Source organism: Hylobates moloch, unplaced genomic scaffold (assembly GCF_009828535.3).
Source record: "Hylobates moloch isolate HMO894 unplaced genomic scaffold, HMol_V3 SCAFFOLD_14, whole genome shotgun sequence".
Classification (NCBI taxonomy): Eukaryota; Metazoa; Chordata; class Mammalia; order Primates; family Hylobatidae; genus Hylobates; species Hylobates moloch.
This window is the reverse complement of record NW_026652289.1, coordinates 34643882-34788060: the sequence shown is the minus strand read 5'-3', so window position 1 is coordinate 34788060 and position 144179 is coordinate 34643882. Positions and strand designations below refer to the sequence as shown.

Here is a 144179-nt window from a genome sequence, read left to right as displayed (position 1 = left end):
ATAGGATTTCTCACATTCAAATAAGGCTTTTGTTTAAGAATTGCTTAAGATGTTTTTCAAATCCTGAATTCCAGCAAAACAGCTGATGCCAACCAGTGTGAAGACCCCCCGCCACACACACACACACAGAGGCACAGAATAAGCATGAGAACACAGCTTCTTCACCCCCCTGTCCCATGACTTCACCCTGCACTCTTTGACCAAGTCAACAATCTCCACACTTTGGCCCACTCCAAAACCCTTAAAAACCCTAGCTGCAAACTCCTTGGGGAGATGGATTTGAGGTTTCCTCCCATTTTCTCGTTTGTCAGCCCTATGGTTAAACCTTTGTCTCTGCCGCAACCCGTTGTCTCAGCGTATTGACCTGCTGCACACATTAGGCAATGGACCTGTCATGGTTCCACGAAGATTCGAGGATGAATGGAGTAGGCATGCTTCCTAAGCCCATGGAGCTCACATTCTAGTTTGGGGAGATACACAATTAAAAATGGTAACCAGATCAACAAGATAATTTTCGATTATGTCAAGTGCAGTAAAAACAAATGTATCATGTAGTACAATGACTAGGAGAGAGTATTTTCAGATAGGGTGTCCAGGAAGAGTCTTTCTTAGGAGGCAACATTTGAAATGGAATCTGAATGACAAGGAGCCAGCCTTGCAAAAAAAAAAAAAAAAAAAAATGCAGGTAAAGACAGCGGGAATTGCAAATGCAAAGACCTTGAAGCAGGAGCACCCAGGTTGGTTCAAGGATCTGCAGAAGCTTCAGAGCTGCCACGTGGCTGTAGCACAATGAGGAGGGAGAATGGTGAATGTGAACTCAGGAATGTTGGCAAGGGCTCCTTATGGGAGCCTGATGAGGAAGTCAGAGGAAGGATTTCTTATGAGTCAGTGGGAGCCCCTCAGGGTGTTATGAACAGCGGATGGCTCCATCTGATTTGTGAATTAGAAGGCTCCTCAGCCCATGCTGCTGCTGTGTGGAGAGGAGACTCCAGAAGAGAAAGATGAGCCAGTGCAGAATGAGGATGCTGAACTCAGAGGCTGCTACAGAGCACAGAGTGTCTGGAGAGGAAAGAGGGCAGCTGGCAGGGAGTGCGGTGAGGAGTAAGAACAGAATGAAGTGTAATTATCTGTTTTGGAGGTAAAAGAAACTGAACTTGTGAATGGATTGATTGTAGCAAGCAGGGTAATGAGAAGAATACAGTGATTTCTCAAGTTTTTAATTGAACAAAATGATAGATAGACTGGCATTTACTGAGCTAGGAAAACAGAGGAGAAACAGGTCAAGGGGAAGAGAAAAGAGTACTTTGGGTGCTGTTTCATCTAACATGACTATAAACATAGACCCAAGGGAGATTTCAAGCAGACATTTGATGAAAGTTTGGAGCTCCCAGGAGAAGGCTGACCTCAGAGTTATAATCAGATGAGTCACCAGCACATGATAATTAGACAACGGGATTGAATAATATCCTATAGGGAAAGAATGTAGATAAAAATGAGATAGGATTAGGGACCAAGCAGTGGGGCTCCAGTTCTTAGTGAATTGACTAAAGTCAGAAGTAGAGTTAAAAGTAATAAAAGTGAGTTTAACATTTGTTTGATTCTTTGCTCTCTGAAAAATTACATTTTTAAATAATTTTAAAACAAAATAAACTCATCTAAGCAAATATCCCTGCAGCGTGCTCTACCATGCAGGCAGGTCACCTCCTGCATACAGAGAAGGAGTCTAGCCATCTCCTCCAGTCACCACCCCGTGCACCTCTGACATCAGTGATGAACCATCCAACTCATTTTAGTTGTGTGACATCTGCTGTTGTCAAAATCTTGAGCCAAACTGAAGCTGAACACATAGAAAATCATCGACAGGACTATGGGTCCATTGCAAATGCTGCTCATGTGTATCTGCTCTAATTTAATTTCTCTGGTGTCAACACAGACGATTTGAAGTGTACCAATTGAGATTTGGGCACAGTTTGGGCAGCTTCCAATAGTTAATGATGTGTGTATTTCTCTAGTGAGTGGGCTTCAAATTGAAGGAAGTGTGAAGGAAAGGTCTGAAGCTCTTCTGTGGACAATTTTAATCTAGTTTAACCTCCTACTCCACTTAGGTTATCTTTTCCTTCTGTTTTCTTTTCTCTCAAAAGGAAGGTAAGTTAGTTGGGTAAGAAGTATTACCAAGGTTCTTTTTTAGGCCAACTTCCAATCACTGTGATGGTTAATTTCATGTGTCAACTTAGTCAGGCCGTGGTGCCCAGTTGTTTGATCAGACACCAGTCTAGATGTTGCTGTGAGGTATTTGTTAGATATGATTAACATTCAAATCAGTAGACTTTGAGCAAAGCAAATCACCCTCCATAATGCAGGTGAGCTTCATCCAAGCAGTTGAAGGCCTTGAGCAAAGACTGAGAATTGCCAAAGCAGAAGCAATTCTGCCTCAACACGAAATCCCAGCCTTGGTTTCCAGCCTGCAGACTTTGGAGCCAAGACTGCAAAATCAACTCTTCCCTGAGCTCCCAGCTTCCAGACCTACATGAACCGATTCCTTAGCATAAATCTTTCTATCTTTATAGATAGATAGATGGGGAGTTTGGGGAGACAGGGAGAGAGAGAGAGAGAGAAAGAAATCTCCCATCTCCATTGGTTACGTTACTCTGGAGAACCCTGACTTCCCTTCTCTGTGCCTTTGCCAGCCCCTTTCATCACATCCGCCCAGGTTAACACAAAGTCACTTAATGTGAAGCCCTTGTGGAAAGTTTTGCACTGAAGGCTGAGGAATAGGGGACATGGGCTCTGACCCTGGGGTTTTAGTATCTGAGTTCCAATTGACTCCAGCACTTCGAAATCATGTGAACAAGTGATGCAAACCCCGAGTCTCAGTGTCCTCACCTGGGTGAAGGCAGCAGTAGTAGCTGCACATTGATTTTATGCCTAAACCTGAAGCAGTTTCCAAAATCAGGATGATGATGCTTTTACAAGAATCCAACAGCTCTGTCCCCAACACTGTCTATAATATTGAGGTAAGTAGATTTAAGTAATTTATTCTGAGAAAATATCTAAGAAATGAGAGGATTGCCCCTCAATCCTGGTGCAATATTTCCTCAACTGAGTATTTTTTGTCATTACAACTTCTGATAAGATAAAATGGCTCTTTTTGTCATTACAATTTCTGATAGAATAAAATGGCTCTCGGTGCTCACTGTATTCCAATTTTTTCAGAAAATTAACACACACACACCCCCACACTCAGTTGAGGATTTTGAACACTATTAGAATCAACACTAGGTTATAATTAGATTAACTATTTTGGTTAAAGAGAAAGAAACAATGAACACACACAATTTGATAACCAATGTAGTTTTAAGTCTTTGTTCAGCTTTCAAAGTGAATCAAGCCCACTCAAAGCACATGGTCAGGCTTCAGCGGGCTTTCTACTTTAAGCCAAATTTGAAGACAGAGAGTAACCATGTTAAAGAAATCTCTGGTGCCTAGGTAGGACATTGGGGAAGGATGGATGACTTAGGTGGCAAGGCATGGGATTTAATGGAAAGGCTACTGAATTTGACATCAGGAACCCTAGGTGGTTTCTTCCAACTCTTAGCTATATGGCTTCACGAAAGAAAGGTAATCACCCCTACTGAGTCTCAATTTCCCCAGGTCTAAAATGGGTTAACCAATCTCTATGTGGTCTTCCTCACAGTTTTGAGACTCAAATGGGATGTGTGTTCAAGGGCTTTATACTGCACTTTACTAATAGTAGCTATTATGATCACAAGACAGTATGAAAGGGTTAGTGGCTCCATTTTGGCAAAAATTCTACAAAGGGAGTCCTTGTTCTTTGTTTTTTCATGCAACATACAGATCCCAGAAGAAGCAATCCTCCTTCTGGTTTTGCCCTGTGTGGTGGTGAAGACCGGCTCTCATCTTTGCACCCAAGAGACCATGAAGATTATTACACAGTCTCAGAAACCTCATCAAGCTGATGTATTGGGCCTTTTTCCATTACAGTCTAAGGCAGGGAACCTGGAGGTAGAGGGGCTCAGGACAGACTCACGGTGTGAGGTTAGAAGGTTTGCTGGGACTAAGTTCTAGGGTTAAATTTAGTCTGTCTCCACTGGCCAGAGGAGGTGTGTGAACTCTCTGGGGACACCTGGGTGGTATCTGAGTACCCCAAGTTTTGCGAATCCCTGCTCCTCCTCGGTCAGAAATTCTAGATGTTTCCAAAGCCTGGTTTAATGCAATACTGCTACACTTTCTTCAAATGATGGAATTTTTTCCTAGGCATCTATTTATATTATCACAGTGACGTGGGTACTGAGTTGCCCTCCTGGCAGATTAGAGGCCATAAAAAGGTTGAAACCATGGACATGTGAGGAAAGTTCTCATTAAAGAAAGAAAAGCCATCTGCTAAAGGCTGTTCTCTGGGACTAGGGATGGAGGCAGTGCCAAGTACAGCGTGAGCAAACAGATGAACAGCAACTGTCAGAACATGTGGCTGAAAAACAAAGAAAAAGTAACTGTTAACCTTTATCAAATACTCTGTTATGCCAAGTTCCCTGACAAGCATTTAAGATGCTTCATTTCAATTTATCACTTAAACAATGTTAAGTTAGACTACTATTATCCCTAACGTGCAGATGAGGAAACTAAGGCTCAGGGTGGATGTGTCTAGTTGAAGGTAGCACAATTAGTAAATGGAAGAAGAGGATTCAAAATCAGGCTGTTCAAAATATTTTCACTCTTCAGCCTTCCCAGAATATTGAACAACCCCATTATAAGGTCCATTTATTCTGATGATCTTAATACCTTTCTCCAGCTGACCACTCAGTGACCCAAATGAATAATGTCCTATTTAAAACCAATGATCAAAGATCAGGAAACAGGAGCTGTAAAAGGAACTGGGAGAGCAGCTGGAGGGAAGAACCCATCACTTTTACCAGGTAACACTTGTTTAGTCTCAGGTTTAAGCCAAGTCTTGCTCCTTAAAACAGCAGCCCAACATATGATAAGTGGTAGAAGGGCGTATGTTCATCAGTCACTCCTAATATATAAGGTCTTAAATGGATGCTTGTTGCCAATATATATCGAAATGTATCTAGATGGAGCATCACTGCATCTAAGTAAAGAAAAGTGTCAAGATGATACAAGCGAAGCATAAGGTCTTATGTCAAATATGTGAGAATATAATCATATCTTTCACCTTGCAGGTAATTATAATTGCCAGCTTGGTACTTCATGCCTTCAGGTAGGTAGATATGTGACTTGCAGAAGTAAAAGAAAATCGAGGTAAATACTTCACTGATGGTTTTCAGATGGGCCTTGGGCTGTCAACTCTCTGAGAGAAGGAGGTACCAGGAATTCAAGGAAATATAAACCTTAGGATTTGGCCCCACTGACTGTATGCAGGATGCCTCGGGGTAAATGCCAGGAGGAAAGGAACAAAGGGAAATAAGGGGAGTGAATTAGTCAGGGTTCTCCAGAGAAACTGAGCCAGTAGGAGATACAGATACATGCATAGAAGGAGATTTATTATGAATTGGCTCATGCAGTTATGGAAACCAAGAAGTTCTACGATACGCTGTTGGCAGGCTGGAGACCCAGAAGAACCAGTGGTCTAATTCAGCCTGAATTCAAAGGCCTGATAACCAGGGAAGGGTCTAAAGGCCCAGGAACGAGGGGCTCTGATGTCCACAGGCTGGAGAAAATGGATGTCCCAGCGCAAGCAGGGAGTGGAAATTTGATCTTCCTCCACTTTTTTTTCTATTCAGGCCCTCAAATGATTACATGATACCTACAAACATTGGTGAGAGAGATCTTCTTTACTCAATCTACTGATTCCAAACGACTCTCTCCTGGAAATACCTTCACAGACACATCCAGGGACCATGTTTTACCAGCTATCTGGCATTGCAAGACCAGCCAAGTTGACATCTGAAATTAACCATCACAGGGAGCATCCGCCGCCCCACATCCTCAGGTTTGGGGAGACATGCTTGATGGTCACTGACACCATGAATACTTGATGCTGATGATGTGGCATGGCTCCTCACATGTGTCTTCACCCCATCCTGTTCCAAAAGTATACTGCTGCTCTCCTGCCCAGTGTTAGAGGCTCCCAGCAAGCCCTCAGGGGAGGGCTGGAGCACGTCAAGTTATGACGGGGAGCCTCCAAGAGCAGGCTGCCGCATCCTGTGCACAAAGCCTTGTGAACCGCAGTGACAGGCTCATTTAGAAACAAATTAGGGGTTAAGTAAAAAGTACAGGACAGAGGCAAAACCGAGTTTCCCTTTCCCCTTCCTGTCGGTTAGCATTAGAAAGTGCCCATGAGCAGCGTGTGTCAAGAATATGAACGTGAGATGTCATTTTGGCTGCCTCTAATTGAAGCCAGGATAAATGGAGTGGAAAGGCAGCGTCTAATCCAATCAAAACATGAAAAAGGTATTTTGACATGTAAATTACAAACTTCCTGTGTATTTTGTCTCCCCAATTACACCCTCCCCTGTCATGTTTTTTTAAATTATATCTTAATCTCCCAGTCTCCTAATAATTATGTCATCATTCTTGCGCCCTGAACACTGTGTAATGGTATTTTATGGGATATGCCATTCATTATTAACTAAACTCACTCTCTGTCCCCAGTGATACCATATCTCATGGTGTTCAAATATGCCTAGTGTCAGCTCCTGCTTTGTAAATGCTACAGCAGCTCCACTCTCTGCTTCATGGTTGCATGGGAACGAGTTTGGGAAGCACTTGTGGACAGTTAATCCGACTCATCGGTATTTTTATATGGGGATAACTGACACTTTTTGGTTAATGAAAAGAGAGATTGGTTTCAAATATAAATCTCTCATCACTGGGACTCATGAAAATAGGGATTTTAACTGCTGCTCTTAAAGAACTAGCCAATATTAAGATCACACAATTAAGATCACAAAAAGAAGTAAAGAAAAATGTCAGTTTGATATGCAGAGAGGGGCTGTACTGTAGTGGTTGGAGGGATTACTGAATGCAACCACGCATCACTTAACGACGGGGATACATTATGGAAAACGTGGCCTTCGGTGATTTCACTGTTGTGCAAACATTATAGAGTGCACTTACACAAAGCTAGGTGGTAGAGCCTACTATACACCTGGGATGTATGGTATGGCCTGTTGCTCCTAGGCTACAAACCTGTACAGCATGTTACTGCACTAAATACTGTGGGCAATTGTAACACATGGTATTTGTGTGTCTAAGCATAGCATACAGTATTAAATCTTGTGGGACCACCATTGTAAATGTAGTCTGTCATTGATGGAAACATCATTATTTGGCACACGACTATAATGCTACGAATAGTCTCCAAGCAAAAGAGAACCTTAAAAACCCTCTAGCCTAGACCCCTGAATTTACAGGTTTGAAAAAAAAAAAAGGGGGGGGGGCAGTCAGGTAAAGCACTTTCTCCAGGTCTCTCTATTCTTTGGAGGCGGAAACAACAAGATTTCCCAGGGCACCAACTGGGCTACACACGGATCTCATCAGCTTCTGCCTCAGACCCCCAGGAGCTGCATTTGTGAACCAATGCATTGCACTTAGGGCCACTGATCAAGCAGAACTGACATCTTTCACTCACCAAAGGCTTGGGCCATGAGAGGAGCAAGTAAAATTGAAAGTCATCATTGAACAATCGTGGCTTCCACAAGGTCCCTGATTTCTTTGAACTTTTTCTTCAAAAGGCCATCTTTTATTAAAAGGCTTGCTCAGACTTAGAGCACTGGAGTGGGGCAAGAATAGGAATTGAGTTTGGAAAGACAGAAGTTCTAATCCTGGACATCGTACATTCCAGGGCTTGACCTTGGACAAGTTACTGTGTCACAGGATCCTTAGGGTGTTGCTTTTCCAGGCGGAAGCCTATGTGACTGGTGGCACCCTTGCCTGAGTTTGCTTGGGCCCACTGCATTCATTCTGCCCACTTGTCCCCGCAGGCTGCACTTGGCTTGTGCTACCAGCCTGGATCCCATACCTGCCAAGGGTGAGCAAGGCATGAAGTGGCAAGGGGCGTGTGAGCAAGCATGAGGTCCAGCCACTGCATACAGCCAGGCATGCCAGCTACAGCAGGGCAGGCACCTCCAGGCACCAACACAGACACCAGCTCCTTGCAAGGGTGTGACTGGACCAGGCGTACCGCAAGTGGCTTCCACTGCAGGCATCAGGGAATGTAGTGGTTCCCAGAAGCTTGGAGATGCCAGGAACCACAGAGCCCCAAAGAGGGTGTCAGCCCTGGCTCGGGGAACCCCTAGGTCTGGGCTCCCCAAAAAGCTGCAGCTCTTCTCCTCACTGCCTGCAACCTGGCGAGCAGGGGGTGTGTTTCAGCCCTATTTGTGCTACAGTTCTTTCAGTCCTGCCATTCAGCAGGTCCCAAGATCTGGGCCAGAGTCCAGGAAGAATGAGGAATATGGATAACTGGAGAGTGAGCAAGGCATAGAGGAGCTTCACTGAGCAACAGAACAGCTCTCAGGAGACCTGGAGTGGGTAGCTCCTTTCTGCAGGCAAGTTGTCCAAATGAGTGGAGGAGAGCTGGAGTGGGTAGCTCCTTTCCACAGCTGCTAGTCCTGACGTGTCTGTGAGTCTGGCTGAGTCCAATGTTTTTATGGGCTTCAGAAGGGAAGAAGTGCATGCTGATTGGCCCATGGGCAGCCATGGGCAGGCCAGAAAAAGCACCATAAGTTCTCACTCTGGGTGGCAGACTTCACCCAGAACTGACAGCTGGGCCCCCATACTTCAGGCCATCCCTGGCTTGAAGGTGATGCTTCACGGGGACCTGCCCCTTTCCTCTGAGAAGCCTGTCTGCCTCCTGCCACCATCAATCATGTCGTCCATGGTGCCCAGGCTGTTCCTGTGGAGGAGCCCCTGCAGGCCCCACCAAGCCACCCTCAGCCCCTGCAGCCTCCCTCCCATGCTCAGTTGCACCCAAAGTCCAAATGGAGCCAAAGTGGCATGGGGCTGGTGTGTCAGCACTGCCAAGTGCATGTAAACCTGGCCGGGTGGCGATAGTGCCCAGGCTCAGCCTCAACTTTGCTCTGAAATAGGAGTGGGCGCCAGGAGCAGGGAGAAGACAGGCAACGGGAGCAGGCACTTCCGAGCCTGCGGAGACAGGGATGCCTGGGTCCGCAGCCTCGGCTCCCTGTTGCAGTTGTGCCTGTTAGGGCTGGGCTCCCACCCCACCAACTCAGAAGGGGCCATGGTTCCTGCCTGTTCCCAGCTCCTGCTGGCCGCATGGAACTGCAGCCCTGGCCACGCCTCCCTGCACTGCAAGCCACATCTTCAAAGCAGCGGCTCCAGACAGGCTGCCACTGCCATCAACTGGGACAACCTGAATGCTCACCTGAAGCACAGAGATTATAATAACACAGCTCTACTGGGACAAATAAAAGCAGACGTCATTTCCTCTACATAATCCAAAATTAGAACATTTAAAGTGTAAGAACCCTGAATTCGTGTCCTTTTTCTGCTACTCATTAGCCCTCTGACTTCAGTTTCTCCTTTCTAAAAAATGGGTAAAATAACGTACCTCCCAGAGTTAAAATGAGGTAACTTGGACCTACATGTTTTACGAGGGTCTTGACATGTGGAAGATGTTGAACACCCATCCGGGCTTAGACTCTTTTATTAGAATCAGGTCTAAGTGACACCACTCACATGAGTCGGGGTAAACAGTGAAACCGGATGTGACAAAGGTGCTGAAGACGATCAAAACGTGGACAGATTATTAGACCACATCAGTTACCACACTGAATCCTTTGGCTGAATACAATATCCCGCCCTCAACCAGTGTTGAGAGGAACAACAGATCCCCAGGGGCATCTTTCCCACCCACCTATACAGGTGTGGAAAGGAGGTTTCAGGTACCAGCAGTCAGTCTGCAGCTTCAATCTTTCCACTCCAAATAGCATTGATGTTGGCGCCATGGGAAATCAGAAATGATGAAGATACAGTATCTGTCCTCAACAAGTTCAGAAGCAGAAATAGGAACTATAAGGAAATCGTCCCTAATTCAAATCAGAAAGTGAGGTATGACAACAGAGTAGTGTAATCCTAATCCCTAATCTTTATTGTGTTAGAAAGTTCCTCAAGACGTAGATGGAAGTCCATACCCCAGGAGAATTGCTCATAAAAATGAAATTTCCTGTTTTCAAAAATGACAGATATGGTATAAAAGTGGAACCACACACGGTGATCTTACTACCCTGGCGGGTGCTATGTAAATGGGCCAGGGATGGTGTCTGGACATTTTCCTAAAATTGCTCCTATGTTCTTTACTTCTTCACAGGCAGATTAGGGCCTTCAGCTCAAAGCTTGCCAATACCAACTTCAGATTCTTACACAACCAATTGCTTTAAATATTAAAAATAAAATCCAAATATCTTTAAATTTATATTTAAATCTTAAAAATGCAAAATCTTTTTTAAAAATCAAAGTAAGCATATATTTAGCCATTTAGAACCTACCTACTTTGCATACCTCACAAAACTCCACCCAACATCTGCAGACCGTAGAGGAGACAAGCCCTGCAGCTGCTAAAGACCCAGATGGCTGCTGCCCTTCCAGGCTCTCAGAGCCCCCACCTTGTTGCTGTGCAACGTGATGTAGACAGGTGGTCCCTCTTTGGTTCCCCTCTCCCCTGGATGAAGGCATCACACCACTGTCTCCGGAAGGTCTCCTGCTGGAAGAAACTTCCCCCCTCACATAACCCTGTCCATGCACCCCCCAAGAACACTTGTTGTGTGTTTACTGCCTCTCAAAGTCGTATCTCTTCCTTGATCGACCCTGAAATCCTTAAACTGACCATAGACAGCAACCACCATCTAATGGAATAAAGACTGGAATCACAGACTGAATGTGAGTCCCAGTTCCAACCGTATGCATGCTCTGTGGCCTCAGGCTGGTTAAACATCCTTTGGAGCTTCATCTGTGAAGTGAAGATGCCTACCTCACAGCCTCAGTGTGGCCAGGGCAATGAACACCTGAGGAAGATCCAGAAAAGGAACTAAACAGGGCATCAGTAAAGTGCAAGGGATCTTCCCCTGTGTCCCAGCGGAATTCCAGTGTTGGAGCTGTAAGAAAATAGTGTCTCAGGTCATGGCAAACATCTACCCTCCCAAATAACGGGAGGCTCTCAAGAGATTACAAGGGAAGTACCTTAATAGTTTAAGGAGTACCATGCTGGTGCCTGCCTGCTCCAGTTTTACCCACCTGCACATAAAGATGAACCAGCAAGGCTCTCTTCCTCGTTTCCCAAGGGGAGTCTCCTACTCCCAAAACTTGTATCTGTTCTCTTGGGGTTTGAGTGAACCTCAGGTTCCTCAGGTGGCCAGTCAGCTGCCCTGGATTCTGGTTCCCATTTCAACATACCCAGCCTGGATGACTAAAGTTGTGGCATGCCCTCATCCAGTGAAGACTTGATTCTGGTATTCATCTTCCACTGACCACATCAGTCAGCCCATACAGCCATCTGTCTTAATTCTGGTAACCTGGAAAACTACTGCCTAGGCACTCCCGCCCATGGGCATTTTCCACACCATAGATCAAGCCCTTGCCAAATGGAACACAGTTTTGACCTTCTCCCCTGAGGCTAGAAATGTCCGAGAGATATTTCTTCTATGATGGAAATATTACATGTCTGTGCTATCCAACATGGTAGCCACTAGCAACACTGAGGACTTGAAATGTGTCTAGAGTGACTGAGAGACTGAATTTGTAGTTCTATTTAATTTAAATAGTCCCATGCTTCCGAATCGGATAACACAGTTATATATAATTTGTACATTCACATGCTCCTATGCTATTCTTTAACCATACTAGTTAGTTTTCCTTGCTCTCTCTCAACTACAGCTAAATTCCTCTCAAGTCTTAGTGCTTTTAGACTAGGAGCTTAACCAGCTTAATTTAAATAACACTTTTCCTCTTAGACGTGCATCTCCCCAAGTCATTAGCGCATTGCTGGCCATAAGATGCAAGCCCTGAGTGAGCAGGTGCTTTGCACATGGAATATTCTGTGTGCATAGACAAGAGAGTCTGAGGAGCAGGGAGTCAGCCCTAAGGGAACTTGTCTCAGACAATGGACAATGGATTTTGACGACGGCAATAGTAGTAGAGGAAGGGAAGAGAAGCCAGTTTCCAGATACAGTTTGAAAGTAGAGTCAACAGACTTTGAATTGGTTTGAATACGGTGAATATAAGAGATGATGATGTGGAGGAATGAAAAAGGACTCTGGAAGTTTGAACCTGCAAAAAAGAGCCAGTGCTACTAGAGTTTGGGCACTGGGGAGAAATAGCAAAATGGTTCCAAGTTGCTCTGTGCATTTCCCAAGATCCTGAGCCCCACCCAGTGTTATGTCCCAAGTCTTCGAAGATGGCAGCTCCCTAGAATGCTTTCTTCACAGTCCTGAGCACTTGCCCTGTTTGGTAGAACCTGGAGGCTTTGACTCATGTCCGTGTCCCCCCAACACACCCCACACTTCTATATTCATTTTCATTCTATATTGTTCAAGGAGGGCTTCCCAAAAGATCATTGTCATTAGTCTTGACCTTCTCTAATTCTGCTTTCTATTGCTATGATTGTTATATTGTTACCTTCTTTATGTCACTTTTCTATTTAAAACCATGTGATAAGCTGCAGAATATACATTATAGCATGTCATAGGTACAAACTGTGTCCCAAAGTCATTAGCATCCTCTGTGAAACATTGCTAGATATCCAGAGAAGAACTAACAGCCCCCTCCTCTATGCCACTTTTGTAGTTCATTTCACTTACCACATGATTTTATTTTTCCCTAAACCCCATTGTCTTACAACACGTACCCTGTCACATGGCAGATACCCAACAGACATTTATTACATCATTGACTTTTACATTTATAATTTTACAGTTTTCAAAAGTCTTATTTTTCTCAGTCCCATTTCCTGGAATGTATTGGCCAGAAGTCATAAATGAAACTAGGGAAAGCAAATAAATATAGTTAAATGTGCCATAATAGGGAGTGGTGGGGGCTTGTGACAAATCACAGAGCATGTGGCCTATCTAAAGTCATTCAAACACACACACAAAGAATTAACTGCTGTTCAGCCAAACAAAGAAAAATTGCAGCAAATTTAATTTATAGTCAGTGTAACTCAGTGTACTGGTAGATCACCACTTCTGATCTTCTTAATGTAATAAAGACTTCTTCTCACTGGTATGAAGTTTCTGTGTTTTGCAAAGTAAGTTGTAATTTACAGGACAACGAGGATAAGTAAATAGAAAACTCCTTGGGAGGCTGCATCTAGAGGAGAAGTTGCCATGAGATGTGCACATGAAGTATTCTAGAGCTCCTGAAGCCCCCCTCACCCCAGCCTCTCTATTGAAGGAGTGAACTTGCTGCTGAGTTCATCCCTGTATGCCCAGCACAATGGCTGGTACCTACAAGAGGCTCAATAATTACATGCTGAATTAATAAATAAAAAAATTTGATGCAATCAATGCCTTTCCCTTTTCAGCATAATCTTGAAGCTACTCTTCCTGACAAAACTCCAGGGGCAGCAAAGACTCCCCATTGCCAAGGTGGGTGTCAGAGACAGCCATGGGACAGCAAGTGGCTGGGCTAAAAGTGCAGCGCTCAGGCAGAGAGAACCCAATGCCCAGCAGAGGCAAGAAATGTAACTGGCACTTGCCATCTTTTTCAGCGTGTATGGGTGGTAGAAGTGACTTCCTGAATGCTCTGCGATGCCGGGCATAGATAACCAAAGTAATATCGATGAGGATGCACTGGTTAAAGCCCAAACCATGAGCATTTGCTGACCAATAGGCTGAGCAATCCCTGCAATTGGTAACCTATGGCCTGATAAAGACAGTGACACCTAATGGTGGAACAAGAGGATTCAGACAGAATGTAAAGGGACACATGTCCTGGTTATGTGTTTCCCTAGTCCCTGGAGAAGAGGGTGGAGAGCTGAGGCCAGAACTACATCATGTATTGGTTATAGTTCATATTGCTTAATGGGCTTACATTATCTGAAAGGTAAATTATACCAAAAGTACCCAGTACTTCCACATTGATTGACTGATTGTTCAAACAACACCCTTAATACTCTTTGCAAATGGGGTTCATAGTTTATCCAAAGGTTACAAGTTTCTTCACCTTCCTTACCTTGGCACCCAACTGTCTCCTAAATGAACACAGAGCATTCCTTCCATACTCCCACACTGCCCTGCTGCATCTCAGAATCACTCCTTCTCTAGCAGTATTGTTTTTGGTGTGCTTTTTAAACAGGCTTTGAGACTTCTCTCAGTGATGAAGTGGGTGTCTTCTTTTAATGAATTAATAAAACAGTGACTCATATTCCACTTCAATGCTTAAAAAGACTTCAAGGAAGCTTACAATGATGCATAAACTATAGCTAGATAAAAATAATTTAAAATGAATAACAACAGTGAAATAATGGGAATAACAGAATAACAGAATAACAAAAATGAAGTAAAGGGAATATCAGAAAAATTGAAGCCAAGAGTATAGTTTACAGAATACAGACAATGAAATCTTATACACTTGAAATGGATGAGCCTCAAAAGTTACAAGAATCAAAGTGTCAAAAAAGAAGGGAGAAAACCCTACCGGTCAAGTGGTAAAAACTATAGCATCGCTTCTCAAGACTTGAAGGGATTCAATAAGATAATGGCTGTAGGGCACTAAAGGTGGTTCTTTTAGATACGTAAATAGTACATGTTTAATAAGTGTTGGCTACTTGTATAAAAAGCACATGGATTTCTTGATATTGAGGCCAGGGAGAACATACTCTTCAGGTTCTCTGTGTGTTGGATAATGAGCATCCTTATAGGAAATCCAGCAGTGAGGTCCAACAAGTTCTCATGGTGCCCCCAGAGGCCACGGTGTGCCACCGTGTTCAGTACAATTCTGCCCATGGCCCTAGGAAGCAGGCTTCTGGTGGCTTTGTCTTCATGTACAGTCATGTGCCATATAATATTTTGGTCAACAACAGACCACATAAGACTATAACGGAGCTAAAAAATTCCTATCACCGAGTGACGCCGTAGCCATTGTCAGAATGCAACACATCACTCACGTGATTGTGGTGACACTGGTGTAAACAAACCTACCACATTGCCAGTCATATAGAAGTCTAACACATACAAGTATTCTTGCTAATGATAATAAATGGCTATGTTACTAGTTTATGTATTTACTGTACAATACCTTCTATTTTACAGTGTACTCCTGGTACTAAAAAATAAATAAATAAATAAATAAATGCTAACTCTAAAACAATCTCAGACAGCTTCCTCAGGAGGTTTTCCAGAAGAAAGCATTGTTGTTATAGGAGTTGATAGCTCCATACCTGTTATTGCCCTTGACGACTTCCAGTGGGACAAAATGTAGAGATGGAAGACAGTGATATGGATAATCCTGACCCTGGGTAGGCATAGACTAATGTGTATGTGTGTGCTTGTGTCTTAGTTTTTAACAAAAAAGGTGGGTTTTTGTTTTTTGGGTTTTTTTTGTTTTTTTTTGTTTTGTTTTTTGAGGTGGAGTTTTGCTCTTGTCTCGGCTCATTGCAACCTCCGCCGCCTAGGTTCAAGCGATTCTCCTGTACCTGCCTGTAGCTGGGATTACAGGCATTCACCACCAGGCCCAGCTAATTTTTGTATTTTTAGTAGAGATTGGGTTTCACCACATTGGCCAGGCTGGTTTCGAACTCCTGACCTCAGGCAATCCACCCTCCTCGGCCTCTCAAAGTGCTGGGATTACAGGTGTGAGCCACCGCACCTGGCCAACAGAAAAGTTTTAAGGTAAAAAAATAACAATAATAATAATAATAATATAAAAAAGCTTATAGAATAGCGATATTAAGAAAGAAAATATTTTGGTACAGCTGTACAGTGTGTTTGAAGTGTTTTTGCAAAAGAGTCAAAAAGTATTTAAAAAATTAAAAGTTTATAAATAAGTGACAGTAAGCTAAGATTAATGTGTTGTTAAAGAAAGAAAACTATTTGTAGTAAATTTAGTGTAGCCCAAGTATACAGGTTTCCAAAGTCTACAGTAGTGCGTGGTAATGTTCTAGGCCTTCACATTCACTCACCACTCACTCACTTACTCCCCAGAGCCAATGCCAGTCCTGCAAGCTCCATTCATGGTAAGTGCCCTGGACAGGTGAACCACTTTTTATCTTTTATACCATACCATATGCTTTCTGTACCTGTTCCATATTGAGATATCTCTAAATACACAAATACTATTGTGTTCTAATTGCCTACAGTGTTCAGGACAGTAACAGGCCGTACAGCTTTGTAGTCTACGGACAATAGGCTATACCACATAGCCTGAATGTGTAGTAATCTATACCATCTAGTTTGTGTAATTGTACTCTAGGATATTCACACAATGATGAAATAAAATCACCTAACAGTGCATTTCTCAGAACATATTCCCATCATTAGACAATGCATGACTCTATTTTGAAACTCTATTAGGCACGCAGATATTTAAGAAAGTGGCCTTTTCATAAATTAACCATTTTATTATTATGGAGCAATCTTTTATCTGTAATACTATATTTTTGCTCTGAAACCTACTTCGTCTAACATTAATATAGCCACTCTACTTTTTTTTGTCAAGTGAATGTTAGCATGGTATATCTTTTTCCATCTTTTTGCGTCACTAGTACTGTAAGAACTTTAAGATCGTATTCTTCCATTTCCTTTAAAATCGTATTCTTCCATTTCTCCATTTGTACTATTTTGCCATACGTTTATTTCTACACATGTTAATGAATTCCACAATAGATTGGTTATTTTTTAATGGTCAAATATCTTTTAAAGATATTTCAATGATAAAAACCTCTTTAAATTTGTCCCCATAGTTGCCACTTCTGGAGCTTCTTCATTCCTTTGTGTGGATCCATATTTCCATCAGGGATCATTTTTCTTGACTGAATGATAATCTGTAATATTTCTTGTAATGAAGTTCTTCTAGTGATGAATTATTTTAGTGTCTCCATGTCTAAATTTTTAAAATTTTATCTTTGTTTTTGAAAGATATTTTGCTATCTTGACAGGATTGTCTATCAGTACTTTAAAAATATTTTCCACTGTCCTCTGATGTGCATTCTTTCTGATGAGAAATCTGTTATTTCTATCTTCGTTTTTCTGTACCTAATGTGTTTTTTTAAATATCTGGCTGCTTTTAGAATTTTTCTTTATCACTGGTTTTGAACAATTTGATTATGATGCACCTTGGTGTAATTTTCTTTATGTCTCTTTTGTTTATAGTTTGCTTAGATTCTTGAGTTGTGGGTCTACAATTTTCAAGAAGTTTGGAAATTTTGGGGCCGTTGTTTATTCCAGTATCTTTGCTGTCATCTCTCCTTCCTCCTCTTCAATTACTTGATTATTATACCACGTGAAGTTGCCCCAAAGTTAACTGAGTTTTTTTCCAGGGTTTTTTTTTCCCCTCTATTTCATTTTAGACAGTTATTATTGCTAAGCCTTCAAGCTCACAAATCATTTCTTCTGATGGTTATCCCAACCAGTGCATTTTTTACTTCGGACACTGTGGGCCTTTTTATGTATTCTGTGTCTTTACTTAGTATGTTCAGTGTTTCTTCTAGCCTGCTGAATATACGGAATACATTAAAATAACTTTAAATATCCTGGTCTAGTAATTTTATTACATACGCTATTTCTCTCTCCTCATCTCAGGGAGGTCTCTGGGCACTCCTTGGATTTCCTCTCCCTGCACTACAGCCCAGAAGCTCTCCCCAGGCCACGAGCTAGGGACAATTCACCTAGATTCATCCTTTCTCTCAGAGACCACTGCCCTTCATTGCCTGATGCCCAATATCTTGAAAACCATTATTTCATATATTTTCTCTTTCTTTTTTAAGGTGAGAGAATCAATGAAGCCTGCGTTATGCCATCTTGTCCAGATGTTCTGGTCTTGACTTATGGATGATGTCAGACATCTGATTTCAGCTCCACCAGGCAGCAAGAAGTGTCTCACCAAATGCTCAGCTGCAATGGTCTTCTTACAGGCTGTAGTTTGTTTGTTTGTTTGTTTGTTTGTTTTTTAATGATCTTCCTCTCTTCCAACTTTCCTGGGTCTCACACTTTCCTAATTTCCTCCTTTTCTCCCTTTCTGTTGCTTCCTCCCTCTCTGTTTTTACCCTTTCTCCTTCCCTCTCTCCTGCTTCCTCTCAAACTTTCAACAAACATTCTCAGCCACTAGGTGACTGGCACCCAGCTAGGGTCTAGGGAGACAAAGAAGAATAGGACAGGATTTCTCACCTCCAGTGAGCATTTTGGGTTTCTCTTCCCAAAGCCCCAGGTACTCTCCTCACACATATATTCTGACAAATCACAACTGAAGACTGGGGGGGTGGGGGGGTGGGGGGACTCTACAAGTGATCAGAGTGCAATGTATGTGTGTGTCTGTGTGTGTCTGCGTGTGTGTGTGTGTATTTTATAAGATGTGTATCATTTTCAAAATTGGTCTGGAACAAATTAGAAAAAGAAAACAAAAAGCACACCAGTGTCATTCAGCTTAGTGTGAGAGAACGAGTGCACACTTTGGAAACAGATTGTGTGGCTCTTCATCGTTTAAAGTTAAGCAAGTCCCTTACCTCTCAGTTTCCTAAGCCAGAAATGAGGGAAGATAACCCAATTCCTCACAAGACCGCAGTGACTATTAAATGAGATAGTGTGTAGGAAGTGCCCCTACAGCACCTGGCTCATAGTAGCTGTTCAATAAATACTGGTTTCTCTTTCCCTATTGTCTTTTTCCCAAGAACCCAATGCTGTTTGTAATTCAATGCTCTTGCCATCCTATTACCACACTCTATAAGCCATAAAAACTCAAACAAACCAGAAGTTGGTCCCATTATCATGAGTATACTCTGAGTACTTAGGTAGAAAAATTAAATTGGCATTAAGTTCGAAGGTAAAAGCTGCTGCCTTTCTCACAGGGTTAACTCTTTAGTGACCCTCTCATGGTGTGACACTGTCACCATAACTGCTGGTGTCAAGAATGCGTTGAAAACCAACAGCCTGAGGGTTTTAGAATCCTGTACCTTTAGTAAGTTATTAACTTGAGGATCACAGTGGTATTTATTACTTTAATAATGCATTTAAGGCTACTGTTGCATCCTTTTTTTTATCCTTTTTTTTTTTTTTTTTTGAGACAGAGTCTTGCTCTGTCACCCAGGCTGGAGTTCAGTGGCATGATCTCAGCTCACTGCAACCTCCGCCTCCTGGGTTCAAACAATTCTCCTGCCTCAGCCTCCTGAGTAGCTGGGATTACAGGTACCCTCCAACAAGCCCAGTTAATTTTTGTATTTTTAGTAGAGACAGGATTTCGCCATGTTGGCCAGGCTGGTCCCGAACTCCTGACATGAAGTGATCCGCCCGCCTCAGCCTCCCAAAGTGCTGGGATTACAGACATGAGCCACCGTGCTTGGCCCAGATGCTTCTTTTTTAAGGAGGAATTGACCTTATGCTAACTTGCTATAAAGAGAGAAGCCAATCAGAAGATCCACAGGACAAAAAGCTATGAGAGCAAAAGGGCATATGAAGACAGGCACAGGGCTTAAGGCACTGCCATGGCTTCCCAACGCAATGAGGATAAAAGCTTACGCTGAGGTCATGATATGCCTGCCCCATTTCCCCTACATTCCCCCACCTCCCATCTGTCTGTTGTGCTGCTGCCTTCATGTCTCCCAGGTGCCACCTGCTGTCACACCTTTAAGCCTTTGACTTTGCTATTTTCTCTGCCTGGAGTGCCCTTTCTCCTCCTTCCCTAGACCAACCCTGGTTCCACCTCTAATACTCAGATAGAAGCTTGCATTTCCAAGAAGCCTCTCTGACTCCCCTCACCTTTGCCGTTCAGGCTTGGTTAGACCTTCCCAAAGCTGCTGCCATCATAAAGTAGAAAAGGAAAGAATAAGCACAGATCAATAAGGCAAACTTATTCTTTAGTTTAGTTCAGTTTACATGGAAATCTGGAATGACATTTGTTGAGAGGCTAATCCCTGAAAGGATTCTGGACCATAGAGAGATTTTCCCGTAAGATCAGAATCTAGCCTATACTTAGCAGCCTCACAGTGGGAAAGTGGCTGAAATGAAATCAATGCCTGAAATGCTGGATGTGGGAAACACACACAGGAAAAATATTACAGTTATACATAAGGAAGTGGCCCCTGCTGAGTGCAGCACGTACACCAGTTCACAGCAAAAGCTCCTGTGACATCCCCACTTTAATACACACTGCCTCATCTCTGTCCTCTGCTTTTATGACGGGTCAAATAAAACTACCAGAAAACTGCAAGGGAATGTTACAAAGACCATCATGATTAAGAAGCCATTTTTCTTTTTGTTCTGGGGGTGCTGAGATCTCACTGCAGGAGAATGAAGCCTGTATGATTTGGTGTAAATTCATACACATGCACACACTCGCCGCATATAAATGCAGGCGAGAACAGCCATGGGCATGAGCTCATTGTGCAGACAGATCATTTGCACATCCAATTAGGTGAGAGGAGAAATCAGAAAATCCAATTACTTCATCTCAGGTATCCTAAGTTATTATTTCCTCCCAAACCTATTTTCAGGATGAAGACCACTCTGACAATATGCAATCTGATACTTCTGTGTGTGTGCACTTAGTTACTGCACAATCTGTATCTACAACTCAATGCTCATACTCCAAGTTGGAATCTCCTTCAGGATGCAACCCTGCTTCCTTCAAGTATGTAGTTCGTATTAAGTTTAGAGATTTTCTCAGAACAAAATCATGGGGGAATGAGTTATATTTTCCTTGTTTCAGTCATTGTCAGTTGGGATTTCAAAATACTTATTTTACCAAGTGCTTGTTTATCATTCTAATTGGTTTATGACTGTGTCAAGATGATGAAAGCAACTGAGCAATAAACAAGTAAAGACTGTATTTTAAAAATCTTAATGAATCAAGCAAATCCACATACTATCAGTTGTGAAACTGCATGGAAGCCCAAGTCAGATGCACAGTGGTTTATTCAGCTCCTAATACCTGTATCCCACGCAGCCCCCAAATGACAGACAGAAGTGACAATAAGCCAAAGACAAAAGTCAACAGTGGCCTTGTTGCTTCTCCATGGTCTTGTTTAATGGCCATCGGAAACCACTGACTACTTTAAGGCCAAATTTTTCCCTGAATATTGGTGAAATGGAAAACATATCCCCATATCTGGCCCAGGGTACAATACAGAGTACATGAAAAAAATTAATTGAATAAGTAAATATGTATAAGATACATGTGTATGTAATTTCCAGAATACGCTAGCACAGTATGTCAGAGAAATTTAACCCTGAGGGCCTCTTCTAAGAGTCATTCAGCTTTGCTGTCATCAAAACAACACCCCTCCCAGGAATGCAAGGATAGATCAACATCTGGGAAATCTATCCATGTAATGTACCGCATTAATAGACTGAAGGAGAAAAGTCATGTGATCATCTCAATAGATACAGAACAAGCATTTTAGTACACTATAAATAGAAAGGAAAGAAACTTCCTTGAATTGACAAAAAGTATGTACCAAAGTCTATAGCAAACATTATAATTAATGGAAAAACTGGACTTTTTAAAATTAAAAATAAGACAAGAATTATTATTACTACTATTGCTTATGGTACTAGAGGTCCTGGCATATGTTTTAAAAAATGATACATAAAAAAGAAGAGGTGTTAGGACAAAAAGGCAAACAGTCATTATCTGTAGGCAACATATTCCTTATGAATAAAATACAACAGAATCAACAGATAGGCTATTAGGATCACTAGTATTGTTCAGGAGGAAAGCGAAATACAAAATCATACAAAAAAATTAATAGCATTTTTCCACACAAGCAATACCCAACTAGAAGATATAACTTTAAGAAAGTCATGATAGCTACAAAAACTATAAAATATCTGGGAATTGACTTAAGGAATACACAAAATTACTATTTTTATATAGAAATAATATTTTTAAACTCTAACAAGAAATCTAAAAGAAGATCTGACAAATGGAGAGAATGTCCTTGTTCTTTAGACAACACCAAGTCAGGGACGTGGAGAGAGGATCAGGCTCTGCCGGTGGGAATATAAAGTGGTGTGGTCACCATGGAGAGCCGTCAGATTCGCCACACCTATGTCCTATGATGCAGCAATCTTGCGGTCAGGTTCAGATCACCAGGAACCTCACACAAATGCTCAAGGAGATCTGGGTAAGAATATTCCCACAGCACTGTTTGGGATCTGGGGAACCAGAGACAGTCTAGGTGGCTACTCTTGGGGGAGTTGGAAAGCATCATGTGTGGGATAAAATACTTTGCTGCCACTGGAAGCAAGAGACAGGAGGCACACACAGCGACATGAATAGATCTTTAAGGCACTCTACTGAGTGTGGAAGAAAAAGAAACAGAATGAGATCAACAGCCGAATACTGTTTATGCAAATTAGAGAGCATACCCACAAACAATACATATACATTTTTCAGCAATACATGCTAATAAACAGATACATAGGATATTGTATATTATATTTATTATATGTATATATAATGTCTTAGCATGGTTGCTATAAGGGAAGAGTGGGAGGAGGCAATGGAAGTGAGGAATGGGGATTTGGAAATAAATGATCAATCAGTCAATCATTTAACTCTCGAATGTTCACAAATATGCCAGGAGATGAGGCACATGATCAAGCTCAACATTTGACTTTATTATAGATTTTGCTATTGCTTCTATTATGCAATATCCATGCTAGGATATATTTTGTCTACCAAGCGAGTACTAGAATATATTTTAGCCTCCATGCCCATTCACTGCATCTAATTTCCTTCTAAACAAAATAGACAAGTTGTACAAGAAAGCCTATCACTTCCTTTCCTTCCGTACTTTAGAGAAAAGGCATCATAACCCTACACTCTACAAGAACATTTACAGCTTTAAAAAATGTATTCAGTTATACTTCACCCCATTCAAAAAAGAGATGTGATGGCTACAAAAGGAATTGTAGAATATAGAAAAGAAGCAAAGAATAAGACGAGAAAGAATGGAAAAAGAGAGGATTCATAACAGAATAGTGAGAAATAAAACTAAAAATAATAATTGTATCATTTCCTACCGACATAAGGGCGTGCAAAATGAAATGTACAGCTTTGCAGGAAATCGTGTTTTGAATTTGCCTGTGATCTCATGTACTCCAGTGTGACGTGGACTTGAAAGATTATGTTATCTGATCTCAACCTCTGTCTTTCCATTCTTCCCTGCTATAGTGCCCAATGAAGCTTGTGCACATACCTTCAGGGACAAACTTTCAGGACTAGCTGCACATCCAGGCTCCATCTGTGTTGCTCTACCCCCATCTACTGATAAAAGCCTGCTACTTCTGCTACTTCTCCGGGAAAGCCTCCTCGTCCATCCTCTTGCGAGCGAGCTCTGTCGGAGGACCATTCGCAATAGAACGAGAGGATTCACTGCTGTCGTAAGTCACTCCACCTTGGAAACTTTCAGGTCAATGTGGTGTATATTCCAAGAATAATTAACAGTGGTCTAGTTTACTAACTGGTAAGTTACTTTTTTCCTTTTTTTATATCACTTTTGACAATCAAAGAAAAGACAATTATCACTTGAAGCTGTTTTCTTTCTTTTGTTTTTTTCAAAGTGAGGTGTCAGTTTAATTAGAAAAAAAAATCACACGTGTTGTGGTTTTCAGAGCACATTGTTATTCTAAATGTGTTGCTATTGAACGGGTTTTTTTTTTTTTTTTTCTTTTCTTTTTAAGCTTCACGGATCATCTTTCCACTGGCTTAGGAGGGAGGTGAGTATGGCAGTAAATGAGATGCTTACGAAGTGGTCAGGATCCTTCTTGGATGGAGTTCCCCAGCTGGCAGCTGGGGTGAATGGACTTTGAGTGTTTCTGAGTGCTGGAAGAATATTACAGATTTGGTTGAAAAAAGTGGGGGACCTTGCATCTCCACAAATGCATGACGGGAGGCCTTGTTTAATTAAATAGCAACGATTTGAGAACAAAATTATAGCAAATTTTTGTCAAGTTTATCACTTCTGTGAGTCTATTCCTCACCCCACAAACCAAAAGAGAAGACAATTCACCTTTAATTTTGGTCTGCAAGATTAGTTGAGTCTGAGAGAAATAAAATGTCAATTTTTATCTTGGTTCATCATAGCTCTTTAATCAAAGTTGATGCATCACTTCCCCTGGTTACCCCTGCATCAAAGACTGACCTGAAAATCTGACACCAAGCTTCCCTGTGCAGGCTGGCTAATTAGGAACTTACTTGTTCCACCTACGGCCTTGGAGAAAAGGGGAGGGCAGAGCTGCCCCAAGGAGGTGGCCTCTTTATGGAGAAGGGTCCAGGAAAGAGGTCAGTGGTAATTACCAAGCCACAAAAGAGCCCATGTACTCTTTGGACATTATTGGTTCATAAAATGTCTGGAGATTTATGCCAGAAAACAGAAGTCTCATGTGTTGCATGTCAAGCTGAGCTAAATCAGCCTGGCGTGATGAACTAAGGACTGTGTTGGGACAGTAGGAAAGAATCCATGAAAAAGAACTGTCCTTGGCTTAGGGTGCAACGCAACTCCCCCCACATCAGCCATGTGGTTTTTTCTTTTATTTTTTTTTGTTTGTTTGTTTTTGAGATGGAGTCTCGCTCTGTCACCCAGGCTGAAGTACAGTGGTGCAATCTCAGCTCACTGCAACTTCCGCCTCCCAGGATCAAGTGATTCTCCTGCCTCAGCCTCGAAAGTAGCTGGGATTACAGGCGCATGCCACCACGCCCAACTAATTTTTTGTATTTTAGTAGAGACAGGGTTTTATCATCTTGGCCAGGCTGGTCTCGAACTCCTGACCTCGAGTGATCCACCCTCCTCAGCCTCCCAAAGTGCTAGAATTACAGGCATGAGCCACCGCGCCCAGCCTGCGGTTCCTTCAAATAACATCGTGGTTGCATCCTAGGCTAGCTGAACTTCACAAGTTCAACTCAAGGCCTCTGTGAAAGGAAAAGAAAGAATTAAAAATGGAAGGAAATGCTGCCCATCAGTACACTTAGGAAGCGATTGTCCCAGAGGAAGAAGGAGATGGAACATGGGATTCTGTCGTCCTCTGCACAGATCTCAGGATTTTTCGTACTTCGTGCCCTTCTAATTGAAAGTAGTCATTTGCTTTATCTGGAGCTCAGTTGAAGAAATAATGGTTTATTCCAAGTTGAGAGAGCAAATGTGTTGTGTTACGGGCAGCCCATATGTTGGTCTCCAAAGCAGCAACTCCATGAAGAAATTTCGGCTGACTGGACTACATGGAGTTCTTGCTTTGTATGCTAACTTTGGAACCCAGCCCCACATAGGGGGCTTCTCCACTACACTCAACTCTGAGCCTAAGCTTTCTCTCCATAAAGCAGAGATAGTAGAAGTACCTTTCTGTTGAGAGGGCACCTGAAAAATGCCTGCCAAACAGGAGGTGCCCTGGGAGAGCCCATGAGCATCAGGAGACCTAGATATGGACTAGGGCGCCATTGCTCACCACCTACTAGCCCTTGCTCCATGGGTGAAATGAGGTGGTTGCATATGATAGGCTCTAAGGTTCCTTCCAGCCTTGCTCTTGCTTCACCTCTATCTCAGTCACTTATTATACCTTTTTTTAGAGATGGGGTCTCACTCTGTTGCCCAGGCTGGAGTGCAGTGGCACAATCATCACTCACTGCACCCTTTTATTCCTGGGCTCAAGGGATCCTGCCACCTCAGCCTCCTGACTAGCTGGGACTACAGGACGGTGCCACTGCACCTAGATAATTTTTTAAAATTTTTTATAGAGACGAAGTTTCACGGTGTTGCCCAGGCTGGTACCAAACTCCTGCTTCACACATTCCTTCCACCTCTGCCTCCCAAAGTGCTGGGATTACAGGTGTGAGCCACTGTGTCCAGCCTATTATACTATTTTTCATATTAGCTGTGTATGATTATTTGTTGGAAGAATATCAAAAGGGATATAAACAACCTTTCTGTCAGAAAACGCTGCACATTTGCAACAAAACTGCCGCAGAATCTGCCTGCAGAAGACACTTACAGAGTGAGCATCTATTGAGAGTTTGCTTTATGCCAGGCGCTAGGCCTTCTTACAACCCTCACACCAACCCTTGAGGGAGGTACTGTTACTATTCATGATTGTATGAATAAGGAAAGAGAGGCAGAAACTTTTAGGAAACACTTAGCTTAGGGAGTGGTGGACCTGGATTAAACATACTCTTTTAACCACTGTACAGTAAGAATTTTCTCTTACCTAAAGTATCCAGTGCACCCATGTTTCGTTTTCTCAGTCATAGGCCAAGGAGAGTCATATGCTTTAATGACAACTGTACTACTAAGAATGAATTAAAAGGGTTTCTGGTTCCAGATGATGGATTGAACACACCCATTTACATTCTCTTCCTCGAAATCTTCCATTGAAAATACAGTGTAGATGTAGGAAAGGAAATTTATCCAAGACTGTTAAGAAAATAAGAGTGGGCCAGGTGTGGTGGCTCATGCCTATAATCCTAGCACTTTGGTAGGCTGAGGAGTTCGATACCAGCCTGGCCCACATGGTGAAACCCCATCTCTACTAAAAATGTAAAAAATTAGCTAGGTGCGGTGGTGCATGCTTGTAATCCCAGCTACTTGGGAGGCTGAGGCAGGAGAATCTTTGAACCCAGGAGGCAGAGGTTACAGTGAGCCGAGATCGTGCCATTGCACTCCAGCCTGGGTGACAAGAGCAAAACTCGGTCTAAAAAAAAAAAAAAAGAAGAAGAAGAAAAGAAAAAGAAAATAAGGGTGAACAATAGGGAGGTCAGAATAACATAAATAAGTTTTTTAAAAATCTGGAGAACAGAAATTAAATTAATTAAATGAGATATTGATAAAACAAAATTCACAGTGGAAAATGCTATTGTCCTAATTGGCACATGGAAAGACTAGAGGAGAGGTTAGAGCCACTTTTCCTGGAATGGAAACTCAAGGAACAGGAGAGAAAAGGGGCACATGGGCAGGGGCTGGTGGGTCAGTGCCCCCCTCAAACACTGAGACTTTCCTGCTCAATTTCTGGGCCACTGGAATCAGGGTTCATGACTTCCGGGCTAATACCAGGGGACTGTACCCTAATAGCAAGTGAGTGAGTGGCCAGGAGAGAATGAGTGTTCCTGGGATGGGTGTTGCGTCTCTGCTGCAAAGCTCCCCATTTTGCAGCATGGAGGGTGTTTGGAAGAGGGTGTCTCCTCCTTCAACCCCACATACCCCAAGAGAAGCTGGTCTTTTTTATCATATTGACCTGTTGCTATGACCCGAATGTTTGTATCCTCCGAACATTCATATAATGAAACCTAATCTCCAATGCAATAGTATTAAGAGGTAATGCCTTTGGGAGGTGATTAGGCCATGTCTTATGAAAGAGGCTGAGGAAGCCTGTTCACTCCTTCCACTATCTGAAGACACAGCAAGAACGTGCCATCGATGACGAACAAGCCTTCACCAGACACCAAATCAGCTGACTTTGATCTTGGTTTTCCCAGCCTCTAGAACTGTGAGCAATATATCCTGTTGTTTATAAATTACCCCGTCTAGGGCATTTTTTTATGGCAGCTTGAACAGACAAAGATACCTGTGTACAGAAATAGAAATGTTCAAATAGAACACATGGACACAGGAAGGGGAACATCACACTCCGGGGACTGTTGTGGGGTGGGGGGAGGGGGGAGGGACAGCATTAGGAGATACACCTAATGCTAAATGACGAGTTAATGGGTGCAGCACACCAACATGGCACATGGATACATATGTAACAAACCTGCACATTGTGAACATGTACCCTAAAACTTAAAGTATAATAATAATAATAATAATAAAGAAATTCAGGTAAAAGTACATGTCTAAAATGACCTTTGAAAACTGGGAAGTTAACAACTTTTCACATCACTAAACATTTTATATAAACTTATTTTATTATAGCCAGGTTAGAAACATACAGGCTACAGTTTTCAAAACTAGATTAATGTGAAACCCTTGGATTTTTAGGAAAATTAGTCTGTTTTTCTACTATCACACCAAACAAAACTTTGTCATCATAAGTGCTTAAGAATTAGCTGGAATAGCTAGAATGTATTTATCCAAAAGTTGTCTGCATTTAAACTTTTGAACATGATAGGACAATCAAGATTTTTTATGAATGATAAAAAAAAGAAACAGAAATGTTCAGTATCACAGGAAAGCCAAGCCCGTGGACTGTGCTCACCAGCATGTTTTCTTACTTATAACTTTGAACGAATGGCCAAGAATCAGAGGGTCTATAAACAAAGCAATTAGCATGAAAGAGAGGACCTAAGATGAACAAATGTCCAGCATTTAACCCCAAGGGGAAGATATCAGGAAACAGAAGAGAGCTGTTAGTATCCCCAGGGAAAAAGAACCAAACTTCTGGAATCTATGAAACAAAAGCAGAAACATTCAGGGATTAAGTGAGTTCTTGAAAATTAAAAATATCACGACTGAATATAACAAAATAAACGTAGGATTAGAATATAAACTCAAAGAAATCTTCATAAAATGGGTCCAAAAGATAAAGAAAAGGAAAAGAAACAAAATAGAAGATCCACCTATGAAGATTCACAGCCACCTCTTTTAAAATTAGAGAGAAAAAATTTATCAAAACTTATAAAATTATCAAAGAAACTTGAACTTTCTGATTGGAAGAGTCCATCGAATGCTAAGCAGGATAAATGAAAAAGTGTAAAGAAATCTCAGAATCCCAGAATAAAGAAACTGTCTTCAATATATAAGAAAGATGGAAACATATATTTATAAAGACACTAGAATCAGATTGGCATCAGACTTATCAGAAAATTAACTGCGATAAAATAATGAAGTCATGTCTTCACAGTTATGAAAGAACATTATTTTAAACCAGAATTCTATATCTAGTCAAACTATCAGTCAGGAATGAGTGAAATAAAATTTTTAGGCATGCAGAAAACACAAAAACTTTTAAAATTACTTGAAAATATAGTATACTCAAAGAAAATAAAACATTCCCAGAGAGAATGAAAGAAAACATAGAATCCAAAACATAGAGAAACTAACTTAGAATAAAAGTAAAATAAGTCCTTAGCATCAATGCTATGTAACAAGCCAGGAATTGATCCAAAGAGAAGGGAAGTTATAGCATGCTTAGAAAAACATTTAGAAAAGTTATTCCATTCAACAGTATGATTTAGCAGCTGAAGATTCATAGAAATGTCATAGAAAAGGCATATGTTTCTTTTCTCAGAAAAAAAGAAAAAAAGGAATTAAACAGGATCCATGAAAGAAAGTGTTCAAATACAAAATATTTTGAGAGCACATGTCATATAGATGAGCAAGAGTTACTTTCAATGATTAATCTATAAAACCACTGCCTAAAAAGACAAATTCAAATGCAAGCCTGTTGACATTTTTGTCTGTTACTAGTTCTAGTCGTACTGAGGCCCTGGCAGATCATGAAAAGTGTGCTACCTTGTTCTGAAATGAAAGGTGAAGGGAGCCCAGAGGCATTGAAAAACTCAGGCACCCGGCATTCCAGTATAACATATGTTCCTGACACTACCAAGACTGCAAGCTAAATATTACAGCTGAGGTCCCTTCCAACTTTAAAATACTATATGCATAAGCTGAGGTTTTCAGTAGTCTGTTCTTGTAGCACGAGAGTGCTCATTTCTTATTTCCCCTTAATTTTGTTAGACAACAGTTGAGATTCCAGTTTTATTATTGTTTTTGTTATAAAGTTGCTGTCAGTTGTGTTTATTCAAATGAATGCTTAAATTATTCTATAAAGCATTATTTGTAAAGGGCTTATGCAATGCAGAATTAGAAAACTTCTGGCCACTTGAACAAACAACCCTCAGCTTCATGGCCAGTAAGGATTTTGACTACAGCTATGAAATGTCATGGAGGGGCTGGGTGCGGTGGCTCAAGCCTGTAATCCTAGTACTTTGTGAAGCCAAAGCAGGTAGACCACTTGAGGCCAGGAGTTTGAGACCAGCCTGGCCAACATGGTGAAACCACATCTCTACTAAAAATACAAAAATTATCCAGGTGTGGTGGTGCGTGCCTGTAATCCCAGCTACTCAGGAGACTGAGGCAGGAAAATCGCTTGAGCCTGGGAGGTGGAGGTTGCCGTGAGCCGAGACTGCACCACTGCCTTCCAGCCTGGGTGACAGAGGGAGACTCTGTCTAAAAAAAAAATTAGAAAAAAGTAACCTCAGTGGGAACCTGGGCTTGAGCAGCAAGAACAGAGTAGACACAAAACGGAAATAGTGCTGCCTCCACATTGCATTTTCTATAGCTTTTTATGTTACTCTTTTACATGTTGGAATCGGTGTCTAAGCCCGTGTCCAATGCCTGTTTAGATTTTGCATCTGTGATTGGCATATCTCTTTCCCTCTGTGCCCTTGAACTGGTCTCAGTCTCATACTCCTGTCGTCTCTATAAGACCTTTGACTTTCCTTTCATTTTACGCATCCCCCTTGCTGCCATCTCTTCCCCTGAACTGTCAATAGAATATAATCAAGGGCTATATATTAAATTCTTTATTTCCCAATAGTTTTATATTCATAATTATAGCTTTTGAGTCTTGAAAATAAATTAATAAAGCAAGCCTCTAGGCTGAGTTGCCTTTTTAAAAATATATTTTTAAATATAGAATAGCTTTGAATTTAAAGAAAAACTTCAGATAGTACGAAGAGTTCCCATGCATCCTATCCACAGTTACCCCTATTGTTAAAGTCTTCTGTTGGTAGGGCACAGTTGTCATCATTAATTAATCAATATGGATACATAATGATCAATTAAGTTCAATCCTTCATTCCAATTTCCTTCATTTTTACCCAGTGTCTATTTTCTGGTCCAGGATCCCATCCAGGACACCACATTTCATTTAGCTGTTATGTCTCCTTCAGGTCCCCTGGGCTATGACAGTGTCTCAAGACATTCCTTATTTCTTATGACTTTGACAGTTTTGAAGAGTACTGGTCAGGGGTGTTGTAGAATGTCCCTCAGTTGGAAAGTTTCTGCTATTTTCCTCACGATTAGATAGAGGTTATTTGTTTTGTGGAAGAAGAGCACAGAGGTAAAATCCCATTCTCATCACATCATATCCAGGGTGCGCACTATCAACATGACTTATCGCTGTGGACGTTGGCCCTGAGGTAGAGTTTTCAGGTTTCCCCACTCTCGTTTTTTCCCTCTTTTCATAATATATTCTTTGGAAGGGAGCCACTCTGTGTAGCTTCAATTGCCTTTTTTTCTTTTTTTTTTTTTTTTGAAACAGGGTCTTACTCTGTCGCCCAGGCTGGAGTTCAGTCGCATCATCATAGCTCATTGCAGCCTCGACCTCTTGGGCTCAAGCAATCCTCCCACCTCTCAAGTAGCTGGGACCACAGGTACATGACACCATGCCCGGCTTATTTTTTTGTTTTAATTTTTTGTAGAGACAGAATCTCCCTAGGTTGCCCAGGCTGGTCTCAAACTCCTGGACTCAAGCAATCCTCCCACCTTGGCCTCCCAAAGTGCTGGGATTATAGGGATGAGCCACTGCACCCAGCCAAGTTGCCTTTTATTAAGCCTTCAGTTAATTTGCTTTTTCTGTGGATCAGCAGATAACAATACAGACTTTACCACATAGGATAAAATAACACAGTGACCATACCATGTATTGGAATTATAAATAAGATCACCCCACAACTATAGGTTGTGAACCATGTGGGAGAGTTGGAAGAAAAGTACAATTCAAAGGAAAAGCAACATTATCTGATTCTCTGCAATAACTATCAACTGACCTTGTGAGGCAACTTGCACTTGTTTTACCTCCCAGACACTCTCTGATGGCAATCCACATCTGAAAAATGTGGTAACTCTCTTGATGAGCTTCTGCTTTGGTTCCTAGAAGAGTTCAGCCTATGCAGTCTCTGTTCTGTGGCAATCCCAGCTTCTGGAGCAGCACAGGTAAGTCCTGGACATGAACAGAGGGCAGCAGAAAGAGGACTAAGTAAAGAATCCCAGCGTCATACTCCAATACCAGGGAGCACCTTGATTTACTGGATGGAAATAAATCAGACCATTCTCTATGTCACAGGATTACTGTAAGCATCAATTCGGGTGATATAATTTGTTTCACAAACATGAATATTTAGGTTAATGACAATGTACCTAAGCACAGCTAACCAGGAAAATATCATGAGGCATCTAGGGTTAGGAGGCATTGCCAATTCAGCAATTAGGACTTTCTGTGTACTGAGTGATTTGAACACATGCTCTCATTTAAGCTTCATAATTGCTCAGGGAGCTTCTTATATGATTCCTATGATTATACCCACTTTATAGATAAGCACATTGAGGTTAGTCAGGCAAGTGGTCAGAGTGCCAGGTATTGAATTCAAGAGTGTCTTACTCCAAATTGCACGCTCTGAAATTAACGCCTAGTACATTGAACACTCCCAAACATTTTTGCCCATCCTGACACTGTGCATGAAAGTGAATGAGGACAAGCAGCAATTCTAGGTGGGGATTTCCACAGTCTTAATGATATCTGTACAGTTGCCAGCATGTATCCAAACTGATGGAATTTGGTTGATTTTTTTTTAAACACACCTATTCAAATTCAGCAAAGCTACTGTTGGCTTCCTACATGATTATTTTTTAAAACTCTGATTTAACTTATTTTTTTGTTTGCATTTCAACCCCTGGTGCAGAGTTTAGGAAGCTTTCCTTACTAAATGTTTAGCTGTTAATTCTGAGGTCTGGGGCACCGTATCTGCTGTGTCTGGGTAACAGAAGCAGAATTAAATATTACCAAAATAATGCTCCATGGCTGGGAGGATAAAGAACTTAGAAACACTGATCCAACCTGCTGGAAGGATGGCTTGATGTAGCCACGGAATTTGGATGTAGATCATCTGAATTCCTAGACTGCACCCAACTGTGGTCACCATCATTGCAGCAGCAGCACCACCTTATGAGCCCCGGAAAGACAAAGATTAGTCAGAGGTGTGCTGGAGGACAGCCCATATCACATGTATCCCCTCCGGACTCTAAGGGCAGTGACATCACATCGGTAGCATGAAATCAACCAAGGAGGGTATATTTACATGACAGGAATCAGCAAATGCTACAAATCAGGACCTTTTTTCCAGAAAGCTGATTATTAAACACTTACCAGCATACTACTGGTTTAAATTCATAGACTTGGCAACTTTTAATGTGGCCTGATAAAACCTAAACCAGTCTGCTGTGCCTCATTCAGGCTCGCTCTGAGATGGTTTCTTGTACATTTTATCCACCGAGTTAGTCACTCAGCCCAAGTTTGCTGAGCACTTAATACGTGCCTCTTGTGCACCAGATATAGTTCCACTGAGCAGCAGCCAGACTGACCAGAATCATTACAGAAGGGCCTAATGTCCTAGGCAGGGATTCAAAGCTAAAGTCTCTAGTGCATGCATCATCCTCGTCACCGTGAAGCAAAGACTGGGTACTGAGATCTGTGTGGTTTTCAGTACTGCCCATCAATTTATTTCAGGCAGCCCTACAATGCTATATGATGCAATGCTTTCCAGTTATACTTTTTAAAGCCGCTGCTGCATAGACATACTGTACTGTGGGAGATTCGAGGGTAAATCAATCAAAGACATATCCTCGAGGGGTTCATCCTCTACAATGGGAAATGTAGCGTGGACGCAGTCACCTATCGTGCAGAATAAAAAGTGACAGGCTCCCAAAGGGACACCCTGCTGGATAAATGCCATGGATAAAATGCCATGTGGGTTCCAAGAGTAAGACACTGCTTCCACTTGGTGGCTGACGGAAGTCAGGGAAGGCTCTTACCTGAAGCTTGTGGCCCATTCCTACAGAAAGGAGAAGGTGTCCTTCCATAAGGCCATTTTAAAACGGGAGCGGGAAACAAATGGACAACACAGGAACCTAGAGACATTTGCTGTTGCCCTTTGACGATGAGGACATCAGTCTAGATGGTGACAACTTCTACATCAAATATATTCAATTGTTACAGAATTGGTTTCAAAAAACACTCAACATGAATTTTTCTTGCTTCTGCCTTTTGATCCAAATCCCAGATCTAAAATTTCTGTTAATGTGAATGGAATAAGGCAGGCTGGAGCTAATGAAATTGCAAAGGTGACCTAGCAGGGCCGGAGGTAATCTTAGGAGGGTGCTGTCTCTCTTGTGCCACCATCTCCTGAGGGGAAGATATTTGGAGTCTCTCCATTTCTGTCTCCACAACCAGAAGGAAGGAAGGCTGACCAGCTCAGAGTCCACCCCACTGGAAGTCACTCTCCAGTCTCCTACGAAAACTGACTGCAGGGTCTTCATCCCACTTCAGAAGGAACATTAAAAATTGAAAGAATTTGATTTGATGCCTAACTCACTATTTCCAAATTTAAATATTTGTGACCTCTCTGATCTTCAGTCCCCCTGATCCAGGAAATGAGAGGTTTGGACTCACCAATGCATAAGGTATCGTGCTGTGCTAACAATATAGAGTAAGATAATTCATTGAACTGAGTTGGTATCTTCTGTTTTTTCCAAAGTGGTAATTCTGAGTAGCTCTCCAGGTTCATTATGTAGAGTTGTAAAACCTCGCATTGGTTCAACAAAGCATTTTTCTGAAGGGAAGTACTATTTAAATCAACTTATATACACAAAAAAGTTCAGAGATATTTGCCCCCTTCATCTCTGGTATTGTCTTGACCCCACTGTTGTTTCTGCCTATCCACTGTTCTTGAATGCCTGGAGTCATTCTGCAAATAGCCATTGCTTTACTAGATCATCATCACTCACAGAGAATAACCAGATGTCCTCTGAGCCATTTGTCCAAAATGACAGTAATATTTTATGAAGGGCAGACAAGCAACATGTTTCTGAATTTCATTTAGCATATTGAGCTTAAACAGTGCGAACTAGAGGTCCAGTTTTCCTCCAAGATTACCCAAGGGGAGGAGAGAGGAGCCACCATGTGTTGAGGACTTACTAAGTGCTGGATACTGTGATCGCTACTTTGTATATGCTGCCCGTTCATTCATTTGGAAAGGTGGGGATGAATACAGTGGCACTCAAAAATCATTCCAAGGTACTTAAAGTTGCAGGCCATTGTATGTGACAAATGATACAATCTGGGGTAAATACAGACCATTTTTGCCAGTGAAAACTGGAGAGAAACTGAAATATGAAGAATAATTCAAAGTAAGCAAAGGATAGGGAGGAGGAGGCATTCCAGAAAACAAATTGGAAGTAGAGAAAAGATAAGAATAAAAATCCATCTATTTTTAAATAATAAATTCTGATATGATTTAACAATTTATAAATATTCATCTATGACACTGGACTTCCAAGACTTTCCATAGCCACTTTGGTCCAAATATTGGCATGATTTTTTAATTGTGCACATAGTCACTAAACATTTTTGCCATCTACAACAAGTAGAGCAAAAATTGAATACATACATATGTGCTAATTTATATACATTTTCACATTCAACTTTACAGAAGCCTATGTGGGAGAAAAAGCAGAGGCACAAACCTTTGTTTTCAGTTATGTGCCAACCATGTAGAGTCTCAATAGACTTCATTGCATTTCACATGATGCTCAATTTAACTTTGAACAAAGTTCCATTTTACAGATACGGAAACAGACTCAGCAAGGTGAGCACCATAGCCGGGGTCAAATAGCCAGAGAACAGAGGATGAGGCCAAGCTCCAGACATGCAGGCTCTAAGGGACTTTAAAACACTGTCTAAAAACACCATGGCCACCTTGAGAAGTAGTCAAGGTCCCCCTCACCAGGAATGTTCTAGCAGAGGTTGAGCATAGACAGTGGTCAGTGTATTGTAGAAAAGATATCTCCTGGCCGGGTGTGGTGGCTCTTGCCTGTAATCCATGCACTTTGGGAGGCTGAGGCCGGTGGATCACCTGAGGTCAGGAGTTTGAGACCAGCCTGACCAACATGGTGAAACCACATCTCTACTAAAAATACAAAATTAGCTAGGTGTGGTGGCGCATGCCTGTAATCCCAGCTACTCGGGAGGTTGAGGCAGGCGAACCGTTTGAACCTAGGAGGCGGAGGTTGCAGTGAGCCAAGATAGCATCATTGCACTTCAGTCTGGGCAACAAGAGCGGAACTCTGTCCCCCCCAGAAAAAGAAAAGATATCTTCATTAGGATGAAGTCCAGAGGAAATAGCCTCTCAGGTCTTTTCAAAATTCTCAGTTCATCAGATGAACAGTCGCAGTGGTCATTAAGACTGTTCACAAACATTCTGGTTCTGCCCTCCTTCTGGGCATGCAGAAAGTAGACATGTCACACATCTTGTTTTGTCCAATGAAATGTAAGCAGAAGTGACATGTGTCACTTAAGAGCTAAGCTTAAAGAGTGAGGCACAACTCATCTTGCTTTATCTCCACTGCTTTGGTGGTCATGAGGCACGTGTCAAGTTGAGGTCTCCTTTGCTTGGGTCTCTGAATAATCCCAATGATGATCTGAGGCCCCTGCTGAGCAGCAGTGAACATGCAGCATGAGCAGGCATGAAGCTTTGGTGGTTTTAAATAACTGAGACTGGAGGTTTTTGTTACCTCAGCAGATCCTGGCTTATCCTGACTGATACAGTGGCATTTTAGATCTGAATTCTTCAGCGACAACCCCTACATCTGACTTCCTACACTATTGAGTTTAGTGGGTAAGGCAGTCAGTCCTTGCTGAGCAGTCCTGTAAGGTTAAGCTAGTGACACAGACCAAATGAAATCCTTTGTTTCCTTTTCTTGTTTCTTTTTTTTTTTTTTTTTGACAGATCTCACTCTGTCGCCCAGGCTGGAGTGTGGTGGCACGATCTCGGCTCACTGCAACCTCTGCCTCCCGGGTTCAAGCAATTCTCCTGCTTCATCCTCTTGAGTAGCTGAGATTATAGGCACCCGCCACCACACCTGGCTAATTTTTGTATTTTTAGTGGAGATGGGGTTTTACCATGTTGGCCAGGCTGGTCTCAAATTCCTAACCTCAGGTGATCCACCCGCCTTGGCCTCCCAAAGTGCTGGGATTACAGGCATGAGCCATCACGCCTGGCCACGAAATCCTTTCTAAGTCGAGAGTGAGAGAGGTGAGAAGAAAGAACCACAGCAGAGGAGGGGTGTTTCCATTCAAGGAGTGGAATTATCCCTCGCAATCACCTGGGCACAAAATCCAGTAATTTACCACCGCTGCATTCTCTTGACTCCCAAGAGAAAAGCAGAGTGCTTCCTTTCTAGAAAAATATTGACCTTTTCTCTCACACAGACAGACTAGCAGCAATTTAACTATGATTCCTGTAGCTCATCCCCCAGGACATCAGCTGTGCCAGGGAGAATATTGATTTTTATCTTCTTAAAAAATAAACTTGCTAAAATAAGCACGGTGGTGATGGTTTTGTTTTTGCTTTGTTTTTAATGTAGAGGCAGGTTGAATTTTTTAAAAATAGACAACGAATTACAGGATCAAGATTATATGAAAGGGATGGAAATGTGTGAGATTTCAGACAGCAAATCCAGCAAGAATAACATCCACCACTTTACTTTTGTATCCTGGGACAGCAGATGCTTTAAATATAGATGCAGTTCAGTCTCTCTTAATGAGCTTCAGATCTGCATCTCTGGGCAGTTCCAGCAGGGCATAACCCTCACTGGGAAAAGACGTTGTCTAGAGGCTTGGGTGGACCTAATTGCTCTTTCCAAGTGTCTATTCCGACAGTCCTGCTTCATTTGTGTGTGTTCCAGTGCACAGTCAGCTACAAGGGCCACAGAGTCAGAAATTACTGCTGCCTAGGAAGAGTTCAAGTAAAAAAGTTGCGTGGAGTTGACAAAGTTCACAGCCAGGGATTCCAAATGCGACCACCCCCTTCCTTTAATCCATGCGTACAACTTCCAGTAAAATGGGCTCCAAAACAGCAGAAGTTCATTTCTGGCGTTACTCCATCCTTATGCCTCACTAGATTTTACTCTGGTTCATCCCACAAACAATGAACCACTTGGCAGGCCACAATAACATTAATTGGGATGTTTTAGACCATTTAAGTCATTGCTCACCCTTAATATCTAATATCTATTCCCCGAAAAGGGCCTGCCAGCCTTGCATAGAGGCTCCATTTTTTAACATAGGCACCCTTACTCGTTGAGTTGATTTCAAAAAACGTGAGCAAGGAGTGTCTGGTCACCCCTTATTTTTTGGGATATTTACCCTCATAGGTAACTTCAGCAGGACCCTCTAAATGAGGTCTATGGGAGTTACCTTTAACATATCATTCCCTCACCAGGCTAGAAATACTGTATATAATTTTTATTATAGCGTAGGCTCACTTGTGCTGATGCAGAATTCCTACTTCTACTCCCACCTGAAAACCAAAAAACTGCCCACTGCATAGCTGGAGAAGTTGAGGATGGGGAAAAAAGGACAGCCACACAAAGACTGTATAAATGCTTCATTGCAGCAAAACAGAATTTGTCATTCCATGAACTTTCCCTACGTAATATAATTTTTCTTAAAATGTTGTCATGATCCAGTTGTCAGGCCCTGGCTGGGGGCTGGTCAACTTCTTTCCTAGAGTAGCTGATTAAGTCCACATCATGACTGTTCCCTTTAAGGGGCTCCCATACTCCAGGGTCATTATGCACCTTTCCTATGTACCCCAGGGTCAGGTACCAGACAACAGCAACAGCCACTGTACCCTAGAGCTCACAAAATTTTTTAGATAAGCCCCTGAGACCCGGCTAACCCACCCTCCCCTTGCCAACAGACACAGACCCTATAGCTCCAGCTCTCTTATCCTGTCCCTAGGACAACCTGTGTAATTCTGCCTGGAAGCCTTCTCTTATTCAGAGCTGTAAGTGGCAAAGAGTTCTACTTTTCAACTCTCTGAGTGTCAGTGTGATGTGTCCCACCGTCAAAAGAATCTTTTAAATTGTATAAAACACCTTGAAGAACTCAGTAGATCCACCTCTTCACATAGTCCTCTCCCAGATCAAGAAGATCAAACACACAGGCCTGTTCTAGCCCCAGCCCCACAGCCATTTGGGCTTCCTTGACCAATCAGAACATTCAAACAGCTTGCTGGGAGCTAGTTAAGACAGCTAAGTGAGCACTACCCTAGACAGCCACGGTTCACACACTTCACATTAGTAGCTTCATCTACTGGTCTTTGGACAAATAGAAATTGTGTCTATTTTCATTCCCCCCTTTAACTTGGTGTATGGCAGAGTTCTTATGATATAGCAGGTCCTCAGTAAATGCATGTTGAATGAATGGAATGCAGGGCAAAAAAAAAAAAAAGCCACAGGAAAACTAGCCATGCATTCAGAAATTCAACACGTATTTAATGGCTGTCTACTATGTTCCAGGCACCTGGGTTTCGGAAGTGATGACAACTCTGTGCACTTTTATATCCAAGAGGCTACTAGCAACATGCCAGCATTAATTAGTTCTTGCTAGGGGGCATGCCATTCAGTGATTTAGTTCAACACTTATCTGAGTGCAAGGCTCACCTCCTGAATGGACCATTCCCTGACCTCCCCAGGAGAGGCATCTATCACCCTGTATTATATCCATTTGCTGACCTTGAGCCCCCTGAGAGCAACGACCATCTCTAATGCATCTTCATATCCATATCCCTTTAGCAGAGTGAAGCTTAGGACATAGAAAGTGCCCAACAAGTGCTGGTGGAATGAGTGGATGATAAATAAATAAATTCCCTACCAAGTGCCTCTTGCTGTGTGCATGCTGAGAGGTGATGGAGGTGGAGGCGATGCTAAGGCACTGGTTCTCAGACTTGAGTGGACATCAGAATTCCCTGGAGAATTTGCTAAAACACAGAGTGCTGTACTCCAAATCCCATCTCTGATTCTGTCTGGGAGGAAGCCTGAAAATGGACATTTCACACAAGTTCTCAGGCAATGCCACAGATGCAAGGACCACACTGTGAGAGCTGCTGGTCTGAAGGAAGAAGTTGATGTGGCTCCCCGATGTCAGGGAGCCTACTATGAACGTATGCTTCCACAGAGGAAACAAGGAGGAAAAAAACTGTCAGGCTGCCGATGATAGCAAGTTCATTTAAAAATATTCCACAGACAGTGCAGTGGACACAATAAATAGGAGAAATATCAAAGCGGACTCCATTAACATCTGTCAAAGAAAGAGAAACAAGTCCTAAGAAGCTGAATGATGTCAGAGGGCAAATCACAAGCAGGCTGGACAGGTGCAAGAGAAACGTTTGCCCGTGCACCAAGTGACATGTGCAAAAGTGTCCATGTCTTTATTCATAATCAGCTCAAACTGACTACCATCAAATTTCCATCAACAGTAAAATGAATAAATAAAGTGGGGTATATATACAAAGGAGCATCACACAGCAATTTTTTTAAACAACTATAGCTAAATGCAGCAACATCGATGAATCTTACCAATGCAGGGTGAAAGAAGTCAGACACAAAAGAGTACATTATGTTTTAATTCTATGTATACAAACTTCAAAGAGAGGCAACACTAATCCATCTTGGAGACCAGGGTGGTCACTTTGGGGGAACGTGGGAGGAAAATATCTGGAAGGGGAAATGAGAACACTTCCGGGGTGCTGTGATTTTTTTTTCTTTTTTTTTCCACTTTTTATTTTATTTTATTTTATTTTTTTATTATTATTATACTTTAGGTTTTAGGGTACATGTGCACAATGTGCAGGTTTGTTACATATGTATCCATGTGCCATGTTGTTTTGCTGCACCCATTAACTCATCATTTAGCGTTAGGTATATCTCCTACTGCTGTCCCTCCCCCCTCCCCCACCCCACAACAGTCCCCAGAGTGTGATGTTACCCTTCCTGTGTCCATGAGTTCTCATTTTTCAATTTCACAATAGCAAAGACTTGGAACCAACCCAAATGTCCAACAACGATAGACTGGATTAAGAAAATGTGGCACATATACACCGTGGAATACTATGCAGCCATAAAAAATGATGAGTTCATGTCCTTTGTAGGGACATGGATGAAACTGGTGCTCTGAGGTTTTAACCCTTGTTGTGAATATGCCCACAAAGTGTGCCCTCTTTGAGATTTTCTCCATTTTTCTTCCTGTATGTTATACTTCAAAATACAGATTTTTTTTTTTTATTTAAAAAGGCAAAAGAAAAAAAAAAGTGGTTGAAAGGAAGAAAACAGAAGTGGAGCTAAATCTGTGAGTCAACTCCCCGTGCTAGGATCTGGCACAGAATCCCCTCTCAGAGCAGCGAGGAAAGTGGTGGTGAGCTTTTCCAAAGAGACAGAGAGGAGTAGGGATCACTCCAGAAAGCTTATTCCAGGCCAATTCCAGAGGCCCAGCAAGAGAGGCGGTCATATCACCTTAAAAGTGTAATAATATAAATTAATCTTAGATATGAGAATCGTAGAGCTGGAACATACCTAGAAAATCATGAAAGTTCAGAAGATTTTCTAACAAAATTTCTTAGCATCTTTCACATAAACCAACTCAGTATTTCTCTCGGCTGGGAGCTTGGTGAGGTGGGCCAGGGGCAGATGACTTTCTTGGCTCAACTTCCTCCCCTATAAACATGTTTTCTTATTGGATCCTGTAACCTTTCTAACCGTTGAGGAAGACAAGGGTTTACGTAGGTCTCGATCGAGAAGATAATGCATTCTTTTTTCTAAAGCCCATTGTTCAGATACATTTTTACAAACTACAAAGAAACCAGAGTGCTCCGCAAGTGTTGAGACCAAATCTTTTCTTGGGAGGTCAGACTGTGTTTGTCCCAACATTTCTGTAAGCCAAGCAGCCCACCAGCTCTGCAGGCTGTTCTGAACATCTGGCTGGTTCAGAAATACAGCCTCCTAACTGAGCTATTACAGTAAATGGTCTAGACAGTGCGACTAGAACTCTTCACTTTTTTACACTTCATAAACCTGTATGTGAGTGTAGGTGAAGGCAGTCGTAAATATAAAAACCACCAGAGCAGAATGGCCTTTGATTCTTTGTTTATCACAGGCTAATTAAAACACAAGCTGAACATAACTCAGTTCTTTAATGGAGGTTACCAGATGTGTTATAACTTGACCCTGCTTGGTATGAAGTCCGTGTATAATAACTATAATTTTTTATTTAGCATAGCAGCCCTGCTATAGTCGAGGGTGTGTCTTTCTTTTGATTACAAGGTCCACATTTTAAGGAGGGGGGAAGAGGATGGTTAACTACTGAGAACATATTCTCTGGGTACTGAAACTATGATTAATATAAGCCCTGCCCAGGAGTGAATTCCTGTGTGCCCCGCGTACTATAGTTATGCACTGTGCCAGAGACACATTTTCACTGGAAGTATAATTACTGACTTTTAAAAGTCACCTTTCATCCCAAAGAACCCTAGCTCTCTCTAAAGCGTTAGAGAGCCATTACAAATTACAGTTAGAGTAATAGCTTCGACTATTCAGCCGTCACTTAAGAAACACTTCAGCTGCCTAGAGCAGGAAAGGTCAACCTTGCAGGGGCTGTTTCTGCTTAGTCGGGAGACCACGTGCATCTTTTTTCCAGTGGGATGGCCCTGGTGAATGGCCAAGGAACTTTGAGCATTTAGAATCTGCCACGTATTACTCTGCATAGTGCCACAAGCATTTGCGCATCCAAGGCACACAATTCCATAACGCTATTAGTGGGACCAGAAGGCGCACGATTTCCACCACCAGCTGTAAGACAGCAGCCGTCAAATGCCAACCACTGACTCCGAATCTGTGGGAGACTCACCTGAACCCTAGACTCATTCCCAGTGGATATCAGCACCTGGATGCCCCCCTAGGCACTTCACACTCAACATTTCCAAAACGGAATGTGTCATGTTATCGGGAAACCACTCTTGTGCCCCACAGCTCACTTTGCTAAATTCCAAACCTCGGCTTTATCCTTGATTTCGCCCTCCTTCTTCATACTCTGTCTATACCCCAAATCTATCCGTTCTACGGGTTACCCTCTGACTCATACTTCTGCCATTATCCTCCATCCAGTTCAGATTATCATTTTATCTCATTCCCTAAAACAAAGACTCTAAATCAGGGACAATTTCACATACTCTTTACCCTGCCAGGGGACACGCGGCAATGTCTGAGGACATTTTTGGATGTCACAACTGGGTGATGAGGAGGTGCTACTGTCAACTAGTGATTAGAGGCCTGGATGCTGCCAAAAATCCTACAATGCACAGAACAGCCCCCACAACAAAGAACTGTGACTCAAAAATGTCAGCAGCACCAAGGTTAAGAAACCTTGACCTAAGACACCTCCCTGCCACGGTGCCAAGGCAAGCTTAATAAAACGCAAATCTTAACATGTAACTGCTACTCGAAACCCTTCAAATGTTATTGCTCTTACAACAAAGCCCCCAATCTTTGGCATGCTCCCCAAGGCCTTCACCATCTCTGCCCACCCTGCGTTCTCATCCTAATCTGGTATTGCTCTCACCAGCCTTCTCCACAGGCTCCACACTCTAAATGTCCACTCCAAGATCCTTTCACTTCCTTGAACTTCCTAGATCTTTGCTTGAAATTCTCCACCCACACTTACCAAGGAGTTCACTCATTAACCTTCAGATTTCAGCCTAGCCTAATCTCCTCTATGGAGTGTGGCCCAGACCCTCCCATAGTACAGGCCTTTGTACTGTCCCTCGCCTTGACTGTACCTTACCATTGAACCTCATGTGTGCCCCCTGTGTCAGGGGACCTTGTCTGTGGCTGTATCTTGTGAAAGCACTTGAGGCATGTTCACAGAAATAATGAATACACAATACCATCTTACACAGGAGTTGATCTCTGGAGTATTTAGATTTGGGCAATTCATTTAAACAAAACCTCGTATCTTAAACAAATAGTTATTTACATTTTGACTTATTCATTAAATTGTTGTCTCATACACTTGGAAAGGGCTTTAAGGTCATCTACTGTAACTTCTCCTCGGATGCCCATGCCTCCTTTATACTGTCCTGTACATGTTCACATACACACAGGACACATGCACATGTGTGTGCATGCGTATGCATGCAAGCACTATCATGAGCACAAACATGCATGTGTGCACACCTGTGCACATATGCACACACAAACATACATGCACATACCCACAGAGCCTATGACAACCAACCCTCCTAGTGACAAGGGACTCACCTGCTTTGAAATAATCAGTTCCATATTTGGCAAACACATTTAGAAAGTATTTCTTAACGCTGAGCCCTCATATGTCTCCCTGGTGTGTTAACTCCACGCATTAGTTCTAGCACCTTTTAGTGTTTCAGGACAAGCCAAACCCCTCTCTCTTCTACTTGACAGACAGACCTTCAGCTGCTCCTCTTCCTCCTCCTTCTATAGCCTCTTGCTCGGTGTTTCTTTCTTGTCTGAACCAGCTCCACCTAGTCAAGTTCTGTCTTCAAGATAACTTTGGGACAGTTGTTAGCATCCCATGGCTGATTAGCCTCCCAAATTACCACCAAATCTGATCAGCACCATTATTCACGAGCAAGAGGTGAAATCAGGGTAGAAGAAGACAGCTCTCTTCCCCAGGAGTAAGCTTGGTTCTAATTTGCTTTATCTTTGTACAGCTCTGGAATTATGCAACACTCTTGGTGCATACACACATACACATACACACACACACACACACACACACACACAGAAGTTTCCCATGGCGTGTCCTTGCTGCCAGGTAGGTGAGGCTAGGGAGCTTTACAGTCTCAGCCCTCTTATTTTTCCATCTTTGTGTTGCACCCCTGAGCCACATTGTTCCTAATCTAGATCTCAATACCCCAAGGTCCCAGGGGCAAATCCATCCTCTTACACATAAAAAAAGAGATTCAATATCGAGTTCTTCATGAATCCAACAATCTTAAATGCTATGGTCCCTTATTTTATTATCTTTGTAATCTCAAACGTTATAGTGTGTCATTATAAGAATAAGAGGAGACAAATGAAACTGACAAATAAGCAACTATTTACATGCTAGAATTTAGTTTTCAAATATTACTTATGGGACTTTACAATATGACTTCATTGTCAGACAATCTGAGTTCCCAAAATCTGACCTTTGGTTAAACTACTCATCATTTTTCTTTTTTTGTTTTTTCTCCAGTCCAAAACTATTCCTTTCTTCAGTCAGTCTCTTAGACTTGTCTATTTCTTCAAATGTACCTCTCCCTGTGCTGAGGGTGTGGGGAAAGAAGGAAAATGAGGTACGGCTCTAGACTTTCTCAAGCTCACATTCTGACGGTGAGGACAAAACTCTTCCAAAAATTGCCTTCACATTACATGTACATGAGCTGAGGCCCCACAAGTCTTCTCTCTCTACCCAGGAATCAGAATGTTGTTTAAACACCTAGCTAATGACATCTGTATCCATGACACCCAGCACGCAGAGGCATTCAAGATATGTTGGCAAATGAGTCAATGAATGAATGAATGAAGTATATTGCAAAACACCAGCACAGTCTTGACAACTCACGATGATCATGAGTTATCAATTGAGTCAACCACTAGTTTGCCAGGAAGAATGCAATGAGAATGAAATATTCACCTCGAATCTTCTTTTTTGATTCATATGTTAATGGTGGAAAACAGGGATTGAACAACTACACATCCCATAACCAGAGAGTCTCATAATTGTAAAAATTAGCTTTACCTTTAAAATTTATCTTAAAGTTTAACTGGAATCTAGCCCACCCCCAGGTGCTTTAGTTGGTGTGGATTTAAAGACCGGATTTTTCTTAAATATAATTAACACTTCTCTAATACCTCTTCTCAGCTTGCAGAGGTCATCTGATAAATCCAGCTACTGGAAAGAAATCATTTAACCCATAGGCTTTGAAAACCAGCCAACGACGTCATCTTATGTATTCATTTGTCTCTTTGGAAAAAATCCTGCCAGCAGTCTGAGGGTTAAGCAGTATTCCTGTCATGTTTGCCCTGAACTTGCCCAGTTAAATTGCAACAGCATGGGTCTCCGTAATTATCTAATTGTTAGTGTTGTGCCTTTACGTAATTTATGATGTAGCATTAAAGTCTGACCCTGGGTTTGAAATGAAGTGCAGTACTGCTGACATCCAAGCTCAAATTAGTAGGTAAGCACCCAATTAACGATTATGCTTCTGAGCTTTCATTTCCATCTGACCACACTGCTACGCTAATCAGTTTTCTAAGCCTTTCACCTTCCCCATAACTAACAAGCATTTCTTCTGCTTTTTATGTCTATAGATGCCCTACATCCTCATAAAAATCTCTCCAAGACTGCTGTCTTTAAGATTGCAGCCAAAAATGTCCACAAGTAAACTGGCCAGCTCTGATACTCTTTGTTGGCAAAACCAAAGGTCCCATTTCCCTCTTCTGAAAAGAGATAATTGCATCGGAATACTTAGATTCTGCTGACAGTTTTCCTTGGCTTCTGGAATCACTCAAAGTGAAGGATGGAGCCCTTTGGATGTTTAGACCATGGACTTGGTGAATCCTCTCAAACAAGGGACCTCACCAAAATCCTCACCATCTATCTGACCACTGGGCAAAGATGAGCAAAAGCAGCAGTAGGAGACGAAATATCAGGCATTAGTCCCTTTACCAACTACACACTTCCTTTGCTCTGCTCTCCCAAACAACTGAGCATAAAATATTAGGGTAATTTCAGAGACCTGAGATATCATTATACTGACCTCAGTACCTATACAAGGAAGACACTTAATACATATATGTGAATGCTCAGATAAATACCTTGTCAGGGAGGTGGCCCATTAATAACCATGTATGGGTGCAATTATTGCACTAGACTGTGTCTCACGTCTTCTCCCCTATGAGTCCTTTCTAGGGCATATATCACTTGCATTTTGATTCCCAGTTAGCTGAGCCACTCCTAGGCCCATATCCTAAAGCCAGGTAAGAGCTGCATATTCATTTGCAGTCCCCTGCCAAATACTCAAAATCTGAATTTGGAATCCCTATAACTACTTTTCCTAACCTATACCCTAAAATATGTCAATATGATTGCTTTCTACTCCAGCTTCACTAACTTTTGTACCTGACACAGATATCGTCCTGTCCACATTGTGTCTGTTCTAATCATCATAATGCCATCAAGAATCTTATCCAACATCAGTGACCTTCAAGGCTTAGTACCAGAAGCTCATTTTTGTTTTTTATCCCCAATCAAACTTACTCATTATTATCACTCCAATATAAAAATATCATTGTGAAAAATGGATAAATATAGAGCTCTTCTGGTGAGAGTAGAGCTGAACCCCCCACCACCATGCTGCCATCTGAAAACACCCTATACACACAGTTTTAAAACCACTGTTCTAAGAGAGGCCATGAAAGAGCAGGGATCAGATCAAAGTAAAGTTTTAATTTTCTTTTTTAGCTGTCCAAAATGACTTCATACTCATCAAGTGCAAAGTTTGTGTTTGTTAATCTTGAGCAATAAGAAAGAGGAAAGCATCCTTGTCTCCAGTTTGTAGGTGCTCCAGAACACAGACCCAGCAGAGTTGGGAAGTTGGATTCCCTGACTCTTGACCATTTCTCTTTCCAGTGGCCCACACTGTCTCACTTTCAATGTCTCATGTCACATAGATATGCCTCATAATCACTCACAGACACTTGTTAAGTACTTTTGGTGGTGACAGAATGACAGTAAGAGTGAGACAAATTGAGTTGAATGTGAACTGAAAAGAATATGCTAATAACACCATATTTGAGAAGCGTATTACCAAACTAGCTTATTGTAGAATAAGTAGTCTCAGTGTTGTGGACTTCTCATTTAACTTAACTCTTCATTATGTAAATTAAAAAGGAGATGTGTTTATCAAGCCGAATTAGATAAGAGCGATGAGGCTACGTTAGCATATCTTCATTTTTTATCCATATTTGATCAGAATTGTTCATGTCATGCAGATATTTGAAAGTGTAAAATGAGCATATAAGTCAAGTTTCTTCCAGACTTAGTGGCCAAGGGATTAGATGACACACAATTCTGGAAAAGTAATTGCATGGTAGTGACAGCTGTCTCTGGCTCTTGCTAATAAAAGATGGTAGCAAACTATACAAGGGAACCACAAAATCACTTATGAGATGGAGCAACATTTTCTTCCAGGAGCCAGGAGTTAGCAGGAAGACCCTGATAAAAGAGGAAGCGGGGAACAGCTGTGAGTTCATTTCCCATGGAAATTTCCACTGGAAATTTCATCATCTCACTAGCTCTACTTGAGTTGAAAACACACTACACACTTCCGATTATTTAAAGAAAAATGTGTTTACCTTACGTGCTCAGTAAATATTTCTGGAAGAAACAAGCAAACTGAAATTCCCTACAAGCCATTATTATGAAATCAAAAGCTTTTGAACTAGAAAGATTTGGATTCCAGTCTCAACTACTTATATAACACCTGAACCTAGACAAGGCATTTAACCTCTCCCCAAGGTTCCATGTTCTCATCTGTGAGGTGGGAATAATGATGCCCATTTCACTGCATCATTTGAGGATTAAATAGGATAATGCAGATAATGTACACAATGCACAGGGTACTTAACAAGTACTCAACAAATACTAGTTCCTTTCCTTTGACCCATAAGCTCTCTCATGCAATGGCATATGGGTCTCAGTCCCACAATTCAAAATCACTTATTAAAAGATAATTTCAAGAAGGCACAAATAAATGGAAAGACATCCTGCTTTTATGGATCACAAAAAAAAATTGTTAAAATGTCCATCCTGCCCAAAGCAATGTACAGATTCAATGCAATCACTATCAAAATTCCAGTGACGTTTTTCACAGACATAGAAAAAAAAACTAAAATTAATATGAAACCATGAAAGACCCTGAAGAGCCAAAGATATTCTGAGCAAAGAGAAGAAAGCTGGAGGCATCACACTACCTGACCTAAAAGTATAATACAAAGCTATGGTAATAAAAACAACATAGTACTGGCATTAAAACAAACACATGGACCAATGCAAAAGAATAGAGAGCCTAGAAATAACTCCACACATTTACAGTCAATTGATTTTTGACCAAGGTGCCCAGAACACACAATTGAAAAAGAACAGTCTCTTCAATAAATGGTGTTGGGGAAACTGGATATCCACATGCTCAAGAATGAAATTAGACCCTTATACCACATACAAAATCAACTCAAAATGAACTAATGTGGGACTCAAAAACGTAAAACAACTAGAAAACAACATAGAAGGACGCTCTATGACATTGATCTGGAAAATAATTTTTTGGATATGACCCCAAAACACAGATAACACAAGCAAAAATTGACAAAAGGGATTATATCAAAATAAAAATCTTCTGCACAGCAAAGAAAACAATCAACAGAGTGAAGAGACAACCTACAGATGTGAGAAAATATTTGCAAACCATACATCTGACAAGCAGTTAATACCTAAACTATATAATGAACTCAAATAATTCAAGTGCGAGACAACAATCTTGATATAATTTGGATGTGTGTTCCCTCCAAATCTCATGTTGAAATGTGACCTCCAATGTTGGTGGTGGAACCTGGTGAGAGGTGTTGGGGTCCTGGAGGCAGATCCCTCATGAATGGCTCAGTGCCCCCCTTGCAATAATAAGGGAATTCTCACTCCGAGCACACACGAGATCTGGTTGTTTAAAAGAGTCTGGGACCTCCGCCTCTCTCTCTTGCCTCCTTGCTTGCCATGAGACTGCAGGCTCTGCCTCTGTCTTCCACCATGAGTAGAAGCTCCCTGAGGCTCCACCAGAAGCCAAGCAGATAACAGTGCCATACATCCTGTGCAGCCTGCAGAACCATGAGCCAATTAAATCTCTTTTCTTTATAGATTACTCAGCCTGAGGTATTTATTTATAGCAAAGCAAAAACAGCCTAATACAAACCCATTTTTTTAAGTGGCCAAAGGGCCTGAACAGACATTTCTCAATAGAGGACATACAAAAGGCCAATATATAAATATGAAAAAATGTTCAATGTCACTAATCATCAGAGACATGCAAACAAAAATCATCATGTGATATCATCTCATATCTCTCAGAATGGCTATGATCAAAATATGAAAGTGTTGGTGAAGACTGGAGAAAAGAGAAACCTTGCACACTATTGGGAATGTACAGCCATTATGGAAAACAGTATGGAAGTTCCTCAAAAAATTAAAAACAGAATCACCATGGGACCTAGCATTCCTACTACTGAGGATATATTCAAAGTAAATGAAATCTGTATGTCAAAAAAAACTACCCCATATTCACAGCAGTATTATTTATAAAAGCCAAGATCTGGAATCACTCTAAATGTCCATCAGGGTATAAATGAATAATGAAAATGTGTCGTATATACACAAACGAGCAATATTCAGCCTTTAAAAAAGAAAGAAATCCTGTTGTTTGTAGCAACACGGATAAACCTTGAGGACACCAAAAGATACGAAATTTCAGTTAGGAGGAATAAATTCAAGAGATCTACTGTACAATATGGTGACTATATGATAATATAATAAGAATATATTGTATTTCAAGAATGGTAAAGAGTAGACTTTAAACGTTGTCTCACGAAAATAAGTATGTGAGGTAATAGATATGTTGATTAGCCCAATTGAGCCATTCCACAATGTACAGATACTTCAAAACATCATGTTGTCCACAATAAATATATACAATTTTGTCAATTTTCAAAAATAAAATCAAATAATACTTCAAGCTTTGTGCTTATTGAATTTCCAATCTAGGAATTACAGCTAATTTTTAATAAAATTGTAAAAGTAACCTCTGTTTTCCTGGATAAGCAAAGGCGTTACTCCATTAACTCTTAATGGCAGAGGAGAAAAAAACAAAAATGAAACCCACCAAATTTCAATGTTATGGGATTAAAGAGGCTGTAATTGTGTTTACTCTGAAGGATGTATGCCGACTGCAGTAACAGAAGAGACATAACAGGCAGGTTGTGTTCCATTTCTGTAGGGCAGATTTACTGGACTCTTTCCATTTCAGCAGCCTTCATCAATGTACAGGGGATAAACATAGCTCACCATAGGTAAACCTAGATTTTCCTAGAGCCTGAAACTAAGGCCAGCACTTATGAAGACACAGATCCCTAACAGCAACTTTGCAGAAATGTCTCCAGGAGTCCATCCACCATACATCACCTGCAGGGTTATCAGTCGGGATTTTACCCAAGAAACAGAACCACTATGAATGATTTGGGATAAGAGATGTGTTTCCCAGATTAGACCTGGAAACTGGGGGAAAGTCTATGCAAGGCCACTGCCTCTGCACTGGGTGTTGTGCAAGCGATCACTACTATTAGATCATCTGAATGAGCAGTCAGGAAGGCAAGCTGGATGTGAGGTCAGGGAGAGCGATAATGAACTGGACCCCACAAGCATAAACTAGAACCCACAAACACAACCTGGACCTTACATTTGTCTTTCACCCCTGTAACCTAAAATACATGATGACACAAAAAAGCTGATGTCCTCTGCCAGAGTTGCACACAGCAGAAAACCTATGGAAGCCTGAGTTGCTGTGGGTGCAGGTGCCGTCATGCCAGGAAGGTAAGCCAGCACATCAATGACAACCTGCCCGGACGGCCACATTGCTTGGTATCCCACCTATTGAAACTGTAGGAACATAAACTTGGCTGCTGCTTTACTTTCACCTTCTAAATCTTGCACAAATTTCTCCCATGGCCAACCCTAACATGAGACCAGATACTGAAGGGAATTCTGGGAAATGTAGTTCCAGCTTAGCTAAATGCACATGGTGCAAAACCACCACAGAGTGCAAGTAACAGAATTTAATGATGAAAATACCCTTCACTAGTACGCCGGCCAGCTGACACCTGGCAGGCTCCTTCATTTCTCTCCATCATGCTCCTCATGATTTCAAACAGCTGCTTATCCCAACGCCAACATCCCTTACTCCTGTCTCCTATTGACCTGTGTTCAATTAGCCTGCCAGCATATAAAAGCCGAATGTGGACCTTATTTCTATGGTCACAAAGTTCACTTTAAACGAATGACCCCTGGTGATCATGGCAACTCTTCATCCCCCTTCTCTGGCTCACAAATTATCAAAGAAAGGACATCCTAATGGAGAGGGTAATTTAATCTGAATTGCTCTTTAATCCCTGGACATCTCTTGACTGCCTGGCTGTCAGAAGAAAGTGTGTTTTTTCAGCCGCATGGTCTATCAGGCTTTCATTAATCTACCTTGTTTTAATATCCATTAGTGAGCATTAATCTAAAAGGATGGATTTGGGGCAGAGATCCCATTCCTCTTCTGTAATTTTCTAGCATCAGAGAAACTTTACTTTTTTTTTCCACTATGAAGCTCCAAAGTGAATAAAATGAGCCAAAGAGTGTTTGGACGTCTGTCCACATTGGTAGATTGCTATCTGTGCCACCCCAGCTGGATCTGAAGTTTCTTCTTAGATTCCTCCTGCAAAGTGCACAGCACAAGTTCACCCTCTTCTCACACTAGGTTGTGAATCCCACCCTTCACCATTGACCACCAGCATATTCCTTCTTGGGGATACATTTTCCCTCTCCATGTATTCTTTTTGTTCCTACGCTTTCCCCCAGCACAACAGGGCTGGTATCTGGACAGGGCCACAGAATCCAGCCTGCAGAGGTGAAGCATTTGAGTCTAAAGCCATCCTGGAGTCACTGAACTTCAAAGTAACAATCCCAAAACAGAGTGATTCCAAGAAGGCAAAAAGACAAAAGCATTTCCCAGCATGTTTGACCAGCCTTACTACATGATTCATTTGCATTTCATCTGTGTCTTTTCCAGGACAATCTGGAGCCCTGCCCTCTCTGAAAAGATTATGTTCTTGAGCCATTCCTTTATGCCATTTATTCTGTCTTGGAGTCTCCATCTAAAAATTCAAGAGGCTTTTTGTTTTTTTTTTCCCTATAACAGAGTTCTCCATATTCATAGTCTCTTCAGAGAACATTCAAATTGGCCTTAAAGAGGCACAAACATAGGGCATTCCGAACCTCCTATCTAACCTCAAATTTACAGAGTTTCTAAATTTTCAAGAGAAACCAGAAATCTATACTTTTATGTGAATATTCCAAATCCAAAAATAAGCTTAAAATACATTAGACCCTGTGGTGTAAGTCAGAAAATATGTCTTCAGGCAGAAGCCAGCCCACAGGCTCCTCATCTAATGACATCATGCCCATTGCTCTGGCAGAAAGGCTGAGCTCCTACAAATGACTCATCATCAGCTGTACAAGTGCAGTCATCACTAGTATCTTTAATCCACAATTTATTTCTATTAGAAGGCACTAGAGAGAGGGAAAAGCAAGTGAAAACTATAGTCACACTGAGTGAAATCCACATATATGCAGGTTTCTTTATAAGAAATGCCAGAGAAGTTCTTCAGGCCAGGATGGAATGACACTAGGTGAAAACACAGATCCACAAAGAAGAATGAAGAGCACTGGAAATGGTAAATGCAGAAAAGCACCAAAGACCGCAGTTGTATCTTATTAATTTCTTTAAAAGGCAACTGACCATTTGAAGCCAATATATATGTGCATATGTTTAATATATGAAATATTAATTCAAATATAATTTATCTTATGTATTTTTAAACATATCAATATGTATTTAAAATACATGCTTATATTTGAATACATTATATATTTATTTCTATGTTAGCACAGAATATAAACATAATGTATGTAGATGTAGAAAGATATGATAACAGTAGCACATATGGTGAGGGAGAAAGATAAATAACGTCATACTTTGGGAGGCCAAGGCGGGCAGATCACAAAGTCAGGAGATGGAGACCATTCTGGCTACCATGGTGAAACACTGTCTCTACTAAAAATACAAAAAGTAGCTGGGCATGGCGCACATGCCTGTAATCCCAGGTACTTGGGAGGCTGAGGCAGGAGAAACACTTGAACCCAGGAGGCAGAGCTTGAAGTGAGCTGAGATCGTGCCACTGCACTCCAGCCTGGGCAACAGAGTGAGACTCTGTCTCAAAAAATAAATAAATAAATAAAAATAAAATAAAAAATAAAAACATCATACTATTTCAAGGCCCTTATATTTTAGATAATGTGATACAATAATAACACTAAATAGATTGTGATAAGCTAATGATGATCCATATTATAATCCCTAGAGCAACAACTAAAAAATAATAATCACAGGCATAGCTACAATCCAATAGGGGAATTAAAATACTAAGAAATCATTGATAACCTGAAGAAGGAGAAAAAGAAGGAATAAGGAATGAAAAACAGATGTAGGACTGGGCACGGTGACTCACGCCTGTAATCCTAGCACTTTGGGCGGCCGAGGTGGGCAGATCACCTGAGGTTGGGAGTTTGAGACCAGCCTGACCAACATGGAGAAATTCGGTTGGTCTCTACTAAAAATACGGAAAAAAAAAAAAAAAAAGAAAAAGAAAAGAAAAGAAAAACAGAAGTACAAGTAAAAAGCAAAGAGTAAAATGCCAGACTAAACCCAGTCATATAAAAAAATTACATTAAATACGTATAGACTAACAGTTCCTATTAAAAAGCAGAGATTGCCTAACTGGATTTAAAAAAAAATAAATCAAGAGCCACCTATGCTATTTTCAAGAGAAGAACTTTAAGTGTAAGATGCAGATAGTTTGAAAGTAAGAAGATGTAAAAAACATCTCGTGCAAACTTGGTAGAAAAACGCAGGTATGATGATACTAGTATCAGATAAAACAAACTTCAAGATAAGCAGTGTTACCAACAGGAAACTTTCATAATGATAAATGAGTCCATTCATTGGGAAGATATAATAATTCTAAATGAGTTTGCACCTAATAATAGAGTCTCAAAACATATCAAGCAAAAACTGATAGTACTAAAGAAAGTCAGAAACACATCCACAACCCTAGTTGGAGAGTGTAACAGCAAGGATATATTAGTCATGATTTTCCAGAGAAACAGAACCAATACGAGAGAGAAAGAGAGAGAGGGAGAGAGATTCATTATGAGGATTGGCTCATGCAGTTAAGGAGGCTGAAAAGTCCCATAATCAGCTGTCTGCAAGCTGGAGTCCCAGGAAAGCCAACGTGGTAATGCCCGTCCAAACTCAAAGGCCACCAGGAAATTAATGTTCTAAGTCTGAGAACCAGGATCAGCTATGTACACTGGAGGAGAAGATGGCTCTCCCAGCTCAAGCAGAAAGAGTGAATTCACCCTTTGCCTTCCTGTTCTATTGAGGCTCTCAATGGATTGAGTGGTGCTCACCTAACTTGGTGAGGATGAATCTTCTTTACTCCCTCTACTGATTCAAGTGCACAGATATAGATTATCTGAATATAAGCAGCACAGCATCACTCCAAGTTTGGATGAAGACCTTCCAAACTTCATCAACAGTGGAGGGATGGGTTCTGAGCAGTCAGATTGGACACTGGCTATAGTGCTAGAGGAAAGTTTCAGAATCCCTTGCTTTGCCGAGCATTATTGCTTTTGTGGCTGGACCATAAGGGAGGGACAAGATAGGCCAGGTGTGGGTGGCTTAGGACAATGTGTATTTACAACAGATATGAAAGTATTTTAATATTTTAATAATCAATATTATCCCACAGGTATAGCATCAAAAAACTATCCCTGGCTCCTTTAATAAGAAGAATGCTACAACCAGCTTTATCGAGAAGGTATCAGACTGAACATACCTTGAAAACAAGGTCTGGGATTGAGTTATCCATGTAGTTCTCACCAAACTTAATACAGAATTTTCCCCATAATAGAAATATCACAGAAACTAGTTCAATGGAAGAAAGAATAAATAATTCCTTTAATTTTTCTTTGTTCAAGAGGCACCCTTCAGCAACATCTCCATCTACATTTAAAAAGATGACATCCTTGCACTTGAATTCTTTCATCACAATAGTTAAAGCCAAAACTAAGCAAAACATATTGGGATGCTGGCACCTTCTGCTGAAAAAGTTGTATATAAAATTCTGCTGAAAAGCAGCATATGTTTTTGATAACTGTAAAACACATTATATTTAAGAACCAGGAAGGAATGTAAGTGCTGAATATTAATGCACTTGAAGCCTTAATCGAATTAAAAGTTGGTCTTTGGTGTGATTTAATTCTTCCCCAGACATGGCAACCCCTTTCAGGGTCTCTTCTGCAGAGGCTGCAAGGGTGAAAAGTCAGCTTTTCTCCTTAGTGCTCCTGTATCCCGTCTGGAGCCCAGAGGCAAGGATGAAGATGCCAACATTTTGTTTTGAAAGTGGGTTGGATTAAAAAAGAAGTAGGCTCAAATGTAGGGCAATGCAAGGCAGTATATTACTGGCTGCCCACTGATTTCTTGAGAGCCACAGAGACACAGGCTGGTGCTCAGCAGATGTGCTCACTTAGCATATGGGATCTCTCTGCCCGGGAAACAAGAAGCCACAGCTCAGGGCAGTCCATGAATGCAGGAAGGGAGGGGGTCAGTACTGGCTTGGTTTCCTCCACGCTCCTGTCTCCTGTCTCCCATCGGTCAAGGTTTTCCAACTGTGCAACATTGCTGAGGTTCAGCATCTGACCCTCCAGTGGCCACTTTGGTATCCAGTCTCCATACCTTCAGGTGGTGGTGGTGTTTCATCAAAGCTGAGGATGGGGCCCGGCACGGTGGCTCATATATAATCCCAGCACTTCAGGAGGCCTAGGTGGGCTGATCACCTGAGGTTGGGAGTTCGAGACTGGCCTGGCCCACATGATGAAACCCTGCCTGTACTAAAAATTCAAAAACCACCCGGGCGTGGTGGCACACATCTGTAATCCCAGCTACTCAGGAGGCTGAGGCAGGAGAATCACTGGAACTGGGAGGCAGAGGTTGCAGTGAGTTGAGACCACGCCACTGCACTCCAGCCTGAGCAACAGAGCAAGACTCTGTCTAAAAAAACAACAACAACAACAACAAAAAACACACAACGCTGAGGATAGAGAGGTGACAGATGATACAGGAAAGAGACTCCCAGAGAGAGAGAGAGAGAAAGAAGGAAGCAGTCACGGCAATCTGGGAACAGGCCCAGCTTCAGCCCCAGTACACTCCCCCATGCTGCATGGTACAGGGAGATGCAGGCACAGCCAGCAACCTCCAGCATCAAAGAGCTGTGCCACCCTGCAAACCTCGTCCACATAGCAAGGTATTGCAGGCTCTTATTCCCACTGTAGTTTGCAGGTTACCATATGGGTGAGAGGAGGAAACGGTAAAGGTTGTAGGTCAGGATGGAGTGTGGACAGAGGAAGAAGAAGAAACAGGTACCTGAGAGAAATATTAGGTTGGTGCAAAAGGAATTGCAGTTTTTGCCATTACTTTTAATGGCCATAGCTTCCTGGAAAGAGCTCAAAACATATAATGAGATAAATCCCATTTCCACAGCTCATTAGTTGTGCAACTTTGAGCAAGTCACTTAACTTCTCCAAGTTAAGCTTCCCCGTGGTGGGGATAATAACAATAGGTCTACAGAGACGTTATGCCAACATACCACTTGGCATAGCATGTGACTTAAGTCACTCAATCAAACTTTAGTTCATGCATGCACCAGAGAATGATATCAAAATTCAGTGGACCTCACATTGCCTCATAAGTAATGTTCGTTAGCAGATCATTGCCTAATCAACTGAAAGCATGAAAGCAAAGTCACCACAGTCAAAAGATAGTGGCACTCCCTATAAACAACATAAAAACATATACCTACAAGCATATACAGACATGTTCATAAATGCCTTGGGTACACCTCACTACTACCTATGATTTTCCCCTATAACACACATCAGCCTCTAAAGAGCTCAAAAACTCAGCTCAGGACAAGTTGCCTTTGTTTTTTTCCATTTTGCAAGGACAAAGCTGACAGAAATGTAGGACCCGCGTAGATATTTAAACAGCCCATGTGACAAGGAAAGCCTTCAGCCCAGCTATGAAGGATAGACTTTGCAACAACATCCACTACACAGATGAGCCCTTAAATTAGTACAGGAGCTTCGAGTCCTCAGACTCAGAGAAAAAGACACGTCCAGGGCTCTGCCTCTGCCACCGGCTGTGCCACGGGCGCATCCATCACTGTAAGTACCATAAGAAACACCACCTCTGATACCTCTTCATCGGGCCACCAGCAAATGAGGCACTAGATTAGGCCTGACACGGGCATAACACAAGCCAAGGTTTGCCGGGTGTAATTAATTGGAACTTCGCCAGCTTGACAAATTGGAATGATGAATCTATCTTGTATGAATAGGGAAAAAATGCATAATCAGTCAAAGATTTAGTTAAGACAGCTTTTCTCTGACTCTCTGCCATAACCAAATCCATTAAGGAAGGAAACATCACTTAAAACAAGGCGATGTCCTTCATATGCTCAATTTATAACTTCTTGTTCTTGAATTTATGGGAGAAGTCAACTCAGATTTGCTCGACTGGAAAGGGAAAGGAGGTTTCTCTTGTGAGTTTAAAAAATAATCTGTCTCCCATGTCCTTTAGTTCACTAGGAAATATGTGTAAATAGACTTTGGGAGGATTTTATTATCAATTCTTTAAGGTATTTTAACACTGTTTGAACCAAACAGGCCACTTGGCCTGTGTGGAGATGGTTTTAGGCTCAGTGAAAAAAGAACACAAAAAGTTTCCCGTTGAGTTTGTCCGTCACCACTTGTTTTCTAAAACGTCATTTGTAGACCGTAATAGATTCAGCAGAAGATGGCTAAAGACTGCTTCATTTTCTAACTGGCAGGGGAACACAGTCTTAATTTGTTCTACAATCAAGTTGGATCTACTTGTGAAGTGAGAAGTATCAATTACATGAATGTGCAGCTAATTTCACCAATGGAAAAAATCAAACAAGATTAATCAGCCCTCACATTAAAAAATCTTTTTGAATTATTGACCAGATTAATAAGAGTTATGCCCTGGGCGAGAAGACATTGCATCCAAGAAGAAAGGAAGAGTCACTTCACAAGTTGTCACTCACGACTTGCAGGTATTAATTAGTTCATAGTCCTTACAACTGTGGGATTTTGTTTTTAACTTATTTAATCTGTGCATCAATAACATTGCTTACCGATTCTGCCAAATAATAAGGCAATTTTGTTTGCTTTATTGTGTGTTCTCATCCTTTGGAAAACAGAAGCTATCTGGAGCATTCATAACTAAATGCTTTGCAAGCGTTGATGACAATGACAGTGGTCTATGTTTCAATGTACACGCACTTCCTCTTCACTCAGCTTTGCAAACTGCTAAAACAATGCTTAGATTAAAATTATGTACGTGATCTCACCTGTGGCCACATAGACAGTTGAACACAAACATCATATTCTGGCGAGGTGGGCAGATCACTTGAGGTCAGGAGTTCGAGACCAGCATGGCCAATATGGTGAAACCCTGCCTCTACTAAAAACACAAAAATTAGTCGGGCATGGTGCTGCTTGCCTGTAGTACTAGCTACTCGGGAGGCTGAAGCAGGAGAATCCCTTGAACCTGGGAGGCAGAGGTTGCAGTGAGCCGAGATCTGTCAATGCATTCCAGCCTGGGCGACAGAGTAAGACTCCGTCTCAAAAACAAAAACAAACAAACAACAAAACTCATATTCTGGGCACCCACCAATCCTCATCACCTGTCCCTATGTCTTGGAGCCCATTCATAGAAAAGAGTTCTGAGGTGTGAATGGGGCAGTGAAGAATGGGGCAAAAGGAATCAAAGGAAAGAATGGCCCAGGCTGCACCTTAAGCAGAGAGGGGCCACAGGGCAGTTACAGAGAGTTTCTAAGTCTGTGGCTTTTTCCGCCTCTCTGCACCGATAGAAATGTCCTGTAAAAAAAGATATCTGTGAAACTCATTAAATACCACTTTGGGAATTGACTCTGCCATCCTGTAATTTGAATCACACCTTAACTTCAAGTGGCAAAATGCTTTTCCTTGATAGCCATAAAAACTTTTAATGTCCAATGAAACTTTAAAAGTAGAAAGGGGAAAAAAGTGGAAGGTGCTCGATTTTCCTTTTGTGGGTGTTTTTTACAGTCTTTTTCAAAGGATGTAGAGACAGCCACAGGCATACACGCTGTTTTATGGGGTGCAGGAGAGGAGTGGCCTCTTGGGAGACCACTGAAGTTGCAATTAACAAAGGGTACCACGTTTCGCTGGAGGCACCAGAATTTATACTTATGAAGACGGTCGCTGAGCAAACTAGGACGATTGTTAACCATAATTTTACTTCGTCTCATTTTCAAAATCTCCAGTTTTTTAAAATGTAATAGTGTTGCTGAAGGGTTGCAATCTTTTGATTCTTCAATTATCTTTCCTCTGAAATTTTTGCCTACAGTAGTTCCACCTCCTCAGCCATTATAGAAGAGGACAAACTTACCCTGGAATAGTGCTTTTCACTTCCAATCAACAGATTATCATGCGTTATCTCATATAATCCTTTCGATCACCATGTAGCAAGAACTGACTTTTTAAATGGGATCCGGAGAAGTTACAAGATACCCAGGTCGTTATAGCTGTCAGTATGTAGCTGGGATCCAGAGCCAAGGTTTTCAGATTCCAAACGTCATGGCCTTTTCATTATACTATAATGCGCTGCCTTGTAATAATGATAATAATTTTACAGGTTTGCAGTTTTTTAGTTCAGTGATAAAATAATACAAATAGCTCTTTGTGTGCCAGGTGCCGTGCTTGGCATTATTTTGGTGAATCCCCACAACGTCTCTGTCAAGCAGGTCTGATTACCTCCCATTACAGACGGGACATTCACACTGGGAGAGGGAAAGCAACAGGGCAGGACCTAGACCAAGTCTACCCAAGGTCAGCGTCTAGCCTCTTGACCAGCAGGCTACCAGGTTCAGGTCAGAAGTGGCAACACATTTCCACCACACATTCCCCATGATCTTTTTAATTCCTATATTTTTATCTACATACAAGCATCACTCTCTTGACTTTCCCCCAACCAGGGGCAAAACCTACCTGCTGGCCAAGCGCCGCATTCCTCAATCAGCTGCCCCAATCCACGATACAAGAGGTGCTGCCCTTCAGCCCAGGCTTCCACACACTCGATGACTATTAACTGAGTGTTTACTCGATGACTATTAACTGAGTGTTTACTGCATGCAGGGCACACAGTCGGTCCTGGGAGTACCCACAGGTCCAATCCTGCCCTCAGTGGGCTTGTAAAAAGTAAACACATCAAAGATTAAATATCAAATTAAACCTATGATGACTTCTACGAAAGAAAAGAGCTGGGTAAACCAATAGAAAAGAAATGGCAGCCAGGCGCAGTGGCTCATGCCTATAATCCCAACACTTTGGGAGGCCAAGGCAGTCGGATCACTTGAGGTCAGGAGTTCGAGGCCAGCCTGGCCAATATGGTGAAACCCCGTTTCTACTAAAAATGCAAAAATTAGCCAGGCGTGGTGGTAGGCACCTATAATCCCAGCTACTCAGGAGGCTCGGGCAGGAGAATCGCTTGAACCCAGGAGTCGGAGGTTGCAGTCAGCTGAGATTGCACCACTGCACTCCAGCCTGGGCATCACAGCGAGACTCCATCTCAAAAAAAAAAAAAAAAAGAGAAAGAAAAGAAAAAAGAAAAAAAGAAAGAAAGAAATGTCATGAGTAGGGAAATCAGGGCTGGAAGACCATGTCCCCTGATTAGCCCTCTTAGGAGAAGTTCCTGTTGTCTATGCCCTGTGCCAGGCTGAGAGAGGGAGACATCTCTTGGAAGACTATGTTCCACCTGCTACAAACACCACAAGAAAGTCTGTCTCCCCATGGCCACGTGTCTAATTTTGACCATGAGCCCTGATAGGTTGACTCTACACCTGGCCTGCCCATGACATGATGCCTGTCCCAGGCTGGAGTTGACTATCTCCTGTCAGAGTCACAGACCCTGTGGCTCTCATACCCAGGCTGGATATCAATCTCCCATCAGCAGCCTACCCGTCTCCTCCCTGTGTCCTTCACACCCCACCCCAGGGAAGGCTCGCTGCTCTTCCGACAGGTGACAGCATCACTATTCTGCTCCCGTCAACAAATAAAACACCATCCACTTGGAGGTGGAGCATTTGGTTTTCAGCTATGGATCATGAAAGAGCCATGAGACTGACAGCATGCTCCTGGGTCAGGAAGACCTCAGGCCACATTGTCCGTGCAGGGAAGGGTGGCTTTGGAACTATTTCATTTTTTTATCTCCCACCCAGCTTCCCTATTTTGTCGCTGAAAGGCAAATGTAACTATATCCAGAACTAGATGTCCTAGCCAGACAGCAGGAAGCCAATCGGGAGGGCAGGCATCCTGACTGACCCTCCAGAGTGGAACATACACTGGGGACTCGCGAAGGGCACCAGAGGGAATCCAGAAGCCCCAGACATGCCAGGTCTGTTATGGCATGGCTGACAGGCAACTTCGCCCCTGGATTTCCAATCCCACAGAAATACAGTGAAGATACTAGACAAAGCAGCAGGCCAGGAGGCACTGATGGGCCCAAGATTTGCCCTCAGCCTGGAGCGGCCCAGGCCAGGGGATGGTGCAGAACCAAGCAGATCACAGTCCCTGAGAGACAGCAGAGGGAGGCATCCTGGTGTAACCTGAAGGCCATCAAGAGCTGGTGCTTGGTGCCCTTGTGGAAGCTGTGACGTTATGGGTGGACCAGCCTAGGACTGGGCTCCTGAAAATGATTAACCTTCAGGACTGGCTGTGCAACTGAAACTGCAGGGTGGACATACAGCGAATTCGCTGTGAGGAGCCTGAGAGAAGAGGCCACCATCTCCGTCCCAGTTGCAATTCTCCTGAGGACACAAGTACTCATACAAGGGAGACTTCTTAAGGCTTGGAGCGGTGGAGAGGAGATAGCTTGCAGGAGTCTCTTCTTGGATCCCATCAAATCATGAAGAGACGTGTAACCGAATAGAAAGTTCCTGGACTGGGACATGAAAAAGACGTGGGTGTGCATCCCGGTTCACCCACTTACTGGCTATGCACCCTAGGAAATCTCTGAGACTTCCCAATCAGGCCGCCTTTGGGGCCCTCAGTCCTGGCAGCCTCTGGGTTGTATCATCCTGCCTACACGCCTCTCTGGCATTGAACCCAGGCCGGACTCTGACTGAATCTAGGCTGATGGGCACCTGGGAATTTGGAACTGAGACTTCAGTCCATTAGCTGTGAGTGAATGAGCTTCTAGGCGATGTAGACAGGTTGCTAAGGCCACCACTAGTTGGCAGCCTTGAGGGGCTGTGTGCGAGCAGTTGAATGAGAACACGTGCAGCAGGGAGCAAAGAGAGAAGAATTGCTTTTTCTAGGTCCAGTCCCTATGGGGCTGTAATTAAGTCCTAAGGGTTTTGTCTATATCTTATCAATTTTTTTTTTCATCAGAGCCTCTTTGATTGAGTTTCTGATGCTTGCCAATATGTTGCTCTGGTTGAGATTCCCGACAGAGTAGCAATAACAATGATGACTCCAAGATGACTCCAGTGACAATGACAATGACTTCCATGACATCAAATGCTCTTGTGTAAGATCAGCACTACCCCCCAGATAAAGCTACTGATAAATCACTGACCTAATCAGGATATCACTACAACAATAAGATAAACACTAGGACCTTGCTACTCAAGATGTTGTCCTTGGACCAGCAATATCAGCTGCACCTGGAAACTTGTTACAACTGAAGCATTTCAAACCCTATCCTCGACTTAGTTCATCAATATCTGCATTTTTACAAGATCTCCAGGTGATTCATATGCACATTAAGTTCAAGAAGTACTACTCTGGTAATAATACCTGCCTGGCAAACAAAGGTGCCCGTTAGTCTTCCTCCCATCCACCAGGACTGGCTCAGCAGGTATGGTTGGCTGAGCAGGTCTCCCGTCCATCCCTCACAGCTCCATGGATACCCTCCTAAATCTGAAGGCTTATTTAAGGGGACAGCCTCCCTGCCAAATGTGGACCAGTCTTTTGTCAGGAAAAAACTGTCATTCACTGGCTCAAGTGCCAGTCATTGGCTCCTTGGTCATGGATGTGTTGAATGGCTCCATTAATTTATAGAATTTAATGTCTACTTTTCAGATTGTGAACCCTCAAAAGATTCTGTCCAGCACACCAAATAAAAATGTCTATTAGGCCAGGCGCAGTGACTCACACCTGTAATCCCAGCACTTTGGGAGGCCGAGGTGAGTGGATCACCTGAGGTCAGGAGTTCGAGGTCAGCCTGGCCAAAATGGTGAAACCACATCTCTACTAAAAATACAAAAAAAAATTAGCCGGGCATGGTGGCAGGTGCCTGTAATCCCAGCTACTCAGGAGGTTTAGGCAGGAGAGTCAGTTGAAACCAGGAGGTGGAGGTTGCAGTGAGCTGAGATCGCGCCATTGCACTCCAGCCTGGGCAACACGAGTGAAACTCTGTCTCAAAAAAAAAAAAAAAAAAAAAGAGAAAAAAAATTATTAAATACTTGCTGCAGGCTTTTTCAGCCCCACCATCTGAAAAGCTCTTGGAAGCAACTTCCAAAACACAAGGAAATTGAAATCATGCAGCTTTCATCTTCCAACAACCTTATTTTTAGTAAAATAAGGGCCACCACTGATTCCAGGGCTTTAATGACATGATAAAAAAAAATTTAAATGACGGATTTCAAAGTCAGAATGAGCATGTAGATGCTTACTCATTCATTCATTTGTGCATTCACTGGTTCATTCACTTTTGCCACTCAAACAGTTCTGACAGAATGCAGAAAGAGGTGGGAGGCTTTGAATCTACCTGCACACATGAGGAGACAGGGATGGCCAAAGAGGTAACATTCTGGATCCATGATGTTTCAAGGTTCAACTTTCTAGGCTTCTTTTCAAGGGTTTAACTGATTTGAGGTGGATTAGAAAGTGAGAAATGAATTAAAGAGAAGAGGGAAGGTGTTATGGTCAGTCCAATGTGGCTGCCAATTCCCACCAGCTTGCATGATCCACATGTCTGCCACAACCTGAATTATGCCAACTGTAAAGGAGGAACAGCAGCCACCTGGTAGGCTCATTCTATAGACTGGGGAACATGCCAAGTGTAGTCATTATTATCCCACAGAAGAAGACCTCTCATGACTGTTAGTACCCACCAGGAGGCTCCTAAAGATGGACCAGGCACCCCACACTTGGCACCTTCCAGGGAAACTGGATCACAGATCAGGGACAAGACACCCACATGAGACACTTCAGGGACAGACAGCTTCAGGGACCAGTGAAGCATTCATTGGGAAAAGGCACAAAATTGTGACACGTCTCAGAAAAAAAAAAAAAAAAAGAAATGAGAAAAATTTTAAACCTGAAAAAAATTAAACCTAAGTTACTACTGGGCTGATTACTGCTGGGATAAATAATAAGATTTCTGAATTTGAAAACCAGGCAGGGCATGGTGGCTCACGCTCTTGGATTTGAATTCTGGCCCCAATATGGTATTAACTGGAATGAGATATTTAGCTTCTTTAAGACTCCATTCCTCATAAGAAAAATTAAGAGGACGATGCTACTCATTCTCCAGAGCTGCTGTGAGGATTAAATGATGTGACGACTGAGAATGTCTCACCACAGCGCCTGAACAACTTTCGCACCACATCGTGAACAGGACTGTCGTTCCCTGCGGGACCAAACAGACATGTTCAGATCTCAGTTACACACTAGCACCGTGACCATGAGCAAGTTGACTGACTGATAAGCTGCCTTATTTTGGAAAGGATTCAAAGCAGCTTGTGAAGTTACCTCGGTTTTCTCAGCAATAAAATGGGACTGTTTGGGATATTAGACAAGAAGACATGTAGGAATCTCTTTGCTGACATTTTTCCTTTTACTCCCCAATCCATGCCCTGTTCTGCTCTATTGCACAGAAAGGCTGAGCCTCACAAACCACAGCCAGCTCCTTGGTTGGCTTTCCTTCAATGGGAGGCTGGCAGGAAATGGAGAATGGTAAGAAAGAAAGGCGGGAGTAGTTCTTTTTTCTCTTGCCCTCCTTGCTTCATTCAGCACAGCATCCCTTGCACTGTCAGCATCCTCCCTTGATACAGCGCTGTCAACTCCCCCACCCCCAATCAGTGTTCCAGCTCCCAAAAGGCTCTATAATAGCTAAGATTTGCTTTTAAGATGTTGACCTCCCAATGGTCACACTTTGGCTTTTTACTTCCATTTTATTTATCTAGGTCGAGAATGAGTTTTGTGTTTCAAAATGTTGGTTTGGAGGGAAATGCTAACGGAATTCTTTTATAGAGAGACAATGACCCATATATAAGGAATATTTGTTTAATTACTAATTCAGTCATTGACTCAATTTAGGAAAATGAAGGCTTTTGGGGCCTCTGGTCTTTCTTTTTTCTCTACCCCTCATTTAGAGATGAAAGTATGTTATGCCATTTTCTGTCTCAGTCCCAAATGGCAACAGCTCCCCATTGTTGCTGGTCTCAGGATGCCTCAACATTCCTTGTCTGGTCCCTTAACACTCTCATTCGTCTGCAAGTAGTTCTTTCTTGGCAGTCTGTTCATGGAAACATCTAACCCAATCCTGTTTCCTGCCAGGATGCTGTATGTTTCAAAATACAGGGCACAAAAGTGATGCTCAGTGATGCCCTCTATCCAGACTACCTGTCTAGACAACTGCCCCTTCTTTGGAACTACTCTTCAACTCCTTTGAAAGGGACCAGCACACAAATCGAAAGAAAAAAAATATGTAGTGGGCTCCATACAGCCACTAAAAAAATATTTAGTGACTGTATGGAACCCACTAAATATTTTCCGGAGAATATGAGCTTAGAGGAACAGAGACTGAGTGGATGAATGAAGGTAGGGGTCCAACCTTGATAGGACACAGGAAGATAATTTGAGAGCAGTCCTACAATGTTGGTCAGTATTAGTAGCTCATATGCTTGGTGCTGCCTGGAATGGGGACTCCTTCAGCTGGTTCCCAGAAACAAGTCATGGGTAACACAGGACAAAGAGGGACAGGGACAGAGGCTGCCACCAGGAAGACCACATTGTCAGCGATGTGACAGTGAGATAAAGTAATGGCACAGTGCATTCAAAAAAGCTGAATTACAGTCCTGGTGCCAGGACGATCCATCCATTTAATTTTGGACCAGCCATGGAGCCTTGGATTCTTTATTTGTAAGATGAAGGGGTTATTTTATAGATTCTTCCCAAGGCTCTGTTCATCTCCAGAGTTACCTTTTTTTAGGAGTTAGATTTCCCCTGGTCTTCCAGCTAGTTGAGACTTCACCTCTGTGATGCACCAAATGCCTTCCTTTCATTTGTTTCCTGTTTCCACGTCTACCCCCAGAAAATCCTTCTTTTAAAAGGTAGTTTGGGGCTGCACACAGTGGCTCACACCTGTAATCCCAGCACTTTGGGAGGCTGAAGCGGACACATCACCTGAGCTCAGGAGTTTGAGACCACCCTGGGCAACATGATGAAACCCCATCTCCACTAAAATACAAAAAATCAGCTGGGCGCCTGTAGTCCCAGCTACTCAGCAGGCTGAGGCACAAGAGTCGCTTGAGCCCAGGAGGTGGAGGTTGCAGTGAGCTGAGATTGCACCACTGCACTCCAGCCTGGGTCACAGAAGTAGACTCCATCTCAAAAAAAAAAAAAAAAAAAAAAAAAAAGGTAGTTTGAGGTTTAAAGTTGTTGACCTAATGCTGTGTCAGATGAAAGTATTTCTGCTAATGAATGTAACCAGAATAAAATTTGCTTTTAAGATGTTTACCTCCCAATGATCACATTTTGGCTTTTTACCTCAATTTTATTTATCTAGATTGAGACTGAGTTTCATGTTTCAAAATGTTGGTTTGTGGGGAAATGTTGATGGAATCCTTTTATTCAGAGACAATGACCCATGTAAAAGAAATGTCTGTTTAAGGCCGGGCGCGGTGGCTCACGACGCCTGTAATCCCAGCACTTTGAGAGGCTGAGGTGGGTGGATCACGAGGTCAGGAGATCGAGATCATCCTGGCTAGCACGGTGAAACCCCGTCTCTACTAAAAATACAAAAAATTAGCCAGGCGCGGTGACGGGCGCCTGTAGTCCCAGCTACTCGGGAGGCTGAGGCAGGAGAATGGCGTGAACCCGGGAGGCAGAGCTTGCAGTGAGCAGAGATCGTGCCACTGCACTCCAGCCTGGGCAACAGAGCAAGACTCCACCTCAAAAAAAAAAATGTCTGTTTAATTACTAGTTCAGTCATTGACTCAATTTGGGAAAAATCAGCCTTTTGGGGTCTCAGGTCTTTCTTTTGCCATTACTATTTGTTTAAAGATGGCCTTAAATGTCTCAGTGAAAATGCATCACAGAAATGTGAAATATGGCTTTGAATTTTCATTTGCATCTGTTTAATTCCTGAGTGGTCTAGAAGGCGCTGTGCATTGTTAGACATATCCACGATTGGAACAGAAGATTGTAGTTCTTTTTTAGAGGTATGATATTAATTTTTAAAAATAATGTTTTAGTGTCAAATACCTGCTATGTATATACTGGGTTCCAATTTAAATTTGCAACTTACACGACTATTGGGTTATCATCAGAAGTGCCAAAAATATTTTCTTGGTTAAAAAAATTCATAAAATATAATTGTTCCTCTGGTTTGCAAAATAAACTGCAGAGAAAAAGTAGTTGGTGTAACCACAGGGCTCTATTGCAAGTGAAAGAAAATAATCTATCTGTGGCTCAATTTTGAAAATGAACAATCTCATAAATAAATCAAATTTTAAAGATGAATACTTCCCCTACTGCCGTTTAAATTTGAAATAAGGTGTCCTATGTGTAAGAATTCTTTTGTCTCAAATTTCTTAGTTTTCCCCTGTAAAATCTAAACACTGTTGAAAAATTATATGGCAATACAAATTATACACTAAGAAAGATAACAATGGACTTGACTCAGAAATCAGACTTCTGGGACCATAATTTAAAGAAATAACTGAAGAAACAAGATTCATGGAAATAAACATATTCACTTTCACATTATTATATGAAAAAATTGGAGACAATTTATAAGTCACCTAAAAATAATAAAATTTATAAGTAAAATATGGGACAAAAAACTCAACAAAACAGCCCACAGCCATCAACGTGTAACAACATGGAAAATCTTTGGTGTGCAAAGTTCACCAAAAAAAAGCAGAATACAAAATTATGCTCATTGTGACTATGTAAAACTATGATCAGAGCTTATAAAAGAACACGTAAAACTGAAACTACTGTATTATATTGATGGAATTGGAAGTAATATATTTAAAAAGAAAACCCTATATTATTGCTATAAATTTTAGCCTTGTAATTTGACACAGAAGGCTGAATCTAGAAGAAAAGATTTTGTGATTCTCTGAAAGGGCTCTGTGAAGTTGGAAGATAAATAAATAAATATTTATTTCTGTTTTAGTTGAGGATTATTGGTCACCAGCAACAGAACCCCACTCAACTCACCTTCAGTGAAATAGAATTTATTGTAAAGATACCATATGAATTCTGCAAGAGAAGCTTACTGTGTGCCGCACAGGGTTGGGGCTACAGCTGGAGAGGCAGGCACTGGCCAATCATTATCTCACCAGCCCCAACACCAAATGAACAAACTATGACAATTTTAAATAAAGACCAGGTGCAACTCGGCCCTTGTAGGACCCTGAGAGTGTGAGCCTCACTCTCTTTACCCTAATCATGGCCCATGGATTCTGTATTTAAAATTTTGACATTTTGTTCATCATGGATTTCTTGCATTAATATTTATTTATTCATTTATTTATTTATTTATTGAGACAGAGTCTTGCTCTGTCACCAGGCTGGAGTGCAGTGGTGCGATCTGGCTCACTGCAACCTTCACCTCCCAGTTTCAAGCAATTCTCCTGATGCAAGCAATTCTCCTGCCTTAGCCTCCTGAGTAGCTGGGACTACAGGAGCATGCACTACTCCCAGCTAATTTTTGTACTTTTAGTAGAGATGAGGTTTCATTTCACCATGTTGGCCAGGATGGTCTTCATTTCTTGACCTCGTGATCCACCCACCTCAGCCTCCCAAAGTGCTGGGATTACAGGCATGAGCCACCATGCCCGGCCTAATTTTTATTTCTTAAAATACCATAATAAAGTATTATTTACCTCAATCATTGAGGTGTTCATTTCTACTCCCTCTTAACTTCTGTGCCTCACTCACCTCCCTGTCATTCCTGCCTTGCCTACAATGGTAGCTGAAATTGCTCCATCCCTTGGTCAGGGTACTGTTTCCCAATAGGCTCTGTTGAAGTCTTAGCCTCTTACCTGGTGACCACAGGTGAACCCATTGGTGGGCATTCTCATGCCAGAGTGGTCGTGGTCATCCGATGAGCTGAGAGTGAGAAACAGGGCATAATGCTTTTGATAAGGGAGACGACAGAGGTAGTAAAAGCGCTGGGCCCTGGAGGGAAAGAATGGGCCAGGGCATATGTACACCACTTTTATAGCCTTTGGAAGGAAAAGTCAAGTCCCTGCTCTCCTTCTGCCTTCCTTTGTACCAGCTCCCTGTTAGGGTGAAAACAATTTATCAGCAACAGGCATGCCTTTGATAGAGATGGATTGTCCCTGGAAGCAGTAGTCCACCACAGAGACCATTGGTGGTGCATTGAAGCATTGCCTTGACTGCACCATTGGCCATGCTGTCACTGTGTTACAGCTCTTTGCTCCCAGAGCTCAGACAAGCCCTGTTTCCTGACTTAACTCTCACTCACAGTCCCCACATGAGTCACAGATGCCCTGATGCACATTGTCAAGGCATGTGCATGTCAGGCGGAAAGATGATGGATGATGCTGACTTGATTTTATTCAAATTATGCTGCCCACTAAAGACAAATGTCACTTGTGCCTCAAGCCATCTGAAGTGCATTTGTTTTCCTGTTAATGGAAGTATATTTGTCGTTCTCTCCCCTTTTCCCTCTGCCCTTTCAAGTCTGCTCCTCCATGCTTCTCCACCCGCACCTCTCCTCACCCCCACCCCCCACCCTAACCCCAATATTTCTTTCTAAAATATGGCTGAGCAGCTAAGGGAGTTTTCATCTTTAGAATGCTCTTGTCACAAATAGACATGAAGAAGAATCTCTGTAATGTGAGAAGTCCAACTTTTCCCTGCAACATGAACTACTCCACACTGACCCCAAGGAGATTCATTCGCCTTTTCTCTGTGCACGTTTCTGAGTCTTCCTCCTGGGTTATTGGGTTAATCACATCTTCTTTCTCTAGGAAGGAACTGAGGCTCCTTACATTTCACATACCACCTGATGGCAGATGGGAACACTAAGTCACTGATAGGTCAGTCCTTCCTAGCACGAGATGCCAAGAAAAGAAAGCACCTGTGTTTAATTACCAAGCCCATGGAGAGTTTTGAGAGTGCCCAATCTTAGTGCCATCTTCAGACAGTCTCCTTTATTTGGTGGTTTGATTAACATATCTGTCAAATACATTTTTGAAACCAGTCATCGCAGTCCCGGATGCCCTTGGCTATTCTTTTGAAGCATTAAACTCTGCAGCCAAGACAATAGCATTCACCTTCCAATTTTCATTCTATATTTCATCTGCAAATAATTTGCCTTTGAAGAAGGTAACTGAGGAGTTCAAAATTTCTGATTCATCTGTTATTCGCAGACTTTGGAGAACCCTGGTAGAATGATTCTACAAATCCTCCCAAACCCTCCCTCCTACAAACGCACAATTGAACACAGTGCCTAGTTTACAAGATAATTCCAGAATTTGTAAAAGAACTAGAGAAACAAAAACAAAGACTACAACTACAGAGGTTTCCAACCTTAATTTTTCTCCTTCGAAATGGGGTAAGGTCAGACACATTGAAATGTTAAAGAAAGGATATATCACTGTATCTAGTGATTTTTCTGGGTTTAAGCCCACTATGTTGTACTTAAGTATACAATGACTGCGTTTCTTTCCTGATAGAAACTCTATAAACATATTTCTCTTGAACAAATGCTAGAGGTGATAGCATGTTGGCTAAGTGACACATCAGGCCCACCCATAAGAAATAATGGCGGGAGTTGAAACAAATGTCCCTCCCAAATGCCTCCTCCCTGCCTCATTTCCATCTACCTTTACGCAGCCTCCAAGACTGGAAGACTGACCTTCTAAGCACTTCCAGCACTATTCCGGCAGACGTTGCATGCTTAGAATATAACATGGTTTCATTCAGTGCGGCAACCTTATTTTCACCACCCCTAGCTACACAAACTTCTAATATCCCAAATTAAGCTCAGAACCAACTCATAAACATTTTGTCTTTGTTGCTGCTGTTTCTTCAGATGGTACTCCATAAACCAGAAGTAAAATGTATGTGTATATATAAGTCAAGTCACACATTTTACATAAATATAAATATATATAGTGGAATCGCTTGAGTGTGGAGTCAGACAGATTCAAGCTTGAATGCTGGCTGTCCTGCTTATAGCCAAGACCTTGAGTAATTCCCTTACTTTCTAAGCTTCAGTTTTCCCATAGCTAACCTCGAGTTGACAGTACATACCTTAGTGGCCTCTAGTACATATAAATCACAAAGACTATTCTTGGAATATTTTAGGGGGTCAACAAATATTAATCTGCTCCAGGTCATACACTTTTCCCTTCTTTCGCAAATCCTCTATTCTGAGTAAGGATGGCCAAGTATGTGCCATACTGCAGCCACGATCTAGGTGTAAAGGCAACTGCTCGGTGTTACTATTGCCAAGTGCATTGAACATGAATGATTACAGCTTTCATGGGGTCCCTGGAGCTTGACATGTCTTTTCCATTTGGGGGGATTGCCTAGCTTCCATACTTACAGTAGAAGGGGACCCCAAGCATCATATAAGCTTGGCACAAAACAAACAGCAGAGATTTCAATGACTTCACATCCCGAGGGAAAGACCAACCAACTTAAGGTAACCTGCTCAAGTACTTTCTACACGATTTAACATCTGACAGTTTGCATGTCTAGCCAGGCATGGTGCTGTGTTTTATTACCGGCCATTGAAAATAATTAGTTGGTGACCCAGAAAACTGATGTATAAAATCCTTTTAATCACCAATATGGCTTTCAATTATACAGCGTAAACTTATTAACCTTTTTACTGCTGAGATTTGATTTATGGAATTTATCTACATTACCATTATGAGCAGAGATAAAAAGTATATTATCCGAGGTGTTGGCATTAACAATAATGAGCTGCTTTTTCCCATGATGGAGACTTAAGTAGCAGTAGCAGCCTCCTGCTAAGTCTCTAAGGATTCATTTGTTTGCTGCATCCATTCAGGGTTAGCTGGGGACCTACTGTATGTCTATAGAACTCTGTCACTTAAAAGGGCGAAGTCCAAATACCTTTGCATGGCCCCAACCCAGTTGGACCCCACCCAAATTTTTTAGCTCCCTCTCCTAAAAATTCAGCTGAGAGTTGAATCAAATAATCATACAAGTTCACAATCATAAGCTATACCAAGAGCAATAAAGGGGGAGTAGAAGTTCAGTGAGCATGGCTACAGGAGTGCTGATGTGTATAAGGATAACAGCCACTACAGCAGCTTCCCTGAGAACGTGACATTTGAGATCCAAGCTTCAAAATTTGTTGGAATTAACCACATATTTTGTGTGTGGAATCAGAAGAGATTTGGGGGACATTTTATTAGTTGATTGGTTTCCTAATCTACTTTGCAAAAAAAAAAAAAAAAAAAAAAACCTTAAAGTGGCTTGCAGAATTACGTAAAACACACAGTTGCATTCATTAGAAATAAGGGAGAAAGAAAAATTAATTAGTGGGAACATAAGATGTGGTCAACCCAAAACCCATGCCTTAGCGTCTTATACCTTTGCTCTACATAAACCATCAGTCTCAGAGACCCGTGGCAAAGGAAATCTGATCAATGACTCAATTTCCAGTGCTTACAAAATTAAAAACAATCTATATCGGAATATAGTGGGTATGGAAGGTGAGTTACCAGGAACCTGAGGAGGCAGCTAAATCAGAGGTTTTCTAGACTTGCCATCACACATCTAACAGGGTATCAGGGGATCTGGGCCAGGACAAGGAGGCTCAAGATTTCCAGCCTTGGATGGAAAGGGGGGCAGTGTGTAATTCAACCAGAAATTTTCTGCTTTCAGCTGTTCCACATATTAGAATTCTCCATTCTCTTTATTTGGAAGAAAGACTTACAATACCAATCTATATAGGCCTGAAAGTCTTGAATTCAACTCAATCCCTTCATTTTGCAGATAAGAGAAGGCAAGAAGCATCGGTGGGGCCACCAGCTGGTTAATGTCAGCACTGGGACAGGCCTTCCTGCATAGCCTCCCAGAATTTCAGCATGGGCAGCATGAGGAGTGTGAGCCATGCAGAGCTCTCAACCTCAGCTCTGACAGCCACATGCTCTAACCACAGGGTTAACTAGTCACAATTGAATGTCTAGTTTGCTCCCTTGCAAACAAATGCACTCTGTGCAATTTGCTTGTTTTACTGCACAGAATCATTGTGTGTCTCATTTTCAAACAGATATTCTCCTTAAACATCAGCTTGCCATCATCCCTGGGCTTCAGGAGGAAAAATAAAGCTATCTCTTAACTTCTTAGGTTATCTTAACAAGTCTCTCCTGCTTGTGATAAAGAAATGCAGGAAATTCTCATCAGTCTGGGAATTTAGAGTTTGCTTCGTCTACTTGTAGGAAATTCCATGTCTGCTAACCACACACAAGTCATCTGGTGCTATGGCTAAAAGCAGACTTTGAAGCCTGAAGCCATGTTCATATGAATTCAAACCCCACCTCCACCTCTTTCTAGCTATATGACCTCATACAAATTCCTAAACCCCTGATATCCAACTTACCCAACTACAATACAAATGGTAATCAAACCTGCTGTGTTTCGTGAGGTTCCAATGAGATCATGAATGCACTCACCTTAATAGGGTGTTTAGTATAGAGTAAGCACTCAGCAAAGTTTGCTATCACTGTTACTATACAAATAATTCTACAGCCATTAAAATGACACCAGTAGAGATGATTCAAGTGATTTTAAAAGATATCTTGCGAAACAAGAGCAATAAAAAAAATCAATGGCACCACATAATCCAGTCAGTGTCTTACTCCACACACAAATCATCATTTGTTCAGCTGGGAAAATTATGAACTGTCTGGAAATAATACAGTAAAGACCATCAATGACAATTAGAGCCTAAAGAGTCTAATATAGACTCGGCGATGAATCTGGGATCTTCTATTCTACTAATACCCATTTATTACAAAAAAATTCTGGAACCACTTTACCATAAGTGGACATCATTTAGTGCTCAATTACAATGCAATTCCACTGGAAGTATATATTAAATGCAGAACATCTACATTAACACCAGGAGAATTTGGTAAGATTGATGTTATTGCAATGAATACCAGATGAATATTAAGTACCCCACTTAAACCTTCTTGGGCCCAGGCACCACCATCCTTTTGTTCCTGTCATCTCTATTTCAGAGGATTTTTTATGGAGGCAGGAGTTAGGCACAAAGTCCATTTTTATTTACTTGTAATCTAGCTTAGAGCTAGATGGCTCTCAAACATTGATTAATCGAGACACATTGTATAATAATATTAAAATCACAGACATCCACCACCACCACCAAAAGCAATTCATTTTCCAAAGGGCGCTAGTCTATGTAACGGGAAAATTTGTAAAGTGGGTAATTTCAGACGAAGCACTGAAAGGACGTTTTAATGGTCCCAGCATGGATTGAACTTAGTGGAGCAAAGAAATCTCAATTGAAGAATTAGGACCTGCCCCATTCAAACCCTGGGATGTTAATGACTCAGGCGTGGGCTATGAGGTTTTCGTTAACATCCTATTTCAACACACGTTCCTTGAGCTGGGAATGAACTTCTCCTGGGGTCACTTTTTATGCTAATCAAAAAATCAAGCTCTGGCTATACAGGAATATGAGCAAATGTGAGGCCAAATTCCCATTATAAAATTTGGGGTCACAAAAAGTAAGTGAAAGCTATAGTTTTCTCACCATTTTTCATGCTACATTCCCGGGCAAGGAGGCAGGGATGCCTTACCCAGAGTCCTGGGTAGTGGGTTCCTTGCCTTCCTATCAGATGACCTTTGTTCAGGTCACAGCTCAACCACTTACTAACAGCAAAAACTCTCAGACCTTCAATTTCCTCTTCAGCAGAATGGCAATAATAAGCTCATCATGTTGCCCTGTGGATGAAATGAGATGCCACATGTGAAAGCTCCTAGGATGAGTGTCCTCCTCGAAGGGGATCCAATCAGGTTTCCCAGGCCTTGCTCCTCTTCTGCCTTGGATTGAAGCACTTGCTTCATAGAAACCACTGCTGCCGCAACATAAGCACAGACGTTGCTCCAGGCCCATCCACCAGCTTGGGCCAGAATCCTTGTCTCTAGTCCAAAACAGTCAGATCCACCCCATGTAGTTGCAACATGGCCCACTTCTAGTTGCCCACTAGGGTGTTGACCCAGCATGTCCCCAGCAGGCCAGCCCCTGCCTTAACTTTCACCACATAGACCCAAACAGGGTCTCAAGACCCAAGACCCCCATTGGATGGGGATGGACAAACGGCAAAGTTGGAAGAAATGCTAAAGGAAGTCCATGCGTGGGCAATAAGACTGTGTAACCTCTGGGGGGAAAAAAATGGTGGATAGGTTAGTTTAAACTGAAGACTGCAAACTGGCAAACTGAGGGCCAACTGTAGCTCTCACCCCTGCAGTGGTTTGCCCCATTTGCTTAGAGCCTTCATTTTGAAATAGGGAAATTTCACATTTTAAAAATCTGGATTTGGGCCTCATCCTGTATACCGAGAAGTTCCAGTTCCTGCACACCAACAGTCTCCTGGAGCCCAGGTGAGGCTGCCCTTTGGATGTGGCCTGAGCTCTCCTATTCCCCGCTGTCCTGACATGCCTGACTGCCTGTGCCTTCTGGCCCACATCGTTCCCCTGGATGATTTACGACATCCATCTGGCCCTGAAAGCTCTGGGATTGTAACCAGTTATTTAATCACACAAAGTTATATTTGACCTTGGCTTGTACTTTCATGCAAGGAATACTCACTCATCTGGCAGAAGGGTTAAATGGGTATCCTAGCTTGAAAGCAGTAGTTCTCAAAGTACGGTCCCCAGAGCACCAGCATTAGCTTCACCTGGAATTACACAGGACCCATCTCAGTCCTACTGAAGCAGTAACTCTGGAGGTGAGAGCCCAGCTGTGTGTTCTTTTTTTTTTTTTTTTTTTTTTTTTTCAGAGTCTCACTCTGTCTCCCAGGCTGGAGTGCAGTGGCGCTATCTCGGTTCACTGCAAGCTCCACCTCCCGGGTTCCTGCCATTCTCCTGCCTCAGCCTCCTGAGTAGCTGGGACTACAGGCGCCCGCCACTGCACCCAGCTAATTTTTTTTGTATTTTTTAGTAGAGACGGGGTTTCACCATGTTAACCAGGATGGTCTCGATCTCCTGACCTCGTGATCCGCCCGCCTTGGCTTCCCAAAGTACTGGGATTACAGGTGTGAGCCACCGCGCCCGGCCCAGCTGGGTGTTCTAACAAGCCCACCAGGTCATTCTGATACATGTCAGGGCTTGAGAACCACTGGAATAGAAGGAAACTAAAGCACCCAAAGCTCCCAGCATGCCCTTCCAAGGACACGTGTCACTTGGGCCAGATCTACCCCTGAACTCTCCAGCCTGTCCCTGAGGTCTCAGAGGCTGGCCCAATAATTTCACTGTGCCTCTGTCCAAATCTCATTAGTATAGATACAAACTCAGTTACTTCACAAATACTAATCCCTGCATAATCCTCCTAGTGCAATGAAGCAAAATGAAGCCACATCCACAGAAATGTGACAAGGGAATACCAACGGTGCTAAAAAATGAAATATGTGTCAAGTCCCCAAAGAAGTTCATTACCTGAAGGACACATTATCCCCTTCTCTTCCCATGAGTCAGCACAGTCAGTAGTCATTCCTAATTGGTTTAAAGCTTAGTATGACATATTAGGATGCCACGGGATGTGATGACACAGCTGTATTCCTGAGGGGATGGCTGAGACGAATCTGTGTACAGCGGAGACAGGTGGAGACAAAGGGAGCAGGTGGAAATGGGTTGTAAATACACTATAACTTAAAAAATAATGGGGTGTTTTTTCTCTACAGCTTTCTGATGTTTCATCACTAATTAAATATTGAAACCACAAAAGGAGAAATAAAGTTTTGTGGCTGTTTAGATTTGGGGCATAAATGTAAATATTTTGTACCATTAACATGCCTGGTCTCAGAGCATTGAGTTGTAGGCTTATGAGCTGAGAAGGAGGTGGATTAAAGAACATATTAGCAGCTAATGGTGACATCTATTTCTCTTTAGGCCATTAGGAGTTCTGGGGTTGTGCATTCCAGGAAAAGTATTTTTCAAGTTAGAAAATTGATAAGTCTTTTAAATAAAATACAATAGAAGATTCCATATTATTAGGATTTTAGTCAAAATCACATTGTGCAGAGCAGAAAGGCTATTGTCAAATGCAGAAAATCAATAGACAAATCTCTTGGAATTCTTGGGTTATTCACACCAGAGAGCAGTATTTGAATAATTTATGGTCTCATCCTCCAAGCTTGCAATGGTGAGGCACTTGGAACCCTCAGACATGGATTTTGCATCTTGGCTTTAGTGTAAGATGATCTATAACAGTGAAAAGAAGCAAGAAGCTTCTGGAACCATATAGTCGTAGGCACTTAGAGTTGGGTGGGCCCTCAAAGTTCGACTTGGCCAACTTCCCCCATTATCAGTGGTGCCCAGCCTCTCCGCTTATCTCCCTCATCCTGTCTCTCAGAGTCAGGTGGTGGCAGACACCATAAAACAATTCCTACTAGGAGTTCATTGTTACGCAAAAATCCACCTCCCTATCACTTTTCTTGGGGTTCTATTCTGCTTGAAGGATAACACAAGGAAGTGTCTTCCTCTTCCACTCCATGTGACACTCTGGTGGCTGGATTTGTAGTCTTCCAACCCACATTCCTGGTTCAGTTTTCCCATTCACAGCCAAGGAACCACAACTTCCTCATCTGTGAAATGCCTTCCATGATGCCCTCCTGAGGTTCTGGTGCAGAGCAACATCCAAGTAGGATAACCTATGTGAATATTTTGTCAAACAGAGGATAGCGTTGGCTAATGGGCAGACCCTGTGCCTTGCAGCCAGATGTCTTTGAAGGTGAACACAGAGCCTCAATGTGTGATCTGGAGGAGACCACTTGAAATAAGGACAGAGCAGTTCCCATGAGGGCTTTTGTGAGAACTAAGGAAGATAACACAAAAAATCCCTGGCATGCATTAGTGCTTAACAAGCATGGGTCCTTCCCTTTGCCAAGCATTATTATTGAATAAATAAAGTGAGTCCCGCTGAATAGGCTGCTCTGCAAATGAGGCTGTGAAAATCACAGCATCCTCTGGCACCTGTGGCTGTCACTTGTGCCCCTGGTCCCAGCCTCCCCTCTCTAGGCTCAGCTCCCAGGGAGAGGCCAACAGCAAAGAACCACATAGGCAGGAGGCGTCAAGAATGCACTAGACCCCTCCCTCTCTCTTCTTTGAGGAAGACAACACAGACTTGGTGCTGGAAGATACTGCTGAGAGGAGTGAAGGGCAAAGGGAGCCATTTGGGGTCCTTTGGAGAGCAGTGGCATTTGGACTACCAAGACTCTTGGAGTTGGGTATTTTCTGGGTAGGAAGAGCTTTGTCCTTGAAAGAGTCAAAAAAACAAAAAAGCCAGAGCAGAACATAAAGAAAAAGAATCTGAATGATTGTCACTGATGCCCAACTCCAGCTTAAATGAAAGACTGACAGAAAACCTTAGAACTTTGTCTTATGCTTTCCAGCCCAGGGCTGTAGAGGACGAAAGGACTAAGTACTGGAGCCCCATTCAGGAAAAACGTGTGAGTGGTGTCACTTCCCTAGAGCAAGATAAGCAGGGCGCTAGGGTAGAAATCCCTGGAGCTGGGGGGAGGGGAGCAAGAATCTTTGCCATTGCATAGAATTGCTGAGCCATTGTGCAATCAAGAGGAAGCGATCATCATGACATGCCCCAGATGACAGACACTTATCAATAGTGATTATTGTAATTGCTGTGAAGAAAGCTCAGGCTCTTTGGTCTGAACTTCACTGGGGTTGAAGGTAACAGAGAGCGGGCATGGAGTCGGTGATGCAATGTGCAGTTTGCCAAAATTGGACCCCATCTCAAATGAAGAAAGCCAAATGCAATGGTCAAGTCTATAGGGAAATATTAAAAGGCAAGATTAAAACGCAAAGATCAGGAGGCAGTGAAAAGAATGTATACTGTTATTTCACTTTTCAGAGAGGTAAGAAACTTGTCTGAGGTCACACAGCCATAAATAGCAGAACCAGGACTTAACAACAGGTGTGCCTGGCACCAGTACCTATGTCCTTTTTTCCATCACCACTGTTTCCCAAAACAGAGAGAAGTGCCTGGAGGTGGTGCCCCTCAATTGTCCATTGTCTGAAAACAAAACACTTGCACACTTAATCCACCCCTAACAATGGACTCAACACCCTCTCACCTTCCTTTTTAGCTTGGCATCACTGTTGGGAAAGAACAATCAAACATGGTAGAATGCACAGCACAAATACGTTGTGAAATTAACCTTCCATCTGCAAACCATACATACCACTTGCATTAAACAGAGAGAGACAGTCCTTAGCTCAACTAAAGGGCAGGCATCAGGAAAAAAATAGTTATTTTTATTTATATTAGGGTACATTAGCCATCCTCCCTTACCTCTTTTAGAGGGTAAGGTCTACTCTCTCCAAATGCTACTTTCAAATTGTTTGTTCACATTTAGGCATGTTCATGGTAGTCATGCTCTTTTATGAACAGCATGTTTGACATGCTATCTAAAAAACATTCATAACATTACATAACATTCAGAATGTGGCTCTTCTCTGCATCTCATCATTGGTCCTTCCCAGTTCAGATTCCATCTGCCTGCAGTTTGTGAGCACAAGAACATGGGGAGGTGGAGGCTGGAGTCCCTACATATAGATGGGCCTCGGGAACATCAGAGTAGTTGAGGAACTTGTCCAAGTCACACAGCTAGTAATTGCAGAGCCAGAATTTAGACCTCAGCATTTGCGTCACCAAGACCTGCTCTCTCCAATATCCCATTCTCTCTTTCTTCCCCTCTCCCTCCCTTTCCCTCTGCCTTCTTTTTCCATCCTTCTTTCTATCACCTTTATTTGTTATAGGTAATTCTCCTTGCTCCTTACCTAACTATAATTCCTTTCAGGGAAATGTCAGGCTATGCAAAAATCCAGTTCTAAAATTCTAAGAGGAATACAAATTCAAACTATTCCCATACGAGTGAAAAACTTCCATATGAGTTAAAAATCATGTTGTCAATACCTAATGCTGACTTTTATTCTCCAATCAAACAGCTATGGTTGCAAAAACAAAAAAAAAGATGACTCTTTTGAAGCCCCACTGGGGTAACTATTCCATGCTGTAATGTAATATCTATGAGGTAGAAAGGAGACATTATGGTAAATATTCAAAATAAATTTCTTAAACCACCCTCCCCCCGTTTTGTATACGTAATCCAAATTTCCATTTGGTCAGGTGTAGCATAAAGGTATGTCCTTCCTTTGCCGTTTTCTTCGTGTCTTTTACAGTTTGGTAACTTATCAAATGCTCCATTAGGTACTTGACCAAGCTAAACTTTTCATGTACCCTAATACATAACAATAATTGCCTATAAATCACATTTTTACTCTTAAATTTCCTTAGGTACATGCAGATTAATGAGATTAATGTCTACTGAATTTAGTATTTTTGATTTAACTAGTTTGGAAGAACTCATAGTGAACATATGTTTTGTTTTTACATGCTTCTATTACTTAATATTTCAGAATATAAAATAATAGATGTAACATATATACACATATATGTCACGTGTGTATGCTGTGAAGCACAGTTTTAAAATACCTGAAAACACCAGCACCATTACCCAGCAACTTGAACTACCCCTGAGGTAGTATTTTTAATTTCATATTTTATACTATGTAAAAATACTATGTATTTTTAATTTCATATTTTAAATAATTAAAAATATGTAGTATTTTTAATTTCATATTTTTGCTCCTCCTGCTTTTGTTATTCAACAAAACAATGTTATTGCATTTTTCTTGTTTCAAGCTTTCTACACATTGTACCATACTGTAGTTAGTCTTTTGAAACTTGATTTCTCACTTAACACTATATTTCTAAGCTTCATTTATATTAGTTCATGCTGTTGCTGTTTGTTTTCACTGGGTATGGTACTGCAGTATATGATTACTATAAAATGTATTTATTTATCTTCCTGCTATGGACATTTAAGTTGCTTATAATTTTACTGCTACTAGGGATAAGTTGGTTATGATCATCCTTGTGTGCACACAGCTCCTGCACACCATGTGCATACCATGCACAAAGTTTCTAGGATATATTTAGGAGTAAAATTGCTAGATCATGGCATATATGAATGTTCAACCTTCATGATAATAGCAAATTATTTTCCAAAGAAGTTATAACAGATCATACTTTAACCAGTATATCAGAGAGATCATTGTTCTACCCTCTCCAAATCTGTATTACTGACTTTTAAATTTTTCCCACCTAGTTGGTATACTATAATACCTCATATGCTTTTTAATTTCCTTATTAATGAAGTGGAGTATGTTTTCATATGTTTACTCACAATTTAGTTTTCATCTTTTCTGAAAGTCCTGATCTCATCTTTTGCAAAAGACAAGTGGAGCTCACTTCCGCCCAACAAGCCTACATTTAGAGTTCCCCTCCTCTCACCCCTGGGCCTCAGCTGAATGGACAACTACAGGATCCTGTCCTTACTGCATCCTGTAGCGCAGGAGTCAGCATAGTAAGCAGATCACCCAATCAAGGAAGCCCATCTCACATGTGATAGATGTCACTCCCAGCAGCCATCCAAACAGGGCTGTCCCAAGTAAATCTCCCTGGAACTGATGTGTGGACACTGGGGGAAAGAAGCTCTCTTTCTGTTAAGTTTCAATGTCAACATCCCTTCTTCCTGTGGAGGAAACTTAAGCCCAAAGGAAAGGATCTGGCCCACAAAAAGAGGGAAGCAGACTGACAGTGAGAGAGAGTCTTGACAACATTATTTGAGCCCCTGGATCTCGCTATACCTGAAGACAGACCTGACTTCCCAGTAAGATGAGACAACAAGCTCTCTTTTTTGCTTAAGTTATTTTGAGGTGGATTCCTATCACTTGTAACTAAAATAAAGCAAAGCTGTTTGAGGACAAAAAACGAAACCGTAAAAAAAAAAATTAAGGCCGGGCGCGGTGGCTCACGCTTGTAATCCCAGCACTTTGGGAGGCCGAGGCGGGCGGATCACGAGGTCAGGAGATCGAGACCACGGTGAAACCCCGTCTCTACTAAAAATACAAAAAATTAGCCGGGCGCGGTGGCGGGCGCCTGTAGTCCCAGCTACTTGGAGAGGCTGAGGCAGGAGAATGGCGTGAACCCGGGAGGCGGAGCTTGCAGTGAGCCGAGATTGCGCCACTGCACTCCAGCCTGGGCGACAAAGCGAGACTCCGTCTCAAAAAAAAAAAAAAAAAAAAAAATTAAATGTTAAAAACTTTTCATTACTTTGAGCCGAGAAGAACTAGGAAAACATTGGCATGAAGGTTGTGACAACAGCTGACATTTCTATGGTATTTATAGTCTACAAAGCACTCTAACATTAACTAAGTTCTTTCTTCTTGTAATTCTGGGAGATTGATGGGATAAGTCTATTATCATTACCCACATTTCACAAACACATTTCAAGATTTGAGTCTTGAATATGGGATTTCTGTCCTAAGCTTTTTGTTTTTGTTTTTTGGCTATCTGGACTGTTCCTTAATTATTATCATTCCCAATACTCTCAGAACTGTTTAGATAAAGAATAACAACTTTACTTTACAGTTACAGAGAACAGAGAATGTTGAGGGAAGTTGAAGTAGATGAGCAAACATATGTTGATCATGCATGGTGTCCAATAGTCAGCAAACGTCTGATGTAAGTATTCCTCGATTTAACTTTTTTTTTCTCCAAGTCCATCTACGTAGAAAACTTTTTTTAAAAAGTAAAACATTTGGCTCCCAAACTTGAGAAAAATGTGCTTCAAGATGTTCTTAGATCTGCTTTGGAAGACCAAATTATAAGATTATTCCAGAATCATTACTATCAACCAGATTATGGACTTCCCATGGTAGAAACATGTTTTATATGCATGATAACTACTTAATAACTGAACCTTTGATTACCAACACTAGGCTCAGTGGTGAGAAGAGAAGGCATGGAACCTGCAGCAAACAGGCAATGCTCCCAGAAGCTAATATATGGCAGCCTGATTTTGAAGGAGAGAAAGCCTTACTAAATTTCAGCATTGCATGGACCTGTACACCCTTGGAGCTAAAAAATATAATTGATGATCACTTTGGGGGAAAGCGAGTATGAGTCATAGCTTATAGCAATTCTGAGAAATCTTAATCAAAGAAGCAAATTCTAAAGCAAAGGCAAAGGACATGAACAAACTAGACACAAAGAAGAGAAATACCTGAGTAATAAAGAAGAGGACCTGAACTGGATGGGACAAAGAGAGTTTCCTTAGCCACACATGACTAAGAATTTCGGTAATGTCTTCATAAAGAAGGATTACCCATAATATATGCATGTGAATGCATATGTCTTTGTTAGATTTAACTCATAGTAAGCTTTGAATTTGTTTTCACTTTTTAACCCTTTTGTTGACTCTTTTAGATCCATGCTAAATATTCCTTTCAGATTTTTCTATAGTTAGATCTATGGGCCTGGTGAATTCCAAGGAGACACTGCAGTCAGGATTCTGGTGACCAGATGGGTAGGCCAGATAAGCTGCATAAATTTCCATCTGATGTTTTGCCCAAGCCTGCTCCCTTTTAGTGGGTCACGTGCCATGAGATCATATACAAATGCCTAACAAAGCAATGTGTCCTCAAAGGCAAGCTAGCATGTAGAAATAAAAGATTACCCAACCACTTACCAGTGAAAGGTTTGGGCACCCCAAAGGGCATTGGACTGGAGTTGAGTTAAAAAGCTCAGAACTCACTGGAGCCATTTGTGCTCATTCCAGCAAGTCTCCTGAGGATGTATATACTGTTCTGTAGCAATGATGAGTGTCCAACATTTGTTTATTATTTTTATATGCATCATTATCCAACAGTATGGACATAAAATTAAAAATTCAAAAGAGTTCATGTATACAGTTTTATGTTGAAGGTATGCAAAAGTGTGAAAGAAACTTCAAGTTGACTTCCAATGATGCATTTTCTCTCTCCTCTTTACCCACACAGCTCCACAGGGTTAACTCAGTAAGACTATATTTCCCAGCCTCTCCTGCAGAGGTGTGGTCATGTGACCAACATCTGACAACTGAGTAGTAAGTGGAAGTGTTGTGTGATTCTTCCGGGGAGTTTCACTTAAAAGGAGAGGTTTGAGTTTCTTTCCTCCCACTGCTGTAATGTGGCATTAATATGATGTGATTAGATGGTAACATGATATTACATGAAAAACCCCTCAACAGCCTGATGTTAAAATGAGAAAAGGAAATTTGTCTCCTAAGAAAATATACACATGGTCAATAAACACAGGACAAGATATTCAATATCAGTAATCAATAGGGAAATGCAAATCAAAACCACAATGGGATAACATATCACACCCATTAGAATGGTTATTATCAAAAAACAGAAAATAAGTTTCTGGAGAGTATCTTAGTCCATTTGCCGTTGCTATAAATGAATACATGAAATTAGGTAATTTACTTTTTAAAAATATATATGTATATATATATATTTCTTACAGTTCTGGAACTGGGAAGTTCAAGGTCAAGCAGTTGCATCTTATGAGGACCTTCTTGCTAGTGGGACTCTGGAGAGTTTCAAGGTGCCACGGGGCGTCACATGATGAGGAGACAGAGTGTACTAGCTCAGGTCTTTCTCCCTCTTCTTTTAAAGCCACCAGTCCCACTTCCTGATAACCTATGAATCCATTAATCCATTAGTCCATGGGTGAATTAATTCATTCCTGAGGGCAGAGCCCTCATGACCCAATCACCTCTTGAAGTCCCCATCTCTCAATACTGCTACATTGGATATTAAGTTTCAATATGAGTTTCAGAAGGGACAAACATTGAAACCATAGCAGAAAGGATGGAGAGAAAGCAGAGTCATGTTACATCACTGGTAGTAATGTAAAATAGTAGAGCCACTGTCAAAAACAGTATGGCAATTCTTCAAAAAATAGGTAAAATTATTTTATGATCCAGCAATTCCACTTCCAGACATATACCCAAAAGTAAAGATACTGTAAAAGTGAGGGCATTGAAAAAAAAGTAAGAAAAATAAGAATTCCAACAGATATTTGTATATTCATGTTTATAGCACCATTATTGACAATAGTCAGACATAAAAATAACACAAATGTCCACCAACAGATGAATTACTAAACAAAAATGTGGTATCTACTACAATGGAAGAATGAATTCTGACACAAGCTTACCACATAAATGAACCTTGAGGACATTATTTTAAATAAAATAAGTCAGTCACAAAAGGGCAAATACTTCAGATTGCACCTATATGATGTATCTGGAGTAGTCAAATTCATAGAAACAGAAAGTAGAAAGGTGGATGGCATCCGGGTCGGGGGCGGGTGGGGTCAGAGGGTGGAATAAGGAGTTAGTGTTAAACATGTACTGAGTTTCAGTTGGGGAAGAAGAAAAAGTTCCAGAGATGGGTGGTGGTGATGGTTGCACAGTAATGTGAAGGTACTTAATGTCACAGAACTGTACACTTAAAAATGGTTAAAATGGTAAATTTTATGTCTATGTATATTTTACCCCAATAAAAAAAATCAAACTGTATTAAGCTTAAAAATTAGCACCCAAAGTTGCCTACATCCTAATCCCTGGGACTTGTTAATATGTTATATAATCACAAAGGGCCCTTTTTAAACTTTTATTTTAGGCTCAGAGGATACACGTGCAGGTTCATTACATAGGTAAATCATGTATCACCGGGGTTTGGTGTACAAATGATTTAATCACCCAGATAGTAGAATAGTACGTGATAGGTAGTTTTTATACCCTATCCTTCTTCCACTCTCCACCCTCAAGTAAGCCTCAGTGTCTCTTGTTCCTCTCTTTGTATCCATGTGTACTTAAAGTTTAGCCCAGTATGAGTGAGCATACCCACTTGGTTTTCTGTTCCTGTGTTAATTCACTTAGCATAATGGCCTCCAGTTGCATCCCTGTCATTGCAAAGGACATGGTTTTCTTCTTTTTATGGCTGCATGTCATTCCATGGTGTATATGTACCACAGTTTAGTTATTCAGTCCACCATTGATAGGCATTTAGGTTGATTCTTTGTCTTAGCTATTGTAATAGTGCTGCAATGAACATAAGAGTACATGTGTCTTTTTGGTAGAATGACATATTTCTTTGGGTATATATAAGCAGTAATGGGATTGCTGGGTCAAATGGTGGTTGTCTTTTAAGTTCTTTGAGAAATCTCCAACCTGCTTTCCACAGTGGCTGAACTAATTTACATTCCCAACAGCAGTGTACAAGCATTGCCTTTTCTCTGCAATGCCACTAACATCTTTTATTGTCTGACTTCTTAATAATAGTCATTCTTACTGGTGTGAGATGGTACCTCATTGTGGCTTTGATTTGAATTTCTCTGATGATTAGTGATAGTGAGCACCTTTTCTTCATATGCTTGCTGACTGTGTGTATGTCTTCTTTTGAGAAGTGTCTGTTCATATTTTTTGCCTTTTTTTTTTTTTTTTTTTGAGACAGAGTCTCGCTCTGTCGCCCAGGCTGGAGTGCAGTGGCATGATCTTGGCTCACTGCAAGCTCTGCCTCCTGGATTCACGCCATTCTCCTGCCTCAGCCTCCCCAGCAGCTGGCACTACTGGCCGCCCACCACCACGCCTGGCTAATTTTTTGTATTTTTAGTAGACACGGGGTTTCACTGTGCTAGCCAGGATGGTCTCGATCTCCTGACCTCATGATCTGCCCGCCTTGGCCTCCCAAAGTGATGGGATTACAGGCGTGAGCCACTGCGCCCGGGTCTCTTTGCCTATTTTTTAACGGGGCTGTTTGCTTTTTGCTTGTTGATTTGTTTAAGTTTCTTATAGATTCTGAATATTAGACCCTTGTTGTATGCATAGTTTGCAAATATTTTCTCCCATTCTGTGGGTTGTCTATTTGCTCTGTTGTAGTTTCTTTTATTTATTTTTTTTTTTTGAGACGGAGTTTCGCTCTGTCGCCCAGGCTGGAGTGCAGTGATGCAATCTCGGCTCACTGCAAGCTCCGCCTCCCGGGTTCACGCCGTTCTCCTGCCTCAGCCTCCCGAGTAGCTGGGACTACAGGCGCCCGCCACCACGCCCGGCTAATTTTTTTTTGTATTTTTAGTAGAGACGGGGTTTCACCATGGTCTCGATCTCCTGACCTCGTGATCCGCCCGCCTCAGCCTCCCAAAGTGCTGGGATTACAAGCGTGCACCATGGCACCCGGCCTCTGTTGTAGTTTCTTTTGCTTTCAGAAGCTCTTTAGTTTAATTAGGTCCCACTTGTCTATATGTGTTTTATTGCAATTGCATTTGGAGATGTCAACATGAAATCTTTATCAAGACCTGTGTCCAAAATTATATTTCCTATGTTTCCTTCTAGGGTTTTCATAGTTTTAGGTCTTACATTTAAATCTTTAACACATCTTAGGTTGATTTTTATATATGGTGCAAGGAAGGGGTCCAGTTTCAATCTTCTGCATGTGGCTGGCCAGTTATCCTAGCACCATTTATTGAATAGGGAGTCCTTTCCCCATTGCTTGTTACTGTCAACTTTGTCAAAGATCAGATGGTTATAGCTATGCAGTTTTATTTCTGGGTACTCTGGCCTGTTCCATTGATCTATGTGTCTGTTTTTGTACCAGTACCATTCTGTTTTGTTTACTGTAGTGTATTATTGTTCGAAGTGAGGTAGTGTGATGTCTCTGACTTTCTTCTTTTTGCTTAGGATTGCTTTGGCTATTTGGGCTTTTATTTTTGGTCTCATCTTCATTTTCAAATAGTTTCTTTTTCTAATTCTGTGAAAAAAAATGATGCTGATAGTTTGACAGAAATAGCATTGAATCTGTAAATTGCTTTGGGTAGTATGGCCATTTTAACAATACTGATTCTTCCAATCCATGAGCACAGAATGCTTTTCCATTTGTGTCATCTCTGATTTGTTTTAGTAGTGTTTTGTAATTCTAATTCTAGGGATCTTTCACCTCCCTGGCTAGCTGTATTCCTAAGTATTTCATTCTTTTTATGGCTATTGTGATTGGGAGTGGGACTGCATTCTTGATTTAGCTCTCAACTTGGACAGTATTGATGCATAGAAATGCTACTGATTTTGGTACGTTGATTTTGTATCCTAAAACTTCACTGAAGTTGTTTATCAGTTCTAGGAGCCTTTGGGTAGGAACTACAGGGTTTTCTAGGTATAGAACCATATCATCTGCAAAGAGAGATAATTTGAATTCCTCACTTCCTATCTGGAAGCCTTTTATTTATTTCTTTTGCCTGATTGTTCTGGCTAGGACTTCCAGTACCATGTTGAATAGGAGTGGTGACAGTAGGTATCCTTGTTGTGTCCCAGTTCTCAGGGGGAATGCTTCCAGCTTTTGCCCATTCATTATGATGTTGGCTGTAAGTCTGTCATAGATGGATCTTATTTTGAGGTATATCACTTTGATGCCTAGTTTGTAGAGGGTTTTCAACGTGAAAGGATGTTTAATTTTATCAAAAGACTTTTCTGCATAAACTGAGATGATCATGTGGTTTAAGTTCTGTTTATGTAATGAATCACATGTATATATTTGTGTACATTGAACCAACCTTGCATCCCAGGAATAAAGCCTACTTGATTGCGGTGGATTCACTTTTTGATGTGCTGCTACATTTGATTTCTAATATTTTGTTGAGGTTTTTTTCATCTATGTTCATCAGGGATATCAGCCTGATGTTTTCCTTTGTTGTTGTATCTCTGCCAGGTTTTGGTATCAGAATAATGCTGGCCTCATAGAATGAGTTAGGGAGGAGTTCATCCTCCTCAATTTTTTGAGATGATTTTAGTAGGATTAGTACCAGCTCTTCTTTATATGTCTGGTAGGATTCAGCTGTGAATCTGTCTTGTTTAGAGTTTTTTTCTGGTTGCTAGGTTCTTAATTACTAATTCAGTTTCAGAACTTGTCATTGGTCTGTTCAGGATTTCAATTTCTTCCTGATTCAATCTTGATAGATTGCATGTTTCCAGGAATTTATCCATTTCTTCTAGGTTTTCTAGTTTGTGTGCATAGATGTGTTTGTAATGCTCTCAGAGTTTCTTTGTATTTCTGTGGGGTCAGTGGTAATGTCACCTTTGTCATTTCTGATTCTGTTTATTGGGATCTTTTCTCTTGTTTTCTTTATTAATCTAGCTAGTGGTCTAGCAATGTTATTTATTCTTTCCAAGAACCAATTTTTGGTCCATCAATCTTTTGTATGAATTTTTGCATCTCAATTTCTTTCAGTTCAGCTCTGAGTTTGGTCATTTTTCTTCTGCTGCTAGCTTTGCGGTTGGTTTGCTCTTGTTTTTCCAGTTCCTCTAGGTGTGATGTTAGGTTGTTAATTTGACATCTTTCTGACTTTTTGAGATAGGCATTTAGCACTATAAACTTTCTTCTTAACACCTTATTAGCTATGTCCCAGAGATTCTGGTGTGTTGTATCTTTATTTTCATTAGTTTCAATAATTTTTTTATTTCTGCCTTAATTTCATTCTTTACCAAAAGTCATTCATGAGCAAGTTGTTTAATTTCTATGCAATTATATGGTTTTCAGTGATATTCTTGGCATTGATTTCTACTTTTATTACCCTATGGCATAAGAGGTGTGGTTGGTATGATTTCAGATATTTTTAATTTTTTAAGAATTTTTTTATGACTGAGAGTATGAATGATCGATCCTGGAGTATATGCTGTGTACAGATGAGAAGAGTACATTCTGTTGTCATTGGGTAGAATATTCTGTAGATGTCTTTCTGGTCCATTCAGTCAAGTGTATCTGTACAGACACATACATATCTATGTATGTATATATACATATACATACATAAATATCACATCACATGTAATACATAATATACACATACATAAATTTAAAAATATACATACATAAATATACACATCTCATGTAATACCCTTCTTTGTCCTTTTTGATCATTGCTGGTTTAAAGTCAGTTTTGTCTGAAATAACAATAGCAACTCCTCCCTTTTTTGTTTTCTGTTTGCTTGCTATATCTTTTTCCATCCCTTTACTTTGAGCCTGTGAGTGTCCTTGCATGTGAGATGGGTCTCTTGAAGACAGCATACAATTGGGTTTTTGCTTCTTTATCCAACTTTCCATTTTGTGTCTTTTAAGTGGGGCATTCAGCCCCTTTACATTCAAGGTTAATATGGATATGTGAGGATTTGACTCTGTCATCATGTTGTTATTAATAGCTCATTATTATGTACACTTGATTATGGGGTTGTTTTAGAGTTTCAGTGGGATATGTACATACGTGTGTTTTGGAGAGGCACATAATGGTCTTTTGTTTGCATATTTAGCATTTCCTTAAGGACCTCTTGTAAGCACGTCTGGTGGTAATGAACTCCCTTAGCATTTGCTTATCTGAAAAAAAGATTTTATTTCTCCTTTGTTTATGAAGCTTAGTTTGGCTGGATATAAAATTCTTAGTTGAAATTTCTTTTTTAAAAAAATGTTGAAGATGGGCCCCCCACTCTCTTCTGGCTTGTAAAGTTTCTGCTGAAAGTTTCAATGTTAGCCTGATGGGGTTCCCTTTGTATGTGACCTACCCCTTCTCTCTAGCTGCCTTTAAGAATTTTTCTTTCACATTGAATTTGGGTAGAGGGAAATTTATAGCACTAAATGCCCATAAGAGAAAGCAGGAAAGACCCAAAACTGACACCCTAAGATCCCAATTAAAAGAACTAGAAAAGCAAGAGCAAACACATTCAAAAGCTAGCAGAAGGCTAGAAATAACTAAAATCTGAGCAGAACTGAAGGAAATAGAGACACAAAAAACCCTTCAAAAAATTAATTGAATCCAGGAGCTGGTTTTTTGAAAAGATCAACAAAATTGATAGACTGCTAGCAAGACTAATAAAGAAGAAAAGAGAGAAGAATCAAATAGATGCAATAAAAAATGAAAAAGGGGATATCACCACTGATCCCACAGAAATACAATCTACCATCAGAGAGTACTACAAACACCTCTACGCAAATAAACTAGAAAATCTAGAAGAAATGGATAAATTCCTCGACAAATACACCCTCCCAAGACTAAACCAGGAAGAAGTTGAATCTCTGAATAGACCAATAACAGGCTCTGAAATTGTGGCAATAATCAATAGCTTACCACCAAAAAGAGTCCAGGACCTGATGGATTCACAGCCGAATTCTACCAGAGGTACAAGGAGGAACTGGTACCATTCCTGCTGAAACTATTCCAATCAATAGAAAAAGAGGGAATCCTCCCTAACACATTTTATGAGGCCAGCATCGTCCTGATACCAAAGCCTGGCAGAGATATAACCAAAAAAGAGAATTTCAGACTTTGGAGAATCTGATGACTATGTGTCTTGGCAATGGTTGTCTTGTATAGCATCTTACAGGGGTTCTTCAAATTTCCTGAATTTGTATGTCAATCTCTCTAGCAAGGCTGGGGAAATATTCATCCACAATATCCTCAAATATGTTTTCCAGGTTGTTTGCTCTCTCTCCATCTCTTTCAGGAATACCAATGTGCCATAGGTTTGATCTCTTTACATAATCCCATATTTCTCAGAGGTTTTGTTCATTTTTTTATTCTTTTTCCTTTATTTTTGTCTGCCTGCATTAATGTGAAGGAACAGTCTTTGAGCTCTGATATTCTTTCCTTAGCTTTGTCTCTGCTGTTATTAATGCTTCCCATTGCATTCTGAAATTCCTGAAGTGAATTTTTCATTTCCAGAAGTTTGGTTTGGTTCTTTCTCAAAAGGGCTACATTGTCTTTCAGCTCTTGGACCATTTTGCTGTGTTCCTTGGATTGGGTTTCAACCTTTTCCTGTATCTTAATGAGTTCTTTGCCATTCAGATTCTGAATTCCATACCTGTCATTTCAGTCATTTAAGTCTGATTAAGAACCATTGCTGGGAAGCTAGTGCGATTGTTTGGAGATAAGAAGACATTCTGGCTTTTAAAATTGCCAGAGTTCTTGCACTGGTTCTTTCTCATCTGTGTTGGCTGATGTTCCTTTAATGTTTGAAGTTGCCATCTTTGTATAGGGTTTTTTGCTTTCGTATTCTTTGATGTCCTTGACACCTCTACTATGCTATAAGTTGGGTTAACTTGAATGGCTTTGCTTCTGCATGCTTCCAGGGGGCCAAGGCTAAGCTCAGCACTCCTGGACTGCATGTTCTAACCCTGGGGGACTGGGACTAGGCTCACAGATACGTTCTCTGGCCCCTCAAGGTTAACCACCTACTACGCTGGGGGCCTAGGCATTCCCAGTCTGCTGGCAGCAACACTCGGACAGGGGTTGCCAGCAGCAAAAGTGCTCCAGCAGGGTGACTGTGGGTCCCTGTTGTATGCATGCTGGCAGAAGCACTGGCAGGCATCCATCTGCAAAAGTGGGTAGGCAGCGTCTTCCAACAGCCACATTTTCAATTAAGCTTTCTCAGATTACTTCCAGAATTTTTGAACTGATTTTCAGTGTTCTGGTCTTCCCATCTGTTTCCATGTCCTGGCATCTGCCCTACAAATCTCCCAGTACCTACAGGTCACAGAGGCACAGAGGCTGCCACAGAGCCAGCTGGGGCCTCTAGGAATAGAGGAGCCAGACCAATGGAGACAGGACCTGGAACTGAGATGGCAGTTGCTAGACAGAAAGGCTCTGCCAGACTCCATTCCCACTTTCTTTTTTGTTTGTTTGGCGGTTGTTGTTTTTTTTGGGGGGGGGGAGTTGTTTTGTTTTGTTTTGTTTTGTTTTGTTTTTGACAGAGTCTCACTCTGTTGCCCAGGCTGGAGTGCAGTGGCATGATCTCCGCTCACTGCAAGCTCTGCCTCCTGGGTTCATGCCAGTCTCCTGCCTCAGCCTCCCAAGTAGCTGGGACTACAGGAGCCCACCACCACCCCTGGCTAATTTTTTGTATTCTTAGTAGAGACGGGGTTTCACTGTGTTAGCCAGGATGGTCTCAATCTCCTGACCTCGTGATCTGCCTGCCTCAGCCTCTCAATGTTTTGGTTTTTTTGAGATGGAGTCTCACTCTATCACCCAGGCTGGAGTGCAGTGGTGTGATCTCGGCTCACTGCAACCTCTGCCTCCCAGGTTCCAGTGATTCTCTGGCCTCAGCCTCTCGAGTAGCTGGGATTACAGGTGCATGCCACCACACCTGGCTAATTTTTGTATTTTTGGCAAAGATGGGGTTTCACCATGTTAGCCAAGCTGGTCTCAAACTCCTGACCTCGGGTGATCTGCCCTCCTCGGCCTCTCAAAATGCTGGGATTACAGGTGTGAGCCACTATGCCCAGCCTTCCACTTTCCAAATAAAAGAAACTGAGCCCCAAGCTTGCACAAAGAGTAATGGACAGAGACAGTGTTCAAGATTCAGTTAAGTCAGACCTGAAATTAGTTTCCTTTGTCCAGACTTCTCTGAACTGAAGGACTCCAAAAAAGATACCACATCTACCTAATACAGCCCCTGGCCTAGTGAATATCCATTTGTCCATAAACCCATACTCTAACTATACAAAGTTGGATAAGATAGGACTGGGGATGGGAGCTAATGCCCCCTACCAACATCTCTATCAGGGTGTCACATGGAATTCTCCACAGAGAAACAGAAATGCACTCAATCCCTATCTAAGCATCAGAAGTGAAGACAAGAATGAGAGAGAATTTGGTTATTGAAGAGACTATCTTATGGAACATATGTGTTTTCATCTCAGCCAACCAGATGGTCCATGAGGTGGCTAAGAAAACCTTCAAGAAAAAAAGAAAATAATCATGAAGATGAGACAGAGTGTTTGGGGGCGATGGGAAGTGATTGGTTGGTTTGCTTTATTTCTTGAGGGTTTTGACTTCCAAAATATTTATTTAATCAATCCACTTCTCTTCATCTCCATCATCATCACTCTAGTGTAAACCACAATCACCTCTTAGAAGAAACTATAATACTCTATAAACCTACTAATTTTTCTTCCTGTATCCTCTGTAGCCAACTCTAACTCCAAAATCCATTCTCTTTTCTGGAGGCGAAAGAGCTCTTCTTAGTACTTTGAAGATATTCTTCTACTGTCTTCTGGCTTCCATTGTTCCTGTTGAGAATTCAGGTATCAAAACTATTGTTCCTTTGAAGATAATGTGCACTTTTTTTTTTTTTTTTTTTTTTTTTTTTTAGAGTCTCTCCCTGTGGCCCAGGCTTGAGTGCAGTGGTGCCATCTCGGCTCACTGCAAGCTTTGCCTCCTGGGTTCACGCCATTCTCCTGCTTCAGCCTCCTGAGTAGCTGGGACTATGCCCGCCACCACACCCGGCTAATTTTTTTGTATTTTTAGTAGAGACAGGGTTTCACCGTGTTAGCCAGGATGGTGATAATGTGCATTATATTTTTTTCTGTGGTTATTTGCAGTTGTACTCAATATTTACTTCTAATAAAATATGGTGATATCATATTTACACTTCTTGACATCGCAGAGCTTCCATAAACCTATAAATTAATATCATTCATCAGTTATAGAAAATATTCAGGAATTATCCCTTTAAATATTGCTTCTGCTTCATTCACTCTTATTTCCTTCTGGAATTCCATTTATATGTTAGATCTATTGAGTGAGCCTCATATTTCTTAATACTCCTTTCTGTATTACTTATTATTTGCTCTCTGTGCTTAAGCACAGAGATATTCAGTTGACTTTTCTGCTAGCTCACTAATTCTGCTTATTCTTATGTCCAAATTTCTGTTACTGACATTGTACTATTTAGTTCTAGAATTACTCATGTGCTTTATAAATTGGGATCTCTACTCATCCTCTCTGTTTTTGGCTTTTTTCTCCATGTCCTTAAAAATATATATCAAGCTATTTAAAAGTTTTGTTGACAAACTTCTATATCTGGATCCCCTGTGGGCCTATTCCCTTTGATTGTTTTTCTCTTGATTTTCAATCATGTGAGCATCTGTTTTGGCATGTCTAAAAATTATTAATGTAATAGATACTGTTTCTATAGCTTGAAGACTCCAAGTGACATTATTTTCCTCCAAGGACCATATACCTCTCCCTCCTTTAGGCAAAGAGAGTAATAGTTGCTCACCCAAATCTAATCACACACTATGCTATATTGATTCTGTGTTGCAGTCAAAGTAAGGCTCAATCTACTTTCTGTTTGCCTTCATTTAAGGTACAAGCCTCCAAGATTTTCAACTGAGTCTGGTGTGTTCAGTGGATCTCTTCCCCACAGTGAGTGCTGAACTCGAATCTTTATCTTTTGACACTATGAAGACTGGTGAACTCTGTTGTGTATTTTTCAGAGGACTTCTGTTAAGGTTTTTGGCCACCCCACTCCATATAGTCTCAGAATTCAGTTTCCCTAGGGGAAACATTACCCACATCTTAGAGGACTATCAAGTCTCTTCCAGAAGTTCTACTTGTTTCTTTACTGTCTAGTAGCTGCCTACCACTAGTGAAAATTCTGAATTTTTAGCTTCTTGCAGTACCTAGAAGAACCTAGTTTAAAAGAGGCTGCAGAGGTCAGCTCACTTTTTCACAGTCCTCTCTACTCTATTCTGTGCCTCAGCAGCTCTCTACTACCTTCTCACTGATGATTTCTATATTTTATCCAGCTTTTTTAGTTGTTCTCTATAGAAGCTTAATCTGCCACCAACTACTTCATCTAAACAGGAAGTGGTGGTCTTTCATGTAACCTTTCTAACAAATCTGAGTATCTCCTGCTTCAACCCTCCAAATATCTCACACTGCTCCTAGAATAAAAATCAAATACTAGCCTACTTAACCCTGCATGTCTGCCTGCTACCTTTCCACTCTACTTTTCATTCCCTTCACACCTCCAAGCCCACTGCACTGCAACCAAGCTGATCTAGTTCTCATCCCTCAGTCAGGGTCTTGGCTATTCCCTCCTTTGGATGCATTGCTCAAAAAGGCCTCCTAGAAGAAGAGCCACTAGCATGGCAGTGGTGGCCTTCAATCTGATCCTCGGTTTTGGGTAGGGGTGGGAGGACTCCTTTATTTTCTAGTACTCCTCGGGCAATTACTAGATGTAGAAACCTCAGAAAATGTATTAGTCTGAATCTCAAGACCTGCATCTGTAAATTGAGGAAATAATTCAACGTTTTTTTGTGAGGACTAAAATAGGTACTGCATTTTTAAATGTCTGCCTTTACGTGATTGTGGCCTTCCCTCTTTATCCAAAAGAAAATCAGCCAAAAAGGAGCAGTCCCATTAGGAAGACTGGCTTTATTTCTATGGCAATATTCCATGTCCCTTTTCTCACTCCTCAGCAAGGTTTGGCCCCAGCAGTCAGATATGTTTTGAGACATTGCTGTGACACACAAACATTTCCATCTTAACAAGAACCATGCCCCCACTTAAAGCCAGGAAAATGTTCTTGTTACAAGCCATTATTACTTGGATGAAGAAGAAAAGAAATCCCTAGAAGCAAGTATATCTCATATTTTTTAAATATCCTAATCCTTGACTAACTGCAGTATGCCTCTAATTGCTTTTGCTTCTCATGTTTTATGTCCACTCTGTGGCTCTATTGTTCAAACATCACTTCAAATGAAATCGTTCCAGCAAAAAAACGTAGCATCTTTGGACCCTTTTAGTCCAGCTGTGAACTTTAGACTTAATCTTTTAGGGCACTCTTGTCTGGTAAGGTTTAATTTATATTAAATTTTCCAAAAGGAAGGGCAGAATGGTCAAAGCGAGATAGCGAGACAGACAAGACGCTGTCTTTCATAAATTAATAAGCATCACCGACCGCCTTTCTTGACCCTTTAAACTCTGTGAAATTAATATAAGTAGACAACTAAGGCCTTCTTGGCCCCCCTAGAGCCTTGCAAGTTCACTTAAGCAATCCAAGTTTCCTTAAAGTTTTATAAGCCAGCTTTTAGAGCAAGTCCTTTGTACTTATTACTGGTGACAGTGAGCATTACAGGAGCCAATGAACCTTACTGACTTACGACCCCAATATGGTCGAGCACTGTTATCAAGGGAAATATCAGAATCAATGCTTGTATATTACATTGAGGTCCTGACTTCTGAAAGAGCCCCCTATAGACCCTTCAGAATATGTCAGTGAAATAAACAGCTAATACTCCAAGACAGTCTACCTGACAATGGCCAGACGGTGCTGTTTATTTAACCACTTTTCAACCATCCTAACCCTTCCAAAGAATACATGTTTCCAAAAGAGAGAAAAAGGAAACAAAATGTTTCATGTTCCCAATTCTTTTGCAATGGAACCACATTTATGCCCACTTTTTTTCATATATATATGTTATTATATTTCATATATATGTTATTATATTTCATATATATATATGTTATTATACTTGAAGTTCTAGGGTACATGTGCACAACGTGCAGGTTTGTTACATATGTATCCATGTGCCATGTTGGTGTGCTGCACCCATTAACTCGTCATTTACATTAGGTATATCTCCTAATGCTATCCCTCCACCCCTCCCCCTACCCCACAACAGGCCCCGGTGTGTGATATTCCCCTTCCTGTGTCCATGTTTTCTCATTGTTCAATTCCCACCTGTGAGTGAGAACATGCGGTGTTTGGTTTTTTGTCCTTTCGATAGTTTGCTGAGAATGATGGTTTCCAGCTTCATCCATGTCCCTACAAAGGACATGAACTCATCATTATGCCCACTTTTTGAAGCAACACCATGTGTGGTTTTGCTGTGGGGAGCAGGGAACACCGTGCCATCTTCCTCCATGATTAATGGGCTTGCATTATTAAACAGCTACTGGTGGAAGGGGCCACAGGTACCACACCTTTTCTACTGAGGAACCCAATGTGTGAACTTTCATTTGCAGCCAACATTTGCTGGAGGAAGGCTGGGCTCACCACCACCTTTTACTTACTGAAATTAATCATGTCACCACTTCAATAGTAACCTCTATTACATATCTAATTACCAACCCTGTGCATGGACTTTTTATGTAACTTTTAAAAATTTCTATTTCAGTCATGCTTAGATTTTTTAATACTTAAATGCTCTACCAGGCAGAGGACGATAATCTGTAACTATTGTGGTTATCAGAGCATACCTTTTTATGGATTTTTTCTCACAATAGATAGTCAAAGAACTAAGAAATTTTACTGGAACATCAAAAATAAATATGTAAGATCCTTTATATATGAAGTATACACTTTCCAGGTGATAAATGGATAGACTTGAAGACTTCCGCAGTCCTCTAATACTGGGATCCTCTCTCCTATTATTTTTTTATCTTGTATTCCCTATGATCACTATGCATTGAGCCATTCGAACATTTCCATCTGGTAGAGTGCCAGTTTCTGAGGATTGGCAGGCAGAACGCAGGAACACCACTTGTAACCTTCAGGCCCTTGGCGTTGTACTCAAACAATCTGAGTAAACCTGCCCAGAATTCACTCCAAAAGTCAGAATTGCCAAGGGGTACTCAGCAGAGGATCAAAAGGTCTAGCCTCCCCTCTGTGATTCCAATAATCTTATTTTTGGCAAAAAAAAAAAAAAAAAAGTAATTCATATCAATCTAACTTTTTATTGGGCAGCAGGCATTATTTAATACTTCTCAAAGGAACTTGTTACAGCAAATTCAATGACCGACTTGCCTTAGGCATTTTCTAAAGAAACAATGCCCTTTGGACAGCAATGACCACACCTGGGAGTGGGCTGTGGGCTGAGCCCATGGATAGAATGGATTTCTGTGGACAGTGCTGTAAAGTCCAGGGATCCCACTCAGAGAGCCCAGAATGTGAGAACAGAGGAAAGTGAATCCTGGACAGCCCAAGGCCATTCATCCTCAAGGCTCAAAATGTTCAAAATCCAGGCAAAGCAGGCAGAGAGAAGAGAGGAAGACCAAGAGCAAAAGAGAGGGTCCTACATCACCTCCAAAGGCAAGACTCAAAGGCACAGAAATTCTTCTTATTGATAGCCAAATTTGAGTGCAAAGGAGTAGATTGGATGAAAGCAGAGAATCAGCCCAGAGAAACCAGAATTATCTTCACTGTATCACATATCTACTAAAAGCATCCTTTATCACTACCAAAGGTGCTCTCCAGAAAGAAAGGGACTTAATACATTATCACAAAGACAACCTTACCTCTACAAAGAAGGCACAGTGTCACTAAGGATGGCCAACGGCCTTCTAAACCACAACACAGGTGAGCTTTAGCCTCCCCAAGACAGTAACCATAAATCCTGGCTGTTCATTAAGAGGACCTGGGGGACTTTTGAAAAGTACTAGGGCCAAGGACCCCATCTCAGGCTGAGTGAAGCAGAGTCTCGGGGGCTCTGGTGCAAGCACTGGCATTTTTTAAGTCTTCCAGGAGATTCTAATGTACAACCAAGGCTGAGAACTACTGGTCCAATCAAATCTTGATTTAAAGGGAAAAGAAGCAAAAGAGATTCCAAGTCATTTTCATTAAGATCACAATTAGCACACCAGCCTTGCTGCCACCCCAGTGCCAGCCTGACACATGCCTGAAACCTTTTGACTCAACTGTCATCCAGCCCTCCTGTTTCTCATCAGAAAAACAAAGTGCATTTGAACACCCATTCTGAACACCCACAATTGATGTGCACCTCAGCACACCCCTCCTGAGAATGGGTACTAAAATGACTTGAACCAAGTCACTTCTTTAAAGTGTCCTCAAAGGTTTTCAACACCTCCCTACACCACTACCCCACAAAATACAAACCAAAATCAAAGAGACTTGAGCCCCTTTTATTCACAGAGGGAGTTATTCCCCCCAGCCCTTATCTACAGTTTTTCAATTCAGCTTATTAGATGCTGTTTCTCATCTGTACTCCGCCTTCTCTTTGATTGAAAAATTCCTACTTGTCTTTTAATGACAACAGTAAACAATAGCCAGGACCGTGATGCTAGATCACACTCTGGTAGATAATTCATTGTGCACAGCTCTGCATTCAGCACTTTGTTTGTGGACGTTTAAAGCTCACAATGAATCTACGGCACTATTATGCTCCTTTATAGGTGTGGGCATGGCTCCAGGCCCTAGAGCTAGGAGATGGCAGAGCAAGAGTCCAGATTGGGCTCTTTGTCCTGATGCTAAATGCTTCTTTGAAGACTCAAACGTCACTGCCTTTATAAAGCCCAGGCTTTCTTCTTTTGACAGCCGAGGGAGGAATCATTTATTCCTGCAGTATTCTCACCTCCTCTTTGTTACATCTCAAATGGCATTATAATATAATTTATTTAAACATATGTATTTGCCACAAGATTATGAACCACATGGATAGACACTCACTTTTATTCATCTTTGCTTATCCCAAAGCCAACATGAGGTACAGCGCATAATAGGGTCTCAATATCTGCCAGATGAATGAATGAATGGCCAAAAATTCACTCCTGAGAAAGAGTGCCTTCACTGTTAAAACCTAAGCAGCCTATTTATCACAGAAGCCCAGTACTCATGCTTACATTTTTTTTCCTTTCCCTCCCCCATTTTGATAAAATAAAGAATAATGGTTTTTTCACACAATCCCCAACACACACTTGCACTTTTTTTCTGCTTCAAAATGACAGTGGATGTTTGTAAAAGCCCCTGGAGTCTAGAAGGACATCAATCACTTTCACAGCTGGAGTCAGAACACTTTCCTTAGAGGAAACTTTATGCAGCAAGCAGAATAAGCTTCATCCTCAGCAGGACAAGACAAAAGGTAGGTAAAAGGAAAGGCTAGCAGCCACCACCAGGCTTCTGTGCCACTAACTGGGGGTGGGGTGGGGTGCATCAGTTGGAACTTATTCTTCACCCCAAGGCTTGCCTGTTTGCCTTCCATTTCCCTTCTGAATTTAAGGAGGAGTAAGTACAGCACCATGAAACCAGCTCATAACAAAACAAGCACTTACCTCCATTGCTACTCAAAACAAGGACACTACAGGAGAGTTCTCCAGGGATCTTTGTCCTTCCTTCTTAGGGCCCGAAATACTCGAGTTCAGCTGTCAAAACAGAACGAAAAAGAAATCAGGAGTGTAGACTTCCATTTCCAAATGACTTAGCATTTAACAGTCATGCTTCAAATGTTCCTTGAAATGAGGAAAGACTGACCAAGCAGGAGAGTCCATTGGGAGAAGTTTGGACAAACTATCATTTTCAAGCAATGAAATCATCATTACTATCTGAGAGCTATTTACTTCTAGACAAAATCTTGTCAACTCCCAAAATTACAGTCTAGAGACAATGGATTCACCAGCCTCCCTGAGCAGAGGCAGAATCAATTAATATGAGCCAAGCACTTTCTCAGCTTAGTACCCTGGATGGCTGTTGGTCAGAGGCACATTCCACAGATGATAAAATAACTCACAAACCTGTCAGAAGTCACATTCACATAGTCAAGAATGGGGCCTTTAGGCCGGGAGTGGTGGCTCATGCCTGTAATCCCAGCACGTTGAGAGGCTGAGACAGGCTGATCACTTGAGGTCAGGGGTTCGAGACCAGCCTTGGCAACATGGTGAAACCCCATCTCTACTAAAAGGACAAAAAATAGCTGGGTGTGGTGGCAGGTGCCTGTAATTCCAGCTACTCGGGAGGCTGAGGCAGGTGAATCGCTTGAATCTGGGAGGCAGAGGTTGCAGTGAACTGAGATATAAGATCCTGCCACTGCACTTCAGCCTGGGCAACAGAGTAAGACTTCATCTCAAAAAAAAAAAAAAGGAACAGGGCCTTTGTGATGCAATGGGTCTTGATTCCAATTCCAGCCCCTCATTTTCTAGCCAAGTCTTAATTTCTGCATGTAGACATCTCATACATGGCTCATTGGGAAAGAATTGACTGGATTTGGAACACCTATTTCATTACATGACTAAATAAAAGCTTTAATTACCTTATTGAAAAAAGGTCATTAAATTTAAATGTAATCATGAAAATTTTATACCCATTGGTTTTGTCCAGTGCATCTTGAAAATGTTGGTAATTCACATAACATTTCTGTTACATTTAGAAGACCTTCACTATTTTATCCAAAGTCTGCCCTTCTGAATTTAAAACATCCCAACAAAGGCAAAAATACCCTCTTTCTAATACCCTCAACAGAACTGTGTATAAAACAGGAGAAACTTGAGAGCACTGTGGGTTACAATAACCTGATTATTTTAATTTATCCTTTTATTTAACACCATGGGGGTTTATACGCTACTCGGGAGGCTGAGCAGGAGAATTGCATCCAAGTAACGCATGCAAGTGAGATTTGGAAGGGCTGAGACATATGCCTTGGAAAGTGAAGGGCTATTAAGGATATTGACTCCCTCACAGGCAGAATCATTTTAGGAAAGCTGGAAGTTGAAGATTTCGAAATGGATTCTTAAAACTCTCCATGTATGTAAACTTCCTAGACAACCACATCTACCAGGGGTATGTACGTACACATTTATAGACATCAAGTGTCTTTAGAGTTTTTGTATTTGCCATTCAATCTCTCTAGACTAGGTTTGCACCACTTATCTACTTAGAAAATTTGTACTCGTCTTTGGGGACACAGTGCAAATATTCCTTAGTCACATACCACTACCATGGTCATGGAGGCTGGAGAAATAGCAGGTCCTGTGTGATGTGAAGAAAAAGTAATAGTCAATTATGCCTCCAAGACTCCTCCCCTAACAAATGGATTAATGGTGGTACTATTTCTTGCTATGGGGAAGACTAGAAGGGGAGCAAATTTAAAGGACAAGATCAAGAGCTTAATTTGAAACAGATTAAGACTGAAATATCCATAAACTCTCAAATGGAGAATTTGAGTAGACTGTTGGCTATTCTAGTAAGGGAGTCTGTACTCCACACTAGTAAGGCCAAGTTTGAAAATATGAATTTAAAAGTCACTGCATGTAGAAAGTATTTAAACCAGAGACTGCATAAAATCACCAATAAAGAAACTGTGCAGTAGAAAAAGATGAGAACCAAGAACTGCTCCTGGGAAATTCCTACCTGATTAAAGAAAGAAGATATCAATATGAGCGACATATTCAGACAGGTGAAGCATTCAGTAAACAAAATATATCAAATTTCTCTGGTCTGGAGATATATTTTTTATTCTTTAAATTTCTTTATTCATTTTTATTCTTATTTTTTTAACACTTCCTTCCTGAATTACAATTAACAGTGGTTTTTGCAACATGTTTTGCAGAGAAAAGGAAAAATGCTTTCATTCCAGTAAGTAAACATCATTTTTCTAAATTATTGCTACATTTTAGCCACAAAAGCATCTTTCTTTATGCAAATATGCTAAATTTATAGACAGGAATAGGCAGCTGTATGATTTTCTAGCGCCACCTGTGAATATTCATTATCAAACCACTACTTTGCCTACAACTGTATTCCCTCTCCTATTCCCAAAAAACAACATAAAATAGCCTTCTGTGGAATTTTAATTATACCACCTCCTTTTTATAGTTTGGTATTATGACCTGTTTGTGCACTTCACTGTGATCAGAAAAACATTATCAAAGAAATTTTTTTTCAGTTTTCTTCTTGTACATAGAGATTTCATAGACTCCATGATTGATAAATAATGTCTGCTCAGCAGCAATGTTCACTTAAGTCAGTAACAGATTCCACCTTGCTTCCTAAGATCAGGAAAATTCATGGAGTCTGGAAAGGCCTTAGGATTTGGCTGCAGAAGACTAAGGTCTTCTGCAGATGACACTTCATCTTACAGCTGGAAAGTCCTCCAATGATTAATTCATAGTGAAGAATCTATTCTTGTCCTCCCTTTTCAGATTTATGTTTTGGAGATTGAATGAAAATTATCCTGACTTGAGTTCCCACCACATATCTACCCCTACAAATTAAACAAGTAACATTATCTGAAGGCTTGTGAGTATCTCTGTGCTGAAACAAGCATAACCTGTTATTTTGCCAACCTCTCCCTTCTGCTGAATGGCTAACACCAGGCCTGAAAGCAGACGCTCAGTAGCTAGGGGTTATGTGTAAAGACTTGTGATGAAAACGTGAAAATAGTAATTGTCCATCAGTTGGAAAGTGACTGACTAAATTTGATATAAATTTGAGTATCATGCAGTCATTAAAATTATTTAGATCTCCAGCACCCAGATTATGGTCTCTAAATACCATTTCCCATTAAAAAGACAAATCAGGGTTTCTAATTCCAAGTCTGGAGCAGGAAATGGACAAGATAAACCTGTAACATTTTGTATGAGAAAATTAAAAAGTCCTCAAACACCAATAGGATTGAAAAGACACAGAAGCTAGCTTGAAGGATCTCCCACTGGCCAGAGAAGGTACAATTTTATCATAAGAATGACTGCAATGGATTTAAACCTATCAAATATATTTCTATGAGTTGATAGTTTCATGATTTCTTTAAAAAACTCATTGGTCATCTTCAGAGGATGCTGGGTCACTAACTCCTTGTTTTCGAAAATGTGAAATAAAAGAGAAGAGTCAAGCATTTATCCAGCCTTTCCTTCTAAGCTCTACCTCAAGACAATCCAATAGTTGTTGAATGGAAGTATCTTTTTACAGAAGCATCTGAGCTGCTAAAAAAATTTAATGATAAAATTAGAATAACATCATTTTGCAACTCCTGATGAACTAATGGGTCTAGACAACGATTATCAACAGGCTGTTAAAATCACAACAAGAGAGGCAATCAGACATAATATGCCCCCTAATGGAAATATACAATACCGCTGACTAAATAACTTTGAAAAAAAATACGAATCAGACCAAGCTTCTAGAACCATCAATTTACAAAAAATTGGATTCATTAGAATATGTTATCCCAGCATGGTGGCTTATACCGATAATCATAGCTACTCAGAAGCCTGAGGCAGGAGAATCACTTGAGGCCGGGAGTTCAAGACCAGCCTGGGTAGTGTAGGAAGACCCCTTCTCTTTAAAAAAAAGTTTTTAAGCAGTGGCTCACACCTGTTATCCCAGCACTTTGGGAGGCCAAAGCAGGCAGATCACGAGATCAGGAGTTCGAGACCAGCCTGACCAACATGGTGAAACCCCATCTCTACTAAAAATACAAAAATTAGCTGGATATAGTGGTGCATGCCTGTAATCCCAGCTACTCAGGCTGCTGAGGCAAGAGAATAGCTTGAACCTAGGAGGCAGAGGTTGCAGTGAGCCAAGATCATGCCACTGCACTCCAGCCTGGGCGACAGAGCAAGATGCCATCTCAAAAAAATAAAAAAAAGTTTTTAATCTAAAAATAAAAACAGAACATACCAACTGACACTATAAGAATGTAATCCACAAATCTACATTAGGAAATTATATGGCAATGCTACTCATAGTGTGATCCATTGACCAATGCAGTCCACAAACTGCTTATTACTGGCCCACAATGAGGTAAGTGTAGAAATTGAGATTAATAAGCACACAAATTACAAACATTTGCAAACATGGATAGCAATGTAACATTGTAACCTGATATTCAAGCCTTTGGTCAGTGCACTCATCTCACTGAACAGAGTATGAGCCTGTTTAGGCCACCCCAACTCATATCTAACTCCTGAGATGAGTCAGATGTGCTGTGAAATATTTATTAATTTAAAGTAATAGGACCATGTTACAATGTGTACTAGTTTAAGTGCAATTTGTCAACTGTATCCCAAAATTATATAAAATCTGGAATCTATTTTTTCATCAAAAGATAATTTAAAGTCATAAAACATAACAATTATTGCCAGGGTATAGGGATGAGGGTGGGAATAAGGAATGATAACTTATGAGTGCTATGAGGAAACTTTTGTGTGTGGTAGCTATGGTCATTATGTTGATTGTGGGGATAATCTCACAAGTGTGAACATATGACAAACTCATCAAATTATATTCTTTCAATATGTGCAGTTTATTGTACATAAAATATAGTCAAGAAACTTAAGGCAAAAACAAAATGGGGAAGTTTTTATGTGCTTCTACTTAGGATATAGAAATCAGCAAAGAATGTCACTCCCACATTATCAGAAAAAACTGAATAATCTATTAAAAGTATAGATTTTCATGAACCCATCATAAAGCTTTGGTCACTAGGCAACTAAGTGAACCATTTTCCATGAATGACAGTCCTTCCAAGGAGATATTAGACATATGGACTGTTCACATTTGGCAGAGCCTGGGAGGATGAGGTGGTCACCACATAAGCCTGTAAGAAAAAAATCAGATAAATTTTAATGAATTCTTAAAGCCCAAGTGTGAGCTAGCATGTGGGTGTGGAGTAGCTGGGGACTCCAGACATAAGGGAAGTCTGCAGTTGCTCACAAGCTCTTCTCCAAAGGCCTCCACTAGCCTCTCATGAGAAAGACTGGGGATTGGGCAGTAGTTTGAGAAAAGGCCCCTGTGGTGACACAGGCATGCAAGCATCAGGAGGTGATCTATGGAAGCAAAAAGTCATACACAAAACTTTGCTTTCATTCCCATACCCTTTCCTCCTATGAATCAAAAACCTTAAGCCACAGGAAGGACAGTACGTCTTTTCATCCACAAGGGCACGAACAAAGATCTATAGTTTCTCAGAGGGAAGTGAAAGAAAAAGGTGACTTCCTTTGAGGAAGGGGCCGAAAACACTTTACCAGGGCACAGGCAAAGATCTCTTGCTGCAGTGAAAGAGACAGAATCAAAACTCTCTACCTCTGAGAGGGGCAATAAGCAGTCTTGGGCAAGGGATCTTACACTAATACGAAGCATAGGTTTGTGACGTTTTCTGTTGGTAGTTTTATTTTGTTTTTAACACTGTAAGAGGATTATTATCATTTCCATTTCAAAACCAATTGCAAATACAAGAGGTGGTATGCTGGTAAATATTTAACTAGCAGTTCTCCAGGAGAAAAAGCCCAGATTTGCAATGTTGGCCAATTTCCATGGTGTAAATATTCCTACTATGGCCTGTTTGAAGGTACCACATGTCCTCACCAAATATGAAGTTGGAAAGAGAGGCTTATAACTGGCTCTCATGAGCCTATATGAGACAGCTCTAGCACATAATTGAATACAAAACAGAGTTTGACAGACCTCCTTCTACCCTCCCACCATGCTTCTGGCATGCAGAGATAGCTGATAGAAAATGTAGAAGGAAAACTAACAAAAACTCTTCAACATTTGAGCCCCAACTCTAAATACAAGGTAAAAGCAGCCTACTGCTACAAAAATTTGAACCCTTAGATGCACTGACGGTACCAACAATAACAACAAAACCCAAACCCGGATCAACTTCCAATTAGATTAGCTCAACCCCTCACACTAACAGCCTGGCAGAAAAAGTATAACCATTTCCAGGCATAAATACTTTTACCTCGAGTCTAATGTTCTATACAAAATGTCCAGCATTCAATTAAAAATTTCAAGACAAATAAGTAAGGACAATCTAATAATTTTCAAAAGGCAAAGCAATCAATAGGCCAGATGTTAGAACTACTGAACAAGGAGTTTAAAGTAACTATGTCTAATATTTTAATAGATTTGTTAGAAAAGGAAGACAACATACATAAATAGATGGAGATTTTTAAACTATAGGAAAGTCAAAAGACAATGCCAGAAATAAAATCACATGATAGCAGAGATAAAGAATTCCTTCAGTGGGCTTGTCAATAGGCTGGACACAACTGAGGATGTAGTCTTGAAAATAGATCAATAAAAATTATCCAAACTGAAACATAAAGAGAAAAAAAAAAGACTAAAAAACTCATTACTCCTAAGAGCTGTGGGACAATATTAAGATATCTAACATTCATGGAATTAGAGTTCCAAAAAGAGAAGATAGAGGAAACGTACTAGAAGAAATATTCAAAGTGATAATAGCTAAGTGTTTTTGAATAATAACATAAGAGATCAACTACAGATCTAGGAATCTCAGAGAACCACAAGCAGGATAAAAATAAAACTCCCGGCCGGGCGCGGTGGCTCACGCTTGTAATCCCAGCACTTTGGGAGGCCGAGGCGGGTGGATCACGAGGTCAGGAGATCAAGACCACGGTGAAACCCCGTCTCTACTAAAAAATACAAAAAATTAGCCGGGCGTGGTGGCGGGCGCCTGTAGTCCCAGCTACTCGGAGAGGCTGAGGCAGGAGAATGGCGTGAACCTGGGAGGCGGAGCTTGCAGTGAGCCGAGATTGCGCCACTGCACTCCAGCCTGGGCAGCAGAGCGAGACTCCGTCTCAAAAAAAAAAATAAAAAAAAAAAAATAATAAAAAAAATAAAAAATAAAACTCCCTCTCTCACACACACAAATACACACCCCTAGATACATCATGATCAAACTGCCAAAAAGCAAAAATTAATACAAAATTTTAAAGGCGGTCAGAGGCTAGAGGAAAAAAATAAACATTAAGTACAGAGTAAAAGAGAAATCAGAGATAGGAATTGTGGCAGAATTCTTGACAGAAATCATGAGTGATATTTTTAAAGTACTGAAAATATCATCCCAGAGGTCAATAATAAATGGAAATATCTTACTTTTTATGTGAGTATTTTAGATGTGTATTTATATACTTATGTTTACAAAACCTAGACAATTCCTTACATAGAAACTCATAACCTGTTTTTCAGTGTTTTCTGAGTGATGTCGAACATCAGTGATAATGTCTTTACTGTTTGTTCCCTTTAGCTTCTCAGAATAATCACTGCGTTGACACCAAACAGGAGCTGCTAGCCATTGGTGAGACCCTGGCCATGGGCTTCCTGGGGACTGGGCCTGCTCCTCCGTGTCTCCTGCATCGAAGGAGGATCCTGATGGTCGTGATGAACTGGGAGGGGCAGAGGTGGCCCCAGCTGGGATCTTTTGAAATATTAGCAAGGACTCATTCCCAGATCTTCACACAGCTCAGTTGAGTTCCTAGGAATAGGGAGCTGACATCTGTTGTCTGTTCTGCCTACCACTTATTGAGCATCTGCTGTCTTCCTGACCCTGAGGTCTGTAGCCTTGGTCTATACCAAGGAACACATGGAAGGTCCCACCTCGGGGAAGGAGCTCCCAGGGCCAGGGACCAGAGAGCTAAAGGCTGTGGCCCGGGCAATCTCAGGGGGAGTTTACTAATTGTGCTTGTGCCCTACCCTGTGCCCCATCCAGGCAGGGACAGGTGGATTCGTGAAAACTCAGGGGCCCCAAGTTGCCTGACTGTGGATGGGGGTCCCTGCCAGTTTTCACAGTTCAGTTTCCTCTTGTTATGTCTCTGTGAGCTGACTTCTCTAGTGATGTATTTTGAGACCACAGCATGAATCTTAAATTCAGTTATCGTGACTGTTTTTGGCATATCATAGGTCCCAGGCCTGCCTGCCTTTCCTTCTCTCCCCTTGTGAGATGGGTACAGGCTAACCCTGGCAGCACTGTGGGTTTCTTCCCAAGCGGTGTCCACCTGAACAATTTCACGAGAGTCACTTGGCTTCTAGACAGCAAGGCGTGTGACCCAGGTCGGGTCACAAAGGTGCGTTGCCAGGGCTCCTCTCTGAGCAGTGGAGAACTGGACATTTCCCAGTTGAGTAGTGGAGCTTGGGCTTCCTAGGACTCACTCACCCTCAGGCTGAGAAAATCCACGGCCTCCCTCTGCCTTCACCAGTAAATCTTCCAAATGTGATTTCCCAGAGCATCTCATTCCCATTACTTCAAAAATAGCACAGAACTGTTCTGATGGCACAGTGAGTTCCAGGGATACAACCCAGACAGAGCGAAGATCAACGTTACTAAGGCAGCTACAGAATTCCTTGATCTCAGATAGGCCAGGCAGTCTTCAGCAGCTGCACAGCAAGGGGCTGACGTGAGCCCACGAAGGCCAAGCTTGGAGGGGTCGTCCCAGTCAGCAGCAGCTCACAGAGTTGAGTCCCAGATCCAAGCTGTTGCAGAGTGAGGGCGATATGTGCAGCGTGTGGTCACTGCAGGCCTCTGCTGAGCCCTCCCACATCTGCATTTCCTTGCCCCAGCCCCTCTTTCTCAAGGCTGTGAGCTGGGCTGCATGACCCAGGATGGCCTGGTACTGAGTTGGCCCCATCCCAAGCCGTCTTGAGAGGAGGCCCTGCACCCATGGGTCTTAAGACCCCACTGCCAGTCTTAGATAACAGGTGAAACTCTGCTTTTTGTGACGGGCTGGGTGAGATGGATGCTGGCAGGATCTTATGGTCAACTTGAGCAGTAATATCAGTTCTTGGGCTCCAACAGTGCTATGGGTGTACGCAGCCAGCGTCACCTGGGATGACAGCTTACCAGTCATGACCTCTGGCCTCACCTTGGCTGTCATCTTGTGAGAGGGAGCGGTGGGTTTGAAAAGAACTGGGTGGAGAACCGTGAGTGGCCACTGACCTCCAGAGCACACTGGGTTTGCCTCACAGGCACTTCCTTCTCAGCCATCACCTGCTCCTGGGAAGTGAGATGCTCCCTTCTGTTATGCGTGAGGAAGATGTGTCCTTTCCGTTTTTGTCCTGACTAGAAGTCTGCCTGTCCTGACCCCACATCCCATCCTCAGCTGTGAATTGTCCATGTGAATTGTCTGAGGGATGACCTTCCCTCAGAAGATCAGCCACAGCAGCAGGGACTGATGTCACACTGCTGTCCTCCAGGGTGTCCTCTGGTTTCTTTGCACTCATAGACAGTACTGCAGTGCCTGGTCCCCCAGCTGCTGACCACCACCCTGCTGGTTATGGGGCCCCCACCTGGATGGGGGAAGGAAACAAAGCTGGCTAGAATCTGAAAGGACTTGTGCTTCCTGACTTTTCTTATAATCAGGGTGGCCTGAGCGCAGCTCAGTGACTGCACCCTAAATCTCTTTGCCTCAACCCCTAGGCCTCAGTCCCCTTGTCCCCTTCCCCCTGCTTCCTAAGGCATGCTGGGAGCTGACCTCCCCTCAGAAGATCAGCCACAGCAGCATGGACTGATGTCTCTCCTTTCCCAGTCCCTGGTGACTAACCGTCTCTGTGTTGCCTTCCAGGACAGCTGTGAATGCTCAGTTGGGGGTGTGTACCCCAGGAGGGGGGCTGGTGATGGGTAAGCCCCCCAGTCTTCCCCTTGTGCCCACTGCCAAGAGTGGGAAAAAGGGAGGAGGGGGCCCACAGAGATGTTCCCACTTAGCAGGATGCCAAGTCTGCTTTGGCTCACAGGCCATGTCCCCCGGGGTTGCACAGAAGCTGGGATGGCCACAGGAGACCGAGCAGGGGCTGGGGGCCTTGGATCTCATTACCCTACCCCACCACTGTCTCAGATGGGGCTCCTCTGAGCGGGAAGCTACGCTGCTTGCTAGGGGGGCCCTATGCCCCACGAGGTCACCCCATGTGCCCGCACCCCTGCAGGAGCACTGGTGCTGCTATCACTGGACTGCCTGACCTCACTCTTCCACGACATCCCCAAGTCCACCCTGGCTGCAGTCATCCTTAACATCGCTGGAGTGCAATGACATGATCTCGGCTCACTGCAAGCTCCACCTCCCAGGTTCAAGCAATTCTCCTACCCTAGCCTCCTGAGTAGCTGGGATTACAGGTGCGTGCCACCACACCCAGCTAATTTTTTTGTATTTTTAGTAGAGTTGGGGTTTCACCATGTTGGCCAGGCTGGTCTTGAACTCCTGACCTCAGGTGATCCACCCGCCTTGGCCTTCCAAAGTGCTGGGATTACAGGCATGAGCCACCGCACTCAGTCAGAAAAATAGCTTTTATAAGTAACTTAAGTTTTATCATTTCCAGTGCTATTTATTTCTGTATGTAAATACAAGTTTTTATGTGATATCATATTTCTTTTGCTTGAAGAACTTTCTTTAACATTTTGTGCAGTGCATATCTCCTGTAAATTAATCATCAGCTTTATATTGTGTACATTTAAGAAAGATATTTCTGCTCTTGTCCCTCCTCAAGCTGGACCGGGCAGAGCAGTGACTGGAGGTGGGTGGCAGGGAGGGTGGGGATGGGGGTAGGGGAATCAGAAAGGGGACCGCCCCATGCTATGGTCTGCTCAGGACCCCGAGTGTGAGGACGAGGAGCTCAAGCTCCTCCTGGTGGCCCTGGCCCATGGAGCAGCAGGACCATCTTGGAGCCATCTCCAAGCCATCCACTTCTCCGTCTCAAAAAAAAAAAAAAAAGCTATTTTTCCTTATTTTTAATTTCTATAAAAGCCAATTAACTGGCTAAAGCAAAAATAGTAACAATTTATTGTGAGTCTTATACATAAAAGAAATTGCATGGCAAAAATAGCTCAAAGTATGGAAGGGAGAAACTGAAAATATACTGTTGAAAGGTTCTTACGTTATACAAAAAGTGGTGTAATATAATTTGAGCTGGACTATAATAATTTAAAGGTGTATATTATAAAGTCTAGGAAAACCCAGGCTTTTAATTTTCAATTTTGTAAAACTGAAAACCAGTTTTACAAGAATTTAAAAGATGTTTGATAATACTGTCTCCACCAATAGTGTAGACAAAAAGAAATCATAGAATGTGCTAAATTATCCCCAGTGAAGGCAGGAAAGATAGATTTGGTATGATATAGTAGATTTAAAGCCAACCATATCAATAACTATATTAAACGTAAATGCTTAAATATCTCAATTAAAAGGCAGAGATTTTCAGATTGGATAAAAGATCATGTAAATCAAGCTATAACTTTAAGGATAAAGTGTTGGAACTGGCTACTGATAATGGATTGAAGATGAATTTTGAAAGTACAGCTTGACTTGTTACATTTTGGATAAAAGCTCAAAATAAGTGTCCCAGGTTTGCTGAAATTGCTTTAGAATCTCCTCTTCCATTCCCATCAACATACTTCTGCTTTCTCTATGCATCATTCAAACAAAGTAGGAAGGAGTTCACATGCACATTTTTCTATACTGGTAATGTTTTCATCAATTCAACCTAGATTAGCCACATTTACAAACAAGAAGCAAGTTCTTTGCTACATAAAAACATTTAATAATAATATATATCATGTTTCTATATACCCAAAGTATGTATATGTGTTTAACATAAGAAGTTGCTATTTTATTCATTAATTTTGTTTGGTTACAAATGTGTAAGGACAAAAGTTGTGAGTGTAATTTGAATTTTCTATATTAACATCTATATACACACTTTTAATGAGCGATGCATACAATTTATGTAATTATTTTCTTTTTTGCCTATGTTACATTTATTTGAAATAAAATTTTATGTCTGTTGAATTTAATATTAAGAAATCAGGAGTGGTATTGCCTACATCTTTTTATTTAATTTTTCCAGTAATTAATTCTTAAATATTACCCCAGTATTGGTCTGTGATTGATTAAATTAAAAAAAAAAAACTAGTCCTTGACTATACATATGAGAAGTAGTTCCATAAAACAAATAACTCAGTTTCTCCAAAAAAAAAAATAGCAAAGAAAAACAAAAAGAGATTTTGTTTGAGTAGAGAAAGCCTATAAATGGAAAAGGACCTAAAACATAACAAATTGAAATATATGGTGATTATCTGGAACCTGATTTAAACCAAAAATACTAAAATAAAATTATGAGACAATCAAGGAAATGAGAACACTAGCTATTTGATGACGTTAAAGAACTTTTGTTAAGCTGTTAAGTGTGATAATGGTATTATAAATATATTTTACAAAGAATCCTTATACTTTAGAGATATATGCCAAAATTTACATGAAAGGATATACTGTCTGAGATTGGCTTCAAAATAATCACTGGGAGGGGTGGAGAAGTAACAAGTGCAGGCGAAGGAAAATTGACCATGAGTAATCATTGTTGAAAGCTGAATGATGGATACATAGAGATTTATTGTACTGTTCTGTATGTTTGAAGTTTTTCTCAATAAAAAGTTTACAGAAATTAGGTGTATACCAGTTGGCTGGGAGAGATTCCATGTGGTACTGCAATGGGTGATGAGCAAACAGGAGGAATGTGCAGGCAACACACACCCACCAGGCCTTCCGGAATGGTGTCTACTAGAAACTCTTGCGGAGAGACAGAAGAGCAGGAGGGAGGCAGGAGCACTCTGGGACAGTGCCCAGGACTCTGAGAGAGGAGGCCCCGCCCTTGGGCCTTAGATACGTAAAACTGAGTGAAGGTTGACATCTCCTCATCCCTGCGGCACTATTCACAATAGCAAAGAGTTGGAACCAACCCAAATGTCCAACAACAATAGACTGGATTAAGAAAATGTGACACATATACACCATGGAATACTATGCAGCCATACAAAATGATGAGTTCATGTCCTTTGTAGGGACATGGATGAAACTGGAAAACATCATTCTCAGTAAACTATCGCAACGACAAAAAACCAAACACCGCATGTTCTCACTCATAGGTGGGAATTGAACAATGAGAACTCATGGACACGGGAAGGGGAACATCACATTCAGGGGACTGTTGTGGGGTGGGAGGAGGGGGGAGGGAAAGCATTAGGAGATATACCTAATGCTAAATGACGAGTTAATGGGTGCAGCAAAACAACATGGCACATGGATACATATGTAACAAACCTGCACATTGTGCACATGTACCCTACAACCTAAAGTATAATAATAATAAATAAATAAATAATAAAAAAATAAATAAATAAAAATAAAAAAAAAAGAAAAGCGTAAAGGGACCCTGGGCTTCAGCCATGTCCTTCCATTTCAGCAGCTGTGTTAGAAGAGTAATCACCCAACCTTTGATATTTTTAAAAAATCAAATATAAAAATAAATTTTAAAAAGATGAATTGACTAATCTTTTTTCATTATAGAAAAGGGAGAGACACTTTGCCATGGGTACTAAAGTATGGTTAAGTGTAAAGCATTAGGGACAGAGAGGCTTGAATTCGGGTCTGCCACTAACTGTGTTAAATTGAGCAAGTTATTTTTACCTTTTACCTCTTTTCCTGATTTGTGAACTGTACATAGTTTGGAGAATCTTTGTGAGGATAAGATGACATGATGTGTGTAAACTCTTTAGCACATATTAAATGCTCAGAAGAAAATACCCAGTAAACGGTATTTGTTATGCTGTTATCGTTAGCAATTATAGTAGCATGAATTCATTTAAAAAAGCAGAACTGGCATTGACTGGATGGAATAAGTGCTGTTGTTAGGAAGAATATTAATATCATATATTCAGTTGAAAAATACTGCTCTGTGGTCAGCGCCATGTGTAAAACGACACACTTTGTTTCCCTCACAGTTCCCTGACTCATCTCTGGCTTAGCACGTGTGAGTGAGATGACCCTCACTGCACCTCCACCAGAGAAGAGAAGACCTTTTCTCCACGACGTTTATCAGAGCAAGACTAGATGAGATAAAGTGATCTGGCCTGGGAAGGTGAACGGAATACATTTCATAGATAAATAGCAACTTTTGGTTTTCTTATTAAAATCAAAATACTCATTTTTGAAGTTTGATGAAATATCCAAGTACACCCCTTAACATATTCTTACACATCCAAAGAAAAAGTGAAAAGAGCAATCCCCTAAATCTTTCAATCACTTAATTTCACAGACTGAAATGTTTCTGAACACTTTCATTTTGAAGTGAGCAATCACTAATGGGCTGGATCAGAGGGACAAGGAACGGTTCAATCATCTCTAGGGATTGTCATAATAATAATAACCAGATGTTCGTCGTTGTAGAAAGACAGCCTCTTTCCCATAGAATGATGTCTGCATTTTTCATATGATTATTTTATAATTGTTATCATGCTAGACTGTTATAGTTTATTATACAATAATAATAATAATATAACCAGAAATTGAAAGGAAAGAGGGAAATACACACGTACATGTATGAGACTGTGAACAGCTTTATTGCTTCTTTTTGCCGTCTCCAAAACATTAATAATTTTTTAGACGTAATGCTTGTCTCTAAAAATGTTAAGCATTTGACAGATGCTAATGCATTTTTTTGCTAACAAGGGCAGATAATAAAATGAAAGAATAAGTAGCCAGTTAATTTACCAAAAAAAAACCTCAGAAATATTAATTCCTAGAAGGTGTTGGGAGTTGCAAAATTTCATGTACATCAAACAGACTCACTTTCTCCTAGTACAAACCTTTCCAGTCGGCTGGAATTACATATGTGAATATTACTCACATATAATATGTGAATAATACATTTCTGCTCCCTTGGCCTGACCTAGTTGAAAATCTTTAACCATTGAGCTTATTTATGCAGGGACATTTCTACCTGAACACTCTGGGCAGGATACTCTTCTTTTCTCCACACCTGAGCCCCTTGTGGCCACAGGGAGGTACGTATGGAAATAGTGCTGGCAGCAGGTAAAAACCTTCCCCACATACCCTGTCTTCTCTCTTCTTCCCCCCCCTACTCCAGCCATCTTGGGGTGGGCAGAGAAAGAGCAACCCAGGTGGATGGAGAGTGAAGCTAGGCTGGCTGGGGGGGTGGTATCCCCGTGGGATTTCCTGACTCATGATAAAACAGTGGCACACACAGGAACGCACCCAGCCCTGCAAATATATTGCAGTACCTTTGTTTTAGTCCAACTTTGGATGGCGTCTTCTGCTCTCAACTTTATGCCAGTGTTGTAAATTTAATTTACAACCTCAGAAAATGAAAATCAATCATTAAATGTGAAACCTCACTTGACTAAACTATCCTAGTCTATTTAACTTAATGGGCAACATATTTTCATGAGAAAGAGCAGACAATCTATTAAAGTGACCTTGGAGATTTAAAGGGCATTAAAGGGCATTAAAATAGCAATGCTGCATCTGATTTTTTTTTTTTTTTTTTGAGACGGAGTCTCGCTCTGTCGCCCAGGCTGCAGTGCAGTGGCGTGATCTCGGCTCACTGCAAGCTCTGCCTCCCGAGTTCACGCCATTCTCCTGCCTCAGCCTCCTGAGTATCTGGGACTACAGCCACCACGCCCGGCTAATTTTTTTGTTTTTTAGTTGATACGGGGTTTCACCGTGTTAGCCAGGATGGTCTTGATCTCCTGACATCGTGATCTGCCCGCCTCGGCCTCCCAAAGTGCTGGGATCACAGGTGTGAGCCACTGCGCCTGGCCTGCATCTGATTTTTTTTAACCTTCCAATTGGAATTTGTTTTTCATTGGAAAGGGAAGAAATTCTCTTTTCTTTTATTTCTTCTTTCTTTCTTATTTTTCTTGTATTTTTATTATTTGTTTCTATAAAACAAATAGCTTTTTAGGATGCAGGACTCAAACTTTATGAAAACTTAAAAGACCAACCAACAGTCTGGTCTACTGCTGATAAGTGGAAAGGAACAAGGAGACCCAGCGTGCTTGGAGTCACAATCTGGCCCACCACCTTCAGATACAGGCGGTTATGGTTCTCTCCATATCTGAATTTGTTTTCTTTTTTTAATGTATTTATTCATTTTATTTTAGATTCAAGGGATACACAGGTAGGTTTGTTACATGGATATATTGCGTGATGCTGAGGTTTGGGCTTCTATTAAACTCATCGCCCAAATTGTGAACATAGTCCCCAATAGGTGGTTTTTCAATCCCTACCTCCCTTTCTTCCCCCTTTTGAAGACTCCAGTGTCTATTGTTCCCATCTTTATGTCCCTGTGTACCCAGTGGTTAGCCCCCACTTACAAGTGAGAACATGCAATGTTTCGTTCTCTGTGTCCATGTTAATTCACTTAGGATAATGGCCTCCAGTTGCATCCATGTTGCTGCAAAGGACATGATACCATTCTTTTTTATGGCTGCAGAGTATTCCATCGTGTATATGTACCATCTTTTCTTTATCCAATCCACCACTGATGGACACCCAGGTTGGTTCCATGTATTTGCTATTGTGATTAGTGTTGTGTTGGTATCTGAATTTCTAACATAAGCACAGATCACTTTGTTCAAGTCAGTGAACAGCATTTCTCTTTTGGATGCTCCAGCCATCATCCAAAGTCACAGTGCAACTCTGGACAAAGTCACAACATCTCTGAGCTGTTGTTTCCTAAACTGTAAAACAGGGGAAAGAGTCTCTACACGAGGCATTACAGGGAGGATTAAACAAAACACCACAATAGAAAGCATGCAGCACAGTTTCTGGCATTCTGCAGAAACTCCATACATAGTTATTAATGACTCCTCCTTGTCTTAAATAGGAGGGATGAGAACGAACACCTTGCTTTGTCCCATTCTTAACCATGATGTCAGTTGCAGATTTTTCTTAGTTAGCTAGATTCTTCTTTAACAACGTGGGAGCTAACATCTCAGTATCTTATAAAATTGTTGTAAGATCCAAACAAAACAATGTGTGAGAGAACTTTATAAGCTATAGATTATTTTATGTCAGCTATTGGTATTCATTGAATCACAAAAAAACTAAGAAACAAAACAAAAAAGTACAGCACAGTCTGTGAAAAAGGATTGCCAAAATGACACATTTCAAAGATACACATTGAGAACACAGTTATTTGGACATATTTCCTCCATTTGTGATACTATCCTTTTCAAAATTGATGATCCATTCAAAGCCAAATGCTTTTACATAAACTAAATATATTTTCGTTAATCAAAGATTGTTGTCATTCTTAAAAGTCACTGTTTATCAATCCTCCTCTAAAGGATAAACTTTCAGGCAAGCTCAGAATTCCTTAGTTTTGGGATATCCATTACCCTTTCTCTTTATCAGACAGTTGATGATACATTAGCCTCTGAGTGTGGTCTGCTCAGAAAGAAATGGTGCCGTAGTCCTGGACTTGGGCTTTAAAACCAGGAGTGCTCTCTCTCTCTCTCTATGTCTTTTTCTTAAGGTTGCATTTTATCTCAACAGAGCAACATTCAAACTTTCCCACACATGGGAATTTGGTGTTTTCTACTCTCTTACTGCCCTGGTGAAATTTTAATTTCCAATCTATGTATTTTTTCCCTTCTTATATAGTTGGAAAGAAAAAGCTCTTCTTCCCTTAGAAGAAGGGGAGAAAATCTCTTTGATGTTCGAATTTTCATTTGTGATTCAGAAACCTCCCTGCCCCCAAGAGTAATTGTAAATTCAAAGAGAAACTTGTTTGATAGGGTTTTGCGTGCACTCACGCACATGCACGTGCGCGTGTGTGTGTATGTGTGCGTGGAGAGAGAAACTTTTTTTAAACGATCAAACATGGATATAAAACCACTATAATTAGCTGATTCCACACCACACCATCCAAGTTGTGCTTGCTTTGAATTTTCAACCTTCATAAGGCCATGTCTTCATGGCTTTATACAATTACCCATTTTCACTCAAATAGGCTGCCTTGATAATTATTTCTGTGTAATCCATGAAATTAGTTGTGCCATTACTATGGTTGTTAACAATAAAGCATGCTAATTGGTGGTTGCAATCCAGAAATTCGTAGCGGGCTTAAACCAGGCACGAAAGGATGGAAGAGCCACAGTCCTGATGCAACCAGGACAAAGTGTGATGAGGCAGTAAAGGGAGGTGAGTGAAGCTTTTGTCTTAACAGGAACAGATACTTCTGCTGTACTTGCCAAGGGAGCTGTGTCCTGCCTGGGAGGGAGCCAGGTTCAATCTGTCCAAAAGCCCTCCTACCACCATGGCGGAGCCCCAGAAGCAAGCCCAGACTTGCACTAGAGGTGACAACACAGGAGACTGAAAGAGGTTCAGTGGACACATCAGATAGGCTGATGAAAGCTGGAGTTCTGAATGGAACCAGGACAGACCTGGAGCCCCAGCGGGGACTGGAACTCAAGAGGGCCTCACAGTTGATAACAGAAGCGGCCTCCAGTGCATTAGCACGTGGGGGCCCCATACTGGCCAGCTCCACATTTGTTGAGTGGGATTTAGTCTATTTTCTGGAGTAATAATTAGAAAGCCCCAAATTGCTTTCAGGTGTTGACCAAAATAAGCATTTGGGCCATCTGTCAACTGAGTCAGCGTTTTACAAAGCAAAACGCCCTTTAGAAGGGTTTCCAAACTCAGGCCGGGTCCTCTTGGTAGGTTTCGTAAGTTTCCCAGGCATCCACACTAAAAGTTTCCTCCACGTTCCTAACGGTAGCAACCGTGGCATCATCTGGGCCTATTTCACCCTCAGCCAAGAGTCAGATAGGAAATTATGGGAAATCATCTTTCTCTTAAATGCCTCAAAAAACGACTGTGCAGGGGACCTGCAATGGGTTGAATGTTTGCGCCCACCCCCAAATTCATATGCTGAGATCCTAACCCCCAAGGTGATGGTACTAGAAGGTGGGGCCATTGAGTGGGGATTAGATCACAACAGTAGAGCCATCATGATGGGTTAGTGCCCTTACAAACGGGACACCAGAGAGCTCTCTCATTTTGCCATCATGTGAGGATACAATAAGAAGACAGCAATCTGCATCCTGGAAGACAGGGAGCCCTCCCCAGAACCTCACCATGCCCGCAGCACCCTGATCTCAGACTTCCAGCCTCCAGAACTGGGAGAAATAAATGTTCGTTGTTTGTAAGCCACCCAGTCTATGGCACTCTGTTTTTGTCAGCCTGACTCAGATGAGACGTAGGCAGTTCTAGAGTGGAGACAAGGCACCACCTCCAGGAGCAGCACAGCCCACTGCCGAGCCAAGCTCTGGAATGGCCCCACGGCCAATGGATATGGCTGCCTCTGCAGCCTCCCAGATGGTGGCAAGAAGAAGATAGGCAGGCTGAGGTCGCTACAATTAGGTAGAGGCAAGGGAGGTGGAAACAGGAACCATGTGAGCCCATGAATGGCTCTACGGCAGCCAGGAGGACAGTTTGTAAGGAAGAGCCATCGGGTTCTATCCAGCTGTAAATCCCCATCAACCTGGAATGAGCCTGAAGAGACTTAGCAAAACCAAGCGGAGCTGGGAGAGAGATAAATATATCAGGGGATAGAATCAGAATCCAAATGTGAGTGTCCATAGAGATTGTCATAATCGCACACAATGAAGTCTAAAATGTGGATGAACATACAGCTCCTCACTTGCATGTAAAAGTCAGGGCTCAATCCCAGGAAGGGAATTGGAGGAGGAATGTGATTTCTTACAAAGAGGATGCATGCAAAAGACTCGGGTTCTGAAGTGAACTGAAAACCTCATCATGCCATTTCCTACTTAAAAGGGCTTGGCAACAGTGAAAGGCAGAACCCTGGCCTCGACTCACAGGCCCTCTCAAGACCAGGCCGGCTCCAGCATGTGGCCTCCTCCTAACCTCCTCTGCCCTTGCTCTCTCATCCAGTCCCTCCTATCCAGGACATTCAGTCATTCACTGGCACACCACACCCTTCCTCGCCTTCGGGTTTTGGATGTGCTGTTCCTCTCTAGGTGCACTTGCCACACCTCCTTCCCACTCCTGCTCTACCTGGTGAGCACCTGTGCAGCCTGTAGGGCTCAACTTCAATGCTTCTTCCTCAGGGGCTTCTCCCCACAACAGAACTAGATATGAGCCCATAGCCTATGTATTAATAGGATCCCATCACTGCCTGGCCTCACCTTTCCTAACACAGTGATTCCTCCATCCAAGTGGATCTTCCTCGTCACACTGTGAACTCTGTGCAGGTAAGGGCCACATCTATCTTGCCCACCGTGCTATCCCTAGTGCCCAGTACATCATAGGACCCAATTAATAGTGAATAGAAATCAACACCAATAGTTAGTGTGATGTAGCTGCCAAAGAAGTCAAAATGGTCTTGAGATGCATTAATAGAGCTAATTAAACTAAAGAGCTTCTGCACAGCAAAAGAAACTACCATCAGAGTGAACAGGCAACCTACAGAATGGGAGAAAATTTTTGCAATCCACTCATCTGACAAAGGGCTAATATCCAGAATCTACAATGAACTCAAACAAATTTACAGGAAAAAAAACAAACAACCCCATCAAAAAGAGGGCAAAGGATATGAACAGACACTTCTCGAAAGAAGACATTTATGCAGGCAAAAGACACATGAAAAAACGCTCATCATCACTGGCCATCAGAGAAATACAAATCAAAACCACAATGAGATACCATCTCACACCAGTTAGAATGGCGATCATTAAAAAGTCAGGAAACAACAGCTGCTGGAGAGGATATGGAGAAATAAGAACACTTTTTAACTGTTGGTGGGACTGTAAACTAGTTCAACCATTGTGGAAGTCAGTGTGGAGATTCCTCAGGGATCTAGAACTAGAAATACCATTTGACCCAGCCATCCCATCACTGGGTATATACCCAAAGGATTATAAATCATGCTGCTATAAAGACACATGCACACGTATGTTTATTGCAGCACTATTCACAATAGCAAAGACTTGGAACCAAGCCAAATGTCCATCAATGATAGACTGGATTAAGAAAATGTGGCACATATACACCATGGAATACTATGCAGCCATAAAAAAGGATGAGTTCATGTCCTTTGTAGGGACATGGATGAAGCTGGAAACCATCATTCTCAGCAAACTATCACAAGGACAAAAAACCAAACACCGCATGTTCTAATTTGTAGGTGAGAATTGAACAATGAGAACACCTGGACACAGGAAGGAGAACATCACACACCAGGGCCTGTTTTGGGGTGGGGGGGAGGGGGGAGGGGGGAGGGACAGCATTAGGAGATATACCTATGTTAAATGACGAGTTAATGGGTGCAGCACACCAACATGGTACATGTAAACATATGTAACTAACCTGCACATTGTGCATATGTACCCTAAAACAAAGTATAATAAAAAAAAGAAGAAAAAAAATATAGAGGCATATATTCTATGACAAAAGAAGTGACAGACATTTCCTTTGTGTGCCAGTCAGATCACATAGCAGGGCTCACATTGAGTGCTACGTCAAGATGATGGCTAAGGTAGGAAAGAACTAAAACCATGCCCCCAATTCCCAGGAACCCAGTTAAAGGAACCGAGCACATTTAGGCTGGAAACAAGACAGGGAAAGTATGACTATGGATGCAAGTGTCTGCAGAGCTCTTCTGTGACAAGGAAGATGTCTGATCTGCAGAGAGAAGGTGGTAGCATGACACCTGCTCAGGTCCTCTGTCACTGAAAATGTTCAACCTGACTTTTTCCAGCCATTTGACAAGGGTCCCAGTGCTGGCTGGACTGTAAGACCTTTTCTTTCTCTTCCCTCTAGGAGGGCCTACGCATCTCCACACTTGCTCTCGGCCTCCTTGGCTGGAGGAGAATATGGGACCCAGTTTCTCTGCAACATTCTCTGAGCTTATGCACCTGGTAGGCAATGAGTGGGCGCTTATAATCTACTAAGCTAAAATAGCAACTGGCCACCCAAAATCATTCTCACACTTAAAGGAACATTTCTTAAAATGGCTCATTTGTATCTGGTTTCTGGGAATTGATATCTCTGAGAGAAAATGAACAATTGAAATTCAAATTACTAATGAAAAAATGCATCCCTGCATATGGCATTATGTTGCAGGAAAATGGCTCTGTCTCTGTTACCTTTCGGCCTATGAGGGTTTGGACTCATGGCATTATCCTCAGGACCCTGTTCAGGCACAGCTTCCAGGGCTTAGAAGTCAGAGGACTGAAGGCAGAAGCTAAAGAACACTCCCGTTTTCAAATCCCCTGAAATCTCTCTGCGGCTTCTCTCGCCACTTTTGCGTAAAAGGTTGGGAGTGCTAAAAATCACATTTGAATTTTAGAATCGCGTTCCCTACCAGAAATCCAGGCTATTTCTCTCCCAGAAACATCAGCCTGCATTGAAAGCCTGGCAATTTGCTGGCCAGACTCCCTATTAGCTTTGCCTTAAAGCCTGCATGCGAGGCCACCCTTCCTAAAAGTCCACACACCTGACCCTGGATATTTTCTTGCTGTCTCCTCTCTCGCTGAAGTGTTAAAAGGGTACACTCTACCCTAAGATCCATTTCTCTCTCCCCTCACCAAGTACTTTCCTCCCCATTTGTAATAGCCCCTAATATGCACCTCCATTCGATTTTCCTTACCCAGCTTGAAATCCTCTCATTCTAATTACCGTTCCAGTTTTCTTATATTTCTCCCTCGAGATGTCTCAATTAGTGTACTTTTTCATGCCGCCTGTCACCTCTGAGCTGCAAGGTGGGTCTAACTCCAACCAAAACCACGCAGAAAATAAATGAGGAGCCGTTCTGGGCAGCCGGGCCGAAGGTGGGGTTACTTTACAAACTAGCGCACCTTTAATTGATGATAAATGGACAGGAAAGTAGCCTTATGAATACAGCAGCCCTGATGTGGTTGGCATGCGGCGTCCTTTCATTACTCAAAGGTACAGAGGAAGCAGGCCACGTTCAGTTCTGGGTGAGGAACTTCCATTCAGAGAGAGAGAGAGAGAGAGAGAGAGAGAGAGAGACAGAGAGAGACTGCAACACGGCTAATTAACATAGTTCTGGTCAAAGTCGGAAATTAACTCGCCTCTTTAAGACCACAGCTAAAAATGCCATTTGTCTTCTCTGTAATTACACTTATAGGTAATTATACCCATAGACTACAGCAAGTCAAATGAAGGTAGGGCTTTCTCTCCCTATCACATAACTCTTTTCATTCCACCCCTGTCAAAAGACTAAACAAAAATAAAGGTGTCTGCCACCGAATATTTTTTCATTAATGAGTGCTTTGTTGTCTTAAGGCTTCTCTGGAAAGCTGCAATTGTGTGGTGTTTATTCCTTTGCTCCCCTGGGAATCCAGAGTCCTTACCTGAAACTCTCAGAATTTAGAAACACACAGAAGGCAAGTTGGACTTTAAAAAGCACTTTCCAACCACCAACATCAGCTTTGGTCTATCAAGGAAGGTATAAGGACCAGGAAAATCACCTTCCCCTTTTCTCCTTGGCCCTTCAGTCTTCAGATCTATCACATCCTGTCTAATGCAAATCAGCCCACACTTCCTTCCCATCACCTTAACTCTCTTATTTGACTAGTATCTTTCTAAGGACCTTTTGGGGGCCAAATAACTAAGAACGTGCACACAGGGAAGCGGCCTTTAACCCCACGCTGGCCGGCAATAAGTATGGTGTCCCTTCTATCCCACACACAAGCATGAGAGCCAGGGATATGGCTAGCCAGTTCCCACTCTCCCCATGCCACTGGGCAGAGGACAGGAGAGCTCCATTAGAATTCAACTGTTGAGTCAGGAGTTCGAGACCAGCCTGACCAATATGGTGAAACCCCGTCTCTACTAAAAATACAAAAAAAATTATCCAAGCGTGGTGGCACATACCTGGTAATCCCAGCTACTTGGGAGGCTGAGGCAGGAGAATCACTAGAACCCAGGAAGCAGAGGTTCAGTGCAGAGTGGATCTGTGTTTTCTCAATGATGATGCAATTTCTGTGACCCTGGAGATGCATCACATTCCCCACTAGTGGAACCTTCTGACTGTTGCTGGTATAGTTTGTCTGTGTCTCCACCCAAATCTCATCTTGAATTGTAGCTCCCACAATTCTCACGTTTTGTGGGAAGGACCCGGTGGGAGGTAACTGAATCACAAAGGCAAGTCTTTCCCATGCTGCTCTTGGGTTAGTGAGTAAGTCTCATAAGATATGATGGGTTTATAAAGGGGAGTTCCCCTGAACAAGCTCTCTCTCTCGTCTGCCACCATGTAAGACGTGCCTTTCACCTTCCACCATGATTGTGAGGCCTCCCCAGCCACATGGAACTGTGAGTCCACTAAACCTCTTTTTCTTTATAAATTACTCAGTCTCTGGTATGTCTTTATCGGCAGCCAAAAAAAATGGACTCCTACAGTTGGCATAGTGAGAAAGGCAGCCTGAGTCCGGGAGTGCTCAGCAGGTCCCACCTTTAGGGAGGCACTCCAAGGAGTTATCAAGGGGCTGCTCAATGCCAGGTGAGACCCCTCGTTCCCCTAGATGACCAGCACAGAAAATGAAGAAGCAGGAGGCATAGTCCTTCTCTATAACCCTCCTTGTGCCCTGGGTACCTTGGCCCGGGTGCCTCAGACATGAAGGTGGGCTTCACTGCCTGCAGTGCTGGGACTGCAGTCTGGGGTGGGAGAAGAGAATCACCCAGGCCTGGAATGCTCAGGTCATAGAACTGGCTCATCCTAGCCACTTAGGTCTTCATTCAAATGTCACCCTCTTCCAATCCTCACTTTCCTGTCACATGACCCTGTCCTGTTCTGTATGGCACTCATTTTGCTCTGATATTATCTTAGTTATTTGTCTCTGCTATTCCTTACTATTTCCAATGCTTAGCACACAGTAGGGGCTCACATGTTTATCTATCACTGTCCTCTGAAAATTACATGGTCTCTAGCCACAAGGCCTCTGCCCCTGTAGCTTTCTCTGTCTGGCCTGCTGTTGTTTCCCATGCCCACTCAAGAGACTTCTATTCATCCTTCAAAACCCAGATCAAGCTTTACTCCCCAGGGACACTCCGTTCAAGCAGGAATCTTACTGTCCCCTCCACAGTCTCCTATCCCTTTATCTACATCTGACTTGTAACCCTTCAAACAGGGTATGGAAACTTTCCATTTTAAATCTATCCTTAAATAGACAATAAACCTTTTGTCAGGCCAGTGTGTCTTATCTGGTGTCCCCCGAGACAGTAGCAGCCACAATGCAAGTGCTCTGTAAATGTTTGTGAAAGGTGCTGATGGATGAAAAAGATTAGGAAGTTATCTCTTCCTGAATGCAGAGTGCTAGGGACATTATTATTTCCCACATCTCATGAGTAAGGAACGGTGACGTGGTGACGTGGTTACCATCTGGAATCCTGCAATGTTTAAACAAACAATCATTGCCTTAGAAAGCTCACTCTTCTTAAAGGGTTCTCTGTGCCCGACCTGTGGTTTCCTTTACATAGTGGAGATCTTTTCTTTGCGGGTGATACAAAGGAACGCTTCAACCTCAGCCTGGTGGAATTTTCAGATTCCAAATTAAGAAAGTGTTAAAATGCAAAAGATCCATTACATCCTTCCTGAAGACACTCTTTCTCATCCAATATACTTCCTGAGGAAGTTACCAACATCTCATTACTTGCAGGACTCAAGAAGTCTAGTAGAAAGAGTGTGGGATTTGAAACACGGCCGATTTGTGTTTAAAGGTCCTACCCAGATGACTTCGGGCAAGTCGCTTAACCTCTCTGAGCCTCAGTTTGTCACCTGTACAATGGGAATGATAATACCCACATCAAAGTTTCATTGTGAAGACTGAATACTACATGCTCTAATCTATGAAGTATCCAACACAGAGTCAGAAGCCTGAGTGATCAGTAAAAGTCAATTCTTTTCGCTTCCCTTCCTATGTTGTCCTTGTTTTTCTTCCTGAAAAGAGAGAATGCCTAGAGCAGGGTTTTCCAGCCCCAGCACTGTTGACATTTTGAGCCTGATCATTCCTTGTTGTGGGGGGCTGTTCTGCAGATTTTAGGATGTTTAGCAGCATCCCTGGCCTCTACGCACAAGAAGTCACCAGCACCCCCTCCCCCAGTGACGACAATCCCAAAAATGTCACCAGACATTGTCAATTGCCCTTGGAGATAAAATTGCACCCAGTAGAGAATCAGTGGCCTAGGGTTCTATAACTGGAATGTCACCTAGTAAGGAAAGTTGCTTGCTTTTCCTGAAGGACATGTTCTGAATGGTGCTGAAGCCGCATGTGACAGAGTCCAGGCCCATCAGGAGGCTGACCTTCAGGACAAGAGAACATGCATTCTTAGCCACAGCTGTCAATGGCAGCCTGGTTCTTTCACATTGAAGACCGGATCACTGCATCTTATAGCAATCAACATTCCCAGCACATGACCATTTGGTCAACTTTTAACTGAGCATCTACTAAGTACCAGGCCTCTGTGCTAGGCGCTGGGGGGCACAACAGTGAGTGAATACCTGCCTACATAGAGCGTATTCTCTAGTGGAGGCCACAAACAATACCCAATGGATAGAAAATTTCAAGAAGAGGGAAGTGATATGAAGACCACTAAAGAAGGGGTAGGGAGACTTTAGATGGTGAGAGATGGTCATTTCTATAGGACCACACCTGACTTCTCCCTGCTGTAAGTCAGGACAGTGGCAGAGATGTGCACCCCTAGAGATGGATGCATTTTGCTAATGACAGAAGACCCCCCTACTCACAACCAGTAATGTCATCTGAGACACAGCCAGGAAGGCCCTGCATAGCAATAAAAGTCTTCATTGCTCCCGTCCCCACGCTGAAACATGTTAGTGGCACCAAGATGTCAAATGTCTTAGAAAAAATAACTTAAAAAACACTAGAGTCCATGAACATTGACCTGTCCTAGTTCATTTACTATAAAGAACGTCATTAGTCATAGCAATGCTGTTTTGTTTTGTTTTCTTTTGCTGTTTTGTGGTTTTTTTTTTTTTTTTTTGGTTGGTTTGTTTGTTTGAGACAGAGTCTTGCTCTGTTGCCCAGGCTGGAGTGCAGTGGCGTGATCTCGGCTGACTGCAAGCTCCGCCTCCTGGGTTCACGCCATTCTCCTGCCTCAGCCTCCCAAGTAGCTGGGACTACAGGTGCCTGCCACCATGCCCGGCTAATTTTTTGTATTTTTAGTAAAGATGGGGTTTCACCGGGTTAGCCAGGATAGTCTCGATCTCCTGACCTTGTGATCTGCCCACCATGGCCTCCCAAGTGCTGGGATTACAGGCGTGAGCCACCTCGCCCAGCCAGTTTTGTTTTAAAGAAGTGGAATTAACGGTTAGGCTGCTTTTGAGCTATAGAACAAATGTACCATAACTTTATTATTAAAATGTCTACAAGGAGCATTATTTCTTATAATCAAAAAGTCTCATAAACTTTCCTTGAAGTAGGGGTACCACCATGCCCAGTTTGATCTTGATTTAATAATCAGGGTTTCTCACTGATGGAGAAGGTTGTCCCAGGAGGAAGGTGACTTCAGACAGAGATCTGTAATATTCAAGCATACAACATAGGCATGGAATTTTTAAAGCTTGAGTTATTGCGTCCAATCCCATGGAGCAGGTAGTGTGAAACGGCTGGCACTTTAAAAAATCTTTTTTTATCTGAAAGACTCTACCTTCTCCTTTTGAAACAAATACAATTACAACTTATGGTGTGAATGCTTAATTTGAAAATGAATGACCCTAGAGCCAAGCGGCTCTCACAGACAGTCCATTGTGCAGGTACACGGCTGCAGGACCCTCCAAAGGAGACAGGCCCACATATCAGCTCTCCTAGGTCCAGGATCCCAACAGGGAAAAGGCCTACCTTAACATCTCTAAACTGAGAGCAATCTTATGTGTTTTTCTTATGAAATAGTGTGGCTCCATGCGAACAGTAGCCATTGCACTCAGAACAATTGTCACTTCATGTCCTTCCACTCAACTGCAGGGTAGCATCCTCTTTCACAACACAGTCTAATGGCCAAAAAAGCACTCTGCAATATAGAAGGCAGAAGAGGTCGGGAGCAGTGGCTCACGCCTGTAATCCCAGCATTTTGGGAGGCTGAGGCAGGCGGATCACGAGGTCAGGAGATCGAGAGCATCCTGGCTAACACGGTGAAACCCCGTCTCTACTAAAAAATACAAAAAAATTAGCCGGGTGTGGTGGCGGGAGACTGTAGTCCCAGCTACTCGGGAGGCTGAGACAGGAGAATGGCGTGAACCTGGGAGGTGGAGCTTGCAGTGAGTGGAGATCGTGCCACTGCACTCCAGCCTGGGCGACAGAGCGAGACTCTGTCTCCAAAAAAAAAAAAAAAGAAGAAGAAGGCAGAAGAAGGAGAACAAAACATCTGAAACATCTGCAACATTTAACTTCTCCTGCTTTTCTGTGCAAGACCAAGGCATTGTGGCTATGTCCTGGGACTGTGGGGCTCCTGATATCAAACGTAAGTGGTGGCAGGTCCAGGGACATCTAGGCTGGTGGTGGTCAGGGGCTTTCTACTCCTCCCCCCACCAAACACAGCCTCCAAGAACACTGTTAAGCTCACAGAGCCACGTGTCAGCAGCCTCCCAACTCTTCTCCTCTGCCCCCAGCCTCTGCCAAAGCCACTGCTCCTCTGGACCTGAGTGGGAACCTATGGGTCCTTTGGGGCCATCGGAATTCAGAGGCTCAGAATCTCATTCTCTGATGCCTGTACAGCTTCCCAGCTTCTAGTCTGCGTGGGACTGTTAAGAGCACAATTATTTTAAGAAATGTTATCCCGATGTACTTCACAGGAAAATATCGGTACAAATTATGTCAAGCTTTGCAAATGTTGCTGGCAGAGAGAAAGAAAACTCAATTCTTTTTGTTATTGCTTCCCATTTACCTCTTTTCCCACCCTGTTTTTAACTTGTGGCCAAAAAGAAACTAAAATGAGCCCACTTTTTAAGGTTGCTCAGTTGTGATGAAAATTTCTTGCCATTCATTGCTTTTTAAAAATTTTTTTGTCTGATTTGGTCATTCCTTTAGCTTGATCTATAGTAATACATTTCTGCTTACGACTTCTAGCTTACTTTTTGTTTTTCAAAGAAGATTTGCCCAGGAGCTTTCTCAGTCACTCTGCATCTGGCAGAGATCAACTGTCCCTCTGAGTCCTGCCCAAAGCATTTCGCTCTTGGAGTCGCAGCCTGTTCTGCCTCACATACCAGCGAGTCATGTCCCGGTCTGTCTCCCCACCAAACTGGGAGACCTTTGAGGGTCTCCCAGCTCCCTCTGGATTCTCAGTGCACAGGGCAAGGCCTGATATGTAGAAAGGTCTCAAAAGCAGCCAAACGAACAACTGATCTGATATGGTTTGGCTGTGTCCCCACCCAAATCTCATCTTGAATTGTAGCTCCCATAAGTTCCACGAATTGTGGGAGGGAACAGGTGGGAGACGATTGAACCATGGGGTGGTTTCTCCCATATTGGTCTCATGGTAGTGAATAAGTCTCGCCAGATCTGATGATTCTATAAGGTGTTTCCCCTTTTGCTTGGCTCTCATTCTCTCTTGCCTGCTGCCATGTAAGACGTGCTTTTACCTTCCACCATGATTGTGAGGCCTCCCCAGCCACATGGAACTGTGAGTCCATTAAACCTCGTTTTCTTTGTAAATTATCCAGTCATGAGTAGGTCTTTATCAGCAGCATGAAAACCGACTAATACATGATCAAACAAGGGAGCCCTTGAATCTCTTATTTCAAATAATTGACAATGCAGTGGAAGCCATTTTGCTAAAAATAGCAATATCAACAAAAGTCTCTTCCTTAATTAAAAGAAGCAAAGTGAGATTCTTGCCACCAGATGAAATAGGGTGAGGGGCTGCCCAGTGGGAATAATTCTAAACACTTGTCTCAACCTGGAAGTTGCTGCAACCAGAGGGTTTCCTCCTTTCCAGGGGGCCCTCTGAGTCCATCACCTGAATGCAGAGGCACAAGCGGAAGCTCCAGTTCCTGCTGTCTAAATGTTGGGCCACACAGACTCAGTAGGAATCAGGACCCAAGTACCAAAACCTACACCTAACCCTAGCCTGAACTGCTAAACCTGTCTCCTAAAAGCCTCAAGGTTCAGTGGAAAAAATAAGATCTTGGGAGTGAAACAGATGCAGGTTCAAATTCTAAGTCAACCACTTACTGGAAGTGTGGTCCCGGACAAGTTACTAACTTCTTGGTGCCTCAGCTTCCTCATCTGTAGAATGGGGTAATAATGCAGGGCCTACCTTTTAAGATGTTCCCAAGGATTGAATATACTGTCACTCTTGCCTGGCATAATGTCCACTTCCATCCCTGGAGAAGGTAGCTGGGGCGAATTTTAAAGGCTGAGTGTGAGGAAGACAGACCAAAGGGAGAGGTTTGCTTCAGCAGCCCTGCCAAGGCTTCCAGGGCAGCCGGTTCCACATCAGTTCTGGGATGCAGGTGAGCAGAGGGGCCCTCCCTCCCGGGACCTGGCTCAGGGAAGACACTTGGTAGACACGTGGTCATTGCGTGATCCTCCTCCCGCTCACAGTCCAGCAGGGAAGACAGACAAGTGAGGGTATCTAACAGGGCGCCATGAGGGAGTGAAGGAGGACAAGCCACCCCGGTGCTTCCTGGGGTTCCTTAGAGCCACCAAGTGACTTGTTTTCCAGCCCAGTAAATGCATCTCTGTCATACAGCTCAGAGTAGAGCTGTAATCACAACTACAAATTTGAAACCAGTCCATTCATTTCATCATCTTGGTCAAAGCTCCTTGCCAAACTAAATCTGTGTAAGAATCTATATAAGTATTGAGGTCATTAAAACTGACCATATTTTTTGCCCAGTAATGTTACTTATGGGAATTTACTTAGACAAAATAATCAGGGATTCACTGAGAGGTAGGTACATAAAACTGGCCTTCATCTCAGCATTATTTATAAAATGAACCAGCAACACATGGAAACAGCATAGATGCCTGAGGTTAGGAGATGGATTTTAAAAATATCCCAGTGTACCTCTGTATGAAAGAACACCATGCAGTCATCAAACACTTATTTGTAATAACATCATATAAAGGTACATGACAAAGCAGATTGCAAATCAGCATATAGAATATGATCTCCAATTTGTGTAAATACATATAAAAATATGTGATATTTGCATGCATTTTCAGAGAAATAAAACACATTAATAGTGGTTTCCCCCAAAGGAAATAGAGTTTCCTGGATAAATATACAGGTTTTAGGCTAGGCGCAGTGGCTCACGCCTGTAATCCTAGCAGTGTGGGAGGCCAAGGCAGGAGGATCAACCGAGGTCAGGAGTTTGAGACCAGCTTAGCCAACATGGTAAAACCCCATCTCTACAAAAATACAAAAATTTGCCGGGCGTGGTGGCAGGCAACTGTAGTCCCAGCTACTCGGGAGGCTGCAGCATGAGAATCATTTGAGCCCAGGAGGTGGAGTTTGCAGTGAGCTGAGATCATGCCACTGTATTCCAGCCTGGGCAACAGAACAACACTCCATCTCAAAAAAAAAAAAAATGCAGGTTTTAGAACTAAACTGCCAAGGTCGAACCCTGACTCCACCACCTCCAAGTGTGTTGACACTGGCGAAGTTATTTAACTTCCCACTTCCCAGTGCCTCAGTTTCCCCATATTAAGCATGCAGCTGCCAGCTCTTCCTACTTCCTAGAGGGTTTAATTAGCGTGCTAACAGAAGAGTGGTTCTAGATAGTGGCTGGGAAGCAGTTAGCACTTGCAAACGTAATCCATTGTTATGAGTTATTATTAGTGGTGGGATTACGGGTCATTTCAATTCTCCAGTTTATTCTTCTGTATATTTTCTATAGAAAATTGACTCACAATCATGGAAACAAAATAATTTTTAATCCATTTTGGTCAATGAGATGAATTCAATGAAGAGATTAGTTAGAACTACTTTGCCATAATTGACACAACATCTGCTATTTCTAGAACTAAATCAAATAAAATACAGTCAACTCTCGATTCTGCACGAAGCACGTTCATTTATCTGTGGCTGCTCCTGCATTCCTGTTTTTACGGGCCTCATTAAGCACTGGATATAACATCATATGTTACAGCTCTATCTTGCGTCTGTTTACTTCCTCTCCCACAGCCAGCAGCTCAGCAAGAGCCTTGTAAACCAATTCTCCTAATGATCTATCCAGTCGGGGAAGGTGCAAATCAGTGATATGGGAGCTTAGAGGAGAAGCCAGCAGCTCTACCTCAGAGAGGGGATGCTGCCACACCTGTTGGCACAGTTGGAGGGACGGCTAACTGTGGGGCTGAGGTCTAATGTGGGCCCTCTCTGGGCACCTCAATCTTCTATGTCAGAGTCATCCAGGGCCCATGTCCACCTGGCCATATATAACAGTGGCTGGAGGAGGGGGAGGGTCTTTAACACAATCCTGTGTGAAGATAAGAGACTGATGGAGAATGGGTGACCCCACAAACTATGAAGAGCGTTGACCCTTTTATAACACATGTATTTTCACAACACAGGTATTCAAATGTGCAATCTCCAGTGGGTTTCTGGTATCAAGTCTCCATCCCCTCCATTAAATACACAGTTCTCTGCCTTTGTTGCAGACCTGGATGGGGCGTCACTTGTCATTTTGAGCCCACGTTGCCAGATTTTCAGTCTTCATATCACCCAAAGTCAACAATCCCAGCCAGGTGCTGTGGTTCACGCCTGTAATCCCAGCACCTCAGGAAGCCGAGGCAGGTGGATCACCTGAGGTCAGGAGTTCGAGACTAGCCTGGCCAACATAGTAAAACCCTGTCTCTACTAAAAATACAAAAAAAATAGCCTGGTGCGGTGGCAGACACGTGTAATCCCAGCTACTCGGGAGGCTGAGGCATGAGAATCTCTTGACCTAGGAGGTGGAGGTTGCAATAAGCCAAGATTGTGCCACTGCACTCCAGTCCTGGTAGCAAGAGTGAAACTCTGTCTCAAAAAACAAAATAAAGTAAACATTACCTCAAGAAGTTGCCAGGAGCTTTGTTCCCCTCCCTTCCTAGGTTCTCTACTCCAGCATGTGGTTCCACCATGCTGCACCGCTCTGTCCATCTCTCCTGATGTAAGAGGCTGGCTCCAGATCCTGGTCAGCTAATTCCTCCCAGGGCCACCATCATTGTTCTATGTGCTGTGGGGATGGGGAGGCAGTTCAAGGTTCTGAGAGTTAGACATGCCATATTCTGCTTGATGGCACTGCAGTCACCCCTGTGTCCCTGCTTCCAGCTGAGGCAGCCTGGCTGCCCTCCCTAGCCTCCCCAGCAAGGCTTGACTGCAGCATCTCTTCTTGGCAAGCAAGAGGCAGTAGGGGGAAAAAATTCTAAGAAAAGGCATGGGCTCTGGAGACAGATAAAACTCTCTGGAAATTTGACTCTTGCATTTCATAATTGGTCCTTCATACTAAACAGGTTGTTTGATAAAAGGAAAATTATTCAACCTTAGTTTTCTCAACAAATGGAAATAGTAATAATGACACCAATGTCTTCGGTACGCATGAAATAATGCATGTGAAAGCCCAGGGCCTGGCCCACTGTGTGCACTTCAAAAAGTTTTATTTTTCTTTTGATCTCTCTTCTAGGCAGCATTTCATCATGATGTTTCATCTGAAAGTTTATTTGTTATGAATTATTTGACTGCAAATAACATATAACCTACCAGTGGCTTAAACGTTTAGGGATTTATTTTTCCTCATAATAAAAAGTCTGGAGGCAAGTTGCTTCTGGGGTTGGCTTACCCTGTTTGAGCAAGGATCTCTCCTATTCTCTCAGCCTCATCCTCGTTGTTGCAAGATAGCTGCATGAGTTCCAGGCATCACATCTACATGCAAAGCAAGAGGAAGAGAAAAGTGGGTGGTGATCTTCTACATCTATTTTTAACAGGAAAATAAAGGATGAAAAAAGCTTTTCCAGAAACACCCGAGTGACCTTATACTTACATCATATTGACTAGCACTGTGTCATATGGCCACCCCTGCATTAAGAGAGACTAAGACATCGTGTACTGATTTCGTTTCTTCAGTCTCTAGCAGAAGGTGGAAAGGGAGAGGAGGGCTTGGAATTGCTGTTAGCCCAGGCAATCTGCAGAGTCTTCCCAGAGGACTGGAAATTTCCAAATTAGAACTACCCATAGGTAAGTGCTAGGCAGGTGGCTGACACCTGTAATCCCAGCACTTTGGGAGGCTGAGGTGGGTGGATCACCTGACGTCAGGAGTTCGAGACCAGCCTGACCAATATCGTGAAACCCTGTCTCTACTAAAAATGCAAAAATTAGCCAGGCGTGGTGGCATGTGCCTGTAGTCTCAGCTATTTAGGAAGCTGAGACAGGTGAATTGCTTGAACCCGGGAGGCAGAGGTTGCAGTGAGCTGAGATTGAGCCACTGGACTCCAGCCTAGGCAACAGAGCGAGACTCCATCTCAAAAACAAAAAACAAACAAACAAAAAAAAAACTACCCATGGGTAAATGTTATGTTTAAAATAATAATAATAATAAACACATAAGTAAGAAACATATTTTGAAGCACATATGGTTTACCACCTATCACGTATGGCTCTGTCTTGCCTTGGTTTCTAGCAGAAGTTCTCCAGCTTGGATGCACATTAGAATCTCCTGGGGCGCTTGTAAAAAACACCAAGGCGCGGGTCTCTTCCTCAGCGCAAGGAAAACCTCCAGGGTTGGGGCAGGGCCATTGACTCAGAGTGAAGGTCCAGGACCACTAGGTCGGTGTCCACGGAGAGTTGGTATGCACACCGCTAGAGGGCGCAAGAGATCATTCGGCCTGCAAAGTCACCCAGCCCTCTGGCGGCTTCCCGTTTACCCAGGGCCAGCACCGAGGGCATAAAGGGCGTTCTAACCTACATAATAGAACACATTGCATTGCTATTCTGTACTTTTGGTAATTAGGTAAACTACGCCAAGAGAGGCCCAGAAACCCGCCCAAAATGAGCTGGAGCATCAGCAGGGGTTCCAAATGGCAGGCGTCTTCTCCCCTCTGTCCCACAAAGAACAGTCCGTCCCCTGGGCTGGGAGCTGGGCCCAGAGCCCCGGGCAGCCCGCCCGGCCGTGCTCGCTACGCCCGCGGGCTGCGTTCATCAAGCGCAACTCCAGGCGCGCGCGCCGCAACCGTGCAGGGCAACCGGGGGCTCCCCCGTCCAACCTGCCTTCACTTACATCTTTCTCATCGCCCTTCAGGGGCTGCTAGTTTGCTAATGCTGCCAGGAATCTCTCCTCCCAGTTTTCTAGCTGCCGTTCTAGCGAGCAGAGAGAGAGCCTCCGTGGTAATAAGCCTCGCACAGAACACAGCACTAATTCTAATGCACAGGCAGTTCCACTTACCGTTTATGTGAAGCCACAAAGCCAGCGTGAGAACACCTAATTACCGCGTGAATTAGTAAAAAAACAGATGCGAGGTTTACAAAAGTGTCTGCCAGTGTCTAGTAAATGGCCACAATTGATAGAGATGCTCCAAAGGCCTGCTGGGGGCAGAGGCTGGCTCAGGCACAGCCCCAACCCAAAAAGCGTTGTCAACAGTTGCTGGCACCCCCAGAGCGTGCCCCCGGTTCTCTTAGGTGAAAGAGCTGGGAAATCGTCTATGAGCAGCCACTTAATAGTCTTGTACTCATGAACCGCAATTATCCACAACAAGCGCCACCCACAGACTCTGTGGGAATGTGTTCATGGTTAATCAATTCGATTGATCACTGTTTATTAAGTAAAAACCTGCTTTCTGAACAGTTCCTCCCTAAATGGTGTTTTTGCAGGCTGCTAGAAAACAAAAGACTAATTGGGGCTCCTAATTTAAATCCAAGCATGCACATTACTAAAAGCATTAGCAGCAGGGGTGTGGGCATGATGAACCCTGAGTTCCCCAGAGTGGCCACACTAAAGCTGACATACTCCCATTATAAAGACCTCCCAATCCCTGCTTTAATTTCTCCGATCAAGAAGCCACGGTGACCAGGTCAGATGAGGACATCAGGAAGGAAGGCCACTGATAATATGGATTATGAGAATATCTGAGTCCCATCGGTGCCGTTAAATTGATCGGCTCCATTCAGCACCTCGTGAACCGAGATGGGAAATCGATGGTTAGACGGGCTAGGTGCGGAGATAAGTGACCATAGCGTATTTTTGTTATCTCCTTACAGAGAGTAATGATCTCAACCACCTTGAGTGCTCTAAATCTACGCAAAATACAACAGAAAATCCAACACAGAGGAGGTCAGGGTGATTGTGCGATTGTGCTGTAATCCAGAGAGGGAGGGGTCTGGCTGGTCTAGGGCTAAAATCTTCCTAAATGTGGCCACACCGGCATGTGAGGGATTGGACCCAGGAGCAGCACAGCAGCTCCACTTTATCCACACCAGCTCTCCATCTGCTGCAAGTGCTGGGGCCTAAGCAGAACGGCAAGGAGACTGCCCTCCACCCAAACTGACGCTGCCAGTGTCAAGGCACTTCTACCACGTGGGCTGAGCCCGCCCTTCAAAGAAGAGAGCTTTGCATTTCCTGTGTATCACCTGCCTCTGCTGCAAAATTCCCATCCATGCCTCAGGAAGATATTGCAGAGAGTGACAACCTCCCACTATTCCCGTTATTTTTCATTGTTTGATATTCAGGTCTTTTGTGCCTGCCCAGCTCAGGAATTCCACTCTCCCTAAAGGAAGAGACCATGAAGACCCCTCATAACTCCCATCTATCACAGACAAAAATACCAAAGATTAGGAACCAGTAAAGAAATAAAACACACATTTTTGCATGCAATTATATGTGCAATTACTGCATAGACAGATATCCAAACTCTCAGGAATCCAAATCAGAAATAACATTAATTACTCCGAAAGGGTAACTAGCCAAAGGAAATTGAAGTATTCTAGGGAGGCTGCACAAGGATTTTAATTCTCAATTGATAAGGCATTTGTGGGTTCCAATCCCCAACAGATGCAAATAACCCTATTTCCATACACTGGATGCAGAGTCAGTTTTATGTATCTCCAAAAACAGGAAAGAGAAACTCTGAAAATATTTGTCAATTGTTTCTGCACAACGTGCTGTGCCTGTGGTCTTTGCACGCCCACATGCAGGGTTGTGTTAAATCTGTCTCTACCTCAGTCTCCTAAAGAAATAAAGACCAAGTTATCACCATTTGATACCCAAGTGGCAGATGCTCTTTTCCGTCTGGATAATGAACATCAAAAATCTGGAATGTTGAGAAATGTGTGTTCTTGGTTACATTGCCTGCAATGCCCCTGCTTAGCTGAGAAATATTAGGGCTCGGTAGAAACATATAAGTCACAACACCCACAATTCTGCAGGAAAGAGAGAAACTTTTAATAGGAGCGGGGCTGCATCAAAGCAACCCGTAATTAGGTACAAATTTGGCTCATGGTTCAGCAATTTATACAGATTAGCTGTGCTGACCTTCTGGAGCCCCGGGGTGCTTAGTTCGCATTTGCGGTTACAGAGTGACCTCTAGTGTTAAAAGAGAAGGTTTCTTTTTTTTTTTTTAAGGATAGCATCCAAAATTAACATCTTTTATCTATCCTTACTATTGAAAGCACGGGCTGTAACACGCCTTTGGGGAAAAGTCCCTGGGAAATCTCCGTAAGTTAATAAGATACAGATGTGACCTTTTTGTTGTATTCAAATCGCCGTAAGAGAATGTTCTAAACCTTCTGTCATGGAAATTTCCAAAGGGTTTACACAGTTCAGAGAATATCTATGTTTTTTTTTCTCTTTTTGTTATATATTGGGGTTATGTGAAAATTTATTTTTTAAAATGTATGTGCCTTGTGATGCTCTCTGGCCTATAGACAATTAAATAACTTATTATTCCCTCTTAAGGAGAATGGGCACAACATTGACCCCAAACAGAGCCTGAAGTTTTTGTCTTAATTCCTTGAAAATAAAAGTGATGGGAATCACAGCAGAAACTCTTTGGGACCAGGGCTGAGTTCACAATGACAGCTCATTCTTGGCACTGTTGGCCCTAGTTGGGACTTGGAGTGGAGTGAGCAGGAGACAGTGTTTGCTGGGCACCAGCTGAGCTGGCCAGAGCTGGTTACAGAATGCACAGGGCCCAGTGCAATGTGAAAATGCTGGGCCCTTTTTCCAAAAAGCAGGAAAGGTGCCAGGAAAGGTACTAAACTATAAGGACTTTTCCTTTCTCCTGCTATCTCTCTTTTGACCTGCAGTGTTATTATTTGCTATTTAATACCTGCTAGGTTTGGAAAAATTAAAAGTAAATTGATAGCATGAATCTTACCATTCCTGTGCAATGCCATCTTACAATACTAATGGAAGCATTTAGCTCAAAGCATATAGTTCACATGCAGAATCACAGAAATTATAGAATTTGTATTTCATAACTTACACATAAATAGGTTTGGGGGAGGGTGGGGTTTAACCAGTACAGATGATTGCATTCAGAGGCACACAACGACACAATCGCCCTGAACTTTCAATCAATCCCTTACTGGAAATGCTGCACAAAAACTAGCTTTGCTGTTTTTATTTCATTTCTGGATATGCATACATTCTACCAGCACCCTCTGCCTTTGACTTACTGAGGATTAAGAAAGGACTGAAGGCCAAGTGCAGTGGCTCACGCCTGTAATCCTAGCACTTTGGGAAGCCAAGGCAGATGGATCACTTGAGCCCAGGAGTTGGAGACCAGCATGGGCAATATGGTGAAATCCCATCTTTACGAATAATACAAAAAAAGTTTTCTGGGTGTGCTGGCACACACCTGTAGTCCCAGCTACTTGGGAAACTGAGGTGGCAGGATTGCTTGAGCCCAGGAAGCAGAGGTTGCAGTGAGCCGAGATCGTGCCACTGCACACCAGCCTTGGTGACAGACCAAGACCCCATCTCAAAAAGAAAAAAAAGAAAAGAACGAAAAGAAAAGCTAGTTCCCTTTCCTCCTGTGTCATAACTACTGGCGTAAGTGGTTGACTAACTCAGAGAAACAACAGGAATGAGAAAGACTATGCTGGGCTTCCTTGGCCGATGATGTCCTTAGAACATCGTTTCCTTCTTTCCATTTCGAGTCAAATTCTAGTTTGAATGGAAAGCATGGCCCATCAGGTCCATACTTAATCAAAGATGTAACACTTGCACTCACTTTGAGTAATCTTGTCCTCGCTTTGAGTCTTTCTGAACTCCCACCATCATGGGAGCGCCAGAATCCTGTGCTCATGAGGCAAGGCATGGCAGCAAACACACATACCACGCTTATCTCCTCTGCTCAGATGTGCGCTGTATTGTCCCATTGGACTTCAGCACAAGTGTAAAGACAAAATCATGGAGTATTTAAAGATGGCAATGGCAGAGGATTCAACCATGCACAGGGCTCTTCTGAGCATGAGTCCCTGTGTGACTGCAGAGGTCAAATGCCCGTGAAGCCAGCAGGGGCTGGGGAAGCTGGCCTCCTGGCAGCCATCCCTGCAGGGGAAACTGATGCACACGGGTGCCATAGAAGCAGAGAGTGGGACATCCCTGCAGACGGAGCGGCTGGAGGAGGCTTCATGGTGGCCATCCTGTCTAGGAGGAATGAGAATGTGACTGAGACTGTTTTCCCTAGGGCAGCCCCACACGTAAAAATAAAAATCAATCTTCAAAGTTTTCATAGTGGATCCTCCAACACTTGTGAAGCGGGGGAAAGGTAATCCACCGCATTTACACTTGAGGAATTAGAGACTTGGAGAGATGGGGCAATGAGTGGCATAACGGCACCCAGCCCTGGGTGAGTGGAGCTCTGGGATCTCCAGCCTCAACACTGCTCCCTTGTTGCACTTGGCTGCTCTGGCCTCCTTGCTTTTCTCGCAGGAGGCATGCTCCTGCCACAGCCTTGTTCCGACGCTATCCTTTCAATGAGGCACACCCTCATCAAACCAATCACAATTGCAATTTTCCCACCCACCCCCCACCCACACCTATCTGCCTCCTTTTCTGTATTTCTGGAATAACACTTGTCACCTCCTAACCTGCCATATGATTTGCTTATTACATGCATTGTGTATTGTTTGCCTCCTCCAGCTAGCATGTAGGCACCACAAGGGCAGAGCCATTTGTCTAATAAGTTCACTCCTGGATCCCAAGTGCCTAGAACAGACAGCCCAGCGCTGAGCAGGCCCTCACTGTGTGTGTGTTGAATGAATGAGTGAATTAATGAAACGCACATGACAAATTACTGTCCGTACCATCTTATAACTCTCCATCCTAGCCCCTGATACTGTTTCTTGGTCTGTCAGAATGTTCCCAACTAGAATGGAAAAGGCAGGAGTTTGGCCCTGGGGATGGCAGCCATTCCTTCTGGAGAGTTTGCTTCACCAGATTCCTACTAGCAGTGGATATGGTAGCAGTGATGGTTAATTTTATGTGTCAACTTGACTGGGCTGAGGGATGCCCAGATAGTCGATAAAACCTTATTTCAGGGTGTGCCTGTGTGGGTGTTTCTGGAAGAGATTGGCATTTGGATCAGTAGACTGAGTGAAGACGATCACCTTCCCAGGGTGGAAGGGCATCAGCCAGTCCTTTGAGGACTCAAATAGAAGAGAAAAGCAGACAAAGGGCAAATTTCCTCTCTCTCCTTGAGCCGGGCCTTCCATCTTTTCATGACTTTGGACATTGGCTCTCAGACTTTCAGACTCGGACTTGGGCTTACCCCATCGGTCCCCTAGTCCTCAGGCGTCTGAGTTTGGACTGGAACCACACCACCAGCTTTCCTGGGCCTCCAGCTTGCAGACAGCAGATCGTGGGACTTCCCAGCCTCCAGAATCATGTAATCCATCAATCCCTCACAGTAAATCTCTTCCTACATTTCTACATCTATAGGTATACATATAGATATATTCTATTGGTGTTTCCTGGAGAACCCTAATACAGTAACATTCATTCTATCTGAGCCATTCTCTGTTACACAGAAGCTATAAGTAATGAGAAATCGGTCTTGAATATCAGAAAGAGCTTGAGTAAAACCTGCTACTCCCTGCCAACTATGTACCTCTCTGAGCTCCCCTTTTTTCTCATTTACAAAATAGGACTGTTCTATCCCGAAAGGAGCGCGTGCGGATTAACTGAGAGCCTGCATTCCATCTATTTTGCTACACCCACATGACTACACTGGCTTCCAACCTAGTTAGGGGCTCTGTTGTAAATTAGAAGGGACAACGTGCCCCACACCATGCCAGTGTGGACCTAGCGCCGTCAGCTTCACCAGTGCAGGAGGAGTCAGAATCCCATGGCCCAAAGCATGTGCTATGTTTGGCTGAGACAGTATTGTTCTGTTTTTAAATTAATCAACAGCATTTTTTAAATGAAAGGTGTTGCACCAACACGCCACTGCAGAATCTCCTAGAAAATCAGCCCGTCTGGTGACAGCAGCCTAGATTCCCACCCACAGGGCTCCAGCCGGGGCTGTGGGGAGGCACGTCCCTCAAACAGGGTGTGC

At 42.1% G+C, this 144179-nt stretch overlaps 1 long non-coding RNA gene across 1 annotated transcript; it reads right to left on the bottom strand.

Moving 5' to 3' along the window:
- Positions 1 to 32006: 32006 nt before the first annotated feature.
- On the bottom strand, positions 32007 to 136554 carry LOC131381188 (uncharacterized). The gene is made up of 3 exons (XR_009209742.1): positions 136469 to 136554; positions 102394 to 102483; positions 32007 to 32075 (listed from the first exon to the last, which is right to left on the bottom strand). It is a non-coding gene; the product is annotated as an uncharacterized LOC131381188 (long non-coding RNA).
- Between the last annotated feature and the right edge of the window lie 7625 nt (positions 136555 to 144179).